At 37.8% G+C, this 144,179-nt stretch overlaps 4 protein-coding genes across 28 annotated transcripts in view; 1 reads left to right on the forward strand and 3 right to left on the reverse strand.

Moving 5' to 3' along the window:
* Positions 1–721: 721 nt before the first annotated feature.
* LOC138710278 (zinc finger protein ZFP2-like) lies at positions 722–41,571 on the reverse strand. 3 transcript variants are annotated; one of them, XM_069841020.1, is made up of 6 exons: positions 41,484–41,571; positions 21,078–21,175; positions 16,886–17,023; positions 10,234–10,371; positions 9,299–9,381; positions 722–4,599 (listed from the first exon to the last, which is right to left on the reverse strand). In XM_069841020.1, the coding sequence occupies exons 2-6, from the start codon at positions 21,168–21,170 to the stop codon at positions 3,705–3,707; spliced, it is 1,347 nt and encodes a 448-aa protein (XP_069697121.1). In that variant the 5' UTR covers positions 21,171–21,175; positions 41,484–41,571; the 3' UTR covers positions 722–3,704. The 3 variants fall into 3 exon arrangements, with proteins under 3 accessions (XP_069697121.1, XP_069697122.1, XP_069697120.1); XM_069841021.1 differs by lacking the exon at positions 41,484–41,571 and adding an exon at positions 32,353–32,451; XM_069841019.1 differs by lacking the exon at positions 41,484–41,571 and adding an exon at positions 22,923–23,569.
* Positions 23,479–74,615, forward strand: LOC138710276 (zinc finger protein 83-like). 3 transcript variants are annotated; one of them, XM_069841015.1, is made up of 5 exons: positions 23,479–23,553; positions 34,974–35,068; positions 41,596–41,733; positions 44,918–45,000; positions 70,549–74,615. In XM_069841015.1, the coding sequence occupies exons 2-5, from the start codon at positions 34,979–34,981 to the stop codon at positions 70,565–70,567; spliced, it is 330 nt and encodes a 109-aa protein (XP_069697116.1). In that variant the 5' UTR covers positions 23,479–23,553; positions 34,974–34,978; the 3' UTR covers positions 70,568–74,615. The 3 variants fall into 3 exon arrangements, with proteins under 3 accessions (XP_069697116.1, XP_069697114.1, XP_069697115.1); XM_069841013.1 differs by lacking the exon at positions 70,549–74,615 and adding an exon at positions 46,360–50,146; XM_069841014.1 differs by lacking the exons at positions 23,479–23,553; positions 70,549–74,615 and adding exons at positions 32,432–32,568; positions 46,360–50,146.
* Positions 41,520–92,309, reverse strand: LOC138710279 (zinc finger protein 235-like). 7 transcript variants are annotated; one of them, XM_069841027.1, is made up of 5 exons: positions 92,028–92,302; positions 82,920–83,008; positions 77,685–77,822; positions 68,346–68,425; positions 41,520–41,710 (listed from the first exon to the last, which is right to left on the reverse strand). In XM_069841027.1, the coding sequence occupies exons 2-5, from the start codon at positions 83,001–83,003 to the stop codon at positions 41,668–41,670; spliced, it is 345 nt and encodes a 114-aa protein (XP_069697128.1). In that variant the 5' UTR covers positions 83,004–83,008; positions 92,028–92,302; the 3' UTR covers positions 41,520–41,667. The 7 variants fall into 7 exon arrangements, with proteins under 7 accessions (XP_069697128.1, XP_069697125.1, XP_069697126.1 ...); XM_069841024.1 differs by lacking the exon at positions 41,520–41,710 and adding an exon at positions 58,800–61,125 and having other exon boundaries at positions 92,235–92,309; XM_069841025.1 differs by lacking the exon at positions 41,520–41,710 and adding an exon at positions 58,800–61,125 and having other exon boundaries at positions 92,036–92,302.
* A 4,774-nt stretch (positions 92,310–97,083) lies between these two features.
* LOC138710281 (zinc finger protein 180-like) overlaps positions 97,084–144,179 on the reverse strand; it is a 58,371-nt gene continuing 11,275 nt past the window's right edge. For 10 of the 15 annotated variants that reach the window (XM_069841030.1, XM_069841031.1, XM_069841029.1 and 7 more), the window contains 2 exons: positions 139,563–139,709; positions 128,009–133,678 (listed from right to left, as the gene is read on the reverse strand). In XM_069841030.1, coding sequence (XP_069697131.1) covers positions 132,779–133,678; positions 139,563–139,709 — 1,047 coding nt within the window. In that variant the 3' untranslated portion in view covers positions 128,009–132,778. Of the gene's footprint in view, positions 97,684–100,576; positions 101,712–103,105; positions 103,189–113,059; positions 113,171–128,008; positions 133,679–139,562; positions 139,710–144,179 lie in introns of those variants that run through there. The other 5 variants (XM_069841042.1, XM_069841043.1, XM_069841040.1 and 2 more) reach the window with 5 other exon arrangements.

Raw genomic sequence — 144,179 nt, forward strand, 5'->3', positions numbered from 1 at the left:
TAAACTACCTTTATTAAAATACCAATTAATACTATCCGTACAATAACGAGTTTTCATGCGTTGAAGGGTTCCGTACAAATTTTACGGAACAAACGTTTGAGTCATGAGTCCTGCGCTAACAGATTAACTCGCCGTTATTCGAGAACCAGTAAAAATTTTGAGTGGCCATCACTTTTAAAAGTAATTTCCATCCTTTCTCAACATTTCTCTCGCTTTGACCCCTCATCTAACGTGAAAAACAAAAAAGTTTTCAGCCTGCAAAGGTGAAGTTGCAAATGTCTATTCTGAACACATCAATCTCCATCGAAGTTAATATTTTTTTTTCTCACTTTCCAAAAAATATTTTCAGTTCGATTTTTTTTCCTATGTTTTCCTTAGACATTGAGCTATCAATCCAAAAAATTACAGCGCGATTGATCAAGTATTATAGGAGCTACGACATGATATATATTTAAAGAACCGGGAAATGTATAAGCCAATGCTTCCTATAGGAGCGAGGCCCGAGCGATATCGCTTGCTTATCAGTACTACAGTCCCGTCTAGACCTCCGAGACTGTCGGGAGTGATCTAGTATCGGTAATCTCGGGACCAAGAGAATCTCGTGTTCTCTATCAATGAGTCATTTGGCTACATTCGGTACGCGCGCACTAAGCGAGACTGTGGAGATTACGCAACCGAGAACGGGCGATAATATGAGGCAGTCTGCCCGACTCTAATGTTGGTATTACAGAGGAAACAGCTGAAGATGTGGAAGCAAAGTGAGAAGGAAACTACCTTAACGCTCGTTTAACCAAAAGAAGCATTGTCGATGAAATTATTTAACTGGACTCAAGAGTAACATTTTAAAAAACGAATATTACTTAAATTATTTCAACTAGTATGAATTAAACAGTAATTAAGAGGTACTTAAAGAAACGCAGTTACTGAAATTATTGTGGGAAACACTATCAGACACTTAAAGAAATGTAGTCACTAAAATTATTTATCTGCACTGAGAGTAAGCTATGATAAAAAAAACAGAGTCACTGTAATTACAGCAGGTGAACAGCAACCTACAATTGAATAGCAGTCCAGAACAAGGTTGTAATTAGCAAATACGAAATTCTTAAAAAAAAGGGCAAAAACGCATTGAACTGTACATATTTTTAATACCGTATTTAGAGCAAAGTTGACAATCAGACGTGTTCTGATTTCAATACGAGTACAAGCATTACACTTAGCGCAACATTAACAACCATTATTCACTAAAAAGTAAACTTATGAGAAATGAGGGTTACAACCTTGTTCTTAGTGGCTATTCAATTGGAAATCAACACAATTACTTCATTTAAGGTATTAAGAATTGTACAAAAACTAAACACCAGAATATTATATAAATGAAGTGCATGGTTTTCAGATATTACGCGTAGTTCTCGACTATGCACACCAAGAAGTTCAGAAGGTCGTTTCCTTGTTAAGCAGCATCCTGAAAGTGAATTTCTGCAAATATACATGGAATAAATTTCGAGAGAGGATGCCATTCTGTCCGGACTTCAGCCAACAAACACTTTCCTGATCCTCTCCACATGCCCGAAATCCATGTGCCCTGCTCTCCATTCCTCTCGGTGATATTTTCTATGAAAATGTTTTGTCTCTATCTCAACGACTACTGATAACGTTAAATTTGTCCATTAGAAATGCATTTATTCTAAAGTATGTAGTGCATTCTTCCTTTCAGAAATTTGCCCTGTCTATTACAATTCGGACACTTAAACTGATCTGATAAATAATGAAATTTTGTGGCAAATCATGAGCCCAATAATAAATCAGCACAATGCACTACAGGGAAAGATGACTTATGGCAAAACTGAACCATGTCTTATGTGTCTTAAGTGGCAACAACTTATACACAGCCACCAGTGAACAGAATGGAATCCACGGATGACATAGAACCCTGTTCCTTAGCAACGGCCTCCTCTCTAGCCACCGCATTGCCGTCTAGAGCTCACAGTTACTCCTATGAACGCCATGATCGCGCGAATAGCCGGAAAGTCTAGTATTTTATTTTCTGGCACAATAATAACTCAATAACTGTCCTATAATTTCTACCTACCACTGTACACTTAAACAATATTTTCTCATGTCTTCCACCTTCCCTCAACAGAACTGTAAATGCTTGTATAGTTTGTTCGATGTATGTAAAATTGGCTCCAAGGAGAGAGAGTCAATGAGCTCTTTAAAAGGCCAACTCTTCAGGCGTTTTAATTTGTAAAATACATGTAGAATTTTATTTACGACTTCAGATTATCCACTGCAACTCGATGTCACATTTCCTCTCACCAATCTCCAGTTTTATGACTCTGATGAAACGAGATGAAAATTTATTACTTATACTACATGTAAAATATATTCCTAAAGATAATCGCTATTTTGAACTTTCCAAAATATAGGCTAATAATGTAATTCAGTGACTAAAAAGCTGCCTAATACTAAGTAATGAGTATATATTATGGCCACACAAGTCACCCAAGAACCCTCTAAAAACTCGTATCAGAGGACTATGCGCATGTCAGTTTCAGACTAGGTTAAAAATATAACTGACATGAAAATGTGTCAGTTAGTCTACAATCTCTTTGAAGTATCTTACAATTAAAAGTTGTACTTCAATGCATACAATGCAGCCCATGACACTGATTTGCAATTTGCTTTCTCGTTATTCGCGCACAATTCTGAAGTTCGTGGGAGTTAATCGAGGTACTGCGAACTCCTAAACTGGCAATCAAGTGATTAGTGAGGAGGCAGCTGCTAAAGAACAGAAACTTGTGTCAGCCGAGCAATGCATTCTGAAGGCATGCTGACGGAGAGAACAAACTATAATAAATACCGCTAGTGGAGAAAAATTGAATCAAAATTCGAACATAGATTAACATTATTATTATTTTTTAGTAGGTTGTTTTACGACGCTTTATCAACATCTCAGGTTATTTAGCGTCTGAATGAGATGGTGATAATGCCGGTGAAATGAGTCCGGGGTCCAGCACCGAAAGTTACCCAGCATTTGCTCATATTGGGTTGAGGGAAAACCTCGGAAAAAACCTCAACCAAGTAACTTGCCCCGACCGGGAATCCGACCCGGGGCACCTGGTTTCGCGGCCAGACGCGCTGACCGTGTGGACGATTAACATTATTGTGTAATCCCATTTCAGTTTAAGTTTATGAACTAACATGAGACCTATTTCCCATAATTGCAGGGCTAAATTACAAATCTCTAAGTTGTAGGTCTCTTTAGTGATTAATTCCTACAAAACGATTATTATGAGCTTCATTACGTCACCTTGTACCAGCTGCTTACAACACTCGCCGACGTAGTTCACAAGTCTCACCACTATTATGGCCGTTAAAGTTATTGTTTAATTCTACTGATCACTGTGAATAAATGAAATCTTTGTAAGCGACATCCCGAACACTGAAATGTGCCATTTCATGCATTCCAGTTTACACACCTGTGTACACCGCTATTTCAATTTATATTACTTCACACTTTCCACAGGTATGGCATTTGAATAATTACTTCTCCCCAGTACGCTCAATTTCGTGGGTTTTTAGGTAATTCGATTGTAAGAAAGATTTTCCACATATATCACACTTGAATGGTCTCTCCTCAGTATGCAATAGATTTTCAGGTCAGTGTTCGAAAAACACTTTCCATAGCCATTACATTTGTTTCATTTCTTGTCAGTATGGAGGCGCTCATGCTTTATTAGACTAGTCGAATGAGCAAAACACTTTCCACACATGTTGCATATGAATGGTCTCTCACCAGTATGCCGACGTTCATGCCTTTTGAGGTTACTCGACTGAGAGAAGCTTTTTCCACAATTATCACATTTGAAAGGTTCATCACCCGTATGCAGACGTTCATGACTTATAAGGTTACGAAAATGAGAGAAACACTTTTCACAAACGTCGCATTTGTATGGTTTCTCACCAGTATGCACACGTGCATGACTCTTCAAGTTACGCGACTGAGAAAAGCACAATCCACAGACGTCACATTTGAATGGTTTCTCGCCCGTATGCTGACGTTTGTGACTTATTAAGTGAATGGACTGCGAGAAACAATTTCCACAGATATCGCACCTAAATGGTCTTTCACCTGTATGCATGCGTTCATGTCTCTTGAGATTACTCCGCTGCGTGAAACCCATGTGACAGACATTACATTTGTATGGTTTATTGCCAGTATGCAGGCGTTCGTGACTTATTAGTGTAGTCGAGCGGGAGAAACACTTTCCACACAAGTCACATTTGAATGGTCTCTCCCCACTATGCAAGCGTTCATGCCTACTGAGGTTACTCGACTGTGAGAAACTCTTTCCACAAACTTCGCATTTGAATGGTTTCTCGCCCGTATGCAGACGTTCGTGAATTGTTAAGTTACGAAACTGTGAGAAACATTTCCCACAAACCTCGCATGTGAATCGCTTCTCATCTTTGTGAGTCCGCGAAATCTTTGTGCATGAAGATGGATCCTTGGCAGCCTCATAAGGAGATACGTGGCCTTCATGTACAAATCGTTCGCACTCTGATGATACAGTGGCGCCATGAGTATCTGGAAGACTATCATAAAAGTCTGCCGTCAGTCTACAAAATTGTAAAAATTAAGAAGCATTTACAAACATAAAATATACATGAAATAACATGTAAGCACTAGACCTCAACACTCGCACTGCAGGATGGCAGCAGACACTCAAGTTACACATTATCCAATCTAATAAATGAAGAAATTGGTATTATATGAAACGAGTCATTAAAGATAATTGTGCAGATACATTTAAAACAATGACATCAGTAGAAAGGCAGATATGTTACTTAAGAGATGTTAAATCTCACAATAGAATTTAAAACAAATTGTCTCAGAATTGTGAATAAACATCATGAAGTTCTCAATACGGTCGTAAGCCTCATTACACTACCTTCTTCAGGTAGAAGGAAAAGTGTCATGCAACTATAAACACAGACACATGCACGTATGCACATATACGGGTTATTAACGAAACAAATTGAATATGTAGAAAGATAAAAACAAAAGGGACCGTATTCACAGACAATCTTAGCGCGGGCTTCTGGTGGAGAATCAGCGAACTAACGTTTCTCGTATTCATAAACCAGTATTAGTGATATGATATGATATGAATCCTGTACACGTAACCAGTCGATAGCCGGGGCTAGTTTAGCACACTCGTAGAGCGGTCATGCGAAATGTCTATGAATAGCACCCAAGGAGTTCCGGAAGACAGACTAATGATAGTACGATTAGATTACCAGTAATAAAATTCCCGCATAACAACATTGCAATCACACACAAAGCTTTAGAGATGTTTTCACTAATAAGAAAATAACATACAGGGTAATTGCAAATGATTAATCAGGTTTTAAGTCGAATATTTGCGAAAACTATGGATGCAATATGTTTGTACTAATCGAAAGAAAACTCTGAAAGTTTACTTTTCCATTGTTGTAACTCTGGTGCGTGTAGACAGCTGGCAGCACAAGCATAGTTTTCAAAATGGCGTGTATGCAGCAGAAAGCATTCGCAGTTTTGGAATATGAGAAGTCATTTTTCTTTGTTACCACACAGCATGTGTCCAGAGACAATACCCTGGAACTTCACCGCCAGGTTACCAAAGCATTCTGCGATGGCATCGTCAGTAAAGGTTATAGCAGTGGACGACCAAGCATTTCTAATGAAACAGTGGAGTGAGTGAGGGACAGTTTCATTCGCAGCCCTCAGAAATCAACATATTGGCCAGTCGGGAACTTCATATTCGCAACCGACTGTATAGAATATTTTACGAAACCAATTGCAAATGAAACCATACCGCATACAGTTAGTGCAAAAGCTAAAACAGGAAGACCTCGTCAAACGATATGAATTTTGTAATTCCATACAGGCTGCTATGGAGAATGATGGTTTTGATGACTTTCTAGTGTTTAGTGACGAGGCCACATTTCACTTGAGTGGCAACTTTATCGCCATAATGTACGCATCTGAGGGTACTGATAAACCACGTTTGACAGTGCAACATGAACGAGATCCTCCAAAAGTGAATGTGTTTGCTGCAGTGTCTAAATCAAAGGTGTACAGCCCCTGTTTTTTCATGGAGACCACTGTGAATGGTAGTCAGCAATGGTTGTTTCCTCAAGTGACTGATGATTTCAGTAGCTTTAAATTCCAAATTGCTGGGGCGCCACCCAATTGGCACACTGACGTGCGTCGCTACCTGAGCACAGAACTCCCTTACCATTGGATTGGGCGATGTGTTGTTACAGTGGCCTCCTATATCCCTGACCTAATGGTCTGTGATTTCTTTCTCTGAGGGTGTGTAAAAGACATAGTGTACATGCAACCACTATCAGCAACTTTGGTTGACTCAAGGATAGCATAACAGATGCATTTACGACCATTACCTGGGATATGCTACTGCGCGCATGGGACGAACTTCAATATCGCATCGATGTGTGTTGTGTAACGAGAGGAAGTCACATCGAAAACTTGTGAAGGTTTGTCCGAAACTTGGATAGTTTCTGTTTATTTTGATGTATCATACATTCTAATTGTTATCTTCTTCTTTATGCAACAGATTAAAACCTGAGGAATTCTTTGTAATTGTCCTGTATAATGTAGGATGAAGTGAATGATTAACAAGGATTGTTTGGGATGAGATTTTGCTCAGACTTTTTCCCAGAGATAAGAGATAAGTCTGCATTGTTGCTGCGACTACCACCCCTGAAGGTGATCTGGAATTGAGAAACTTAAGATTAATAGTTTCAACCACAAAAATATAAAAAAAAAAAAAGGTGAGTGTCAGATGACACTTTTTTTTTTTTTTTAAGGCTGCAAAAGGATATCTGTCGGATACAGGGAGGAGAGCCATTAATCCTTCCCATTGAAGGCTTTAAGGAACCAACCTGGACAAATACCCAATGTCCCATCCCTACCTTCCCGTGGTGCAGCTGTTAGTAAGCATAATTTTACGAGCTGAACTAAAGGGAGGGGCTGCTCATCCATTAGCACTGGTCAGCTTGAGTTATTGACTGTATTTGGTATAATTTTCCTCTATCCAATACCTAATTCCCTCTTTACCCTTTCCTATCCAGTCCTCTGACTGAACTCTTACTTTCTTCAACCCCGATGGCATTCGAGGCCTAGGGGTTCATTTCCCTTTCCTTCCTCCTCTTTCTACTTTTCTGTTCCTAGTGCTGACCTGCTATGGCACTAAAATCGTCCTCCAGTGGCTTAAGGAGGGAAAGCTGGTGATCAACAAGATCTCCCAGCTAGGTCCAATGGACCCGTTGACCAACAGCAGGTGTGGTCCTCCAGATATTCTTTTTTAACAAAAACGTCAGTTATCAAATATCTGGTAATTTTAGTTAGAGTGCCCATGTGATGCTCCTCTGGGATATGCATGGACACAAGTATTCAGGTCTTTAAACTTCTAAAATTTCTGTTTCTGTTGAAACGTCAGTAGTCAGCAGCACCATCGCAGTTGCAGGCGTCAGTGTGTTTTACTGCATTTTGCATTCTGCATTGTGAATGTGGAACTTTTCAAGTAAAACTACCATTTGCCCATAGGATTATTTGCTCGAATTATCCAAATATTACCCGTTAAGTGTAAACAACATACTGAAGATAATCCAATAACTAAGAAGTGTGTTCATACAAATTACCAATGTGAAATGCCAATAATTGTTGATGCTGTGGAGTTTTTTCAAGATTCACACAAAAATATGATTTTGGACAACTGACGTTTTTGCTGAACATCCCTCAATTTCAACAACACGGAAGGTCTGAAACTTAATAAATCTTGGCAACCAGCATTAAGATGTCCACACACAAAAGCTCACATCGCTATCCCAAACGAGACATGTACTGCACAGACAACAGCAAACCATCGGTGACTGTCCCAGGATGGCGATGTTGGCTTAGTGTTAATGATATGTAGTGTGCATTCTATGTCGGATTATTTTGTTATGCTGACTAAGTTGTAAAGTGGGTTAGAGATATGGAATAAATTTTCATTGATTATAGTTTTATATTGTGTGTAATATTTGGTTATGCAAAATTCTTCAGTGGTATTTATTGATAGTGTGTGGTTACAAGGTTTTAGAATTTTCAATGTATGAATGATATTTCCTAATTCGTGGCCTCTTTCAATAAGGTGTGTAGCATATTTTGATTTCCTTCTAGGGTGTTTAAGATCAAATACATGCTCACTGTATATGATTTTAAAATTTCGGTTTGTTTTGGCTACGCATTTGTGTTTGCATGAGAAGTATTTTAACATGTAGGTATATACTAATGCTGCTGAGTTTATCTATTTTATGAGATTTATTATTTGGGTTTGTTGTTGAGTCTGCTGTTTGTTTTGTGAAATATATGAATGTTTTCTTCTTTTAAAATCTAATGAGTTGGTTGGATATGTATTTATTTATTGTAAGTCAAAGTAGACAAGTATTTTATTTTTATTATCATTACGGTTGTTTCCTTTTTAATTTAGCCAAGGTTTCTTTTGTGTCCCACAATGCCTTTGTAATTTTCTCCTTCCCCGATTTCCATGATCTAATATTTTCTGTGACGGTTATGGTACACTATGTGAACAAAAGTATCCAGACACTCAAGAAAACGTTTGTTTGGCCTCATTGTTGCTTTACGTGCAATGTCATGGCAAATGTTTATGCTGACATTTTAACCACGTTCATGCTGCCTACTGTCGAAGACCAGTCTGGGAATGATGTGTCTTTCAGCATGACTGAGCACCTGAAGGCGTGCGTGTATGGTTTGATGACAACAATGTCCCACTAATGGACTGGCCTGGATTGGAATCCCATACACTATCTCTGGGATGTTTTGGAATGTTAGACCACACCGACCCACATCGAAACCTATTCTCATTTTGGTGTTCTGTAAGGAATGGGCTGCCATTGCCAGGAAAATCCTCCGCATCTAATTGAAAGTATGGTTGCGAGAATGCAGGCTATCATAGAAGCTAAGGTGGACCAACATCTTATTAACTACCAGTGTTTCCGATGGAGAATGGTCAAAATTTGTACTTCATTTATAAGGTGGTGTCCGCATATTTTTATCCACATAATGTACTTCCCCTTCATAGGTGGTCCTTGGTTGTCTTTTCCCATCCATTCTTAATAAATGGAGATTCCATTCCATAACTGAGTCCAAATTAATGTAGTATATGATAATTGTAAAAAAGCTATGAAGGAAACGATAACAAAGTGAAGTCTTGCACTCCACACTCACCTTCTGCTCAAAACCTCGTTCTCTTCTGCAGTTACTTCCGGCTTCAGTTCATCCTTTACCTTGTCCCAGTCACACAACTCTTCCTAAAATAAAGTGAGAAGAGAATGGTAAGATGGCGCAAGTTAGATTTTTCTGGGCATATGTCTGCATTTAAATCCTACTGAGTGTAAGCATGAATTTTAGTAGAAGAAGATAGTTTAGTACTCATTTTTCAAGAAGTTTTCCAAATCTAATAACGAGGGCTCGGATATCTGAGATCTAAAATTTTTGAATATATACATGCACTTATACCCTAAAATATACTAAAATATGACAAAAACTTGGAAATATAACGCAAAACAAATTCAACATTCTCCAAAAATTACTTAGAAAACTTCATATTCGCCATTCTACAAAACTATTTAATGAATTAACTCCTTGTGTTGCCATAGCAGACTGTCGATCCATAAAGAAGGGGGAAAATGTCCGTCTGTCCTTTGCGTGACATAGCTATGTTAACAGGGTCATTGACTGTTTATAAATTACTATCTGGAAACAGTGGGGTTGGAGCCCCTTCAGTATCACATGTATGGGAGGAGTAAAAAAAAAGAAAAAAGAAGACAAGACTTTAGTACCTCTAATTGTTTTGACGAGTGCATACAACAAAAATGAATACAATTACAGATCAAATCAAGGATATACTGGAACAAAGATATAAATAACTGTAGCAAAATAGCAATATTAACAGCTCTCTCGTACGAAACACAGTACTACAGGAGGGTTAAACAGAGATGGTGTCAATGATGACCACAATGAAGGTAAAGAACTGGTAGAATCAACCTCACCTCAGCTTCACACTTCACAGAGGGAAGTGTATTCAGATCTGCAGAAGGGATGTACAGAGATGGTATCTATGATGAACAGAATGAAAGTAAGGAATTGACAGTCAAACTCACCTCGGCTTCACACTTCACAGAGGAAATTGTATTCAGCTCTGCAGGTTCTTCACATTTAATCTCTGATAGGAGATCACAGGTGCTGTCTTCGCAGTCAGTCTTCACCTCAGTCGAGTAGAGATTCAATGAATTCAGTTCCTGAAGATCACAAACAGAGAATAAATAATTGAGTAATTTATATTTACAGCTGTGACCATGATTTTAAGTTTCGCAGGTTGGACTCTGGGTTCATATCCAGCACTTCGTTACTACTACTAGCACATGTGAATAATTACAGGGGAAAAAAACAATACAGTATTGAATTGAAGGGAACCAACGATACATACATAAACACACAAGGAAAATCGACGCGAAAGTGGACAAGCACATGGAGAGTTTAGATTTTTGTTTTCATTGTAAACACTGTATTATGATAGGTTATAGGCATTACAGCCAATATAGTTTTATACATCAGTTTCGGTTCTATTATTATTATTATTATTATTATTACTCCTGTACAACCCTTTTGCACCTCGGTGGTGGTGGTGGTGGTTGTGGTGGCGGTGGTCACTTGCAGGGAAGCATAGGGCCTTGATGAAAGGCCCTCATAATACTCTATTGTTCGCCAACGCTTTAATTTCTTTCCAGCTTTTCCCTGCCTATTTAGCCTCATCTCTAATTGTGTTGCTCCATGTTATTTTAGGTCTTCCTCTTCGTTTGTTTAGTCCTTGGGGGTTCCAATATAGAGCCATTTTAGTGATGTTATCATTTTCTCTCCTTAGGACATGCCCAATCCACTTCCATTTTCTCAATTTGATTTCTTTGCTGATTTCGTGCTGATCTGCTCTTCTCCAGAGTTCCTTATTAGTTATAATCTCTGGCCACCAAATACCCATGATGTTCCTCAAGCAACGATTCATGAAGACTTGCAATTTCTTTCCAATTTGTTTCGTTGCCTTCCAAGTTTCGCACCCATATAGTAAAATCGACTTTACATTTGAGTTAAATAATCTTAATTTAAGTTTTAAGGAGATTTGCTTCGACCTACAAATCGATTTCAATTGAATAAAGGCATGTCTTGCTTTCTTTATTCTGGCATTTACATCTTCATCTGAACTACCATTCACAGAAATGATACTTCCCAGATGCGTAAATTCATTTGTAGTTTCAATTACTTCTCCTTCTAATATAAGAGCAGAATCTACTATATTATAAATTCTCATTTCTTTTGTTTTGTGTTTACTTATTTCCAGACCAGCATTAGCTGCCAACTTATACAAGTCATGAAGTTTGGCATTTATATCTGAAAATCAGAGGGCTAATAGGCATACATCATTGGCATATTCTAAACTTTCTAGTCTTGCATTTAAACCCCACTGAATGCCACGAAGTCTTTTACTACTTAAAGCATTCATTATGTCATCCATAACTAGAATAAACAATAGTGGGGATAACAGGCAATTTTGTTTAACTCTTCTTTCCGTAGTAAATGGTGCAGAGAGTTTCCCATTATGTGAGACATAACAAATACTATTATTATAACTATCTTTGATAATATTAATGATTTTAGTCGATATTCCAATTTTTTTTAATCTCCTCCAGATAAAGTCTCTATCCAGCAAATCCAAGGCCTTAACAAAATCGACAAATATCAAGTACTTCATTCAGAAGATTGCTCCATTATTATTCTCAAAGTATTAATAAGATTGGTGCAGGATTTATTTGGCCTAAAGCTACATTGTGTCTTCCTCAGTGTTGTTTCCACTCCTTTTATTCTATTCAGGATGACTCTGGTGAAGACTTTGCTTGGGGTGGATAATAAAGTTATTCCGCGCCAATTGTCGCAACTGGTGAGGTCATCTTTTTTAGGTATTTTAATAATTACTCCTTTACCCCACTCGTACGTATCTTGTCTTCTACCCAAATTTTATGAAAAAGTGGATATAAAATGTCGGTGAGAAATTAGGTACTTCTTTAATTTGGCCCTAAATAATCTTATATTTTCAGTTTAATTTTTCTTATCCATAGGGAGGCTATTAAAAATTTTTACTGCCATAAAACACACTCCTTTTTGATAGCACAATAGACTTGTCGATGGAGCATGAAAGTCATTTCTGACGCGTATTTTTGCTTTGAACTGTTGAATTAGTTATGTTATGCCCCAGGGCTAAAGAATACCCTGTAGCATGATTTCCTGTGGGGTGTTAAATTTGAGACAGTCCAGAAAGGTGTCAGCACAATACACCATCTTAAGCAGAAACGTAACGCACTCTCAGCTTGCGAAGTAGATAGATGCTTAGCCAGGGTTACAGAGTTATGCCGTGCATGCAGTAATTTACCAACTACAATAAAAGTATTCTTACACCACGAATCACAACTGGATTAATCACATTGGCCAGTGGAATAAAGCATGTGGTTAGCATTTGTGATGTGTTCTGGATATGTGGAAGTGTTTTGTAGTTTTGTTATGGCTGTGATATGTTCTTGGTTAAATTAAATCACGCATTGTTCACACTCTTTCCTTACGCATAGTCTCATTAAAGCGACTTACCTCTGTATTGCACTGAATCGAATTGATTGTAACAGATGTTTGATTAAGACAACATCTTCAAGCACATATAAACAAAACGAGGTTTAAAGCCCATCTCACCTGGTGGATAGCGTGGGTGCTGCCCCGGCCGGGAAGCCGGTAAGAGAACATAAAAAGTGATGGTGAGAAGATTGGGTCAGACAATGATACAGTCAGATAGTGACACGGTTGAACAGGGACCGAGGACCAAGTCGTAACAGCATCAGCAGAGACAAGAGATATACCATTGTAAGTAACTTGATGTACATTTGTATATATATAATAAATCAAGTATAGTTTCATTCACAACTAATTCAGTCTAAAACCTAAGTTCAGTAACCATGTAGTTTTCCAGTAATATCTTGAGAATCCCAGCTCTTTCAGTAACATCGTTTCTTTTCCATTATAAGTGTAATGGTGGTGTTACAAATCCTGATAAGTGTGAGAGGGAGTCGAACGCATTAGTCATCCGTTCAGCAAGTCATCTGACCTAAGTTGTCACGCACAACAGTTACAAAGTTTTCACGATTACATATGAGGAAGATTATTACCAGTAGTGAGAAAATATTTCGGAAAACGTATTATGTGTCTTTCTCGTGTTAAATTTTACATTACCTCATTAACATGTTTCAGCCTGTTATCACTCATCCTCAGAACTGCTTTGCACTGGTCTTGGCGCCTTTTGTTTGTGTTTCCTGTGGGGGTATGTTTGTGTAGTGTAATGTGGAATCAAAGAGTGTGTGTGTTCTGAAATTGACTTATGTGTTGAGAATTTCATTTGTATGTGTTTTTGTGTGTCTATATATTTCGTATTGTTCTACTGTGATTAGTTTCTGGCTTTTTGGTTGAATGTGTAGAATTGCCATGTCTGTGTTTATGTCCCTGCAGGTGCAGTTAGCATTTGTGATGAGTTCTGGATATGTGGAAGTGTTTTGTAGTTTTGTTATGGCTGTGATGTGTTCTTTGTAACGTGTTTGAAATGATCTGCCAATCTGTCCTATGTAGAAGTTGTTCCAGGTGTCCCATTTGAGTTTGTATACGCCTGTGTGGTTGTATTTGTTTGTGCTTGTGTGTTGTGATGTTTTTGTAGAGTATTATTTGTTCTGTACGCGATATTGTAATTTAATTTCTTGAATGAGGTTGCAATCTTGTGTGTGTTTTTGTTTTTGTATGTTAGTGTGATGTATTTTGTGTGTTCTTGTGTTTGTGTTGTAATCTTATGTTTTTTGTGATTATGTTTTATCTTTCTTATTATGTTGTCTATTATGTTGGGGTTGTATCCGTTTTCTTGTGCTATGTATTTGATTGTGTTTAGCTCTCCTTTGTAGTCATGTTGGTTCATTGGTATGTTGAGTAGTCTGTGTACAATTGTTCGGAATGCAGCTTGTTTGTTTTGTGTTGGGTGATTGGATGTGGATGTGTATATGTGTTCTTGTTGTTGCTATTGTTGTTGTTGTTATTGACGTTGTGGGTTTTCTGGTCGACCTTTGTTATTGTAATGTTTAGAAAATTTATGGATTTGTTGTTTTCAATTTCTAATGTGTAGTGAAGCTTTGGATGTATTTTGTTTATGTGTTGATGCAGATTTTGGATCTGTCTTTTGTTTCCATTTTATAGTATTAGTATGTCATCTACGTATCTGTGCCAATATATGATGCTGTCTGCGTGTTTGTTGTTGTCTTTGTTTAGTAGTATATATATCTGTTCTATGTGGTGTATGAATATTTCTGCTAGTATGCTGGAAATGGGTGATCCCATGGGTAGGCCTTCAGTTAGAGAAAGACGAGAAAGACACATAATACGTTTTCAGAAGTGATATAGTGTTAAAGATTGTGTATTCAAGATGTATAATAAAAAAATATATTGACAATTATTTGTAGCTTTTTTTTTTTAAATAGTCCTACACGATTCCCTAAATTTGGCAAATATTATTCTAATTACTCTTGCTTTAATAGGAATATAATGTTACTATCTGTGGAACTTCTCCAGAATATTATTCCAAAACTCACTACCGAGTAGAAGTATGCAAAGTATATTGTTTTCAAGATATTCATATTTACTATCTCTTGCATAGATCTAATAGCAAAACATGCTGAATTTAGTTCGGGAGTAATTTCTTTAATATATATATATATAGTTATATATTTTTTTTAAGATCTTTCCACAACTAAAGCTAGTTTGAAACCAATTTGTATGCAGTAGAGTTCAAAAGATTGAAACTTTACAAACATATAGTAAGTAATTCTGCAAGTAAAATAAGGAAGTGGATTTCTTCTTTTAATTTATGCTATGTGTATTGATATTTAGTGTAAGTCATTACGTAGACTAGGCCTACACCTAAATAAAATTAATGATACCAGTGCTTTCATGCATGCAGTGCATTATATAAAAGCATAATGTTAATATATATATATATATATATATATATATATATATGATACCTAAGTCTTTGTTCTAGTCACAAAAAGCAGTTAATTTTACCCTAATTACAATAAACATCAACCTTAAGTATAGCATCACACTGGTCTACGAAAACCATGCATAAGCCTGACAGTTATAAAAACAGATGGTTAATGGATTAATCCAGTGGTTCCCAATCTTTTTTGACTGACGACACACTTACTGAATGCCAACGATATTGCGACACAATTACTTGTTTTTATTAATAATAGTAGTAATAATTATAATAATAATAATAATAATAATAATAATAATAATAATAATAATAATAATAATAATAACCAGGGCCTTTTCTGGAGAAAAGATAGTAGAACTCTGTGTAGAATATGAATTTTTAGTTTATTAGGCACCATCGACTGATATGGCAAAACATTTCCGCATATAAGACACTAGGAATTTTGTTTATATTCATCTCCACGCCACATAAAACCATATTGCAAGTATTCATCACTATATTTACGAAACGTTTTTGTGAACTCTTAAGGGAATTTTCGCTCACATGATTTGAATTAGCACTGCTGTCATCTAATCCAGATCTTGATTCAGACTGTCTTTTTCGAATAAAAAATTTGTCCATGATAAAGTCTAAATAAAGCACCTTTGATAAAATAGTCGCACTATCACCCGCTCACACGTATATACTGAAACTGACCAATATGTTCTGACGATTCTAAACTCTGTTTATTACTAAGTGGGAAAAATAATGAAATTACTACGCATTGTTGCAGGTGTTTACTTTTATTCGAATTATCGCCAGGCAGAAAAATTAAACTGAGCATTATTGCAGGTGTTCACGTTTCATTGGAAAAGTCTGTCTCAAAATAAAATGTACCATACCGTATCAAAGACTTAGTTGTAAATAAAAAATGCGTTGTAAAGACTTTATGGATGGCATAAAATTTATTTTTCAATTCCAAAATTTCGCGACGCACTCCGTGGGGCTGCGCGACACACCGGCTGGAAACCACCAGATTAACCCATAAGTAATATAACATTCTGACATACAACATACACTTTTTTCTTAATGGGAAAATTTTAAATGTTTTGGAGCTTCAGACAAACTAATTGTAAAATCAAAAGGAAATGAGGCCCATCTGTAACACCTTCCTCAATAAGCTCCATCCACATGTAACAACTTATTATATTCCCTTAAGATTGAAGACTATAAACTAACGTTGTTTTTATTTAGTCTATATTGGAACAAAGAAACATTTAATTGAATGTATTCTGAAAATATAAGTGGCTCACTTGAATGTCAGAAAAGACTTCAGCTGGTTGTATAGTAACGCCAATGTGCAGACAAAGTTAAGTCTTCGGACAAAAAAATTTCGAGTCCAAATGAAAACTTGTCTTATCTTCAATTTTCTTACAATACTATTTCCTATATATTCCAATAAACTAAAAGGTATTGGAAGAAGGAAGATTATTTTAGAATAAAATAATCAACCAGAATGCATAAATAGGCACGTTAAAATAAACAAATATATCAACACAAATACGACGAAAATGTTAATGACCTCTATATATGGCAAATAGCACTGCCAGATAGATGTACAGAGATGTTGTCTTACAAACAACGTAGAAGTTAAAAAGTGGAGGAACAAAATAAGTACATCAGTTAGCCAACCAATTAGCTCCACTCACCTGCATTTTATACTTCACTGTAGGAAAATTATTTGGCACTGGAGTTTCCTCCAATTTCATCTCTGATGTGACGTCACAGCTGTGGTTTTCACATTCCGTCTTTATCAGAGTTGAGCATAGATTAAACAATTTCAATCCCTGCAGAACAGAGACGTCTAAAATGAGTAAATTAATTTGGCTGGCCTATTTCTAAAATGATTCCTAATGTCAAAGGCTGTATTTCGATCTCCTTCACCACTGCTTGGTCACTAATAAACACCACAGTTCGGAAATTGCAACAAAGAAAAAACAGCACACACACACACACACACACATACTCACAGTATATGTGAAGCTAACCGTTCAACACCGAGCTACAGCCACAAGCTGACAACCAAGGCCTGGCCAGCACCTACAGACTGTGTATTAAATTGGGTTAAACAAGATCTGTCTATATATTATTATAATGTACCGAAGTACATATGATATTTCCATGCAGATATTCTGCGTCATCATATGATGAAAGAGTAATGGAACGGAGAAAAATTCTCTCCGGCGCCGGGATTTGAACCCAGGTTTTCAGCTCTACGTGCTGACGCTTTATCCACTAAGCCACACCGGATTCCACCCCGGCGTCGGAAGAATCGTCTCAGTTTTAAGTTCCAACTCTTGGGTTCCCTCTAGTGGCCGCCCTCTGCACTACTGAAAACCCGGGTTCAAATCCCGGCGCCGGAGAGAATTTTTCTCCGTTCCATTACTCTTTCATCGTAAGATCTGTCTATGCTTATCTTTGAAACAAAATAACTAGAAGTTATTTGTACATATTATTTAATAAGTTTCAACGTTTTCGACTCTACAGAATCATTATCAGAAATTATGCCGTAGAATACATAGAAGTTTGAATGTGCATTTAGTGATCTACTGTAGTATATAAGACTAAACAAGTTACAAACATTAGTTATAAAATATCATTATAAAATCTTATGCGACAAAAATTTAAAAAATAAATAGTCAATAAAATGCTTGTGTGAGCTGTTGCATTAGTATAATGTTAAAACGAAGATGGAACTACAGCTTGTTGAACAGTCTGTGAAAGGGGATCACATAATTCCAGTGCAGTGTCTTGTGCGTAGAATAAATAATGAACACTGTATGACAATAGTAACATATAGATAATGATGGTATGCGAACAATAACAGGTTAAACACGCAAGTTACGAAATACAATGGTACAGTATGAAGAAAAGGGGGTTATCAATAAATGCTTAGTAAACATTAAGTAGTGTATAAGCCTGAATGAACATAAACTAAAGTACAATCTTCGTTAAGCGAGATATGAATGGAAGCACACGAATAGTTGCTGTAATAAGTTTAAATATACACGTATAGGAAACCAATATGAATAAAGTGAAATAAATAAAATAATTAACTAATATATCGAAAGTGTTATCTGAAGTTTTGGTAGTAAGATGATGGGCAAACTTACAAATTGGGGATCACAGTGAAAGTTCTGATGTCTTTGGCAACTAGATGGCAACTGTTGGGGGCGCCTTGTTTACAAAATTTACAAATTCATTAGGTAACAGCGGAAGGTAGGAGGGGGGGAAGTTGGTTATAGGCTGACAGAAGAGCACGTGGGTTGTGTGGCTTCATGTTAAAAAGTGGATTTCGTAAGTTGGGTACTTGCAAACCAAGCTTTCAGGTATAACTCCCTGCAAAGTTAATTTGAATAATTTTGAGGGAAAAATTGTTCTGGGGCCAGGTATCGAACCCGGGACGTTTGGTTAAACGTACCAACGCTCTATAGTTGGATCGGTGTCAGGTAGAGTTCCCGGGTAGCTCAGTTGGTAGAGCGTTGGTACGTTTAATCAAAGGTCCCGGGTTCGATACCTGGCCCTGGAACAATTTTTCCCTCAAAATTATCCAAATCAACTTTACAGGGAATAATACCTGAAAGCTTGATTTGCATAATACACGTCACTGTTCGTTAACAGAAAACCACAATTTAAGTCACACAGAGTTAGTGTGCACTCAATGTTGGTTGCTTGACGGTTGTCAGCCCCCTTTCAGGTCTGGAGATATAGAGGGAAAAGTTGGATCGGTGTCGGGTGGAGTTGAGCGTTGGTACGTTTAAACCAAATGTCCCGGGTTCGATACCCGGCCCCAGAACAATTTTTCCCTTAAAATTATTCAAGTTGGGTACTTGTTCGTTTAAAAGTGATGCCTGAATTACAAGCCCAATCTTCAGCAGCGTTGATGCAAGTACTGTCATTGAAAGGAAGGATAATGCGTAAAGCCTCGTCTATACTGGTTAATTCGTGGCCTTGCTCAATCAAGTGGGTAGCAAATTTGGACTTTCTCCTATTATGTCTAAAATCAGAAACATGCTTGCTATATTGTGTTCCAAAATTCCTGTGAGTCTGGCCAGTATACTTGCTAGGGCAATTCTTACGTTGCATCAAATATACCTCCACTTTGATATTTATCTCTGGATTGTAATTTGTTGGGGAAGACAATATTCAATTTAATGCACAAAATTTTTTTCAATTTATTTTATATTCTACACCTTTGCAATTTATGGAGATCATAGATACATTCTTCCCACTTGTATTCTAATTTAATTTAAGTCGTTCCCATGAGTGGCATCATGATAGCACTCCTTCAAGACGTCTGCTGCACTTGACATGCGTCAGAAGCAACATGCTGTTATCGTGCTGTGAGAAAGAGAAGGTGGGAAACATTCACAAGAGGTTGAAAAAGGTATATGGAGATGCAACTGTCGATCGCAGATACGGTTAGTCAGCTGGCAAGATTATCTGGTGAAAGATGGCACGCCAATATTCGGGATACTCCTCACAGCGACAGACCCTGTACTGTATGAAGTCCTGACAATGTGTCGCATTAACAGGGTTGTGGATGACAAACGCGTAACAGTGAAAGAATTGTCATTCCAAGTTGGAATAAGAGAAGCAAGTGTGTACAGAATATTGAAACAGTTAGGGTTAAAAAAGCTTTGTGCTAGATGGGTTCCGAGGATGACAGAAGCCCACAAAGAAACCCGAAAAACAGTATGCAGCGAACTTTTGGACCAGTATGAGAATGGTAAAGATGACTTTCTTTGCAAGAATTGTGACAGGAGATGAAACATGGCTCCATCTTTTGAACTGGAAACAAAGAGGCACACAATGGAGTGGCATCATGCAAATTCACCAAAGAAAAAGAAATTGAAGACTGTGCCTTCAGCAGGAAAACTTATGGCTACGAGTACTGTGTTTTTCGATTCAGAAGGACTCTTGCTTGTGGACATCATACCATACGGATCCACCATTAATTCTGACGCGTATGTGGCAACTCTCAAGAACTTCAAGCTCGACTGAGTCGCGTCCAACCACAACGGGAGAAGCAGGACATTCTGCTATTGCACGACAATGCACGGCCATATGTCAGTCACAAGACCACAGACCAGATGAGAATACTTGGATGGACAACATTGAAACATCCTCCTCACAGTCCTGATCTGGCACCATGCGATTACCATCTCTTTGGTAAACTGAAGGAACCCCTTCACAGAACGAGGTTTGAAGATGACGACTCCCTCGTGCATGCTGTTAAAGAATGGCTCAGCTGTGTTGGTCCAGACTTTTACTTAAATTTAATTTATTTAAATATTTCAACTTTCAACTGCCTTACGCCACCTTGGAATGACAGCCTATATACGGCTCTCGTTTCAAGGTGGCGTAAGGCTGTTGAAAGGGATGGGGGTCATGTGGAAAGGATGTATCTATATTCTGTGAAAATAGCAAAGCTGTAGAATAAGAATGTAATTTTTAAATAAATGTTGTGCATTACTTTCGGAGTGACCCTCGTGTATATGTGCGTTTGGTGTAAATAAGAGCTGATGGATACTCTGTTACAATGCGATACCATGAAATTGTGTATAATTATTTTTATGTTAGTTTTCTTTAGTTATATTCTGTTTATGTCAGCCATGTTATGGCATTATTGCTGTCAAGTGACGTCATCATTTGGTAAACTGTATAAAAATTAAACGATATCGTTATATGTATAACAGAAGCTCTGGAACATTAGACTTGTTTTTCTTTACTCTGATTAAGTCTGTTGTATTTAATTCGAGAGACACAGTCATACTTCTCTGATTTATGGTATATAGTTATAAAGTTGCACATGAGTGACAATATTGATTTTCAATTTACCTCCGATAAAAGCTTCTTCTCTTCTGTATTATTGTTATCTCTTGTGTGCACAGCCAACGGGTCCACCTTGGGTTCCATCTTGATCATATCCATCAGGACTGAAAGAGGTTCGAGTCTCAAAGTAATTTATTTTAGGTCTAACAGTTATTGCATATTTAAATCATTCAGTGAATATGTTACTGCTGATAATAATAATAATAATAATAATTTAATAAATAGGCTTTAGACCATGTGGCCTGATGCGGACTCAATCCATTGTTTAGCTGGTCGTATTACTGATCTGCCACGAGATATACAGTCCAGGATTTATCTTAGGATTCTTCGATTCCTTCTATTAACGTGGTTTTTATTATTATTATTATTATTATTATTATTATTATTATTATTATTATTATTATTATATATTATTATTATTATTATTATTATTATAACTAAGTTATGACAACTCTAGGCTGCTAAGATTACAATATAGGCCTAGTATCCCTGCCCCTGTCTTGGCAAATAACTTTCCAATTATAATAAATTTCTCAAATTTATAGGTCCTCGTTCAAGTTGTCCAAGCACCTACGCCTAGATCTTGACAGTGCTCTTTTCCCGAAAGGAACGTCTGTTGTGAATCTGAATTTAAATAATAATAATAATAATAATTATAATAATAATAATAATAATAATAATAATAATAATAATAATAATAATAATATATAAAGAGCACACAAACATGAATGTTTTTAGTTACAATATTTTGTCACGTGGCAGACAAAGTTATGCAAGCTTCTCAGACATTTGACCCTTCACTCCGAAGAGTTTACATTCACATTAATATCTAGTACAGGGTTGTTTCTGATCTCTGATAACGAATTTGTATGACGTCATGTGCGTCAGAAGTCACACAACTGAACTGTGGCGCGAGGTGACAGACCAGTAGTGATTGATTTCATAGTCAGAGTCCACAGCAATTCACAGCAGAAATTCCCAAGAAAATCGAGCCTTTTTGGGAGGGGTACATTACGACCTTTTCCAATGCCAAGTACAGTTAAGTGAAAATAAAAGACGCCTGCAATAAATGAGGTTTGGTTATTTCCATGAAAGGCATCTTCCGCGTATTTAATAAGATTGGTAAAGCTCGAATGGAATTAATTGTATCATCTCGTGGAGTGCAGCGACTTGTGACGGGGAGGTGGATTTGCTTTTTCCACTCTGTAATTAATCCCATCCGAGCTTTGTCAGTCTTATTAGGCACACACAAGCTGCTCTTCTTGGTAATAAAGAAACCACGTTTTTTGCAGGCTCCTACGATTTTCACGTAACTGTACTTGACATCGGAAAGGGTTGTTATGTACCCCTCTCAAAAGGGCTCTATTTTCTTGGGCATTGCTACTGTGATCCACCCTGCACTCTGATTATGAAATCACTCACTACTGGTCTGTCTCTTCTCGCCGCAATTCAGCTGTCGGTGTGATTCCTGATGCATATGATGTCATTCAAATTCGTTTCAGATTTCATTATGGTTTGAAAACATTCTAGCAATGGCTCCTTCTTCTCAGGAACAACATTTACTGTTCTTATTTTAAAACTCCATCTTGTTGCCCGAGCTGATTGAATTGTCTTTGAAACATATTAATCTAATGCAGACTGTTTGGGATCGAGAGAAATAAGCAGGGATACTGAATAAATTAGCAAAAAATATGCGACTATTTTATTTAGCGGCTCTTTCCATTATGAGATTCAATTGATGGGCACTTACGAGTAATTTCACATTTGTCGTGAATTAATTGTTAAGGTACTGAACTGAATAGACTGTAAATATTATACGGAATTAAACATTGTTGCACTTATTATACTCACAACATTAAAGAAAATGTATTTAAAACTGCGCGCTACTGACAAACTGCTGCAAATTTTGCAGCGCCTGGTAACTTTGGAATCACGGCGAGGGGCAGCAGGAGGAGGAGTAAAACTAACGCTCACAGCATCAGAGACGAGACTGGCAGCTCCAGGGAAAGAAGTGTCTTCACCAATCCGTCATTGTCTCTCGTTTCGCTCTGGCAGCACCAGGGGAGGAACTGACTTCACTAACGATTGCGTGCATGTCAATAAGAGCGAAATGTTTTTAAAAATTCGAGCCGCTAAATAGAGACTGTATAATAAATGTATTTCACAACATCAGACGAGACAAGAGCCACAAATGTCTGGGGGTGCTGCAGCTCCGCAGCCCCCCTTCGAAAGCCACCCCTGGTAGCAACCCTATGACTTATTCCTTCTTTTTGCTGGCCGCTTGGGCACATTGACGCATCAGATTAAACAAGACAGTCTTGGTTTTGGTTGAAAGGAGACACTCGTTCTAGGGATAAGCAGTCACGGCGACCTTGATATTACTTGCTGGAGTACTGGACATGCAGTATTTTCATCTAATAGTGTGCTTTTATCGGGGAAGATCAACACTGAAGTCTGAAAACAGTTACTATATATAGTACCGGTAATTAATATTTATTCTTCTACAAAATGCCTAATTAGAGAATCAGACATATAAATATCTATATCACACTGCCTTTAAATATATGAAAAAGACCCACACTACTTGATTAATAACTATAAAAGTATTTCATTTTTAATAACAGTATTGTTACCTTACTTAAGTTTGTTTATATATATATATATATATATATATATATATATATATATATATATATATATATATATATATATATGTATCCGTTACTCAGTAAATTATAGAAATGAAGATCTAATATAAAAATATTCTTTCTCTGCGTCTACTTATTTAAAACCCCAAAAGGTTTCACTTTCATATCATCAGTATATCATTATGTGTTGCATTAACTATAATAATATTTCATTTTTAATGGTAATAATGTCATCAAACATTCTTAAATTTTGTAGTTCTTAAAATCCAATACACAGCTGCACTCGGAAAACTACAGACTAGAGAGTCAGACCTGTAAATTATTTTTTATACACTATCAAAAAATTACACAAATGAAGATCGATATATTGGCATTATGATGTGAAAGAATCTGAGCCATCTGAACTCTATGTCAGCAATCCTGTAGGTCATGGCCTTCGTGTAATAGTCTATTGTTTATTGTAGTGTGTGTTTTGTTTTATTCTGATTGCAATTAATTTGTTCTCAAACTGACGAAAAATGGATTTTTGAAAATAGGAAAATGATGTAGGAAAATTGACATTTGACTGAAAACTACTATTTTTCTGAAAAACTTTGGGTTCCAAGCTTCAAAATGAGGGATCATTTATTAAAATCCGTTCAGCCGTTTTCCCGTAATTTCCATTACCAGTTCAAATTATATAGATTTTATGAAATGTGTTTATTGTTTTAATAAAGTACTCATGATACTTACAATGGTACACATTATGAGTATAATTTTGTACTCAAATATACATGTTTGGGGCGAAGGGCAGCAAATTTACTCTTCACTACTTTCATATTGGTTTCTGAACGGAAAAATTCATGAGTCTCATTAACAGAAGAAAAAAAAATGTCGAATTTTGACTTACTCATTCTTGTCATTAGGGTTTGTGATTTCAAGGGTCCATGGAAGGAACTTGCTAAGTCACTTTCTTAAAATTTTCAGAGAAGTATTTCTTAACTCTACACTGATAAGACGTTATGTTAGGTGCCAACGGTTCGGACGTACGCAAAAACGTTCCACTAACAACATCATATGCGCAAAGTGCGGCGGTTCTGACCATGCGGATTACCCATGTGCCGGCGCTGAGCACTGTGTGAATTGTTCTGGGGACCACGCTGCTAATTCTAAAAACTGCGCGAAATATATGGTAGAGAAGGATATTGAAGAGCTCCGAGTTCGGGAAAATATTACGTTTTTCGAGGCGCGTAAGTGTATTTTAGATCAACAAAAAAAGGCGACGGAAAAGTCCTATGCAGCAGTATTGCAGAAGGCAACACAGGCAAGTGATGCACCCACGCAAACGCCACCTCTTGCTAGTATAGCTGGGAAGCGTATTGAGAGCTCAATCCAGACGTATGTGGACGTTGCCACTCAGACTGCTGAGTCAGACGACACGTATGCTCTTGATATCAGATATTCCGTTAAAAAAAAGATCACTATCGTGGCGACAGACAAAGATTCAAGGCCTAGTAGATCGCCCCGCGACGTCGCACTCCTTGTTCGCGTAACGGGTCGAGATCACGCTCTCGATCCTGTCCTCGATCAAGATCACGATCAGGTGTGCGACGATCTGCGAGTGAGTCGCCAAGGTCGAGGGCTAAGCAATCACAGTCAAAGGCACCAAATCATAGAAAAGATAAGCAGAGAAGATCCCCTGTGAAGCCACCAACTTGATTTAGCTCTTTGAGATGACTCATATTGTACAGGGGAATGTGAACAGTGTACGCAGCAAATATACAGAACTACAACAATCGATGAATCATGAGAACCCTGCTATTTTATGTCTTCAGGAGACACATCTCCGGCCCGAAAACTCCCTGAGTATCTTGGGAAACTACGTTCACTGGTACGATCACCTTGCCGGTATTCGTGCTAACTGAAGTTGTCCCTCCTACTTCGCCAAAGTATCTTTTCCTCAGTCATCAATGTTACCACTCCTCATCAATGCACAGCCGCAACAATAACTCTTCCTAGCATTCAGTTTTCAATAGTCTGTATGTATATGCCCCCAGATACTCCTTCCACAGTAAATGAAATTCAACATATTCTGTCGCATGTATCTGCTCCATTCTGGTAGTCGGGGATTTCAGTGCACCCCACTTGTCTTGGGGCTCAAATTCCGATGATGACAGAGGAAATAAAATAGCAGAGGTATGCACCCGTCTAAATCTTATTACTCTGAATTCAGGGGAAGCAACACACTTTTCCTTTGCTTATGGGACTTACTCCATAATAGATATCTCCATTTGTAGCCCACTTTTGTCCACGCATTTCGAATGATATGTGATTCACGACCTACATGGTAGTGACCACTACCCATTCGAATGCGTATGTTTGCTTTACGTCCTGCAGAATCTTGCTTTCCAAACTGGGTTATTAAAAAGGCGGACTGGCTCGGATTTTCGGAGTCCATATCATTCGATGAAAACGAAGATGAAAGTGTGCATCCGTAGTAGAACATTTCTCAAATGTGGTTGTAAAGTCAGTGGAATTATCTATCCCCCGGTCGTCCTGCAGGCCAAAATACTTCTCTGTCCCCTGGTGGATGGATGCCTGCAGAGATGCAATCCAAGACCGCAAGCGTACCTTACGCCAATTTGAACGCCATCCGACCCAAGAAAATTTTGTTCAGTTTAAACGTCTTTGAGCTAAAGCTCGTCGCACTGTGTGGGATGATAAGATCACGTCCTGGACAAACTACGTCAATTCATTGAAAAAGATTTTCCCAGATAACATCGTAAGGGACAAAGTCCGTCGAATAATGGGGAAACGTAGTTCTGTAATCCCGGGCCTTCTGAACAATGGAGTAACGACGACCATTCCCATAGAAATTGCTGAAATATTTGCTACCACTTTTGCACAAATAAGCAGGTCAAGGATTTACGACCCCGCATTTCTCAGAATCAAAGATGATACAAAAAAACGAAACCTAAATTTTAAATCTGATAACACTGAAGACTACAATGCATCATTCACATCCGAGGAACTGGAGGCGGCACTAGAAACATCCCCTGACACCTCTTCTGGCTCTGACAACATCCACAACCGCATACTTCGCCATCTTTCGCCAGCTAGGAAATCTTTTCTTCTGTTAATGTACAACAAAATCTGGATCGAGGGTGTATTTCCACCTGCTTGTTATTCCGGCATTGTAATCCCAGTCCAGAAACCGGGAAAGGATCCTTCTTTACCTGGAAGCTATAGGCCAAATTTTCTCACCAGCTGCAAATGTAAAGTTATAGAAATAATGATAAGTAAACGCCTGATGTGGATACTAGAATCGGGAAACCGATTATCTAATAATCAATGTGGTTTTCGTAAGCACAGATCCACCGCAGATCATCTTGTTCATCTTGAGACCGCCATTAGAGATCCTTTCCTCAAGAGGGAACATCTTAAGGCGGTCTTCTTTGATCTAGGAAAGGCTTATGATACCTACCACATAGTGGTATGGCATTTGCAAACTCTGCATGATTTGGTACTTTGTGGCAGTCTACCAACGTGTATTTCTAAGTTCATGGTGGAGCGGTATTTCCGAGTTAGAGTAGGCACCACACATTCTAACGAACATCTCCAAGAAAACGGCGTTCCTCAGGGGTCTGTATTAAGCGTTCTTCTTTTCTGCATTGCGATCAATATAATTGCCCACTGTGTGGGTGACCGAGTATTTCTCTTTTGTACGTTGATGACTTGAGTTTATATTACAGGGCCCTGATAGCTGCCATCCATCAGTCGACAGTTGCAACTGGTGCTATCAAAATGGGCTGTTCGCAATGGCTTTAAATTCTTCACTCTAAAAACGGACTGTATCCACTTCTATAACCATCGTGGACTGCATCGACATTCTGAACTGCGTCCTAACGGAGTGGAGTTGCAATATACAAAGACTGAGAGACTTTTGGGCCGTATCTTTGATTACAGATTAACGTGGGAGGCGCATACACGTGACTTGAGGAGGCGTTGTCAAAAATCGTATAATATTTTACGCCTTTTGTCAGGGTTTCACCGGGGTGTAGATCGCATATTGCTTTTACGTCTTTATCGTGCTCTTATCCGGTCAAAGCTGGATTATGGGTTTTTTTATTTATGGCTCAGCAAATAAATCGAAGTTATGTCTCTTACACGCTATTCATCATCATGGGATATGACTTGCTACACCGGCTTTCCGAACGAGTTGGATAGAGAGCCTATATTGCGAAGTGGGAGAACCATCACTGTATCGGCGACATAATGTCTTGTGCTCATATGCGGTTAAGCTCCACTCACAGCCGAGCACAATTCTTACGACTCCTTTTACCATGTCTCTTTACGGATGATACATTGAAAATCCATGGAGACTTTGTCCAGCAGTGTGCGGTTTCGTGAACTGCTTTCTGAGCTCCACATCCGTCTGCCAGCAGTTCTCACACTAGAATATACAACCACTCCACGGGGATCATGCGACGTCCCGTGCTTGATGTAAGTCTGAGCCGAGTTTTTTTAAATTTTACACCAGCTTTTGTTTATAGACTTCGTTTTAGTGAACTTTTATCACAGTTTCCAAATTATTCATTGGTTTTTACTGACGGATCCGGAGTAAATGATTGTTTTGTTTCTTCCTTTGTTGCAAATGGACAGATATTTAAATATAAATTGAGCCAGTACAAAATCTCTTTTAACCTAAAGTGTAACTGCGGAGCCCTTGTAATGTTTTATTAGCACATAATAATTAACAGACAAATGAAAGCTGGTATCTCAATAATTCTGTTCAGTGGGAGGAATGTGTTTGCTTTTTAAGCCTACAATCTGGATTTATGGCGGAAAGTTGTAGTCTCATTTCTACTTCTGCATTTTGTCTATTTTGGTATTTTCTTTTATTGGACACATACGCGTAGAATCCAGTGATGAAAGTGATAAGTATTATTTTCCGTTTTAGATGTTTAATAACAATAATAATAATAATAATAATAATAATAATAATAATAATAATAATAATAATAATAATAATAATAATAATTTTTAAGTTGGTTATTTAACAATGCTGTATCAACTACGAGGTTATGTAGCGTCGATGAGATTGGTGATAGCAAGATGGTATTTGGCAAGATGATACCGGGGATTCGCCCTAAATTACCTGGTATTCACCTAATAATAATAATAATTATAATAATAATAATAATAATAACGTTATTACGCATATTATTCGGATATTATTATTACTATTATATTATTATTATTATTATTATTATTATTATTATTATTATTATTATTATTATTATTATTATTATTATTAGAGGAAAGTGCTCAACACCGGACCCCATTTTGTTTTTGATAAAAAAAATAGAAAATTGTAAAAAATTATGTTTTAAAAGCATGTAATATTTATATTATAATGTTATGCACCATTTACATTTTACTTCTAGAAAATACTGTGGAATTAAAAATTAGTATAAAAATTATTTTCAAAAACTTTACGCTTTGGTGATTTGAAAAATAGTTGCCAAAATCGGGCCCCTGATGAAAATAATCGAAATAACACTAAACAAAATTAGAAAGGGTATTAATCAGAGAAAACATAACCTAGTTTAAAAGTATAAGTATAATATGACAATTACAGGTTTTAGTTAAAAAAAAAAGATATAGAAAATGTATAACAGAATTAAATCGTTTAGCGACAAAAATTGCAGATGTACATGTTCTTTTCAGCCCCAGCACAGTCCACATGGGCCTGCAGCGAGCACATAACGCACATGACCCAAAGTTCCCCCTTAGAATCCTCTGAAAATTTCCTGTCAGAAAACATACAACAAGCATCATTATCTTTGGATGGAGAAACTCCCGAGAGAAGTTCCAATTCAGATGTTCCATTTTCAGTGCTTGATTCTTTCACATTTTTTCTCAAAATTTAGACGCTTTTTCACGAGCCGTTTCCCTTTTCCTGAAGGCTCTACTGATGAACCACGTTCCCGGCCGCGATTGATTTTGCGTCCTTGAGCACATTTCCATGCTTGCTGTTCAGCTTCCTTGGCCTCTTTAGCTTTTTTTTTTTGGCTTCCACTAATTGGGCTTTATAAGTCGTAGATGTGATGACCATAGAACTGCAGGCTTTTCGTCCTCTATTCGAGGTCCTCTTTTTGATATTTGGAATGGGAGTGACTCAAACGAGCTTGTCTTAGAAGATGTGGAACCCTGAGGATCCTCAAGTGTAGCTGATGACAGAGGAACACCTGATCTGCCGAGGTTGATTTGGGTGAAACTCTACAATAACTTATGGTGGATCCTTTACATCCGGAGGTTACATTTGTTATTTTATATTTGATTTTACATAGTTGACATTTCGGACCCTATACAGCCGAATATTTTATAAAATTGTATTATTTTGAAATGTGATATACAATTTATCTGTGATGGCCTTAGTTTCATTATTACATTGATTCGTTTTGAATACTACCTACAATCGGAAAACTGCTCACTTTTCTGACTTCTGACAAATCACCTTGTGTATACTGCACTTGTATACCCCGTTTTACCGTGACAAGGCTTTTTAGTTTTTTTAGAACTCTATTGTATTATTTGTGTCTTTGGTTTATGAAGAATTTTAGATAAGGGCGCAAATAGCCATAGTAACTGACGCACCCTTTTTAAACCCCATTAACTATCTATAACTTGTGGTTCGTCCACATCACATTCTTCTCTGTTCTCTGAAAAGCTCTGATTTCCTGCTGTTTGTTTCTTTAACACAGATTCATAGAAAAAAGAATCTCGTTTTTTTGTTTCTCTCTTCAATGTATTCGATATCTGAGAACAGCTTCTTGTTGAAGGGGTATATGACTATTACAGTACTTTAAATCCATTCATTGCTATTTGAGCTGTTTGACATCTAATATAGGCTTTGCCAAACAGGTCCATTATATCACTGACAGCACGTTCATTGTGTCTTAACCACTGCCTGATTTCCTCGCTGTAGTAAACTTTGAGAGGACCCATGAAAGTTTTGTCCAAAGGTTGTAGTTTGTGTGTGGAGTGAGGTGGCAGCGACACTGTGGTATTATGATTTGGTTTTGTCAAGTCGATCAGATCAACATTATATGTGTGGCTAAAGTGATCATCCAAGAGAAACAGCACAGGTTTTCCCTTTGTCAGACTGGCAAACCCGATGAAGTGTCGAAACCACTGAGTAAAGGAGTTGATTTGGATCCACCCTGAAGGGTGCACTGCAAATATTGTTCCAGGTGGAGCCCCTTTTTCAACTGTTTACTCATATTGTTCCTCGGAAAAATTACTAAAGGGGGCACGAATGAGCCACCAGCATTCATACAAACAACAATTATTATAAGGGCCCCACGTTCTCCTGACGTCAAGGCGGCTATCAGGTTTTTACCCTTAAGGCCAATTACTTTTGATACGTTAGATTGCACCACAATAATGCCGCTCTCATCAACATTGCAAATTCTGTCAGGTACCTTCCTTGTAAACATCTTCCAGAAGCTTATAGAATTTCTCTGTGTTTTCTTTGCTGAACCCAAGAGCCCTGCTATAGGATGTTCCAGTAGGCTTTCTTTCAGACTGTTTTTGTGGCGTTTAATAAAAAGACATCCACTTTTTCCCAGCAATTTCGACTTTGAAAGAATGTTGAATGTTATTTCTCTCTCCCAATTGTACAGCCAATCTTCTCAAGTCATTACGAGTAAGCCCATAAAAACAAGCTTCCATAGCAAGACAATAGTGAACCAGCTCTTCTTCAAGATCTTTACCCAAAACTGTAGGTCTGCCTCTTTTTGTCTTTGCGCTTCCTCAGTTGTGCCATATTTAGTGTTGGACAACCTCATAAATGTTGTTTTCGGAACATCAAACACTTTACTGCCTTCTTCCAACCCACCTTTTTCCGAACTGAGTCAATAGCTTTAGTCGTTTTGAACGGATCAACCTTCCTCATTATCCTTTTGGAACCTCCAACAGAATTCCAACAGAATAAGAGTGTGTACAAATACAGGCAGACTTTAAAAATGAAAAAATGAGAGGTCTGGGTCAGGCAACTGAAAGGAGTCCGGTTTGCGCGACTATAGCCAGCATTCTGTTAACCCAATAAGTTTTTAACCAAACATCTAAATGAAACGGTATAATGATAAACATTAACCTTAAACTTTACCATTTAATCAATCTTCTTAATGTATCCAGCTGTTTGCTGACAACATAAAGTCCACTATAGTCCACTGTAGTCTATTCAGTTTTTGTTTTTCACGAGAAATGAGTGGTATTTTGATCGGTGTTCATTATAGATACCTGTTGCTAGTAGCCAGTGTTGGGGTGTAGTCAATAAATACTGCAGGGCTGTGTCTTCTGCAACTGGTACTGATGATTTTAATTTACTTCATTTGTGGTTTATGGATGGACAGTATAGAAGAATGAGTTCCAGATCTTCATCATGATTATTACACCACAGACAAGTAGGATTATCAGAAATGTGAAATCGGTGTAGATACAATTGAGTGACAATGTGACCTGTTCTGGCTCTTGTTAAAAATGTTTGAACATGTCTGGACAAGTTTTTGTACATTTCCAGGTCATTTGGTTAAACCTTACCATTTAAGAATATATATATATATATATATATAGGTTGAAAGGCTTACCTGCCAATATCTAGGAGAAATAACGAAAAATGTAGCACAATGTAAAAATTTTTCCACTGTCATAACACGTAATGGCGGACAGATAAGCAACAAATGAAGTGGGTGATGTGTGCACTCCGCTACAGAGTGGCAGAAACCTAAACTACTATTTACACTTGGTCCTGCTAGAGTTCAGGAGAATGCAGATCCAGGAGACCGAGGGTCCGCTTTAGGGAGGTGAGTCTGGTTTAGGGCACTTTATTATTATTAATATTATTATTATTATTATTATTATTATTATTATTATTATTATTATTATTATTAATATTGTCGGTGGTTTCATGTTATTATTGATTCATATTTTCGTAACATATATTTTTATAGCATCCGCTAAGTATAACATAGCCACCGGTGCAGCTCAGTTGGCTAAGGCGTTTGCCTAACGATCCAGAGTAGCATTCGGGCGAGGGTTCCATTCCCGCTTGGGCTGATTATCTGGGTGGGTTTTTTCGAGTTTTTCCCCAACCGTAAGGCGAATATCAGGTAATCTATGGCCAATCCTCAGCCTCATCTTGCCAAATACCATTTCGCTATCATGAATCCCATCGGCGCTAAATAATCTAATAGTTGATACAATGTCGTTAAATAACCAAGTAGAAAAAGGTATAAAATAAAATTTAAAATCATACAGGGCTCACGAAACTCCGCTGCTCTATGGTAATTCAGCAGTTGTCCAGACTGAACGAAGAGTGGTCTAATCTGCACATATGTTTTCGGCAATCACCATCGGAGATAATAGCAATGTGGTAATCACGATTAGAGTCTCCAGTATTATAAATAGGGCTAGGATTTTGATGGAATTGCATCGTTTTTCTAGTAAACCAGAAACATTACTGCGTTAGTATTTATATGTTACTGGTATGTGATAAACTGAGTGTTTTAAAACATATTTGTTATGGCATTTTTTACCTCTTACAACTCATAAGAGCATTTTTTGTTTTATTCGGTCATTTTTGGGGTATTTTCATTTAATTTTGGCCATAAATCCCCATTATTAATGTGAAATATTATTTATTTCCTTTGATATTTTCTCTACATATTTGGAATTAATACCCATTATTTTGTATATTATTTTAATTGTTTTTCTACACAAATATTGTCATTTTAACGTAGTACACCCCCACACAATGGATCAGTTCAACCATCCCTTCAATATAGACTCCTCTATACCTTCTAGTTCGGGATAAGAGTGGCCTTGTGGTGGACTACATGGAACTACATTTTGAGGGCATTTTTAAAAGATTTTTAGTTCATAAATGCATTGTTTTTAGGACATTTTTTCTTGATTTATAGGTCATCAAAATCCTAGCCCTAATTATAAACAATAAAGATCCCTGGGTAATGTTTTCAGCACATGTAATATGCTATTGTGCCGCACGTTGATGATCCGAGTAGACCTAAGAGGTGTGGCACTAGGGAGCTCTCGGCTCTGGAAGTGAGACATGGGCAGTATGTCATTTTGAAAAAATAAATTCTTTAATGAAAAACCAAATACTTGTAATCGCTTGTTCCTCTACAGCTACGGTGACTTGTTGTAAGATAGTCTCATGGGCTTCCACTTTGCTGTTCATATAGTCCTACAACGCAATTAATTCTCGGTTGTTTTTAGTGGTTCCAAAAGCACTACACGTCCATAAATAAATGTTTAGGACAACCATTGCCACACTAAACTTTAGCTTTATATTCCACTTTGCTGGTAAATAAATAATCTAATTTACATCTGGGCCATATCACCTATTATGTCCTTCAAATACTCTACAGAATAAAGTGAACATGCACTGGGGACAGTGTTAACCATAGGTATAAGTATATTCCCTGTTACACTGATCCATCTTCATCAACGTAATATACTTGTAATTAACTGGCGAAGAATGAAAACAATAATTATTATGGGATTAAAGATGGTAGGTATAAATGACAACCATATTCGTAATGCTTACGAAATAATTTGTAAAATGTAATGACTTTGTGAATTATTAAAAACTTGTCTGAAGATCAAAAGGCAACTTGTCACATAAAACCTGACTTGAGAAACACACAAGGTTATATTATCAAGCAAATTGCAATGAAAGTGTCTGGTGACGTAACTCTTGAATTCCCCAGCTTTAGTTATTTATCACAAAGGTCAGTATGCTTACTCCAGCTTTCCAACCAGTAATCAATGCAGTTATTAACTGTGTATGCGTGTGTGTGTGTGGACGCGCACCCACGCACCTAGGACATGTGGACATTGCAGTGAGATTAATCATATCAATGACTACAGATGAGGAGGCAAGACCTGGCACGTGAGAGAAAGGTTGATCTAACAGAAAGAGAATGTGTGTCATTATGATTAATATTATATGAATCTACCGACACGGAAGTTCATGTCAGAGTAAAACCGATCTTCCCCCTCCATATCCATTGGTGATATAGTCATGGCATTTAATAAGGTCACCGGACAAGTCTTGCCTCTTCTACTGTACTAAGAATAATCCACACTGTTGAATAGCAGATAACAAGTTGGAAGCAAGATGCTGATAAGTCATCCTCATCGTGTCAGATTTTGCAAATCAATTTTTGGTTCTTGACCGACCTTCCAGTTGTGATGGATGTGATCAAGGCGGAACCTGAGGTCGACCCGTTGGCTATAGAAGCAAGTGATGATACTGGATTGGAAGAGAAGCCTTTGTCTCAGGTATATTGAAAGTAACCTACTATTAATTTCCTTAATGTAACATTTATAACAATGTATTGTATATGATACAACAGTAAGAGCATATCTTGCAAATTGTATTGAATGTAAAGAAGCCTAGAAGTCCTCGTCGTATTTGCCATCATGTCAATATATATTGTATATTTCTTTCATGTACTGATTCCTATTGTGGTTTATAATAATCACTAATGAAAATTTTGTGTATGAACCACACAAATCGTATTTAATTCCTTGCATTACCGTACATAATAACTACTGGTAATAGAATACGCTGTTTTAAGTGAAAGACGTCTACTACTGTGGAATAACAGTTAGCATGCCTGATCGCCTTTAATTCATTCAGACGCTAAATAAATGTAGCAGTTGATAAAGCTCATAAAATAAACCACATAAAAAAGTGAAAAAAAAAAAGCACGTGCAATGGTGTTGAATAGAAATGGAGAAGTAGTTTAGTTTTAGTTTTGCAGGAACCTTTATAACAAATTGAAACCAGTCTTGGTTAGCATGTTATCCATCTCTTGCTTTCAATACACATTCTGTACATTCCATACACGAATTACACTTGAAACATAATTGCCATCATCCAAGGTTTGGACTTTGAAGTCTGTTCGCTACAATTCTATAAAATCTTTCATTCAGCTTCTTCAGAGCCGTCCAAATTCTCTCTGTTCAATTAGATATTAACCAAAGCTAATAAAATTCTCGTGAGCATGCACTGTTCTTTTTTTATACACGATGTTTCCAATGTATACTTTCTCATGGTTTTTTGTGTACAGAACTTCGCCCACTGTTCAGCAGGTGACATCCAGTGACAAAAGGAGAATTTTTTTTATTTCAGCAAATTCAAATTCAATTTATTTTAACTCTGATATTAGTTAAATTTGCCAATTTTGGTAGAAAAGTGCGTACATAATTACGTAATGAGAGCTGTGGAACTGGCAGTTTCAAAATAAACTGATTGTTGAAGTCTGGTTTCTAGTCAGTGCAAGACATCTTAAAGATGTATGCCACTGATGCTGGATCTCAATTTTCATTTTAGAAAATCTTTGTTCACATGTTATAAACGTCAAAGAAAATATGAAGATCTTCAAAGGTGGATACCTATATTTTATCTGGTATTATGTTATAGAATTTTATATCTTTAGGATCGAAGACTCTTGTCACAGTTGTAATTGTACTTTCCATTATCGGAAAATCCTGAAATCTTAAACCATTCTTCAGTACCCTCAATAACTATGACAAATGAATCACTTTTGAAAGATGTTTCAGACCATTGAGTGTAGGAAAATTTTCCCAATTTTTTTTTCATTCTTTTTTCTTGAATAAATTTATCTTTAACTGAAAATCTACGTAAAGATTAATTTTTGGTCCTACAGAATATATCTGTTATAGTAACAATGATTATTAGAGGATAAAAATTCGCTCCGGTGCCACAGATCGACCCGGGTCCTTGGTTCTACGTACCAAGTGCTCTAACCATTGAGCTATGCCAAAATTCAATCCACAGCACCGGATCGAATCTCTCTCCTCTAGTGTTTTTCTCTTTGTTGCCTGACTCCAAGTTCTACATATATGTTGATATATTAAGTCAACTGCCATTATACAAGGAGCGCACTCAATTGAGTGACTTGATAGCAGGGATTCCACAGTAATATTGACTGTTGGGCGAAGAATCTACGTAAAGATTAATTTTTTTTTAACGTAGATTCTGGAACTGGGCAGTATCCATTATAACTGTGCTTTCACTATACATATAAGAAATATTCAGATAGTGTTTTGTTTAATAAGCTGCTTTCAAACACTAGCCACTAGCTCTTCCACACTGTATTTACAATGTTCCTTGACAAAGATATTGATTTGAAGAACCCAAATTTATCAGAACAGAACATTTCGACTAGAAGCAATGCATTTCTTAAACTCGCTCTCAGTGAACGCTGTCCCATGCTCAGCAGTGAACTTCGATGTCTCGTAACTCACTTTTGTAGCGTTTTTTTTTCTTTTGCTTCAAACTTCCGCCTGAAGTAAAAATTGCTGTTGTGTACTTTTGATAACAGTTCTTTTGCTTTAGAACACGTTCATGCCTACTGTGTTTGTCGAGAATGCTTCGTCTATTACTGTAAATGTTATATTCCTTCAGGACGACCATGATACTGTTGAAAATAACACAAATCATTATTCACTAATTCCATGCTCTCTGACAAAATAAATACCGAGCCGATATACTTTTAATTTCCTGTATTCACTGTTAACTTTGCGACGTTTGAAAAGCAGTTTGCACTTTTTTAATTTAAATTCGACTGATCTATACTGTACCAGATGAATGAACAAAGCAAAATAGTTCAGTGTTAAAGGTTAGGTAAAGGTTTGTGAAGCATGAGCTGACCTACTCAAGTGTTCAAAATTTCCTCTGATCAGGAATGAACGAGGGTATTTCTGAAATCTACAGAAATGCGACCTTGAACAATCTCTTCCTCTTCCTCAGAGTAAGTTCTAATGTAATATAACAATAAATAATCACCCGGCCAGGCTTCCCTGTAGAGACACGCTCAGTTGTCTTGAAGAAAAATAGACTCTGAAATCACTGATAATTTAATACACCTACAATTTTCAGTTTTTACAAGAACAAAGGCGGATCACATATAAAAGCCATAACAGGCCATATTTTGGGTGCCCTGCTTTAGACAATTTAATTTTTCCTGTCTTATGAGCAATTGTTAGTTTTACTGTCCCTTATATATTGAAATTTGTGGATTTTATTACCAATGTGGGTGTCATTAAGAACTTAATTAACATAATATCTCGTGTACAGTTATGAAAAGCACGTTCTCTTATTATTTTACAATTATAACTGTTTTGTATGTTACCGTATAGAGTTATCTTTTAACTGTTGAAACTCTTTTCATTGTAAGATATTTTCTTATTATAATCGTATATACTTACATATTGATTGTATTTTTTGATGTACTGATAATGGCTTCCTCTATATAGTTATGACAAGTTATTATAAACTTGTCATAACGGATCTTGGATCTTCTTTTATTACTGTAGTTTGTGTTCTCAACTTGTGAACTTTATGGCTTGTCATATATATTTTTCCTATTATATTAAATTTGTGACATTTAATATGTTGGACTGAATTGTAGGTTGTAAAATTAATTTTTAATATCTTGACTTGGTCTATGATGTCACAAACCTGTTGTCCTCTACGAACTTTATCGTCAGCGGTTTTGCTGGTTGTGTAAAACAGATTCCTCCAAGTAGAAACATGATACAATTCACACATGAAACAGTAAAATTAATATTTTATGTAGAACTTATGAATATTTATCATCAATCTCCTGCTATTGAAACCATACCGATCTATTATCTGAAGAAATTCATCATGAAATTTTTTGCATTTGTAGTAATACAGGGTTATTATAAATGATTAATTCTATTTGAAAACTCTGTATTTTCCAATGTAAAAAAAACACACACACACACACACACACACACACACACACACACACACACACACACACACACACACACACACACACACACACACACACACACACACACACACACACACACACACACACACACACACACACACACACACACACACACACACACACACACACACACACACACACACACACACACACACACACACACACACACACACACACACACACACACACACACACACACACACACACACACACACACACACACACACACACACACACACACACACACACACACACACACACACACACACACACACACACACACACACACACACACACACACACACACACACACACACACACACACACACACACACACACACACACACACACACACACACACACACACACACACACACACACACACACACACACACACACACACACACACACACACACACACACACACACACACACACACACACACACACACACACACACACACACACACACACACACACACACACACACACACACACACACACACACACACACACACACACACACACACACACACACACACACACACACACACACACACACACACACACACACACACACACACACACACACACACACACACACACACACACACACACACACACACACACACACACACACACACACACACACACACACACACACACACACACACACACACACACACACACACACACACACACACACACACACACACACACACACACACACACACACACACACACACACACACACACACACACACACACACACACACACACACACACACACACACACACACACACACACACACACACACACACACACACACACACACACACACACACACACACACACACACACACACACACACACACACACACACACACACACACACACACACACACACACACACACACACACACACACACACACACACACACACACACACACACACACACACACACACACACACACACACACACACACACACACACACACACACACACACACACACACACACACACACACACACACACACACACACACACACACACACACACACACACACACACACACACACACACACACACACACACACACACACACACACACACACACACACACACACACACACACACACACACACACACACACACACACACACACACACACACACACACACACACACACACACACACACACACACACACACACACACACACACACACACACACACACACACACACACACACACACACACACACACACACACACACACACACACACACACACACACACACACACACACACACACACACACACACACACACACACACACACACACACACACACACACACACACACACACACACACACACACACACACACACACACACACACACACACACACACACACACACACACACACACACACACACACACACACACACACACACACACACACACACACACACACACACACACACACACACACACACACACACACACACACACACACACACACACACACACACACACACACACACACACACACACACACACACACACACACACACACACACACACACACACACACACACACACACACACACACAATTCATACGTGAGAAGAACCGTAAACTCACAAAGTCAGCCTTGCAACACATCAATTGTCAGCACGAGTGCACTGCCTTTACAAAATGGCGACAAAGCAAAAAAAAAAAAAAATTTTGTGTTGGAATATGCGACATGTACCGGTACGTCTGTTATTATCGTGCAGTGTCTATCCACCATGTAAACAGAGCATTCTGCAGTGCCATTTGGAAGTTTAAGGCACCGGTTGTCTGTGTAAACGGAAGTGAGATAGAATTTCGTGCACAGTCCACAAAAATCTAGTCAGAGAAAGCCGCGAACGATTAGTTCTGTAACAAACGGGTGGAAGATTTTGCGACAGAAGCTACAATTTAAACCTTACCAACTGCATCTCGTGCACAAGATTATGGACGACGATTAGATTTTTGCATTAGAATGCAGGAAGCATTGGAGGATGACTATTTGACCATTAATATGATATTCAGTGACGAAGCAACTTTCTATTTACTGGGTAAGGTTAATCGTCACAATGTGAGTGTGTGGGGCAGTGAAAATCATCACGCAATTGTGGCGCTGGAACGAATTCACGCGATGTCACAAAGCTCTACGGACTGCTTTATTCTGTGAGAAGACTGTGACAGGTAACTCTTACCTGGAAATGTAGTAGTTCTGATTGTTTCGACAACTGAATACCGATTCTGGGAATTTCGTCTTCCAACATGGCAGGACACCCCTCTACTGGAGCATCGATGTTTGTCGCTACCTAAACGACGAACTTCCGCATCGCTGGATTCAGCGTGTTGATGTGGGAGACTTAGCTCTGTTGTCTTGGCCCTCCAGGTCATCTGATTTAACGGAGTGTGACTTCTTTCTTTGGGGACCTTGTTTACGTACCCACACTGACAGCAACACTTGCAGAACATAGAAAACGCATCAATGCTGCTGTGGTGACCATGATGGGGGGGAATGCTACAAAATGCATGGATCGAACTCAGCTACCGCTTAGAGGTGTGTTGTGACCAGAGTGTGAGGGAAAGTTAATGATTTTACGGTTCTTTTCATCAATCATATGCGTATATGTAATACTTTGGAAAATATGGTGTTTTGAAATAGAATGAACCATTTATAGTACCACAGTATATTATACTGTACTAATTACCATAATCTCTTTGCTATTTGATGGACCATAATGAACAAGGATCTTAAGTCAGGCACATGCGTGGGAATGTGTACGGCGGGCGGGCGCGCGTCCATACCATCATGAATGTCTGCCTTTCATTGTAACTTTTATTTTTATAAAAAATTCTCACCTGTACTTTAAGTACTGGCCAAGTACTGGTATATAGTGCGTTTAATGTTTGAATTTATTTCAAAGCAGCAAACATGAATTACATATTGATTCGTGATATCTGTGTTGTCCAGGAGGGGAATTCATGGAATCCACTCTTGACCAAGATAAAGACGAAATGCGAGGACCACAGCCATGATGTCACATCAGGGATGAAACTCGAAGACACAGCAGTGCCAATTATCTCTCCTGTAATGAAGTATGAAGCTGAGGTAAGTGGGGCTCATGAAGTGCGCTGGCTCTTCTCCCAGCTTTCAACTTGTATGCTGTTTGTCACAGACACTGTCTCTATAGATTTCTCCTGCTGTTTGCTGTGAGGGCCATTAACACTCTTAGGCCCGGTTGCAGAAACACCGATCAAAATATGATTGGCAATCAAGGAGGGTTTGATTGGCCATCAGTTCTATTTCTGTTGCAGAAAGAACAATCAGTGTTTGATCGGAGATCAGTCTTCCATCAGATTTGATCAACAGATTTTTGCTGGTTAAGTCACTGATCATCGATCAAGTAGGCTATTTATGTTGTTCTGTTTATAATGCAGTCACTGTAATGTATATAGTAAATAGTTATAGCTAACAATATTGTTTTCGACATAATGGATTCTTCTGATGAAGAATGAAAAAAATATTATTAAGAAGAAGGCGTTTCCGTGATAGACATGAATTGTTTTTATGTATAATAACAGAGAATTTGAGCAAAGATTTAGGTTAAGTAAGGATTCGTGTGTTTTGTTACTTTCAAAAATTGAAACAAATATATGCAGACAGACAAATCGAAACCTTTCACTTTCTCCAATGAACCAAGTTCTAATAATGCTGATATTTTATGCTGTTGGAATTTTTCAGGCGGTCTCATAAATCCCCAAACTTCAAACAGGGAACGATTTGAAATCCAGAGAGAATTTTAAGCCATGTCAGGATTTCCAAGAGTAGCCTAATATTGGTTGTATAGACTGCTCACATCCCCATCCAATCACCTGGTTGAAATGATGCCGAACTTTATCGGAGTAGAAAAGGTTTCTTTTCTGTGAATATACAGGCAATATGTAGTCTACACCATCACTGCAATTCTGCAATGTTGTGGCCCGTTGGCAGGGTTCTACACATGACAACACAACACAGTATTTTTAATGAGTAGGTTACGAGCTCCATTTGTAAACAGAGAGATGAGAAATGGAATTATTTTGGGTTATGGAGGCTATGCATATTCCAATTTCTTGTCGACTCTCCTAGCAAATCCCACAACAGAAGCCCCCTCACGTTTTTTTTTTTTTTTGTGTTTGCTTCATTTTTTTTTTTTCACTATATTGTAGTCTATATACAAATAGAATCCGCCTGTTTCCTTTCTACAAAAAGCAACGAAACAGCAAAACATTCACTTGAACATTCACTTGTTTTCCTAGTCACCGCCCACTTGATGCATTCGTTTCCCTACTTTTAAAGAGCATCAAATTGGCTGTGGTTGCTAAATAGCGCTGTTGTCAAATGTATTTCTTTCTCAAATCAGCAATTAGTAAATTGAGACAAGTTGATTGGAGATTCACGTTTGTGCAACGCAATGAACAATCAAATAAATCAGACATCAACTGATTGGCGATCAGGGACTGATTTGACTTGCGTTTCTGCAACCGGGCCTTAGTGTACTGTTCATTAGTTATCTATTCTATAAAATCTCGAAAAGGACACAAATAATACTTTATCCATGATTTATTTTTCTTCTGCAGAATTGGAAAGCACTAGATTTGCATATGAGCTGGGGTAAATTCGGAATGCGTGGACCATAGCTATGATCTCACATCAGATTTGAAAATTCAGGAGAGTCCAGTGTGGGTTAATTTTCTGATCCTGAAGTGTACAGCTATTGTGAACAGAGTTCGTGGATGTTCTTGTTGTCATCTTTGTTAAGATAGTTAAGTTGTATTCAGATGGTCAAGAATACCACTAATATATGGTGGCGCCCATAGTTAGCTATTGTTCGTAATTAAGATATTAACATTATCACTATATGATTAGTCAATTCTTCCTTGTTTTACATTAGCCTACAATTGAACTGCGATTCAATCTTTTTTTTATTTGAAAGTTACCTATTTCAAAGAGAATATGTCAGTTTTGTTTTTGATTTTTACAGGTTTCTATCTGACTCGTAAATCTTAAAGTTTTTATTAATCTAATATCTTTCCTATCATTTCTTTGTCTATTGAGCCGTGTATGCTGGCTTAGTCAGCCAGAGCGGCCCGCGTCCATCAGCTCCATCTTTCCCATCTGGCATTCCTGTTATATTCTTACGTCATAGCAGCATAGATTTATGGGTAGGCGAGGAAAGGGAGACGTAGTTTTCCTGGATAGTTAAGTGGTCGGACACTCTCATTCGGAAGGAGACACACTCGGAAGTTTTGTACGAGGGAAGACACACACTCGGGAGTTTGCTAGCATGGGAGATACACTCGGAACTTCGCTAGCACAGGAGAGACAGAGTTGGAAGTTCGATAGTGTGTAAGGTACCTACCGTACGTACAATTTCGCTATCGTGGGAGACACATATTCAGAACTTTGCTAGTATGGGAGATACCAGTACAAATTTAGGAACGAGTATTACTTGCTTTCTTAGAATGTTCCAGATTAGGAACACAGATACGGGTCACTGTAGTTTGAGATTCGTCTGGCAGTTTGTACTTATCAATTCTCCTGCTCTCGTTCGTCTACTTGATAGATGAAGTACAGTCATACGGTATGTGTATGTTTTCTTTATTATGAACCGAGTTGATATCGTATTGGCATGTGGCACAGATGAACGTAATTTTAGGAAAGTGGTGCGCTTATCGGCTGTTACACTCTTGTTGTTATTCTAATTCATATTCTATATATTGTTTAATGAATTACTACTGTTGTCTTACCTCATTTAATTATATTTGTACTTATATGTTGTTTAGTATCCAGCCTTCCTTTATTTCTGCTTTCTTCCGCTGCACTATTTTATTCAAATCCATAATCACCATCTACATCTGACTCAGTAAACGCACGAATATGCGTTTCACCGATGTTTTTTAGAGAGTGGTTTTATTGATGTGTACTGTGAACGTTTCACTATCATGATTGACAAGTATGCAAGTTAGCTTGTACATAAGATTTGTTGTATTGCGCCTCTGGACATACATTGTGTACTAGCTCTAAGTTGTAGATCAAAAGCAAACTAAAATTATTATAAAGGCATGTTCCACTTAAAAATAAAATACATTATACTATATTTTTAAAAATGACAATAAGGAAGTGAAACTCAGTTCATACTGTAGAAAATACTCTGCAAAATGTAGAATATATTCGCTGTTAAAGTTTTCCCGCCATATACAACATAATATTGGTACTGCAGCCGTCTGTCTTCTTTACTCCTCTCTTTCAGGAAGAGTCGTGTGATGTGGACATAGTGAAAGAGGAACTTTGGATGCAAGCAACTACACAGGAGAGTGAAGTCATGGCAGAGAGGTGAGTACAGGGTTTGCATTCTTTCGATTATATTGTGACGTACTTTATTCATAATTTATAGTGTTTTATGGCATTTTCTTCACTGTATCATTAACTAATTGTTTTGCAACTGAACTGGTATTTACCGGACTGAAATGACATCACTTTCGCTACTATTTCTACAACACTATTACTTCTACTGCTATTCCTGCACCCGCTAGTTCTACTGTCAGTATTAGTATTTTAATACTAATAGTACCATAATATTACTGCTATCAATGTTGCCACCATTCAAAAGTAATTAAATACGATGATGCTCCAAAGTATATTCCCTTCTCTTGAAATCGTATTTGCACATTTCTATAATATCTTCTATCATTGTATTCTTTAAGGGAAATTTTACTCTGTGAATTATGCATAAATTTACATTTTCAAGTGGGTATGAACTACACAAGCATTCCCTTGTAACAGGGTCTTCCGTGACTGGATTCAGTAGCCTACATGGCTGTTGCATGTTATAGTGCGGCTACCTCTCACCAGTAACTCGAGTTCAGTCACGTTCCCAACAGAAGACTCTGTATGTGGGAAACTTATATCGTAGCCATACCACAAAAATTTAATTATGCCCTCTAATACCTCACACATAAATTCCTAAGTAATATCTCTATGATGTGAAAATCACAGATCTAAAAGTAAGTATAAACTACCACTAGCAAAACCTTAAGGTTATATCCAGTGTAAAGCATTCTGTTCTGTCAAATATTGGATACTATTTGAGAAATCACACTTTCTCTTCTATATCATAATATTTTCCGGCATTTCCGTGCTGAAATTACGTAGTATATATAAACAGGACTCGGCAATAATTTCAACAGAATTACATACTGCCTACTTTACTTAGAATTTCTTTGGCGAATTCAGTTTTTAAGAGAATTCCTCCTGTTGTATATTCCCTTGAATTTGAATACCTAACATTTGAGAACTATATTAGTATACTTATCACCATGGGTGTATACATAGAGGACATTTAGGTTTCTTATAAGGAACTTGAGTTACGTATGATTTTCAGTTTGAAATAATGTATGATATTTCTCATTCGTTGTTTTTTTTTATAAATATGGGTGCTAATTTAGTGCTTGTGAGTCCTGTATCGAAACTTTTTCTCCCGTTTCGACTGAAGACACTTGATTTAAACTGCTGTGTAATTTTATTCGAGTTTAGGAGTTTTACTTAATGTCTACTGTGGCATATACGTAAATTTGTATGTATGGCAAATTCTCGAATGTTTCTTAATATTTTCTTTACCACATATTCCTATTTCATGTCGATTTTTACTGTAATGTGAGTCTTTACTACACTGAATGCGTCTATTGATTGCAGCATTATGAATATCGATGGTAAGGAAATCCTGCAAAAGAAGAGCATAAACTCTGAAAGTCTTCTCTTCGAAATTCCACATAGTGGTCAGATTTACGACCAAATGGTTTCAAGAAAGAAGAATTTGCAGTCACACTTCCCCAGTCAAACAGAGAATGGTTTCTTTAGGTGTGCTATTTGCGGAAAATTCTTACAGACTCTCCACAGTCTCAAAATGCATTCCTGCACACTCACTGGTGAAAGAAGGTTCAAATGCGATATATGTGGGAAATGTTTGGCAGATTCAAGTACTCTCAAAGGTCATCTACGTACACATACGGGTGAAAAACCATTTAAGTGCGAAACCTGTCAGAAATGTTTCTCACAATCTAGTATTCTGAAAGCTCATATACGTATTCATACGGGCGAAAAACCATTCAAATGCGATTTCTGTGGAAAATATTTTTCAGCATTAGGTGATCTAAAAACTCACGTTCGTATTCACACAGGCGAAAAACCATTCAAGTGCGAAACCTGTAAGAAATGTTTCTCACAGTCAGGTATTCTGAAAGCTCATATACGTACTCATACGGGCGAAAAACCAATCAAATGTGATTTCTGTGGGAAATGTTTTTCAGCATCAAGTGATCTAAAAAAACACATTCGTACTCACACAGGCGAAAAACCATTCAAATGCGATATATGTGGGAAATGTTTTTCAGAGTCGAGGACCGTAAAGAACCATGTGCGTACGCATACGGGCGAGAAACCATTCAGATGCGATATATGTGGGAAATGTTTTTCAGAATTAGGGGGTCTAAGAAATCATGTACGTACACACAAAGGCGAGAAACCATTCAAATGCAATATCTGTGAGAAATTCTTCTCCTCGTCAGGTAATCTAAAAGCACATGAACGTAGGCACACTGGTGAGAAATCATTTAATTGTCATACTTGTGGCAAATGTTTCTCACAATTAGGTGCTCTAAAAGATCATGTTCGTACTCATACTGGCGAGAAACCATTCAAATGCGATATCTGTGAAAAATTGTTTTCCATATCCAGTAACCTAAAAGCTCATATACGCACACACACAGGCGAGAAACAATTTAAATGCGATATGTGTGGTAAATGCTTCTCAGATAGGTCTAATCTTAAAGGTCATGTACGTATTCACATGGGCCAGAAACCATTCCATTGCGATATCTGTGGGAAATGTTTCTCATTATCTGGTAACCTAAAGGCTCACATACGTACACACACTGGCGAAAAACCATTCAAATGCCACGACTGTGGGAAAAGTTTCGCAGGATCCGGCGATTTAAAAGGTCACGTACGTACTCACACAGGCGAGAAACCTTTCAAATGCGATACCTGTGGGAAATATTTCTCTTCATCGAGTAATGTACGATCCCATTTACGTACTCACATGGGCGAGAAAGCAAATTCATTATCTGTGGGAAATGTTTCCCAGCATCAGCTAACCTAAAAGTTCATGTAAGGATTTCATAATGCGATATCTGTGGGGAATGTTTCAGAATTACGTAGTAGAAAAGTTCGTGTATGTAATCACGAGGACGAGAATCCACTGCAATGCGGTAACTATGGGAAATGTTTATCACAATTGGGAAATCTTAGATAACACTCGTATCCATAAAGCATAAAGATCATTGAAATATAATATTTGAGGGAAATATTTCTCATATTCCGGAGCTCTCGGATCTCACATTGGACGAGAAGTCATTCAACTGAGATATCTGCGGAAAAATTTTCTCATAATAGGGACCTCAAAGCCCATGTTCATGCGTACACATGCGAAAAGGCATTGTCAATGCAAATGGACATATTTGTCACAATCAGTATGACAGAAATACCATACAGACGTACACTTAAAAGAGAAGGGGTTCAGTGCCTTGTCTGTAGGAAATATTTCTTACGATTCTAAATCTAAATGACAATACTTTAGTGTACACAGACGAGAAACCACTACAACAAAGTATGTGTATGGGAAAAGTTTAATTCAGTTAGGGCTTGTGGTTACATCTCCTTGACAACACGGGATATCCAGGTTTGCTACAGAAACGTCACAAAGAAAATGTACTATAACACATAGTTGAGATGCCATTGTACCTGTCTGTTTGATGTGTTACCGAGGAGTCGTTAGATACGAGAAGGCTTGTTAGAAAACATTGAATCACTGTATCTTTAACAAACTATTTTTGTCAAACAGAACACGTAACTGCATGCATTAAAATACCGTCAAGAGATAAATTTAATATATTTGCAGGAAGTTCTCATATTCACGTGAGTGCTGTCTCACTGTGGCTGTTTCACTTGCGATGTTTCTGTAAATGATGACACCACGAAATCCGTAGTTTCCATCGTAGAGTTGAAAGTCAAGAGTACTCTGAAGAAAGTGAATCTTATGGACTAGACATTTATGCACCACATTATGGTGAGCGCAGCCTTTCATATATTATGCTTGTATGTAATGTTGCTTACATTTGATATGAGCTAAACTATATCCGCCCAATCTTACAGTCCATAAGTGACTACATGTTCAATTTTACGGGAGTTTATTTGCCAGCAGGTAGTTACACAGCTATTCATATGCTGCGTGTTTATTCCCTGATGAGAAATTTAAATTGCTTGAAACATCAGTTAAAAGTAACAGTTGGAAAACATAGCTGTGAAAAGAGTACCTCAGAAGTCGGGAAGCGTCAAATGGATTGAGGTCTTCTCACATATAACAAAACTGCCATAGTTTTTGGTGTTAAAATATTATCTACAACAGGCCTATATAATGCTTGTTCTTGATAGTCAATAATATACGGTATGGTATTGATAATATTAGTGATGTATATCTCCATTAAACGTAGAGAATTTTTGTATCGTGCTTTTGTTTTACGAAATTCGTGTTTTAAAAATAAAAAATGTGTGTTGCTTGCGTGTGAAGTACTGCATGAAAAGTCTTACGTTCCAGAAAAAGATACAGTTTACAGTTAATTACTGTGCATGGAAAGGAGCGATTTGTCGAAAGATGTTTAAGTAAAATTGAAAAATGATGTCCTTAAAAGTGTGATTGCTTTCCCTGATGTTAGTATGGCTTGACTCTGGGAATGAAGCTGAAACTTTGATTACACTAATAATGTTTGCAACGCAGAATGCAGAGGGAGTGCAATAGGGGATTACTCATTACGAGATTGAAGTGGTAGGTATTATGTAATTCCTATGTTGTGCGCTAATTGAAAATGAATAAAATATTTTTTATTTTATTTCATATGGAATAATAAAACATTTTTCGAAATGGTGTAGTTGGCTTCACGAGATGCGATAGTACCAGTAGTGCGTTTTCTTTGAATTTGTCTTCTTAGTGCATTCATATTCCCCCCCATTTTTTTTCTTTCCTAATTTCGACCGTCATTCAAAATTTAAACGTCCATCACAATTTTAATATTCATGCTCGATATTAGTTTCAGTACATCCATTTTCAAGATTTAGTTGGAATTTCTCTTTGTCTCTAATAACTATCATTGTAATTTAATATTAAAATTAGAATATTTCTGACAATTTTCTGTGCTATTCAGTTTTATTTTCGAGAAATTTTCCTGCAGTTTTCAGCGCCATTACTGAATTTTTCCCCATAATATGTGGAACTGAGAATACTTTCTAGTATACCACTGATGGCAAGCCCATGTGACTACTAGAATACTTCATCATTCTTCTGCGAATACATTACAAATGGAATGTGCGAGACAATCATCTATACTAATAATGAAATTGTGACCAAATTTTTTCTGAGAATTTCTGCTTTTGCACAAAAAATTGCTATTAAAGAAAACAATTTTTTTTCAATTTTTCTATATATATATATATATATATCTGTAAGTTTGTTACCCTTTTACGCCTTAATGGCTGAACGGATTTCTATGAAAATTGGTATCTAAGATAAGTTAGTTCCAACTTAGGTTTTAGGCTATATGACATTTAAAATACTTTATTTGAAAGGGCCCTGAAGTCAATAGATCGAAATGTCTCTAATTTTTTATTTGATAGAAAAATATGACATAACAAAAGTTACTTAAAAATCTTTTCGACAAGATTGTATTCTATGCGAAATTTTGATAGAACTGATATTTAATGAGATATATCAGTTTTAATAACATTGTGTTTCATGTCAGTGCCACCTCGAACTAATATAATAATGAAGTGAAAACAAATTACTCTGCATTCATTTAAGACGAACTTGCATAACAAATTGAAGTTATTTATTTAACTCTATTTTTATACGGATATAATTTTATTGTATTCTATGATTCACATAGTAGTAGTAGTAATAGGGTTTAAACAGGGCACGTCAGCTAGTATGGCTATTTGCGCCCTTATCTAAAATTCTTAATAAAACAAAGACATAAATAATATAATAATCAGAGTGCTAAAAGAACTAAAAAGCGTTGTCACGGTAAAACGAGGTACACAAATGCAACATACACAAGGTGATTTGTACAGAATCATAAAACTGAGCAATTCTAAGACCCTAGGAGGTATTCAAAACCAACAAATAAAATAATAAAACTAAGGCAACCAGAGATAAATTTTGTATCACATTTCCGAAACAATAAAACTTTATAAAATATTCGGATGTATAAAGTCCGAAACGTCAACAATGTAAAATCCAATAAAAAACAACAAATGTAACCTCTGGATGTAAAGGGTTCGGAGGATAAATAAAATGGGTCAATAAAAAGCTAAATCACCTTATCCAGTCCTGTATTGGATACAAATCTCAGAACTGCATTTGTATAATTAAAATCATTTCCAAGAGCGTCATGTAGTGTCGGCGAATTCCATATTGCCGCTGGAATGGTTATATTTTCTGCAATGCAATAATATATGTTCCAGTGTAAGTGGAACACGGCACATATCACACTCTGGCTGAGGCTCGCCACGTAGATGGCCATTGTGTCAGATGACAGTGGCCAATCCTCAACCTTTTGGTTCGTGATGTATTTGTGGACCAATCCCAAACTCGAACAGTATTCTTTATATTTCGAAATTTGTTTCCCTCTTGTGCAGACCATTCTCCTTCCCATTGTCACCATATTTTATATTTCAAGTAGTTTCGAATGTCCTCCCACCTCTCGCGCCAATATACCAGAGAGCCATTGAGTGCACCACCCCTGGCTGCAGCATCCGCAGCCTCATTTCCTGGAATTCCTACATGACCAGGAATCCACACTACTCCAATCTCATAATCAGAGCTAAGCAGAGTGTGGAACAGCTCCAGAATTCTTAATACAAGCGGATCATCACAATTAAAAGACTGCAAGGACTGAATAGCACTTAAAGAGTCGGAACAGATAAGGAATCTGCCCCGGGGTTGCCTAATTAAAAACAATAAAGCTCTGTAAAAAGCATAGAGTTCAGCAGTAAGGACACTAGTATATTGGCTCAGTCTGTATTTAAATATCTCTACATTTGTAACGAAGGAACTACCTACATAATCATCTATGCGGGATTAGTCAGTAAAAACTAATGAATAGTTTAGATATCGTGATAAAAGTTCACTAAAACGAAGTCTACAAACAAAAGCTGGTGTAAATTCTTAAAACATCGGCTCAAACTTACATCAAACATGGGACGTCGCATAATCCACGGTGCAGTGGTGGTATACTCCAGTGTGCGAACTGATGGTAAATGAATGTCGAGCTCAGAGAGCAATTCACGAAACCACACACCTGCTGGACGGAGTCTCCGTGGATTTCCACTGTTTTTGCCGTAAAGAGACGAATGGTGAAAGCAGTCGTGAGAATTGTGCTCAGGCTGCGAGGGGAGCTTAAGCGCATATAAGCATAACAAGGCATTATGTCGCCGATACAGTGATGGTTCTCCCGCTTCGCAATACAGGCTCGCTATCCGACTGGTTCGGAAAGCCCCTGTAGAAAGTCGTATCCCATGATGATGGATAGTATCTAAAAGACATAATTTTGATTTATTTGCTGAGCCATAAATAAAACAGCCATAATCCAGCTTTGATCGTATAAGAGCTCGGTAAAGGCGTAAAAGCACTGTACGGTCTGCACCCCAGTGAACCCCTGACAAAAGGCGTAAAATTTTTAGGGATTTCTCGCAACGCCTTCTCTAATCACGTTTATGCTCCACCCACGTTAATTTATAATCGAAGATAAGGCCCAAAAATCTCGCAGTGTCTGTATATTGCAACTCCACTCCATTAAGATGCAGTTCAGAATGTGGATGCAGTCCACGTTGGTTGTAAAAGTGGACACACTGCGTTTTTAGAGTGGAGAATTTAAATCCATTGCGAACAGCCTATTCTGATAGTACGTTGATGACCAGTTGCAACTGTCGACCGATAGATGGAAGATATGGGGAATTGTAATATAAACTGAAGTCATCAATGTATAACAGAGAAGATACTCGGTAACCCACACAGTGGGCAATTCCATTGATTGCAATGCAGAAAAGAAGAACGCTTACTACAGACCCCTGCGGAACACCGTTTTCTTGGAGATGTTCATTAGAAACTGTGGTGCCTACTCGAACTCTGAAATACTGCTCTGCCATGAACTTCGCAATAAACGTTGGTAGACTACCACGAAGTCCCCAATCATGCAGAGTTTGCAGAATGCCATATCGCCATGTGGTATAGTAAGCCTTACGCCCCCCGGTGGCAGTCTGACGCCGACGATTCCGTGGGGGGGGGGGGAGTTCCAAAATGGCTTCTTCGTGCTGCTCTTTTTCTACCAATAAAATATCTACAAACGAAGAACTCAAAAAAAGGTACAGTGACTGGTGGTCTGTTGACGAACACAGCTATGGATCTGGTTCCCGAAAATATGAATGTTTATATGCCGCCTCCAAAGTTCATTAGTATTACTTCAACAGGAACGGAAAAAACGATGAAAAACATCAGCCTGTTTTACATCAGACATGCACTTGATGGACTTGTGGGGAAAGTCAAGAAGCCACTAGACTCTGCAACAGTAGCCTACTTGTCGAAACTCTGTCTCACAAACAAAGTGAGACACCGCTGAAAGCGAAGTTGCTGGGGTCATATCCTATAAAGGCAGAACGGCATTCCTCGCTGAACACCACGTGTGGAGTGATTCATACCGATGCTTTGGATGGAATGAATTATGAGATATACGATACGATATGATGTGATGTGATGTAATGTAATATGATGTGATGTGATTGATATATATGATATATTTATTCATCTATCATATATCTGTAAGACAGACAATTCTATATTACCCCAGATCTCCTTACTTTACAATTTTAATCACCTATGCCAAATCTCACAACTAAAAACAATAAACAAAAACAAAATAAAAAACACAGACATACACACTACAAGATCAATTTAATACACCATTACTTTTAACTTTCTCTTCCCATTTCATCTTCATTATCATTAAAAATTTGCGCAATTTATTTAACGCTCTTATATTAGTTACATATTTTCCTATATGCTACATATCTATTCACATTCAAAAATTTATTATTTATCCACTTTTTCCTTGTATTGTCTGTTTCTTGACATTCATCCGCCATTGTTATCCCGGTCCAAATCTGGTAAAGGATCAATCTTCGTGTGGAAGCTATAGACCAATTTCTCTCACTATCTGTGTATGTAAAATTATGGAAAGAATGATAAGCAAACGCCTGATGTGGTTACTCGAATCGGAAAACCGATTATCTACTATTCAATGTGGTTTTCGTAATCACAGATCAGCCGCAAACTTCTTGTTTGGCTGGAGACCGCCATTGGAGATGCTTTCATCCAGAGAGAACATCTTTTCACTGTCTTCTTTGATCTAGAAAACGCTTACGATAGCACATGGTGTTATGGAATTTGCAAACACTGCATGATTAGGGACTTCTTGGCAGTATCCCAACGTTTATTGCGAACTTCATGGCTGACAGGTATTTCTGAGTTGGAGTAGGCGCCACTCTTTCTAACGAACATCTTCAAGAAAATGGCATTCCGCAGGGGTCTGTATTAAGCATTATTCTTTTCTGCATTGCGATCAATGGAATGGCACACTGTGTGGCTGACCAAGTTTCTTCTATATTGTACGTTGATGACTTCAGTTCATATTACAGCTCCTGATATCTTCCATCCCTCTGTGGAGAGTTGCAACTGGTCATCAACGTGCTATCAGAATGGACTGTTCGCAATGGCTTTAAATTCTCCACTCTAAAGACGCAGTGTGTCTACTTCTACAACCATCGTGGACTGCATCCACATTCTGAACTGTGTCTTAATGGAGTGGAGTTGCAATATAGAGACACTGCGAAATTTTTGGACCTTATTTTTGGTTACTAGTTAACGTGGGAGACGCATATACGTGATTTGAAAAGCGTTGTGAAAAATCGTTAAATATTTTACGCCTTTTGTCAGGAGTTTGCTGGGGTACAGACCGCATAGTGCTTTTACGCCTTTACGCCACCCAATGTATAAGAGATTCACCAATTTAGAGTTTGATGAATGAAGGATAAAATTCAAGTTCTGTTGCACTGTTAGGATCTTTTCACTATCGTCGACCTGGTTGGCAAGTTGGTATAGCGCTGGCCTTCTATGCCCAAGGTTGCGGGTTCGATCCCGGGCCAGGTCGATGGCATTTAAGTGTGCTTAAATGCGACAGGCTCATGTCAGTAGATTTACTGGCATGTAAAAGAACCCCTGCGGGACAAAATTCCGGCACATCCGGCGACGCTGATATAACCTCTGCAGTTGCGAGCGTCGTTAAATAAATCATAACATAACATCTTTTCACTATCATGTGGCATCTGTTGTTTGAGAAGATCTTCTCAAGTGCTGTGATAAAGAGTCGCAGAGGTAATTCAACACTGGCTGCTGGGCAGTTTCAGACATTCTCACCACTTTGTACTGTTAGTAACAGCCCATGTCTCAGAATGTATCCCAGAGCTGGGAGCTTATCACTTCCAAGTACACTGCTGTTCATATGTGTAAATGCCCTAGTCTTGTTCTTATTTTAGATGCCATCAGATGTGATAGATGTCAGAAATAATTTAACCCATTAGCTGTTATGTACGTAGAATCTACACGCGCATGCTGGCTGTGATGGACGTAGTTTTTACGCAACTACCGGTGTGCACAGATAATCATTATTTTACAAAAAAAAAATGCTTCGTAAATGTATTTTGTAATAACTTGAGTGTGATTATAATATAAATTTAACTCTAAATGTTGTGTCAAGTGTGATAAATTTCGAAACAGCGTTGGAAACACATGCGGCACACATGATACGCACTTCTTTGCGGATTGCCTAAGACTTACAAATGAAACACCGACAGCCTGCATTTTTTTTTATGGAGGAGATTCGTGTGGGAAACTGTTTTTCTTTTTGACGGAGAATTGCCGGTTTTCATTAGTTTTCCCCACCTGTATTGATGGGGCGTTCAATGTAGTGCTTTTGAATTAGTGCACGGGCAGCAGCCAGTCAGTAGTCTGAGACATCTTTTTCCCTGGATTCAGGACTTTTCATATAACAAGGTTGCTGTAGAGAGTAATATCCATCATGTGCAAAAACAACTTCTTTTAACATTTTGTTTTACGCATAGATCGATAGGCCTGTGTCACTTGATCCACCAAGTCCACGCCCCCCCCCCCCGCTCTACGTCAGGTTTGAACTGTGGGCTCTCCTTTCCTGTTTCTATCATATTTACTCTGGCATGACAGTTTGATAGAATTGACACCTCCCTCTTATCACTCCACACTACGTATGTTAGGGGAGGGAGTTGCTTTACCTCTATTTCTCTTTTCTTGAGAACTTGGGTACGAATGACCTTCGGTAAACCAGCTCTATTTGTCCGTACTGTTCCACACGCATTAGTTCCCATATTGTCCAGTTCTATGAATTATTTAGGTGAATTGTATCAGTTGTCTAAATATAAAGTTCTTTCGTGAGCCAGCAGCGAGTCTGCAAGATGCATTACTATTGAGCCAGAAAGTCCACAATCTTTATTACTTGTATTGTCTGGGTCCTTTCCTGTATATACACTACTACAGTACTGGTATCCAATCCCATTTTCACCCAAGTCAAATGTTTTTATACAAAGCCTAGCCCATGTGATCCAAATAAATTGCTTCCAGCCGAGTCGGCTGATTCATCACATTATACTTTCATCAACAGTAATTTTGTGACCAGGACAGTATGCGTTTTTCAATTTATTTATTAGGTGGTCAAAAACCGGTTATTTTGCGCATTCTATTTCCCTCTGCGTCCTAACTTGTGAAGTGGAGAAATTTCAAAATTGACCTGAATTTATTTTCAGACAAACATTTCTCAAAAAAGGTGTGGTAAGTATTTCATCAGTAGACCAAAACATTTCAACGTTAGGAATGTGTCTCCGCTGTTATCAATTTGACCAACTCATCATTGAAAAAGTAAACAAATATGTCTACTGGTTGACTATTATTATTCAGCCCTATGTCTAAATGTGACAGGCTCATGTCAGTAGATTTACTGGCATGTAAAAGAACTCCTGCGGGACAAAATTCCGGCACATCCGGCGACGCTGATATAACCTCTGCAGTTGCGAGCGTCGTTAAATAAAACATTACATTTCAGCCCTATGACTAATTGAAGCCCCTAATAGAATCTCTAAAAGAGTGACGTACCATGTTACTGCAATTTCGCACTTGCCATAGTGCTTCCTTACAGGCATCACGTAATTATCACTGTCACAGCATGCACTCATTGGTTCTTCAATGAATTCATCACTGAAGTTATAATCTAAATCAATGTTTGCGTCTAAAACTTCAACCTCTTTCATTGCAAATTTTCCGCCAGCACACATTTACTTTGAAAATTAGAAAGACTTGCACATGGAGCCAAGGGCTTTATGTAAGCAGACATTTGGGGAAGAGTAGCGAGAACTGATAAATACCATGACTGCGTCAGGTCAGTGAAAGAAATCTGTTTCAAACTCCTCTCGTCAGCACACACTGCCATGTCCTTCTGGCTTTGCTCGAGTCTCTCGTTCTAAACATCTGCTCTTGGCTAAAGTACAGTCAAAGAGACATGAAAAGTTGGTCACACTCATAACCAAATGACTTTACATATATCAGAGGCTCTTTTAGAAAAGAACTGAAAAATATTTTGCGATATATATTCGTTACTGTATCACATAGAAGAGCAATGCCTAATTCATTTAAAGTGGAAAATGTCCTGTAACACTTTTTATTCCATGAAAAAATAATGAAATTTGTAGGAGATGTAAGCATTTTTCTATATTTCTCCCGTTTTAAATGCTAAACAGAGTTTAAATACACTAGTGGAGCTGGGATTTAAATGGCCATCAGTTGAGAGGTTAAAAATGTTGGAAATTATTCAATGTATGAAAAAAAGTAATGAAAATTATATTATACAATAAATCTGGAAGTACCTGGCAATCAATATTGAATGATTTTTATGCTATTTCACAAACATTTCTTTCTTCTTTTAGTTGGTTATTTAACGACGCTGTATCAACTACGAGGTTATTTAGCGTCAATGAGATTGGTGATAGCGAGAAGGTATTTGGCGAGATGAGGCCGAGGATTCGCCATAGATTACTTGGAATTCACCTTACGGTTGGGGAAAACCTCGGAAAAAACCCAACCAGGTAATCAGCCCAAGCGGGGATCGAACCCACGCCCAAGCATAACTTCAGACTGCCAGGCAAGTGCCTTAACCGACTGAGCCACGCCGATGGCTCAAACATTTCTTCATAAGGAGTTCTAAATAAAGTAATTGATGGAAATTTGACAAACAACTATTTTTCATGTAGGCCTAGATATTTACAAAGGAAGGCCATATTACATTAAAAAAACCAAAGTAGTTTTTGAATACCTATGTCTAATCACAACTTTCTAGCGCCCCACATTTTAGAATTTGAAAGTTTAAAAAGTCGACATGCCCTACTACATCAAAGGCGAGCCGCATCTTTATGCTCCTAACACTGGAATAAACTCTCTTGGCTCCCCATTGTAAGTAGAACATTCCTTCAAACTTTGCGGAAGAAAGCTCGGTACATGTGGCATATGTTATGCTACAGATATGAAAACAGATTCTGGATAGCTTATTGACATTTCAGAGTTGACAAACCTTCCAAGCGAGGATCTTCAACATGAACACCATCTTACTGATCTGTACAATTATTACAGTAGTCTTTAATTATATGAATTTCTAGACTGTCATCAAATAAGATGCGGTAGGAACTCTTAGGGCGGACAGTAAAGGGCTTTCAAAAGATGTTATTGGAAGAAAACTGAAAACAGGGAAAGTAGAAGTTGGATATGAAGATAAAGTCATAGCATTGAAACAGACAAACGTAAAGTGTTCATACTCAGTAGCGTCCATTGATTGTACTGAGATGAGAATTGTATGGGACAGGGTAGGAAATCAGAAGCAACAACCGAAAGTCTCACTAGTACATAGTACATTAGAGTGTGACAAGAAGAAAAAGTCAGAAAGTATTACCAAAGGCATTTCGGCTCCTAAAAGACCTCACGGATTTGAATGCCTACCTCACAGGGGGGGGGGGGACTGAAAAAAACGCAGCATGTTCACACACACACCGATTTCAGACTTCATAGGAGATCAGCAATGTTACAAAGACAGACATTTCCCTGACTTAAATACATTGTGTGCATACCACATTTCCAAGTCAATCAGACGGTTCAAAATGAAGTGTGGATAGTGTCAGTAAATGACAAAATTACTCAAAATGTGAATAATGCAATATCAGTGTGTTTGAACTCCATATGACAACAGCCCTGGAAACAATATTCGGCACTACATAATGTTTATTTCTAAACTTAACATAAATACACATAAACATAAATAACAGACTGTGTGGAAACATTTCTCACGTGGTATCCGTTGAAAAAATTAAGAAATTACTTAGTTTAACAGACACAATAATATATTACTTACAAAGCAGTATGCGTTTCATGCTGAGTATGCAGTGAAAATTAAAATTATATTTGTGGGAAAAGTTATTTTCATATATTGCAAAACATTGCTCGATAAGAATTCAGTAAACTTTAGCCACTGTGTGGAATGTTTCATAATTTAAGGACAGTTATATATTACATGTGAAAATAGTTCCCACCAGGCTTTAAATAAAAGTTTACGTTCAGTTGAGGGTGACATGAAACACTACAATTGTCTCAATTTGGCTGGAAACTATGTTGAAAAATAGTTTTAAAGTTATGAAGTTATAATATTACAAATTACATGTAATTAAAAGAAGTCTGTATGAATTTTTCAACGACCTAACGGATAGCTTTAGTGCAGGGATGTCAAAGTGCTCATACTACAAGCAATACAAAACCAACAAAGATCAAGGGAATTAAACCCTGTGTTAAGCTGCTTTTCACAAGAATATGGCTTCGCTCCCACTGAAGAGGTTGGGAAAAGATAATCCCACACAGCATAAGTATACCTTTCCCGGCAGATTTTCATGGTAGTATAGCATATGAAAATCTTTCAGTTCAAGTGTAAATGTGCATGCTTTATATTATTAGCCAATGCCGAAAACACTTTCCAAACACCCATATCGAATCGCATCTCGTCTGTTTGCTGCTATCTCGGCAAAAGCAACATATCAACGTGGCATTCATATAGTTGCTAGATACTTGGTACTGCAGAATATAATGCAATTCAGACAGGGGACATTATAACCAAGAACGATTGCTTTTGGTTTCATTGCAAGACCCTTCATGTGTCTAGTCTGCGAGAATAATCTCCACAGTGATAAATATCTACCAATAATATTGCACATAAACAGTTTCCCTTCTATGCCGCTTTTACATCTACAGGATAAGAACAGAACAGCCTTTTGAAATCGCATTTGAATGATTATTTGCCCGCATGCCGACTTTCATGCTTTTTCAATATTCCCAAGCGGGAAAAACACTTTCCACAATAATCACATTTGAATGGCTTCTCGCCAGTATGCCGAAGTTTATGTACGTTTAAATATCCATTTTGCGAAAAACGTTTTCCACAACAGTCGCATTTGAATGGCTTTTCGTCCGTATGTTGAAGTTTATGAACTTTTAAATAACTAGCTTGTGGGAAACTTTTTCCACAAAAATTGCACTTGAATGGTTTTTCACCAGTGTGTTGTCGTTTATGAAGTTTTAAATGACAAGATTGCGAAAAATATTTCCAACAAAAATCGCATTTGAATGGCTTCTCGCCGGTGTGCCAGTTTATATGTACTCTGAGATAACTCTTTCGCGAAAAACACTTTCCACAATATTCGCATTTGAAAGGCTTCTCACCTGTGTGCATACGCATGTGGATTTTCAGATTACACGAATCGATGAAATAATTGCCACATAATTCGCATCCGAACTTCTTTTGGCCCATGTGCTTGAGGGTGTGTCTTTTCAGAGTTGAGGATTGCGAGAAACATTTTATACAGATATCACATTTGAATGGCTTCTCCCCAGTGTGCTTAAGATTGTGTCTTCTAAGACTTGAAGACGTCGAGAAACACATTTCACACACATCGCATTTGAAAGGCTTCTCGCCTGTGTGCGTGAGTACATGCACTTTCAGATAAGAGGAATACAAGAAAACTTTTCCACAAACATCGCATTTCAATTTATCTTCTTTAGGAATCGGAATAGATTTTTGCAAGGTAAGAGGATCCTCGGGATTTTGATATGACGTAGTTGGCTGCTGATCACGTGTAATACCGCCGAACCCTGATACCACAGTGACATCTTGGGTAACTGCAATGCTAGAATTAAACATACGAGTCTAGAATATAATTAAGCTTTTACACTAACATGACAATATGCAATGCATCACTTTTTGACAATGACTGCACATCTTTCATGTTTTTTCCCTTTTTAAGCACTTTAATGGTATGCACTGCTTCATTATCATGGGACTGTTTCACAGAAACACTACCTGCATTACTAACATCATGCTGACTGCAACATGCCTTAGAAATATTCAAGGTCTTGATGGAAATTAGTTGATCATCAACATCTTGGATATTAAGAAAATCTGACTCTAGCATTAGAACTGTCTCAAAAGGTTTCACAACTTTAGAGTCTCGGACGATTTTAAGTAGGTCACTAGGAATGAAGGCTTTTGTCACTTTCTTTCGTTTTCCAATCAAAGTGAAATCAGAATCGTATTGCAAGAAACTGTGGCCACTGAGAAGGAAACGCTGTTCTATGTGCTCAAATAAACCAATGGCAACTAAAAAGAAACACAAGAAAACCATTACACGGTTTTTGTTTAGAGCTGCACAGTTATAAGATTCTTCTTGTTTGTTATGTCCATATTGAACAGTTTTAGCAGACACGAGGCAATCTCATAGGCACCTCTACACGCGATGCTTTCATCCGACATACACATGTAAGACTGCATTGTATCACATACACAGACTCCAAAGTTATAACGCGAAAGCTGACGTCTGTAAAACATTTCGCTGTGTGTAAGTGTGGGCACAAACATGACCTGTTGAAGATCCACTGTAAGGCAACAGCATTACCATCAGGTAACTGTGAAAGACTGGTGTCAGTCTTCATAATATTTTGTGCACACTCTGCCCTTCTATGATGTAGCTTAAGCATATATTTAGACTTTTATTGCCATGTTTTATATCTACATCTAAACGGTCACATGTTTTGCAGGTATCATTTCTTGGCCTTATGAAAGATAGGTGTGGTAAATCTTTCAAGAAAATACATATATAGTACATATAGGAAACAGGAGAATGAGGGTACTGTTTTGATAACTAGCATGCAGTCTGGATATATTTAAATCAGGACTGAGGTATTCCTTTGAGGACCTTGCCCTTAAGTAGTAACTCACATCTCTTGGGAAAGTGTTTGTGTTATTTTATGCGCATCCTGTGTTCCTCTGTAACTCTGGATGGAGCATGCCTTGTTTTCTTGTCAGAGAAAGTGGTATCACCTTGTTTCTTTTTTTTTATAGTGTTTCTAATCTTTTCTTCCCAAGGGCAAAAGTGTTCATAAATGTAGTTTTACATACAGACAAAAGGCTACCTTTGTCATTGGGAACTGAATATCTTACAGATCCTGTCGTCTTTGTGCAGAATCATCATATAACTCATCTCTCCTCCATTGTACTGGTACAGTGGTTATCAAACTCATGATATATGTTCCTCGCATTGGGGAGTCCTGATCATAAAATCTGGTAAATAGCCTGTGTTGCATTTCAGATGTTATTTTCTTACATTCCAGTTGACATTTACATTGTTTCTGCAACAATATTACGACTATTATTAGGTCTCTGTCGTACACACAACAGAATATCGTGTGACATCACACAACTCATACTGTACCTTGGAAACAGAACTCACCTGTGAGGAAGATAGTTGCTTAGCTGGCATCTGAATATTTTTGTACGTTTGATATGGTAGGCCCTTCATTTTCAAGGCTCTCTGTTCATCTCGAAATGCACCAGTTCCCTTCTTCCTGCGTTTATTTTGTGATGATAACTCCATAACCTCAATTAAGATTGTAAACAATTCAATAGAATATTACAGTAATATTGAAGTGTTGTTCTTGTCAATGAAAAAAAATGTATAATATACTGAATATTAATAGGCTATAATATGCACTTACCAAGTGTCTTGAATAGAAAATATGCCGACAATATGATATGTACAGTATAATGCACATTTATGTATTCTTTAGTCGGAAAAAATAGCATAAACACACAGAGGGCGCTTACCGTCTGAAAATGCATGGTGCTGCCAACGTGACATCTAAATATCTCGCTTATGAAACACAAGTGGATGTAGCCCCTTTCATATACCATCCTCCTAGGCACATTGCACCTTTCTGTGTAATAATTTCGTTTTCTATCATTTTGGCACTTTGCACCTTTCTACTTTAAAGTATCCAAGTACTTTATGCCCATGTCTCTTGGCTAATTCATCTATAACATACAGTGGAAACTGTGGCTTGTTTCGGGCCACTAGCTCCATTAATTCGGCTTTCCTCATATCATCCTGTACTGGTGCATTGTTACGTAACATTCTTTGTTGCCATGGTAGGTACCTTGTCATAAATAATGGAGTGATACAGTCCATTGTCCATAATTATTATTGTAGATGGTGCATTGAGGTTTTTCAAAAGTTTATTTTCAAACCAATCGTAAAACATCGCATGGTTCATTTCTTCATGATAGTCGTTTGTTTGCTTTGATTTGAATACCAGAAGACACTAAGGTAGAAACCTTTCTGAAGTTCCTGCATGCAACAAAATAATTCTGCCTCCTTTTCAAATATCGGTAACAATGTTCCTATTAATTTTAACACAAGCAGCAGTTCTCATTATGACTTGCGCCAATGGTAAAAGTCTTTTCCCTCTCAAAATGCTCTCTTACATTCTACACCATCTCTCGAGCTTGACTCTTTAATTGGGCACCTTGTCCAATATTCTTTGTTCTCCACCTGCCTTTTCTTCCTCCGGACATTGCACAAGTCACCTGTTTAGAAAATCTCGCAGAAACTATAAAACGCACACTAGTCACATACACTACCGGTACCAATAACAACGAAAATAATGCGTCTAATAGCCTATGAGTCGCGCGACTGTATATATTAGACTGTGACAAAAGACTAACAATTTTCCTTCTATTGAAACTATGCTATTCCAATACTACGCACTGTTTCTCGAAAACAATTTTTTCCTGTTAAAACCTTATGAGTCCATTATTATTTCATAAAGGTTTCATGGTATTTGAAGGTGTGACAAAAGAATTGTTAATTTTCGCAATTAAATTTTACGTACGGAGGCTGACTGCATAAGCCACGAGCTCAAATTAGCAAACTACATATCTAATTCAGAAGACAATCATTCTATAGTTTCAGAATGTACCGGTACTGAACATTTTATATGTTAACATGTCAATTTTCAATCCTAAGACTGTAACTTCCGATAGTCACTAACCTGCAACCAATCCGAAAATCCCATTCAAATTGTAAGACTATCCACAGATAAACTAGTAACACAATTCAAAACGTTTTTATGAAAATCCCTGACATAGGGTGACATTTTCAGAACTTTCTGGATGAAATGACATGGAATGACCCTGTTGTATGTTATAAAAATACCGACTAGTGACAACAATGCACGACGAAAACGGAACTGTGACATTGTACTGTCAAATCACCATCATTATGATTGAAAGTTGTGCGAGAGATTTCGAGACAATGAGTTCGCAAGATATTCATTCATTCTTTGTGAGTGTACAAAAATCTAAAAGTGGGTTAACTAATGTTGAAGCTACTCCAGTTGCAACATCAGCAATCATCACCACCACTACTACTATTACTACTGATGCTAGTGCTAGTGTAACCAGTACTGTGCATCTATGTGATGATCAACCTACTGCTAGTGCTAGTGACCACGCAGTCACGGATATAGATATTTCTGATCTTGGTGATCTTATTAGTGGCCCTTCCAGGCTAATCCACTCGGAGCTCCCCCAAAATGAATAAGCCAGAGTTAGGAGAAGTTTTACAACTTCATGGTACAGTAAATATAAATGGTTAGAGTACAGTGTGGAGAAAGATGCTGTATTATGTTTTCATGTCGATAGTTTTCGAGTTCTGATAAAGAAAGTGTATTTACCAAAAAGGGCAATCGTAAATGGAAGAAAATACAAGAAAAACTAAGTAATCACGCAATAAGTTCTTCTCATTTGTTTCCAGTTACAGAATGGACTAATATGAAACGTTCTAAAGAACCAGTAATCACACTGATTTCCAGTTCACACAAGGATCTTGTTAACAAAATTCGACAGTACCTATTTAAGATAACTGACATACTGTTGTACTTATCAAAGGATGATTTAGGTACAAAAGAACATAATGTGGGTGAAGAATTATGCAATGAAGGAAACTTCCCAGAGTTATGTGAAGTTTTTTCGAAATACGAACATTTCAAAAGTAAATTCAGTTATTATTATAATCTGACCAGAGGTACTGTTCAGAGTGAATTCTTAGAGATATGTTGTAATAAAACAGTGACAAAAATTGTTGAAGAAATTAATAATCCAGTTACGCATGCACAATGTGGATATTCAGAAAAAAACTTAAAATAAGTAAGAATGAAATCAACAAATTCAACATTACTCACTGTGCTTGTAGAGCCATAGCTTTGATTTTCACTAAATCAACATATCCTGCAATAGTAAGGGTGCTAAAGAATACATCTAGTAACTTAAGACACCCAAGATGTTCAGTTGCTAAAGGAATGCTACAAAATGTTCAGAGTGAAGAATTTGAAGCCATTATAAAAAGCCATTTCTGACAATACATTGATGACCAGTTACAAATTTCGGCCGATGGTGGAATATATCAGGAACTGTATTATAAAAACTGAAGTCATCAACGTATAAAAGAGAAGCTACTTCTTCAGCTATATAGTTAACTATTCCATTGATGCCAATGCAGAATAGCAGAATGCTTAATACAAACCCCAGCAGAAAGTTGTTTTCTTGAAGATGTTTACTAGCAAATGTGGTGCCTATTCAGACTCTGAAATACAGCTCTGCCAAGAACTTCGCAATAAAACAGTGTTGAATCCAGCCACTTTGCTTCGGGGGGTGGGATTGATTCTCCAGGAGGAGTTGAAAATTTGAAGAGCAATTTATTGTACAAACATTTATTGTGGGAACCATTTATTTCAGAGTTCTTTCATATTGATGGCTAAGAAGTGATACCTCATATCTACAAAAATGGTCATTTAGTTTAAGTATATTATTATTTAGAATAACTACACTAGAGTAGAGTAGATCTTTCAAAACAGAAGCATTTATGAAAAGTTCGTCTATTTTCAAAAAAATTAATTTTTGAAACAGCTTTTTTATTCACCTGCAAATTTAGAGATACGAGGAATCACTTCTTAGCCATCAATATTGATTTAATTTTTGTACTGTAAGTTACTCCTTACAGTAATTTTTTATGCTCAGGTTTTTCTATATTCAATACATATTTCAACGAACAAAAAATGAGCCCACATTGCACCTTTATTACTGATATTTCATAAGTAGTCATGAGTTAGTGTGTTACAGGCCTACCTTTTCTTTTGTGAAATTTGGTACTTAGACTTTCAATTTATAACACACAGCATGGCATTGTTGTGGCATTTTTAAAATGACTCGGCTAAACCAGAATTGCCACACTGGATATTTTCTAATTAAATCTAGTGGAAAATTTAAAAATCGAATTAGATTAGAGACATCATTGAATTTTAGTAGGAATAACCCTTTTATATAGAGTGTGCAGGATAACATAACACCATGTAGTATCATAAGCCTTTTCTAAATCGAAGAAGACTGCCACAAGATGTTCCTTCTTAAGAAAAGGATCCTTAATAGCGGTCTTTATATGAACAAGATGGTCTGTAGTTGATCTGTGCTTACGAAAACCACATTGAATATTAGATAATCGGTTTTCCCATTCGAGTCCCCACATCAGGCATTCCTTATCATTTTTTCCATAACCTTGTGTACACAGCTGCTGAGACAAATTGACCTCTAGTTTCAGGTACAGACAGATCCTTTCCTACTTTCAGGACTGGGATTACAGTGGCAGAACGCCATGAGATGGAAATATCCCTTCATTCCGGATTGTATTGTACGTAGTGAGCAGGAAGAACTTGTCAACTGTTGGGAGATGGCGAAGCATACGATTATGGATGATGTCAAGGCCAGGGGGGGGGGGGGTGTCCAGTGTCGCCTCCAACTCCTCGGATGTGAACAGTGCATTGTAATATCGTGTACTATCTGATACGAAGTTTAATTTCAGTTTTCCCGCACCCTGTTTAGTTTTAAAAAAAGTCTGGACCATAGTTCCTTGAGCTGCTTAGCTGTGCAAAAGTGCACACAAATATTTCAGTAATTCCTATGGGACTGGTGGTTGTTGTGCCACTGTTCGAAAGGCAGAGAATGACAGAACTACGTTCCCCCATTGTACGACGGACTTTATCAAATACGATGTTAGCTGGGACAGTCTTTCTTAAGGAAGTGGCATAGTTTGTCCAGGATGTCTTATTAGCATCGCACACAGTGCGACGAGCTTTGGCTCGAAGACGTTTATACTGGAGAAAAATCTCGTGTTGGATGGCGCTCAAATTGGCGAAAGGCACGTTTGCGGTCTCAGATTGCAGCTCTGCAAGCATTCATCCATCAGGGGACAGAGATGCGTTTTGGCTTGCAGGACGTCCGGGAGATAAATGATTCTGCCGACTTAATCACCACATTTGAGAAGTCATCTACAATGTAGTCCACATTTTCATACCCGTTATCATCGAATGAAATGAAAATTCGACCCAATCTGTCTTTTTAATAACCCAGTTTGAAGAACGAGATTCCGCAGCACATAAAGAGGACATACACATTCGAATGGGATAAAGGTCACTGCCATGTAGGTCATGAATCACAGACTACTCGAAATGCGTTAACAAAACTGGGCTACAAATGGGGATATGTATCATAGAGTAGATACTGTGAGCCTCGGATAGATGTGTTGCTTCCCCGGAATTCAGTGTAATCAGATTTAGACGACCACATACCTCTGCTATTTTATTTCCTCTGTCATCATTTGAATTAGAGCCCTTAGGATGGTGAGATGCATTGAAATTTCCCACTAATAGGTACGGAGCTGACACCTACAATAGAATATGTTCAATGTCTCACTGTGAAATATGTATCAAAGTGCATATAGACTACAGAAAACTGCTGTTAGTAGTAGCAGTACTAGCAGTAAATGATAATAGTAGCAGTGGTGGTGATGTCATTTCAGTGTGATACATAGCTATACCTAGTTATGACCATAGATGTTGCATAAAGTAATTCCTCATATAACGAAGAATAAGGCGTAAAGAGCAGAAATTAATTAATTAGTTACGTCAAGAAATAAATTAAACACTGTAAACAAGGAGTTACTACAAGAAACACTGCACTCACCTGTCCACCATGACTTCACTCTCTTGTGTTGTTTCCAACAAAAGGTCCTCCTTCACTGTGTCCATATCACAACACTCCTCCTGAAAAAGAGCAGTGCACGACAGTGTAATGCAGCGCTAATAGGTGAAAAACTAGTCCATAGATTTTGTGTGCTGGAGATTAATTCCTTTGGATTCCACATACAATATTTAGTGGAAGGAATCCGTTCTTAACCATCATACCCATTTTCGTCATCATGACTCAACTAAAGCCATGTGCTACTTCTGTATAAATATATTCTTGAACATATTATCATACATGTCTAATGTAAAGAGCACTAGATACTTCACGAATGAAGATAATTCCATTATGAACAGAATGCAACACAGAACATCCTCACCAAATCATATCCTGACGTGTACAGGTCTCACTCCAGACTACATATATTCATAACCAAAAATTGTTCAACTGCAAGACCACAATCTCATGGACAAGAAAAAGAAGAAGAATGAAGATTATTACTGAATCTCTAACATCCAAATAGAATATTTAATCTTGTGTGCAACAGTTTTCTTATGTCAAATGCCACATAAGAGTCATTCCATGTCAAATCGCACAGCAACAAAACGCGACCTTCTCGTAAATAGTCGAATTTTTTTTTTTTTTCATGAATTCCAGACATCAAATAAGGAGACACATATTGCTTTATTTTCACAATTATTAAATATTTTTGTAGTTACAACTATTTGAAATTATGCAAATTATGCGCGCACTGTTACATAAGCTCACTTGGAACTTTGCGTCTAAAATAGTTGAGTTTTGGGGTTTGGCGCATTTGAAAGACTAAATACAATACTTTTCATTACTTTAGGCCTATCACAAATAAATAAAAAATTTGGCCTAAGTTTTTACTCATTTCTTTTTCACACTAAATTACATTAAACAGCGAAGATAAAAATCTGAAAAAAAAAAAAAATATATATATATATATATATATATATATATATATAGACTTGTTTACCGATGTATTATCTGTAAACTACTCCATTTAAAAAAGTGGGATCTACATACATACATTTGCAACAATTTATTTTCCAGAGGCATGAATGTGCTCGTGATCCCCAGCTAATGAACCGTTTGCGGATGTAGACCTACATGTACACATGTGCTATAAGGCTGCAAGCGAAAAGTTTTACGAAATCCCCATTGCATATAATAACACTACACAACTAATGCATTTATTCATCAAATGATTAATACCTTAAGAAAAGTAAATATCTTATCTAAAGTTAAGCTGAAAGGAGGAAAATTTGCAGGCCAGATATTACAATCTAAAACCAATAACTGGTACATTAAAATTACATTATTTCATTCCATTGTCTACAACTGAAGCTTTAGTAAAACAATTTTCTTTCGAGAAATAAGGTAGGCGAGTGAAAATTTAAAGAGTAGTGTGAATGAAAAGAGACGTTTAACATGCAAAATGTACAAATATTTGAAGATATAAGTGAATACAAGTGTAAGTTAGCAGTGTTTCGTCGAGTGACTTGATTCTACTGGATTTAATGTTGCAATGTTCATTGGATCACCATGCGCGGACAAATCTCCCAGTGTGAGGTCAATGTTTCCCGTCCACTGTTGCTGCACTGGTCTGCTACACATTGTTTTCTAAGTAATTAAATTTCCATTAAACCATTAGAGATCCCATTGTAATTTTTTCTGAAATTATCAGGAATACTTCAGTGCACTTAACAGGCATTTTTTCAGATTTTTACTGTGGCTATTTCACATTGATATCTAACTTTTAAAAATTGAACCATTAAAAATATTTTTAATAACTATATTAAAATCAGTTAGTAAATATTTAACAAAAGACAGTATTTCAAGCTTTTAAATTCATTTTTGAAAAAACATTTAACATCGATATGCTCAGAAATATGATCTTGAAATGTTAAATTGTGCGACAGTTTTGACGAATTTTAACATGCAATATTTTAAAAACATGTGGACTTAGGTAGAAATAAAAATACACTTGTTAATTTATTAGACCCATAGAGTCAGTAAAAAAAATTCAATCAGAAATATGAAGGTAAAAAATTGTACAATTTTATGTGATTTAACGTGAAATTACTCATAAAGAAGATGGAATGCAGGCTCCAGATTTCTTAAGTTGTGCGTTAGTTGGTATTAAATTTCTCTCCTCCTTTTTTTTCTTCTTCCTTAGTAAGGGCGTAGATATCTAGTAGAGCACATAGGCAAGAATGGATCATTGTCCAGCCTGCAGACTAGGAATCAACAAAGGAGACTGCAGTGGATAGCCAGCTGTTCGGTTTCTGGAGAACCATATCATTAAAGAAGTATCGTGCCTTAGAACTGGACAATACAGCGGAATGTGATGTGGAGATAACATCCACCGCATGTTTTCTACAAACAGGGTCTTCTGTAGGCCCAATACCTGTAGATGCTTATTCAGATGGCAGTGTCTGGTCGAAAGTCCAGTTGCACATCTGAAATTCGTTTCTTCCAGAGTTGTTTAGTTAATCCAGTTAGTTTCATAATAAGGAGTTTGACTTCCATAATAGTTAATGTACATCTTCGGACTCTGAGGAGTGTAGTGGGACTAGTGTCGAGGCGATCAGACGTAAGACAGACCAGTCTGTTTTTAAAGTTACATTTCAGCATTTTAAAAAGTATTTTTGATTAATATTCTAGTCTAAAACTATAAGTATAATTATAACTTTCTCAGAGACTAATTTTATTTCTTGGCAAATACTGAAATATACATAAGGTATCTTCGTCAAGCAGCCATTTTGAATTGAATTCATATTGTAGACCACAGTCTAATACATACAGTCGCGCAACACATACATATAAAATACCATATGCCAACATTTGACAACTGGCGCAACAATAGTGCTCCAGCGGCAGGGAAGTTAAATGTATGTAGAGTACATATGATAACAGCATGGAAATGATACTGTGTAGTTTATTTGATATTTTTATGCCATACAGTACTGTATGTAGTTCTTATTAATTTTATTTTAGACACGTACAAGACTTTTACACCTGGTAATGGGATGTCAAGTAATGTAGGTATAACATTCCACAGAAGTCTTGCTTTCAGCATCCATTATCATAGGCAAGTGAAGTGAACACAATGTGATATTATTGTAGGTCTACAAATAAAAATAATCAAAACTTTTGTTCATTAAATCTAATCTTCTAAAACTTATCAGTATTTTCTACTCCTGAAAGAAAAAAAAATACAAGATGTAAGGTGGGCAAGTAGGCCTAAAGGCAAATAACCTGTATTACTTTAAAAATAATATTACATCATTTGTACGTCTTTTCCCACATGTATTTAAACTATTCTTTCCGACATACGAATAGGTAACTGATAACCAATAAGAGTTTTATAGAACATAATACTACTATGTTGGTAATGATTATGAGTTATGACTTTATGACCTCTCTTGGTCGTTAGGGAATCTGAATAACTGCAGACTCAGAGAGACTTTAGTTTACTGTTACTACAGTTTACAGCACTACACACATTTATTTTATCCAGAGACATTAAAAAGTTATTAACAACTCACACCCTTTTCATAAGAATGTGCTTGCATTAGCAATATTGGTCTATGGTAGTAATCCTATGACCTACTGCTACAATTTATTTGTTAATTGAAATTCAATTTCATCAAACCTGTGTATTCATTTGTTCCCATGTACGTCATATTAGCAGTAAGTGCATGTAAATGTATCGTATAAGTAGGATGAGTTAAAAGAAGGCCTACGTGTGGAAACTGGACATGTAATGCAAATTGCGGTAATCTTACCATAAAAAAATAATACTCTATTGTGGCTTAAAAATGCTGGTACTTAAGAAAATTAAAAAGAAAACGCCAAAATATATTCAGTGCATCTCGTATGGGTTAAATCTCCCTTTTATTATCAAGTTTTACATCAGCTGTCGAGTTTACCCAAATTTATGCTATGGAAAATAGTTACTTTCTGAGAAAACAGTGTAGAGTAGGCCACTCGATAAGATCTGCAATAAAAGAATATTGCCCCCCCCCCGGGCCAAGTCTGAAATGACATCCTTGTTTTTGAGGCTACTAATATTGATTTTTCTCACAGGAAATACGTACAGAGTGCAAATAATGCATAAATATATTTAGAAATAAACTGAATTTGCCATTTATATTCGAAAAATTATATATCTCAAACTATGATTCACTTGAAAGTAAGAAGCAGAAGGATTTAAGTTTATTCTCAATTTCGCGAACTCATAACGTTTTTCAGATTAAGTGGGTGTAAGAGTCTTGTAGGTTTTTATTTATTTTACTTGGTTATTTAACGACGCTATATCAACTATGAGGTTATTTAGCGTCAATGAGATTGGTGAAAGCGAGATGGTATTTGGCGAGATGAGGCCAAGGATTCGCCATAGATTACCTGACATTTTTCTCACGGTTGGGGAAAACCTCGGAAAAACCCAACCAGGTAATCAGCTCAAGCGGGAATCGAACCCACGCCCGAACGCAACTCCGGATTGGCAGGCAAGTGCCTTAGCCGACAGAGTTACTCTGCTGGCTGTCATGTAGGTTGCTAAAATAAAATTAATAAGAACCATATACAGTTACTGTATGTAATAAAAATACCAAATAAACTACACAGTATCCTTTCTCTGCTGTGGTTATCATACGTACGCAACACACATTTAACTTGCCTGTTGCTGGAGCGCTACTGTCGCATCAGTTGTCCAGTGTTGGCAGAAAAAAGTGGAGTTGCGCGACTGTATGTATTAGATTGTGTTGTAGGCTACTATTTCATCTCCTTTCACTAGCATCACAACTGTTTGCATGTCTTTTCGTTGAATAGTGTATATGAAGAGTCCACTGCAAGAATGATGCATGTCATTTGGAATACATTTTGCAGGAGAAGCAATTGAAAGTTTGAAATGCTTAGCGTTCAAAGCTTAACTGTGATTTTCTGATCATTACTGGACAACGACTATCAGTGTTAATGCCATATAACTCTCTATGTACATTCTATATGTCTTAAGCTATGCATTGACAGTCTTGGTTCATTTTCGACAAGAAAGTGACATCCATCATTCTTGCAGTGGACTCTTCATATATTAATACAGTAATTTATATAGTAATTTATATTATTTCTGCCTTTTGTCAAGTATTTTACATTGTAGAAGTGATTTCAGTGCTAGTAATAGTGCCTGAGTGATATAAACTGCTAATAATAAGTGTGTAATACTAGGTAGTCTGAAGTGTAGGTCTAATTGTTTTCGTGAATTGTGCCAGTGACATGAGTGCTAAGGTGCGTGATTTGAGTGGTAACTATGGTGCGTGTCATAGGAAAGTTAGTCAGGGAGTATTTTGTGACAGTTGTAGAATATGGTTTCATTATGGATGTAGTAACACTACTAGTGATAAGGTTAGTCTGTTGGTCATGTGAACTCTGTTAATAGAAATGAACAATAGTGAAACAGGAGGAAACCCTCGTTACGAGATGAGCTGGAACTTTTAAAAATTCAATTTGGAAGCAGAAATGTTGTTTCAACTTTCAATTCAGATTTGCCTGATTTTCAGGTTGTATTCTGACGAAATCGTAGGAGGAGAAGGTTCTCTGTTGAGGATGTTAGTGAAATAAAGTTGGTCAACAGATTCAATGTTCTAGAAACAAAGAAAGTTGATCAACCATTCCTAAATCCTCCACAACAGGTTTCTGCTGAAGATGATAGTAGGAAAAGTAAAGTATTGTTACTGGGGAGCAGTCACGGGAGGGGAATAGCAAACCTGTTGAAAGAGGAATTAGGGACTGACTATGAGATTTGTAGCATAGTAAAACCCAGTGCTGGACTTCAGAATACTTTTGATGTATTTAGAGACTAATCAGCAGGGAACGGATTTATATGGACTAAAAATATATGAAATATGTAAATATATATGTAGTTATTTTTACCAAAATATGGAATTAAATATGGATTTTTACCAAAATATGGAATTAAATATGGACTTAAAATTATAAAAAAATGACTATGTACGTTAAATATTGGTACATTTTAATCAAACTAAACAAAAAATATAATGGACGTACCTTATCTTCCAATGTAGTTTCAACAAAACACAATTTTTATTGTCTGTTACCATAACAATAGGTTACAAACATTTCTTTCAAGTGCTGAAAAGTGAATCTTCTTCTATTGTCTCTGAGGATAGATTTATACTGACTAAAAGAGCGTTCGACGTCACAAGAAGTAACTGGTACATAATTCAATTTCACAATGTCTGCTGGGGATAAGTCCAAGTTAATCTTCACTGTTGATTCACCACTCATCACAGCAACAACCTTTTGTAGTTCTTCATATCCAGGGTTTTTTGAAAGTACAGTGTCCACCTTAGCTCTTACTGCATCTGCAACTTTACCTCTACCACGATTCAGTTGTTCCACAGTACTATTTATAATTTCAAAACTTTCAGATAGTGAAAGGTGCCTATTTTGGAGACTTTTGAGCGTTTTTATGATGCATGAAAATGTATGCTGAATGTGAGCTAAGTCATTCTTCACACTTATGTCAAAGGTAACTGTTTTCGCAGTATCAATTGAGACTGCATCTTCAGAGTCCAATGCAAGGAGAACATTGTTAATAGAGTCTATATGTTCGGCATAATATTCAACTGCTTCTAGCCATGTACCCCATCTAGTTAAAATTGGCTTTGGTGGCAATGGAATTTCAGGGTACATTTCTTTCAACACGTTAACTCTACTGGGAGCTTTGAGAAATACTTTTTTCACTGATGAAATCAACAAATCTACTTTAGGGAAATTGTCTCTGACCACTTCTGCCACACGATGAAATGCATGCGCCACACAAGTAAAATGAGTCAATTTAGGATATACAACAGATAATGCTTATCCAGCTTTGACCATATAAGGGGCAGCATCGCTAATAAAGAATAACACATTATCGTACATAATACCCTTTGGCCACAGGATACCCATAGCTTCGTTGAACAGTTTAACTATAGTTTTGTTATTGCACTTTTCTAGAACATCACAATGTAAAAGAATTCGTTCAGAATATTGTTCACTTAACAAACCGATAACTACATTACCAACAAGTCTACCTTCTTTGTCGGGAGTCTCATCAATGGAAACCCAAATTGAACTATCTTTAATTTCATCTCTTATCTTCTGTATTGTCTCATCATAGATGGATGGAGCATACGTCTTCCTAAGTGTTGACTCATCCGGGATTGTATGTTGAGTATATTTTTCAAGGAATTCCCTGAAGACCTTATTCTTTAGTTTGTAGAGAGGAATATCAGCAGAGATGAGAGAACGGCACAGGTCGATGTTAAACTCAGATCTTACATTCGATGTTGTTGATTGTGTTAAAAACAATTGTCTCTGCTTGGAATTTAGTTGTTTGTTGGCCTGATGTTTACTAGTTGTAATGTGTTGTTGCACCAGGAACTTTTGTGTAGATGATACTGCACACTGACACAAATTACAAAATAATATTTTATTGTCAGTTGATAAACCATCTTCTTTAAATTCTGAAATGTAACTTGTTAGTTTTGATTTTAAATTGACTGAATGACGTACTTTTGGCATATTTACCGTCTTTATAGTATGATTTACAAAACTGAACCTATGTGTACTCTGACTGGCATTTAACTGTTGAGCTGCACAACTGAAGTCTGTTAAAAATTTTAAATTAAATTAATACAGTTTTGTAACTTACTTTCCCATTGTTGATAGGACTGCTAATTTTCAAATAACTCTGATGTTAAAGGGATTACTGAACATGTGTTTAAATCTCTATTGTTGAAATGTATTTTTAAAAGTTAATGGAATTTTGTTTTGTTTTATTGTTAAACCTAATATAATATGGACTGTTTTATATGAAATATGGAAAATATATGGAAATTAACGAAAATATGTACTAAACTCTAAAATATGGAAAAATATGGAAAATAAAAGTAGGATTTTTCAACCCTACACATTGTGAAACATAAAGATAATGCAAAATATAAATTATATTAGCTTTATAAGTAAATATGTATTTACATATAAATCCTTTCCCTGCTAATCAGTCACTAGGATTACGCTTGTGCCAATTTTTCGTACAAAAACGACCTTCACATTTCTTCAACATCTGGTAATATATTCTGCTGCAATTTAGGATCCAAATATTATTGCAACCAGTGTATTAATTAATTCCAGTTCTTGTTGTACCAATGTCTGATTCTGATGAACATTCAACTATGACACAAATAATAGGAAATCTTCATTTCGAAGCTTGGGAATTGAATTCCTAAAAGTAGGTTTTATTATTATTATAATAAATCTTATCTTCAGCATAATATTCCCTTCCCTCAGCTTGAGAATAGGCTTATGTTATGCTTCAAATATCTGCAGACTGTATCTGGCACTATGGATGGTAATAATGCTGGGGAATCCAAACAACAGATATTCTACATTTATTATTCAATATATATGTATATATAAACTTACTCATTTCCACCTTATTCAAGTATACAAAAAGTATTCCTTTATTTTGAAATGAAACTTGTCTTTATATTTTAATTTGCTTTTGATTTAAAAACTGAGCTAGTACATATGTGTCCCAAAGCGCAATATAATGAGCTAACTTAGTGACTGGGTGCACTTTGCAGACATGTTAAAGTTTAAGAAGTTCTGTGGACTAGGGTGGAGAAAAAGTGATTAGAGAGATGGGCTAATTGTTTAAATTGAATTATTAATAAATTTCAAGACTTTTGAGTCATCAGGCAAGAAAATGTAGGGAATAAAAAAAAAACTGTCTCTGATGGCACAACACTTTCACGCATACACTTGAGTGCATCGTCCCTTTACAAGTGGCTATCAAATCAAAAATGAAAATCATATCTCAGTTCGAATGGAAGCTAATGTAAAAAAAGGAACAAATGAATAATAGTAAAGTGAAAGTGATAACAGCTCTATTACAAACCAAAATTAACTATTTTGACTGCCATATAGAGATGGCATTTCTGACTACCAGAAAATAACATCAAGATCACAGCTATGTTACGTGCACTCTGTATTTATCCTAGTTCACGTGTACCAGAAAATCTATCAATTCCCATTTCTGCAGTACATAGAAACATAATGAGTAATGTATTAACACGAGGTGTTCTGGAGCTTATGGCTATGGAATAAATATTAACGAATAGCAGGCTATAATGAGTCTTAATGTCTTTCCTGGAGCAAAGAACACTGCAGGAGAAATATATGAAGATAGTGCCATTGAAGAACAGCATACGAGTTGAAAGCTGGAAGAAGAGCCAGTGCACTTACCTCAGTTTCACACTTCACCATGGCAGAATTAATTGGCACTGCTTCTGCTTCCAACTTCACCTCTGATGTTAGATCATAACTGTGGTCCTCGCATTCTCCCTTTACCTTAGTCGAGAGCAGATGCAATAAAATCCCCTCCTGGAGAACACAGACATCACAAATGTGTAAATTATAATGTATATGTTATTTTGAAAATAATTTCAAGTTGCACACTGCATTCTAGTACTTAAACTACATCACAGTGAGTGGCCAATACGTGCAACACAAATGATGAAGTCTGAATGGGGACCAGCCATTTAAAGCAGCATACAGCATCACAGAAAAACTATTAGCAGAAACAAATACACACACGCTCTCTCTCACAGAGACGTGCCCCACTTATGACCCAATTTAATTACATTCCTTTTATGATTGAGGGGATTGTGAAAGCTAGTATATAACTACATAAAGAAGAAAAATATCACGAAACTCGTCACATAATAGATTATGATTTGCAATTAGAATCAATAATCACACTCTCACAGAAAAAACAATTACATGTTAAAACATTTTAACACCAAAAATTCAAGATCTGGAGGTAGCTAATAAATATACTACTAGGTAGAGTAACTTCTAATAACATTTGCAAAGTTTGGTATCTATGTGAATTTGTGGTTCAATTTCTATTTAGACGAATCTAATTTACATACCTGTCAAATATACTGATGAACAAGATCGCAGAAGACAACAGTTTTGGAATAATATAGATCACTTAGGAAATGACAATTCAAGTGAACATGCCTAATAAAGGTAATCAAAGTAAATAATATAAACACCGTCCTTGAAACAGACAAATTTTACACGTTGGGAAGACAAAAAGATAAGATAAAGATAAGGATAAAGAGGCGGGCGGGCAGACAGACAGACAGACAGACAGATAATTTATGTCATTCACATATCATATGTATGACAACCTCAGATAGTACACATTAACAGATAGTCATAAAATTAATTAATTTTATAAAGAGGAGTATGTGATAAAATAGTCCTGATCCTTCTCCTGAATGTTAGAATCAGAAGACTTCTAATGCTATTCGGTAGACTATTAAATAATTTAACTGACATATACTGGGAACTGTTTTGAGTCGAATTGTAGTTACACTTACTCATACACACATTTGAATTATTATGCTCGAATAACCACGTACGCTCGAATTTACAGAAAAATTATCAATATTATGCCTAACACACAGGAGACAGGCCAACACATACATAGCAAGCACAGTTAGAATGCCAGATCAGATAAAGAGTGGCCTACAATGAGTTGTTAGACACCCCATAAATTAACTAATTATTGCTCTCTTCTGGAAAATAAAAATTCTATGGGAAGAAACATGGTTACCCTGGAAGAGAACCCCATAATTTGTATGAGTATGTAGGCCTATATGCCCAAAATAAACTGTTATTAAAGATTCTATAGAAATATTACTCCAAAGTATCCTCAACATAAATAATCCTTTACTCATTTTACTAGCAGAAATATTAACATGAGTTTGCCAACCCAAGCTAGAATCCAGATGAATGCCCAGAAACTTTACAGATTTTTTAGTTATACAAGAGCCATGATTAAAACTAAATTTTACATTTTCTGTTTTACTAGTATTCAAAGCAAGACTATTACTATTGCAACATGTTTCAATGCATATCCTTATATCATCCGTTAGTTTATTATACTTATGTAAAGTAACATATATTATATGTTTAAATCATCTGCAAACATATATCTCTCCAAGTGTTCATCCCAAATACAGGCAGGGAGGTCATTAATATATACAGTAGAATTCCTCGTATCCAGCAACTGTGGGACAAAGCCATGCTGAATAACTGATTTTGCCAGATAATTGGAAAATACGTTTATAGGTTATGTAAAGATATACTGTACTGCACAAACATTTTTTTTCCATGTTTAAATTTAGTAATTTTCATATAGATATTTAAAAATAAACTTTTGAAATATGTACAATGTTTATTTTTAGTACTGAATACGGTAATATACATTCATCAGTTCGTAACTGTTGTAATACATAATGTCGTAAAAAATACTAAAAGCTTTCGTAACCTTATGACAATTTTAAATGGCGGCCTTGTGACTGAAAAGCAGTGTAGTCAATGACGCAACAATGAAGACGATGAAGTAAGACTCAATGATTTGAGTGTAAGAACATTTCTCTTGCGTTCTGTGGAATCCATTGTGCAACAGCAGCACTTAGTATAACAGCCATGATACTATCTATCACTCGAATGAAACTTTTACGTGCTGTAGCAACAGAGAATTTCACACTTTCCAATTTATACTCATCCAATACCCATTCGGTACGGGCGAGTTCAAGTGATAAATTTAAAGATATCATCTCTGCACATTGTTTGCAAGGCCCAACTTACTAATGCTACTCGATCTACTCCAGGGACATAACAGGGTTTGCTGTCTATGAATTCACACGTGAACAATGTAAAGAGTAAATACAATATGTGGCATGTGCGATTCATGAAAACCACTCACATCATTGTCCAACTCTTCCCTTTCACAAGATTGACTTTTATTTTTTGGCCTAGCAAAAAGTGCTGTTGTTATGGTATTGCTGGTTATTTGGGTTCCAAATACAAGGGATTTTACTGTATCAAGAATAACACAGGACCTAGTACCGAAACCTGAGGTACACCATGCTTCAACAGTTTAAATGTAGATAAATTACCATTTAAAAACATAGCCTGATGTCTATTTATAAAATATGAAGAAAGAAGTTTGATAGGTTCGATACTATTATAATTAAAACCATAAAACCTTAGTTTTTCCAGAAGTATGTCATGATCAACTATGTCAAAGGCTTTGGTTAAATCAAAAAAATATCCAGGTACTGGCAGACTATCATCAAGGTTATCATAGCAACGCTGAATAAAACAAGAGAGAGCATCTAAAGTACTTTTAGAAGATCTAAAACCATACTGGCTCTGAAAAAATAATTTATTATTCTCAAAGTAATTATAAATTTGTTTATTGAGTATAACCTCAAAAACCTTCGACACAATTGGAATTATGCTTACAGGTCTATAACCCAGAAAGGATTTATTTCCTTTTTTGAAAACAGGAATAACCTTCGAATACTTGAAAGCATCAGGAAAAATGTTATCATCAATATATTAATTAAAAATATAAGTTAATGGTTCACAAATAAATACTGAGGCGATTTTAAAAAATTCTAGAATTCATGCCATACACATCAAGGCACGTAGACCTACTATTACTTAGTTTTAATATAACAGAATAAGTCTCTTCAACAGCAACATGCCTAAGTAGAAATGTAGTATCAGGTTTAGTTAAATTACTAAGTAAACACTCCACATTATTACCACTGTTACTACCATTATATGTTGTTATTAACTACTTCCTCAACACGATCAATAAAAAATCTATTAACATTTTCAGCATTCAATTTTGAATTCATAGTATTCGTATCCTTACTAATAAATTGTGAAACAATTGACCAAATTCTTTTCGTTTTGTTCTCAGAATTATTAATTATTTTAGAGTAATAGGCAATCTTACTATACAGTACCGTTAACTTAAATTAGCTATATATGCTTTCCTTAATTGGGTATACTGTACTTATATATTTATATTCTAACAATCCATGACACAAGTATAGATGAAAATAAAACAGACATCTCTGTTTCAATTTACGAAGGTAATCAGTACACCACTCCTTATCCGTGTGCCTCTTCAAAGTAACAGCTTTAGACAATATTAATAGAAAAAAAAAATGATTAAATTATATCTAAAAAATATGAAATAAAATGATTGACCTTACCATTTAAATCAGATAATGTATACATCATAAAGCAATTGGAAGAATTTAACAATTAAATAAAAAATATGCTCCTTGAGATCACATATATATCGCTTACATGGGACCCTAGAGATATTCTTAATTGCCCTACTATCATCAACATTTACTGAGAGATGGTAATGCCTCATGGTCAGATACAATTGTTGGAATAATACAAATTTTACACTTATCGATTCTTAAATTAGTTACAATACTATCAATGCAAGTTCCCATAGATCCATTTCTACTAGATCGAGTAGGTTCATTGACCATATGGTGAAAACGAAAACTAGAAAACAAATCAACAACACCTCTAAGATCATTACAATTACACATAAAATCAATATTAAAATCACCTGTTAAAATTGTATTATAATTTACATTCAGTTTATATACCAATTCAAAAAGATCGTATAATTTAGTTAAAAATAAATCTTTGTCAGTTCTAGTGCCTATCATTAGGTGATCTATAAAATGTTAAACATTGTACATTTAAATCACATACAAAAACCGAACAAACCTCAAATAAGGAGTACACAGCAAAAGTCAGATATACAAACGAAGCCACTCTATTAATAGAAGACAATCAAATGCTTTTAACAATGAAAGATTGTAATATAAAAGTGCCTTGCAACAAAAATACGAGTATAATTTCAGTAACTACAAGATAGCAATATATAAGAAGCAAAATATTAATACAGTAGAATAAACCGAACGTATTTCACAGTTTATCATTTGACATATCACTTCATCACCACATAGGCCTAGTTGTTGATAGCGAAATCCATAAATATCAGTATAGGCCTACATATGGGACAATAAAACCCACAACATACTGTGGTAATACAAGAAAAAAAAAGTAATTTCTACAAAACAATGGCAGTTCCACTTTGCTTTATGTAGGTGATCTGTATACTCTATAAAGAAATCAATAAGGAAGGTTGCACAAATTTTGGTCACTGAATGAACTCTGCGAAATTTGACCATACAGTTGCCTGCAAAACTGAAGTTGAACTACTTCGTCATTTTTATTTGACATCAGTGCACATGTCCTACTGCTTTAGTCACAAAGTAGGCAATTTAATTACGACTTAGAGGGATTTCGCACTAAACTTAAATTACGGAATGTTACAAAGCAAACTTTCAATGAAAAGTCCTGGTCAGAGTCAAAAGGACGTTCGTGAAATAAATGTAAAATATATAACAATGCAAACAAGACGAGAGACTGCAGGCTTGGTTTACTTTGACTCTGGGTAAGTGAGTACCTAAGTCTATTATACAATTTGATAGACATGCTGCACATCTTTCTATCGTACCGTATTTCTTATAAATGTCGCAGTTACAAAACAGATAGTAGTTACTGTGAACATACCTTATACGAGTACAAAGGGTTATTGTTGTAACTTGTGTCTGTAGCTAACGGGTCCACCTCATGTTCCAACTTGACTGCATCCATCACAACTGGAACAGGTGATTAAGACATGTCATTGATATCCATTTGCAGAATGTAAGCTGTTGAGTGTTGCCATAAAGTAACTTACTAGTACATGGCGTGTATCAAACTCAGATTGAAGCGCGCCATAAAGGATATGACCATGTGTCAGATGACAGTGGCCAGTCCTCAACCAGGTAAGTAAAACTTCTTCGTATCAGCACGAATCTCAATCTAGAACAGTATCCTTTACAGTTCGCAATTGAAGGGTCACAGAAAGAACATTCTACGTCACTTTTTGAACATTTGTGTTCTTTGGACCAATCTGCTAATTCATAAAGTGAATGATCTTTCTAGTAAATCAGAATGGCAAAAAGCCTGCACTGTAACATAGCATATTAAAATAAATGAGATGTAAACCGTAAACTGGGGTTACTTTGAACACGGAGGAAACTTTGAACATTTTTTCAGAAAATCATATTTAGCTTTCTACATGCTGTACTTGTGTTATAAATGGGGGTAAATTATCATAAATCATTCTCATACCAAATATACCTCCATTTATAACAAGTGCAGCATGTAGAAATCTAAATATGATTTTCTGAAAAAAAAAAAAATGTTCAAAGTTTCCTCTGTGTTCAAAGTAACCCCAGTTTACGGAATTAATAATGTTTTATGAGTTAAGAAATACTCCCCTGAAAAGTTTAAGAAAAGTAACTTAGTATGAACTTTTCAATTTATTTCCCTCGTGTGTAGACCATTCTTCCTCCCATTGCAACCAAATTTCATATTTTGAGTATTTTTGTATATCTTGTCAACTTCCCTGTTAATATGCTAATAGCACTGTCCCTGGCTGCAGGATCCTCTGCATAGGTACCAGGAATCCCAACAGGACATAAAATCTACAATAATCCAATCTCAGAATCAGAGATTACAAGTATGTGGAAAAGCTCCTGGATTCTTAGAGCAAGCGAATCATCAGAATGGCAAGACTGGATAGACTGAATGCTGCTTAAACAGTTGAAGCAGATAAAGAATCTGCCTCGAGGTTGTCTAATTAAAACAAAATAAAGATATGTAAAAAGCATACAGTTGGGCAGTAAAAACACTGCAGTAGCAACAGCAATAGTAGTAGGGTTTAAAAAGGGCGCATCTCGGATTGCATCTCTGCAGGCATCCATCCTCCAGGGCAGATAAGTCTTTTGGCCTGCAGGACGACCAGGGGATAGATAATTCCGCTGACTTTATAAGCACATTTGAGAAATGTTCTACTACGGAGTCCACACTTTCATGTCCGTTATCATCGAATGATATGGACTCCGAAAATCCGACCCAGTCCGCCTTGTTAATAACCCAGTTTGGAGAGAGAGATTCCGCAGGACGTAAAGCGGACATACGCATTCGAATGGGGTAGTGGTCACTATCATGTAGGTCGTGAATCACAGACCATTCGAAATGCGTGGATAAAACTGGGCTATAAATGGAGATATATTATATCATGGAATAAGTGCCATAAGCACCGGTACATACCTCTGCTATTTTATTCCCTCCGTCATCATCGGAATTTGAGCCCATAGAGTGGTGGGATGCATTGAAATCCCCCACTACCAGATATGGAGGAGGTACCTGTGAGAGAATCTGGGGGCATATAAACAGAGACTATTGAAAACTGTATGGTAGGTAAAGTTATTCTAGCGGCTATGCATTGATGTGGACTGTTAATATTGATAACAGAGGAACAGATACTTTGGCGGAGTAGGAGAGCACAACCTCCGTTGGCACGAATACCGGCAAGGTGATCGTATGGGTGAACGTAGTATCCTGAGATACTCAGTGAGTTTTCAGGCTGGAGGTGTTTCTGCTGAAGACATAAAATAGCAGGGTTCTCATGATAGATCAATTGTTGTAGTTTTGTATATCTGCTGTGTACACCGTTCACATTCCAATGTACAATATCAGTCATCAAGAGGAGCTAAATCATGGTGGTGGCTTCACAGGGGATCTTCTGTTCTTATCTTTTCTATGATCTGGTGCCTTTGACTGAGACTGCTTAGCCCTCGACCGTGGGGACTCACTCGCAAATTATCGCATAGCTGATCTTGATCTTGATCGAGCACGGGATCGAGAGCGTGATCTAGACCCGTCACTCGAACAAGGAGTGCGACATCGCGGCGATCTACCAGGCCTTAAATCTTCATCTGTCACCACGGTAGTGATCTTTTGTGGCAACATAAAGCCGGATATCAGGGCCACAGTGACGTCTAAGTCAGCATTCTGAGTGGCAACGTCCACATACATCTGCGTTGCGCTCTTACGTTTCCCAGGTATACTAGCAAGAGGTGGCGTTTGCGTGGATGCATCAATTGCCTCTGTTGCCTTCTGCAATATTGCTGATAGGACTTTTCCGTCGCCTCTTTTTGTTGATCTAAAATATGCTTACCCACCTCGAAAAATGTAATATTTTCCCGAACTTTGAACTCTAGACTATTCTTCTCTACCATATACTTCGGGCAATTTTTAGAATTAGCGGCGTGGTCCCCAGATCAATTCACACAATGCTCGTTGCCGGCACATGGTGAATCACTATGGTTAGCACAGCCGCACTTTGCACATATAATGTTGTTTGTGCAATGTTTTTGCGTTTGTCCGAACCATTGGCACCTAAGCATCGCATTGGGTTCGGCACATACACACGAACTAGGACACGCTCATACCCGACAAGGACGTATTCTGGTAGGACAAACTTTTCGAATGTCAAAAAGACAGTGCTTAAGGGGAACAGCCCGTCCGTCTCGCTTATGTAAAAACAGTAAGCCTTGGACACAGACTGCTCCGTCAGTTCTACTTGGATCTCTCCATCAGACATACCATCCAGAGAATCCATATGCCGGTTGTGTTCAGCGAGGAGTGGCATTCGACTTTTATAGAGTAAGACCCTAGCAACTTCGCTTTCAACAGCGTCTCACTCTGGTTTGGCGATAATACAGTCTCGATGAGGAGACTACCGTTGCGTAGTCGAGTTCCCAGTGAGTCCGTCGAGTGTGCATCTCACGTCTTCTTTTTTTATTATTATTTTAGTAGGTTATTTTACGACGCTTTATCAACACGTCATGGACTGATGTTCTTCATAGTTCCCCTTGTGGCATCCTAGGTTATACTAATGAATTTCAGAGGCAGCACTTCACTTTCACTTTTAAGGGTCCATGTTTGTCATAAGACCACCAGTTGTTGTGTCTGTTCTTAGGTCTTGTTTTTATGCAGTTGTTTTAAAGGCAGAGGACAGAAGCGCGAAGAGGCTATTTTGAAACTGGCTATCACTATGGAACCCTCGATGTCAGCCTGTCACTGGAGGGGCGAAAGAAAAGACACCTGGAAATTCTTCACGGTGTGTGCTGGCCATGGAAACTCCCACACAGCCCAATCCCAAACAACCCACATTATGTGAGTTAACCTTCAAACTGGGCATTACACAACTAATGGCAAGTCCTATACCAGAGGTGAAAAGTAACTTTATACCTCTAGCAAAGGAATAACTGTTCACTGCTCCCCACTCTACACTGAACAAGCCCACGACTACATGACTACCCAATCCCGACTCTTCAAAAACTCGCCCGCACATAAGCCAAATAATTCGAGATGTCCAGCTTGAGGGGACTTGTGGTTTGTTACATCGCGATACCCATTTGTCAGCAGTAATACGTCAGATCAATATATCCACCCCAGTGAGCAGAGTCGGTCACCAGAGCGCCTAAATCGCCCCGGATCCTCTTAGGGAGCTCTACATAACTGTACATGACCACTGGTCTGGGCTCCGCACCTGGACTTACATATAGGGACAGTATGAAGGGTCCACTGTCGCTTCCTTGCTGGGCCATACAAGTCGGAAATCGCACTCGAAACTGTGGAACAGAACCATGCAAACAAGACTTGTAAGCCTAGGAAACTTAACCTACTAATGGATATAAATAACTATAAAGGGAAGAAGAATGAAGTCTATCCAGGCATTCTTAACAAATCCTGTCATATAGGCGGACGTGGCCAAAACTAACAGTGGGGATGGAAAGCTGAAAATGACTGTGATGATGCATGCAATGGTAGCTGGCGAAGGGAAATATAGAGATGAAATAGAAGAGGAATAGAAAAGGACTGGATGGTGATAAGTCGATAAATAGACGAAAAGAAAAGCACGAGAGCCACCACTGCATGCCTCAGTCCACCTCGACTGGCTTGCTTGGTCTTGGAAGGTACTAGTCTCTATTTACAGTAGACTGCATGGAAGGAAATATGTATGGCGAACATTATCAGCACTGCAGTGTCATCTCTCAATGGATTCACTAACAGACGACTTTTTCGTGCGTCGCAACTTTCACAGTCGTAATTATGGTAATAAGAAAAACGATGAACTACGTTACCAGTATTTAATTGTGTTATCCAAAGAAATAAATTAAATTAAATGGAATTTACTTAAATCCTTTCAATGTATCAATGAGTTTGGAAAGAGAAGCTTTTCCACTGTCTCATTAAATGATCGACTGAATAGTTTTCGAATCAAAACAATTTCAATTACGTCAATGTATTAATGTTGTACAATTTGAACCTATCAGTAAACAGTTTACTGGGATTAAATTTCAATAACTCAAGGAAAAGTAACACTAAAACATTTGGCGTTTTCATTTTCATTACACAGGACGGTCAAGAGCGTTGCTTACGAGATTATACAAGCTGGCGCATAGCACGATCGAGAGTAGGTCTCTGAGAGTCATGACAATTTCTGCCGCTAGGTTCGCCTCACTGCACTAAGAAATGATGAATAGTTCCATTACTAAGCATTGTGTATCGTGAAAATAGTTTGATTAATTGTGCATTATTGATTAAGTATGAAAATTATAAATATGCCAAGCATATTACAGTCTTATTTGAGATTTATTGATGAGTTGTTAAATATCAGTATGCAGATTTTCAGCGTCATTTAATGGAATTTACAATTTTGTCTCCCGAAAGTCTGAATTTGTTGAATTAAAATTTTGCTTCCAAACTACATTGTTCATATGGTTCATTTACTTCGGCAAGTTGATGGTTTTCAGTTCCGTGTTTTTCCTTCAGATTTCGTTCCCTCTAATCTGTTATTATTGCTGAAAGAAGTGAACTACCGGTTTCTGCTACTTTCAGACATTATTATTATTATTATTATTATTATTATTATTATTATTATTATTATCATCATCATCATCATCATCAAAATCAAATTAATATAGTTCTTAGCTTGTCTTGCCTTACGGCAATCAATAGCGTTATTCGAGGAAAAGAGTATGATTTACCATCATCATTTATAGTGGCGAAATATTCCACGACAATGGTTAATTATTACTGCTGAATTTTGACACATATACGATTTGCATTATTTAGGATACAACATACGCAGCAATGCGATTTTAATGTTGAGAATGCAGAGTTTAGTGTAACGTACTCCCCTCATCCTCCAAGCCAAATCAAATATTATTACGACATTACGAGTAATAAATAAATAAATAATAATTACTACAATTATTCATTGTGATAAAGTACAATTATCACTGCATGGTATACCGAAAATTTTACTTTATGTTTTCATTAAACTGACATGTCATGAGTGACGACAGAAAACACCTCAGGGGAGCGAGATTCAGACATTACTAAAAATGAAATGGGGATCAGGGAGAGCAGATGCGCATGTACCTATGATCGGCAAATTGTAAAAAATATAGTCCCTGAGATTCCTGAGATATTTGTTTATGTTTTGGGAAATGGTCAAATTCGAAAACCATTTCTAATCACATATATTGCAGTCTAACTTCCTAATTAATTTAATTCTAACTCCTAATTTAAAAATTGTTTACACACACTAAAGGTCCCGCGCCATGGCATCATGGACTAAGGCATCCTGCCAAGAACTCGCGTTACGGAATGCGCGCTGGTTCGAGTCCTCATGGCCAAGGACTCGCGTTACGGAATGCGCGCTGGTTCGAGTCCTCATGGGGGAAGAAATTTTCTCATGAAATGAAATGGGACCGGTGCCAACCCAGCATCGTGATGCACTTGGGGAGCTACGATAGGTAACGAAATCTGGTTGCGAATGTCAGCTATAACGGCTGGGAGGATCATCGTGCTAACCACACGATACCACCATTCTGGTTGGATGATCGTCCACCTCTGCTTCGTCATGTGGGCGTGAGGCCAGCAGCCGGCTGGTCGGTCTAGGCCCTCCATGGGCTGTAGCGCCACGGATTATTATTATTATTATTATTATTATTATTATTATTATTATTACACACACTAAAATATCATAGCATTTGCTATTACTACCCACTACTGGATTAATCTTGCACAGGATAGGGACCGATGGTGGCGGGCTTATGTGAGGGCGGCAATGAACCTGGGGGTTCCTTAAAAGCCATTTGTAAGTAACAGGTTAATCAGCAGGCCTATTAGATATTTATTTCACTGCTGCAAATTGTGCAAGAAAAATCGCACATTTGTACTAATCATGTATTGTGACTGCTGTTTGCTTTAGTAAAAATCATAACACTTCAACGTCAATATATTTTTAAAAAAGAAAGGGATAAGTTAGGCCTACTTACAAATGATTAAATTATGGAGTCAGGGAAATGGAAGATAATACAGTATCTTAATTCACTGGAAAATATAATAATAATAATAATAATAATAATAATAATAATAATAATAATAATAATAATAATAATAATAAATGAATATGTGAAAAGGGTAGACTACAGTGTTCATGTAAAATATATTAAGTTTCTGTCATTATTTCCGAAAAGGTACGGTGTATGAAATGAACAACAGAAAGGCAGTACCTTAGTTTATAATATGTAATATCTCTTAATATCAAAAATGACAGCCCTTTATTGTAATATAATTGAGACGTAGAAGTTTGGAAATTACGTCTATTGTCCATAAAATATTGTACGAAGCATTTAATAAGCAATGGCGAGTCCTTTAAATGCCCCAAATGTCAATGTCATTTAAGTGTTCTGCTATGAATATTTAGTCTAGAACAGCGCTCCGAGTGGCAGAATTGGCATTACTAGGGAACCACTTCAGACTCGTATTTCAAGCGCTATGCGCCTGCTTGTATAATCTCGTAAGCAACGGTCAAGAGGAACTGTTGAAATTAGTTTTCCACTGCCTAAATAGTCAGGTAAAACACACATCACTGCCAGGAGAGATATTAAGTCATTAACATCCCCCTTAATTTAGTATAAATCGCACAAAATAATAATTTAAAAACTCGATATTCTTTCCTGCAAATTATAACTGAGATTTATTTATGCTGATATCTGCAAAGACTTTTTTTTTATGTTCCTAAATATAATGGTAAATACAAAGCGCATATCAAGCAGTGACGTGCAGTCCACCCAAGCAACCCAAGCAGCACTGATTGATTATAAGAATCACAATATCTACGTAAATCCATGATTAAACTTTCTGTTTATTTAATCATAAAGTCCTGAATCGTTTCTAAATACGTTTTGTTAATTTAAGTCGCATGATGGGGCATATACAATTCACATACTGCGGTCCTGAGCTGGGCCAGCCAAGAGTCCTCTTGGTGCCAGCAGTGCTGAATGCAGGTTAGCATGGAAGTTGCCATGACAACCCACGGTCATCATAACTTTTAACCAATGAGGGACGCCTCACGAGACTGCAGTAAATGTATATACCCCAAGCAGCCGGTAGTCTACCTGGGCTGCGTGAAGTCGAATGAGTGTAAAACGTACTGTTTCTCTGGCGTTTGTTTGTAGCGGTACTTTGTATACGTGTATATAAGTCCAATAAAAAGTTTTGATTATGTCTGGTGATAATAATAATTTAATTCAGCAACAAAAGCTAAATACAGTAATTTAACTAAAGCATTACGGGATCATGATGTTGCTATTGCACATATCCGTGCTTCTAGCGCACTCGCGACTTTTGGAACTGTGCATATTGTAACTAAGCTAAGTGACCAAACACAACAAAGTCTTATTCTACATAATAAAAAGGTAACACGCAATAGACACATTCTGAAAAGGCTTATAAACGTCATTTATTTACTTGCAAAACTGGAACTTTCATTTAGAGGGAACGGTAAGTCTAAAATGTCCAACAACACGGTAATTATTTAGAACTTTTGGACTACACCGTCCAGTACGACCCTCTAATAAAAATTATTTGGAGACATCTACAGTATTCAAAGATGTATCAAATCGTATTCAAAATGATTTAATTGAATCTGTTGCCAGTACACTTAATAAGAAAATTAAACAGCAATTACAAAAATCTGATTTTTTTTGCCATATTACCTGATGAGACAACTGACGTCTCGAATAAATCACAATTTTCTCTCATTTAGCGATATACGATTGAAGGAAGGATGGTAGAGCGGTTTGTGTGCCTCCGTGATGTGAGGACAAAACAGCGGCAGCACATTCTGATCTTATTTTTAAGACCTATTCAAGACTTTTCAAACTGCAGTAAGAAACTTGTCGCACAGAGCTACGATGGAAGTGCAGTGATGGCCTCTTCATTACATGGTGTCACCACGTGTCAAGCTAATATTAAGGCGCCTTTTCCACAAGCTTCGTTCACTGCTATCCACAGTTTAAATTTAGCACTGTCCCAAAGTGCTTTATGTATTCCTGAATGCCGTATATTTTTTGCTATTCTTTCTGGGCTTGCAGCGTTTTTTTTTTACAAATCATCAAAGCGCACAAAATTTCTTGATGAATTTCTGGGTCGACAATTACCACATGTTTCCCCAACAATATGGAATAACTCGTCACGACTTACTAATACTTAGAGTAGTCTTTTATAATAATATTTTTAATTTTAGGCAGTAGGCCTAATCATATAGATTTTGTAAAAAAAATTGGTACCAAATACCAATGTATTTTTATAATTAGTAATATTATAAATATTAATTAAATATAAATAGTAAGAAGGAAAATAAAACTTGACTACGCGGCTGCTTGGGAGTCTGTTGGGCCACCCCACGTCACTGATACTTACTTACTTACTTACAAATGGCTTTTAAGGAACCCGAAGGTTCATTGCCGCCCTCACATAAGCCCGTCACTGATAACAAGGAATATTCAATGCCGAAATTGTGTTTTTCGAATTAGTGTGTTTCACCAGTAGAAATCCTGACGATATTAAGTAATTCAATATGAAGTATTCTGTGACAGAATAAAATAAATGCAGATGTTTAATAGGTACCAGTTTTCAGTGTTCAATTATTCGACACCAACAACTTTAACACACAACTATTATGGTAGAACTGCAAAGCCAGCACCTGGGGGGATCAGGAAAGCCGTGATCGCAACCAGGTATATCAGACATTACTCTAGGGGCTTGCCAGATTGGGCTACAAGTAGCTACTTGGGCTACTTGAAATTTGAATTGGCTATTGATTTTTACCATTGGACTCTTGCAACTTTTTTAGGCTACTCAAACACTTTGGAGGCTATTTTTGGGTTATTTGTTTCAGATTTGAATTTGAGGAGCACATATTCAAAAGAGACATTGTCCTAAAATAAAATTTTAGGGTATGAAGAAAAAATGCATTTTTATTATCTTTCCAATGTTACAATAGGGATATCTTATGCGAAGTTTTGCGTTTGATGGCAGGAGCGTTCCATGCGGCACAGGGCTATATATGACATGTCATATGCTACAGTTCGTTACGTTCTCGTGCTTGTTGGTTTTCTGTGCGTGTCAAAATTATATTTATAATTATTTTGTATAACCTAGTATAATTTAATATAATTCAGTATTTTCTTACCACATAATCTTATTTACAATAAATAATAGCATAAACTTGTATAATACTGAGCTGTTCCCCTTAAGAGAAGGATGGGGAAATCTGCAGTATGTAGAATATAGATACGTGTAAAGTGAATGTTCATGAACCTAAACGAGAACTTTGAGAACGAGGTGCACGAATAAAAAAATAATATTTGTCGAAAGTGAATAGGATTGGCTATTTAACCATAAGTATTGTAAGTAGGTACCGTACGCGATAAACAGGATATGCAGCCACCAATGACTTTTTTTTTATATAGGGAAGGGACTATGGAGATTAAATTTCTCGTACTTTTTTTCTCTAATAGCAGAAAGGACAAATGCAATTTTTAATATCATGATATAATATGATCATCACAGTATCACGATTATTCGTGCGTTTTGTAGGTTGACATGCAGTTTTAATACTATGTATATAATGATTTTGAAAAAATTTATGTTAAAACACGGTTCAATAAGTTACATAGACTATATTATTTATACACCTATATCACAGTCTACTATATACAGTCGCGAAGCTTGAGGTGATTTTTTGCAAATCTCGTGATAAAGCGCTCCAAGCGGTTAGCAACTAGAAACAATAGACTGTCCACGGTCGACTTTGGACTGAATCGTATTTCCATCGAGTGCTAGCTCGTTGCGTATTTCACATTGATGCTTGTGAAATGTTCGTTATTGGTTGTAATGAAAATGTTAATGGCTAAAATACAATAATTGGAATAATACTATTTTACTAGAGACGTAGAAAAATTAAGTTTGTTTTAATCAAATTTATTGATCACGTTTTATTTTCAATTCCGGTGGGATTATTATTGCTTAGGCCTACTTTTTTTTTTTTTTCAAAGGATATGTTGTTAATTATAGCTGTTAATTTTGTTGTTATTTTTATTTGTTACTTTATTAGAGACGTAGAAAAAGTCTGTTACAATAAAATTTATTAATCACGTTTTATTTCCAATTCTGGTGTGATTATTATTGCTTAACCTCAACTACGTAAGCCTACACTACAAGTACCGGTACAGTACATAAGTTAATCCATTAATTCATATTTCCATTATTATTGTTGTAAAGGGAAATGCCAATTAATATTTATTGGTTTCATAGTTAATTATCGCTATAATCTTGAATGAGTGAAGCGATTATAGTAAATTTCAGTTCGTTTTGCACAAACAAAAATAATATTAACCTATTTCTTGCAGGTATCTTCAAGTTTATGGTGAAATTTAATATACTTCATTAAAATAATAAATTAACTTTATGCATTTAATATTTCAATAATGGAAGGAAGGTGTTAATTTTTCCAAAAGAACACGACAACGAAAGTATAACATATTTTGTCGGCTGCTAGGAGAGAGATCTGCGATGATGAGGCGATAGTAGCGATCCTAGTGGTGGGCAACTATTCATGTTTGCATTTTTACTACATATTGAGCTTCGCGACTGTATATAGTAGACTGTGCCTATATATCTTTTTCACTGCGGATAGTCCTAGATAATAAACATCTCAGTTCATCGACAATTTACTACAGGCCAAATATCGTTCCATTGTAAAATGCAGTCGTAAACTTCGGGGACTCCAAGTAACTTACTGCATACATTGAAAGCTAACATAGACTGCTGTTGAGGTTGCATACGTTTTTATTAATCTTTTTTTCTTTGCCCTCTTCCAAAATGAAACTATAGCCAGCAATTCCTTCTTTGAAGTAGTTTCTTTTTGTTTAATAGGCGCAATTTAATTAGTTATATTTTTTTTAAGATTGAAAGCATATATTCAGAACCTTTTGGGATCTGATGAAGGGAAAAAGCTTTCCCTGGTTTCTACATATAGCAACACAACAAAAATTTGGCATGTTGAGTTGTTTTTAAGAGTATTTAATATAGGCTTACTAATACACTATGTAAAATGCATATATAGGCAATGGTGCCTCATCTGAGAATTGGTATCTCACTACTTTGGCAATGCTTATCGCTCCGTATGACATAAGTGTCTTACTCCCTTTTCCCCTCTACTCGTAGCTCGTTGGTGTGGGCAGATTATATGTTCAGTTAACAGTGGTGGAATCATGGCTTATCAAAGTAGTGTGTACGAGCTGAAAACGACTCTCATGTGGAATGGGAAAAGTTCTTTTGCTGTTTAGAGGGGGGGACATACAATGTCTGTTAAGCTCGAAAATCACAGTATCAGGTTTGACCGCGTAAATTATATGGTACATATTTTACGTATATGTTAAACGTAATTTACGTTGCGTCTAAAAACTAATTTTTACACGACTTTATACGCGGCGTAATAACTTATTTTCATTTTAATAAAATGCTATCACAATATAATTGGCAATCCTTTGTTTTAATTATAATTTCATTAATCACAGGAAGGAAAATAATTTGAGTGGTGAAATGTAACGTACATATGAGATGTTAAGAAAAAGATTATAATATTTTCAAACGTGGCAGTAGGCCTATTCATAAAAACAAGAGATAAGTCTAATAAACATGGGTACTAAAATATTTTTGGAGAAACAAGGACTGTGAAATTCGTACTGTAACAGTATCTAACATTAATTTATTTGAAGAAACAAAAACTGTGAAATTAGTATTATAACAACACCATAATTATCTTCTAATGTCAGCATTTTGCTTGTTTCCTATTGCAATACAGCACACTAAAGAGTAATTAGATGTGACATACCCAAAGAGAAACGAGCAAAGAGCTCGCATGAAAAGATAGGCTTAAAGTAGGCTTACCTACCAATTTCTTGTTTCTTCAAAGATATTAATTTTTGGATGCATATTTATTATACCTTTTATCTTGTTTGTATGAATTCTACCTCCTCTCAAAATATTATACCCTTTTTTCCTAACACCCTGCATGACTAGACTATCAGATTACAGTATCATCACGAACAATCTAGAAGTGTGTAGTAAAAGTCAAAGGTGTCCCTTCTGAGAAAGTGTGCACAGAGAGTTCTCAAAAGAACAATAGATTTTGTTTTCTCTCTCTCTCTCTTTTAATATTGGCCCTACAATGACAGCGGTTGGAACAAGTTACCTAGTTGAGGTTTTTCCGGGATTTTCCCTCATCCCATGAAGAGCAAATGCTGGGTAACTTTCGGCATTGGACCCTGGACTCATTTCGCTGACATTATCACCTTCATCTCATTTAGACGGTTTATAACCATAGCAGTATAATCCTAATGTACGGTCTTCAATGCACTGCTTAATTATATTAAAACCTTGAAGGGTCATGAGGAAAGGTTCAGAACAGAATTAACCAGATTTCACACCTTTTACACAACTGATGATTGTTTATGCTTGTAAATTCAATTAAACTGCTTGCTATGCATTGCATAATTATTTCTGAGTAGCTCAACTGATTGTTTATAACTGTAACTCGAATTAATATGCTTTCTGTGTACCGGTACTGTATATTTTTGTACAGCCACCAGTGTAGCTCAGCTAGTCTGCTGATCCGGAACTGTGGTCGGACTTGGATTAGATTCCAGGATGGGCTGATTACCTGATTAGGTTTTTTCCGAAGCTTTTCCCAACAGTAAGCCAAATGCCTGGTAATATATGGAGAATCCTCATCTCGTCAAAAAGCTCTATAAATCTTGACTTGTTCCACTCTGTAAAGGTTCAATGCTAATGTAAGATCTATGGAATGTAATAAATGAAATTAAATTAAAACTGCAAAAATGGTGAGCACTGTTATGCATATTAAATATGGTTACATTAATTTTATCAGCAGTAACTGGTAATTTATTCGAATCACAAAAAACATACGTTAGATTTAACATTCTATTACAAATGTTAATTTTTTTTTTTATTTTATTGGGTTATTTTACGACGCTGTATCAACATCTAGGTTATTTAGCATCTGAATGAAATGAAGGTAATAATGCCGGTGAAATGAGTCCGGGGTCCAGCACCGAAAGTTACCCAGCATTTGCTCATATACAAATGTTAATAAAATGATCCTACTGCTTAGTTGAGAAAGTCACACTTGTATAATCTACAAGTCCACACCTGTGGAGTAACAGTCAGCGCATCTGGCTACGAAACCAGGTGACCCGGGTTCGAATCCCGGTCGGGGCAAGTTACCTGGTTGAGGTTTTTTCCGGGGTTTTCCCTCAACCCAAAACGAGCAAATGCTGGGTAACTTTCGGTGCTGGACCACGGACTCATTTCACCGGCATTATCACCTTCATCTCATTCAGACGCTAAATAACCTAGATGTTGATTCAGCGTCGTAAAATAACCCAATAAAATAAAATAAAATAAAATAAATATAATCTACATATAAAAATGCGTGGCCTAAATTATTTATGGTCGAGAAAAATTAATTAATGTAAATAATTTTGATCAATAATTGATATATTGCGATCAAATATTTTCGACCTTTCCCACCAGTCACTTTGTCCATTGTCAGTGAGATGGAAATGACCACCAAGCACCTTATTTTCATGGTTGAATCTTATTTCCGGTCTGGAAGGATAGTCAATGGAGAATATCATTATGATGTGGATTGCTGTGTGAATGAATTCGCCTTTCTTACCCAAAATTTCAGCAGGTACCCAGAGAAGGCATTACAATGACAATTAAGAGCTTAGTTGGATGTGTTGTAATCAGCTTGTAATTGTCATACTAAATTCCTTCTTCATAATTACTTTCTTTATTCTCCTTTTCAGTGATCTGTTAATGATCAAATTTCTCTCTTTCTTACGGTTTTAGCCTTTCCTTTACTCATTTACCAATCGGACAGGTAGATATTATGTACGGTATTTATCTAGATATTTTTATTGTTTGAATACGGTACCATATTCTGCTTGTCATAGATACACTGTCCTCTTCCGCGTGACTCAGTTACCTGGAAAAAGAAGAATGAGCACTCTAAACGTACAGATGTTACCATGGACATAATACGACTTTACTTTAGTAGGTTATTTTACGACGCTTTATCAACATCTGAGGTTATTTAGCGTCTGAATGAGATGAAGGTGATAATGCTGGTGAAATGAGTCTGGGACCTGGCACCTAAAGTTACCCAGCATTTGCTCATATTGGGTTGAGGGAAAACCCCGGAAAAAACCTCACCCAGGTAACTTGTCCCGACCGGGAATCGAACCCGGGCCACCTGGTTTCGCGGCCAGACGCGCTAACCGTTACTCCACAGGTGTGGACATATAATACGAGGATGTATGACAAGAGGCCACGGACATCACTACGTCAGCTCAGTTGAGAGATTAGGTTGTCATATGGCTCCTGTCATATGGCAGTAAAGAAAGTAATGAAGCTCTACCCATACAAAATAACACTGAGTTGAGAGATCCTGATTTGCCAGGCTGCATCAACTTCTGTACTTATTTTTTGGAACAATTTGAGGCTGAGGACGAAGAAGACAAGTCGTTTGAGACAATTCTCGCGACTACGGTATGCCTACCACCCCACACCACTTGCAAGACTAACTCCAAGTTACCCATCAACGAGGCGTCGAGGCCTCAGTGTGTAGAAACTCGCTCTGTATTAGTGACGACATTAATTCAAATTGACTGGCGGGAAAGCCAAAAATATTAATTGATTACACGGTATATTACGATCTACAAAGTTAAATGTTTTAACTACATAGAAAATATATATATGGTAGAACGAATTCGTCTTCAAGAGTAAATTAATTATTTCGGAATGCTTCAGTTTGAGTTGCTATACACAAGGTGAAATGGTAGCCGACACAATATGAAGCAACACAGACTTCTCCGAAAGTATATGGATACTAACTCCTTTCTCGGAATATATTAGAAATTCATGATGAAATGTGATGAGCGCCATATGCCATCTAATTCAACTGACTTACTTACTTATTCCACAATGTTACAACTCTTGAAGGGTCTTGGCCTCTTCGACAATTCTGGGCAATGTCATCCTGTTACTAGCTTTCCTCCTTCATCCTCTTACACTTCTACATCATCCAGCCATCTTGTCCATGGACGACCTCCAAATTCTGCGGCCTCCATGATGTCCTTCCAATAATTCTCTTAACACCTCACCTATTGTCCATTCTAAACACATGTCCCAGCCATGAAAGCCTTCCTGCTTCTTCCTGAGGGTTTTAGTATAGCCTCATTAATTCTTGATTAGTCCTTACTCTACCATGGTCCGAAATTCTGGCTGATATGTACAACTATTATAGCTTACTTGACGGTTTATGTCAGAGGAAGAGCAATTGTTTCTATGCGTCTGAAGTCTGATTGGTGAAATATGTTGCTAGTCAACGATGTATTCAATGGTGGGGGAGAAGAACTGGCCACTCTATCCCATTATCTCCTGGCTTAGTTGCCTCATGAGTGATGCCTTATTGGTATCACTTATGAGGTTGAAATCTGCCTTCGGACAGTTGACTAAACAACAAGCTACAAGTCCTTGTTCTCCAGAACCCTTGGTTGTTTATAGTTCCAAATATCCTTAATATTTTTTCTTTCGATACATTTAGGACCTTGATGTCTTCACTTTTTAGCGTTCAGATTCACAGAAGACTGGTTTGATCACAGTTTCATAAATTAATAATTTGAACTTTCTTGATAAGACTAAGGATTTAAGGAGAGGAAGAAGTCCACAGTAGCATCTAGATAACACGATTTGGCAGGCGAACTGATTCTCGATGAATGAGACAATCATTGCCCAGACTGCCAGAATCTAAGGTAATGGATGTTTGTATTTCACTGCAACAGTTGTCTAACAAATATTCGTGAAGGCTTTCATAGGAGACAGGATGCTGTTACCCCATATAACAGAGATAAAAAAGAGAGCAAAATTCGGCCATACAGAATATTAACACAGTCTAGTATATACAGTCACGAAGCTCAATACGTAATAAATATGCAAACATTAGATAGTTGCTCACCACTAGGATCGCTAATATCGCCTCATTACAGGCAATGTAAAATAGTACCGGCACAGTCTATTGTTTCTAGCACCCACAAAACTCAAGCTTCGTGACTGTATATAGTAGACTGTGATATTAGTATGTAAGTCACTGTAATTAGATAATCTGACGAATCGCAATCACAGAGAGATATTGGAAGTTTGGTGTATAATATTTGCTGTGAAAGATCAATGGAGTCATTCTGTTGAGAGATGGTTTAATATCATTGTCTACTTGCGGAATTTTGCAGCCAAGTGAACAACTTCATGTAGACCTGACACGGTATTGCCTGTGACAAGATTAAGTGACATGGAAATCAATGGAAGTTCCTAATTGTGTTTGTACTTTTAGGAACGTGTCTTTTCCAAGAAATCTGTTGTACCACAACTGGCCTGCCCTTAAAGCAACAGGTTTCTTTTTGAAGGGTTATCTGTAAGAGTGTGTGAAAGTTCTGCAGGACTGACTGAGTAGAAAATATTAGGAATAAGATCAAACACCCCGAAGGTGAAGTCACGCACAAACTGCATGTAGAAAGGGACCTGGCAGCACACTCTGCACTTCCTGTGATGTGATCGACAAGGGAAAAAGAAATCTTTTTCATCACTGTCCATTGATTAGCTTGTGACCTATAGCAAAATCTCTTGAATTCCATCCTTGATCAATAATTATGTGCTTTGATCTTAGTCAGCACAGGAATTGAGAAGAATTTTCTGAGAAATGCTGCATGAGACCCTGCATTAGGAGATCGCTCTTGCATGACTTAGTTTTACACGATGCTTACTTATTTAATTTTAATGTTTCTATTGTCATTCAACTTCAAAATCTTGACGGGGATTGAACACATAAGTGTAGAGTATAATGTATAAAGTTGTAACCAATAGATATCTGACACTGATGAAATAGTTTGAAACTATTTTATTTCACAAATTGAAATTTTATTAAACAAAGCAAAATAAAAAGTACTTTCACAGATATTAAAATGTACCAAAACTTATGAAATTGTTTCATTTCGATAAAATTTACATCAGCAAAACATGAGTTATAACTGAAAGTCGCAGATAATCTTTCTGTTACGCTCATAAAATATCGAGTTTGGATATTTTGTTTGCCACATGTGAATTCTGAATTATCTCACACTGGAGAAAGAGTTTCTCTGGATTCTGCAACTAAATGTTACCCGCAAGTGTGATGGAGTAATAGCAGTTTCTGGTTCCCTATTAACAAATTCTTCACACTGTATCAGAATGCCTTCTAACTCTTGTGCAAAATTGATTGATGTATATAATGTGCCCTTCGTGAGAAATATTAATCACAGACTTAGAATTTGGATGATTTATCACGGGTGTGGGCATGTAAGCACATGTTCCGAATGTGAGAAACATTTCCAAGCAATATCGCACTAGATTACACTTTCGCACGAGTGCAAACGTCTGTGTCTGCCCAGTGTCCCCGATTGTGAGAAATATTTCCAACAGATATCGCATTTAAATGGCTTTTCCCCCGTATGAGTAACTGCATGGCTTTTCAGATATGCTGGTTGTAAGAAGCTTTTCCCACAGACATCGCATTTGAATAGCTTGTCGCATGTGTGCGTACGTTCATGCCTTTTAAGATGTCCTGACTGTGAGAAACATTTTTCACAGAAATCGCATTTGAATGGCTTCTCGCCCGTGTGCGTATGTGCGTGGCTTCTAAGATGTCCTGATTGTGTGAAGCATTTGCCGCAGGTATCGCATTTGAACCTGGTGTCGCCGACATGGCCGCGGGTGTGCATCTGCAGACTGTGAAGACTCCGTAACGATTTGCCACAAATGTTACATCTGAACAAATATTTCTCGATGCGGCCAGGGAACTGCGACTGCAAGCTGTTCTCTGCTGTAAGCAGTTCGTCGTATGTTTGGGTCTCACAGTCAGGAATCTCGTCAGTTCTTGTGGGCTCCACCAGCGGCACTTCATGTTCGTCAGTATTCGGAGTACTGCAAACAAAACAATTCATCACTGAAGACTGACCACCAAACAAACTGTCCAATGTAAAACAGCAGACAGGTAATGGTATAACTCTTTACACGCTATGGATGCGCATGTAGGGCATGGAGGTAGAGCTCATAGCTTTCGTGATCTCGGATCTAGTATGAGAATGTCAACTTGAAACTGTCTTTGACGCGGAAAAACCGGTAGATATTTAGATAGAAGGTTGAATGAACATGAAGCTGTCCTGGAGAACTGACATTAAGAAAAATCCAGTACTTAACCCAGGAACTTTCAGTCCATAGCTAGTTGCTTCACCACCTGAGTGACCCAGCCACCCATGAAATAATAAATTATGCACAAGCGAGGAGTGGCTTACAGTATCATGGTAAGAAACCTGACCTTGTATCACCAGTTAGCATTGCACAGCTGTGAAATGAGAAGTGAGGTCGGTGATTTATGCAAAGACAGGCTATGGGATACAATTAAGTGGGCTATAACAAGACACACATTATCAGACCCCCAAAATGTGAACTGGATCTTGATGCAAGGTTGAAGCACTTCCACAGTTCATTACTTTGAAATAATTTACTAATGACGAAAGATTTCACTACATGATGGTATAGTTAAGTCATTACAATCCTCATCTAGTCACCCGAAAGGTATTTGCATTTGTCTAACCATGACCAGCAGCCCTGAAAATACAAGTATTTGTTATGATTCTACCTGATTTTACTGGCGTAAGCTAAAGAAGAAAATAGAATAAAATTAACACCTGGTCACAGATAACAAAAGTGCCCGTCAAGTGATGACATGGAACAAGTTGCTGAAAATAATTCATTCACCTTATAATGGCACTCAAACTAGTAAAACTGAATAATTTAGGGATATCGATAATTTCAAGAATATGTATTAATTCTTAGGCAACTAAAACATCAAACCCCAGTAGGAAGCATCTTCCAAAGTAGAGGCAAATGTAACTCCCTGCATATGAATCAAGAAAACTATAAGACAGAGACTAGACCTCTTTAGTGGCACATATCACCTCACTTGACGAAGAGCAAAGTCAGATTAAATGTAGTAAAAACACATGTTCAAATCAAAATCAAAGCAAGTGCTTCAAAAGGAAAGTAAATATTCCACACAGCTTAAAGATGAAACCCACTGCAAGGGTTTATTTGTTGCATGTGTTCTGTACTTATCAAAGGTCTGCATATAACTGATCCATCACTGATGCTACTAAAGACATTTTTGTTAACGGTATTTCGCAACTACACGTACATGCGAGAAAATCTTTCTTTTCTACACGTTAGTTCAAAACTCATCTATTAATGTCCTGCACAATCATTTAAATGGACCAGTGAGACCAATCAGAAATTACAGACATGTTCACCACACTCACCTATCAGTGAACACTTCAGATTCTTCTCTCATTATTTCGAGTTTAGCCTCCTCTTTCACTTTAACCACGTCAAATATCTCTTCCTGAAAATAACAGATATAAGAAAGAATATTAATGCAGGTGGGTTGGAAGCTGTCAAAGTTTTGTGACTCGGGATACCGATACTGTATTTGCATTTTGTACACGTTCGGCCAAAAAAGATATATTACCAATTGGGGTTCAATATTGCAAAACATTTTACATTTCAAGAGCTCGAGGATCAGAAAGATTTAGAGGAAAACGATATTCAGACGTCAAGGAAAGTTTCAAGGGTTCCAGTTCGCATACCATCAGTTCAAACAGTACATCTTTTGCAACAAATCTACCAGAGGGGCAAAGGAAGTGAAGAAAACAGCATCCAAACGAGCCTTGGAGGATGTGATCAACTTACATTTGAATCTTGCCTCAATATCAGATATTGTTGTTTCACTGGAAAATATATAACATGTTATGGATAATCACAAGAAATGATACTATGTCTGTAATAGAAAACTCAAAACTTCTTTCTCAACTTTGAAAATAAAAATTATTAACACGCATATTCAACTTCTTCCGTAATAAGGAACCCAAAACAGTAATCACAGAAATCCGCCTTCTCTCCTCAAAAGTTACATTAGCCGGGAACACAAGGACGTGCCGTGGCAGTAACGTAGCATTACATGTAATGCACGGAAGAAATTGTGCACTCTCGAACAAACGGTGTGCATGATACGAACCATATGAGTAGCACACAAGCCTCAAACACTTTTCTACTTCCATTCTATCTAGCATGATGCACGACCATAGAAAACGAGGAAGTTTTGCTAACTGCTATTTGCACTTTGGTAGTAATAGGATACATTTTCAACAGAAAGAAACGTAGACCTACGGACTGTAGAAGAAGTGGCTAGAGAGTAATTTGTTAAGTATTATAAACTTTCAAGAAATCAGCGCCCAGTATAAAAACCTTAGGACTACTCGGTTGATTTACACCAATTCTGGAAATTATTGATAAAAATTGGGCCAAACTAAAAAATCAGCCACAAACATGCGAGAACCAATCTGAAGTCAAGATAGGACAGTATTTATTGTACTAAACTCAATTTATCCTTTCAAGAATGTTATTGTGTAATTAACAAAGCATGTAAAACACTATTTTTGGTTGATTGTCTGTAGGTATATGTCAATATTCCAGGTTCACACTAACTTTACGATTCTTGGTGACAGGGGATTCGTTTACAAGCCTTCAATACCTTTTGCGAATTTCAAAACAGATTATCGGAGAAATAATCCCAGAAGTTTGCCCAGCAATTGTCAGTGCATTAAAGGAAAATATCAAGATGGGTTAAATCATAGTACCAACATAATGTGCTTCATTAATGGGGATAATTTAATTGCAATACAAATAATGAAACATTGAGAGAATTATATTTAAAAAATTCGAAATATTCCACCAAGAAAAAGCAGTAATATTTCGAAGTCGCATTGTAATAAAGAAACACATATAATAAAACTACACACATTTTCTTTTTCGAGTAATCAAAGTTTGATTGTCAAATGATGTTTTTAATTTAAGTGTACAGTCAAAATGATAATTTGAAATCAGACAAAGAAAATTATTTTTAAATAAAACATAGGAATGCAAAATATATACAACAAATAGTACAAAAATTGTTATTCAATTTATTAAAAATAATAATAAGAAAAAATAGAAGACATTAAACGTGCTAGTTTTGACTATCGGAGTAGCCTATGTGAAGAATATTTTGAGGACGTAGTTTTGGCTGAATGATGGGGAGAGCCAAGAGTTTGATTCAAATCCGAAAGTGACAGGGTGTATAGTGTAGTAAGAATGGGATTGGAGATTTTGTCATTGAAAGGTCGGCTTGAGAAGACTCTTAAGTCGGAAGACGTTGTGGGAGCTGAAGCATAAGAAGTTGAGGGAATAATTGGTTGAGTAGGTTGTCTAGGATAACCCATTAGGGAAAAAGATATCAAATGAAGGTTCAGATGAATGAAAACGTTTTTGTTCTTAGTAAGTTCGCATTTCAAAGAGATTTCATTTTGCTTTCACCTGAATGTCATAATAGCTTGCTGAATCCCTTTCCACGATATGCTATTATTTTCAATCAAAGGAAAATACAAAATGATTTAACTTCACACTGTTCAACAGTGATCTTTAACCTCCCAAAACCATCGGCGTGGTTCAGGCGGTAGCGCGTTTGCCTGCTGATCCGGAATTGCGCTCAAGCATGGGTTCGATTCCCGATTGGGCTGATCACCTAACTATGTTTTCCGAGGTTTTCCTCAACTATAAGACGAATGTCACGTAATCTATGGCGAATTTTCGGCCTCATCTCGTCAATTGCCAATTCGCTATCACAAATTCCATCGACGCTAAATAGGGTTAGTTAGTGGGGTTTAAAAAGGGCGCGTCAGCATCTATGGCTATTTGCGCCCTTGTCTAAAATTCTTTAAACAGAAACTATACAATAATCAGAATGCTTAAAGAACTAAAAAACATTGTCACGATTAAAACGAGGTACACAAATGCAGTTTCAACAGGGTGATGCATAAAACATTATAAAAATCTGACCTTAACTAATATTTAAAAAGAGATAAAATAACAATACAAATGCTACCATAAATAAATTATCTGGCGTATTTCTAAAATACTCGGATGTAAAAGGTCCGAATGTCAAGTTTGTTAAAAAACTTATATACTAAATAACAAGTGTAACCTCCAGATGTAAAGGGTCCGGAGGATAATTAAAACGGGTCAAAAACTAAATCACCCTGTCAAGTCCAGTACTCGATAAAAATCTCCGGACTGCATTTGTACAATTAAAATCATTTCCAAGAGCGTCAGGAAGAGTCGGCCGAATTCCATATTGCCGACAGACACGGTCATATTTTCTACAATGTAATAAAAAATGTTCCACTTTAAGTGGAACATGGCATAGATCACACTCCGGCTGAAGCTCGCCACGTAGCAGATGGCCATGTGTCAGATAACAGTGGCCAATCCTCAACCGGGTGAGTAAAACTTCTTCGTGTCGTGACGCTCTTGTGGACGAATCCCAAACTCGAACAGTATTCTTTATTCTACGTAATTTGTTTTCCTCTTGTGCAGACCATTCTCCTTCCCATTGCCACCATATTCTACATTTCAAATAATTTTGTAAGTCTTGCCACCTCTCGCGCCAATATACCAGAGTGCCATTCGTGGCACCATCTTTGGCTGCAGCATCTGCGGCCTCATTCCCACGAATTCCGACATGGCCAGGAATCCACACTACTCCAATCTCGCAATCAGAGCTTAAGAGTGTGTGGAACAGCTGCTGAGTTCTTAACACAAGGGGATCCTCTGAATAGAGACACTGCAAAGACTGAATGGCACTTAAAGAGTCGGAGCAGATTAGGTATCTGCCCCGAGGTTCTCGAATTAAAAACAATAAAACTCTGTAAAAAGCATATAATTCTGCAGTAAAAACACTGGTATATTCGCTCAGTTTATATTTAAATATCTGTCCATTTGCAACGAAGGAGCAACCAACACAATCATTTACTCGGGATCCGTCAGTATAAACTAAAGAATAATTTGGATATCGCGATAAAAGTTCACTAAAACGAAGTCTATAAACAAAAGCTGGTGTAAAATTCTTAAAACTTTGTCTCAGGCTTACATCAAACATGGGGCGTCGCATAATCCACGGTGGAGTGGTGGTGTATTCTAGTGTGCGAACGGATGGTAGATCGACGTCGAGCTCAGAGAGCAGTTCACGGAATCGCACACCTGCTGGACGAGGTCTCCGTGGATTTTCACTGTATCGGCCGTAAAGAGACGAATGATGGAAAGAGTCGAAAGAATTGTGCTCACGCTGCGAGCGGAGTTTAACCGCATATGAGCACAACAGGACATTACGTCGCCGATACAGTGATGGTTCCCCCGCTTCACAATACAGGCTCGCTATCCGACTCGTTCGGAAGGCACCTGTAGCGAGTCGTATCCCATGATGATGGATAGTGTCTAAGAAACGTAGCTTAGATTTATTTGCTGAGCCATAGATAAAACAGTCATAATCTAGCTTTGAACGGATAAGAGAACGATATAGACGTAAAAGCACTATGCGGTCTGCACCCCAGCGAACCCCTGACAAAAGGCGTAAAATGTTTAAAGATTTTTCACAACGCCTTCTCAAATCACGGATATGCGCCTCCCACGTTAATTTATAATCAAAGATAAGGCCCAAAAACCTCGCAGTGTCTGTATATTGCAATTCCACTCCATTAAGACGCAGGTCAGGATGTGGATGGAGTCCACGTTGGTTGTAGAAGTGGACACACTGCGTCTTTTGAGTGGAGAATTTAAAGCCATTGCGAAGAGACCACTCCGATAGCACATTGATGACCAGTTGCAACTGTCGACCGATAGATGGGAGGTATCGGGAACTGTAATATAGACTGAAGTCATCAACGTACAAGAGAGAAGATACTCGGTTACCTACACAGTGGGCAATGCCATTGATCGCAATGCAGAAAAGAACACTTAATACAGACCCCTGCGGAACGCCATTTTCTTGGAGATGTTCGTTAGAAAGTGTGGTGCCTACTCGAACTCAGAAATACCGCTCTGCCATGAACTTCTCAATAAACGTTGGCAGACTGCCACGAAGTCCCCAGTCATACAGGGTTTGCAGAATTCCAAAACGCCACGTGGTATCGTAAGCCTTTTCTAGATCAAAAAAGACCGCCACAAGATGTTCCTTCTTGAGGAAAGCATCTCTAATGGCGGTCTCCAGCCGAACAAGATGGTCTGCGGCGGATCTGCGCTTGCGAAAACCACATTGGATGTTAGATAATCGGTTTCCCGATTCGAGTACCCACATCAGGCGTTTGCTTATCATCTTTTCCATAACCTTGCACACACAGCTGGTGAGACAGATTGGCCTGTAATTGCCAGGTAAAGAAGGGTCCTTTCCCGGTTTCTGGACTGGAATTACAATGGCAGAACGCCAAGCAGATGGAAATACACCCTCAGTCCAGATTCTATTGTACATAGACAGAAGAAAGGATTTTCCAGCTGGTGGAAGATGACGAAGCATGCGGTTATGGATGTTATCAGGGCCAGGGGAGGTGTCAGGGGATGTGTCTAGTGTCGCCTCCAGCTCCTCGGATGTGAACGGTGCATTGTAGTCTTCAGTGTTGTCAGATTGAAAATTTAGGTTTCGTTTTTCTGCTGTATCTTTGATTTTCAGAAATTCCGGGTCGTAATTATTTGAGCTGCTTATTTGTGAAAATGTGGTAGCAAATATTTCAGCAATGTCTATTGGACTGGTGGTCGTTACTCCATTGTTTAGAAGGCCCGGAATTACAGAACTACGTTTCCCCATTATTCGACGGACTTTGTCCCATATGGTGTTAGCTGGGACGTTGTGTTTCAATGAACTGACGTAATTTGTCCAGGACGTCTTCTTAGCATCGCACACAATGCGACGAGCTTTGGTTCGAAGACGTTTAAACTGGACAAAATATTCTTGGGTCGGATGGCGCTCAAATTGGCGTAAAGCACGTTTGCGGTCACGTATTGCATCTCTGCAGGCATCCGTCCACCAGGGGACAGAGAAGCGTTTTGGCCTGCAGGACGACCGGGGGATAGATAGTTCCGCTGACTTTATAACCACATTTGAGAAATGGTCTACTACGGAGTCCACATTTTCATGTCCGTTATCATCGAATGATATGGACTCCGAAAATCCGACCCAGTCCGCCTTTTTAAGAACCCAGTTTGGAGATCGAGATTCCGCCGGACGTAAAGCGGACATACGCATTCGAATGGGATCGTGGTCACTACCATGTAGGTCGTGAATCACAGACCACTCGAAATGCGTGGACAAAACTGGGCTACAAATGGAGATATCTATCATGGAGTATGTACCGTAAGCTAAGGAGAGATGTGTTGCTTCCCCTGAATTCAGGGTAACAAGATTTAGACGGGTACATACCTCTGCTATTTTATTTCCTCTGTCATCATCGGAATTTGAGCCCCATGAGTGGTGGGATGCATTAAAATCCCCCACTACCAGATATGGAGCAGGTACCTGCGAGAAAATGTCTTCAATGTCATGCACTGTGAAAGGTGTGTCTGGGGGTATATATACAGAGACTATTGAGAACTGGATGGAAGGTAGAGTGACTCGAGCGGCTATGCATTGATGTGGGCTGTTGATGTTGATAACAGAGGAAAAGATACTTTGGCGGAATAGGAGAGCACAACCTCCGTTGGCACGAATACCGGCAAGGTGATCGTACCGGTGAACGTAGTATCCCGAGATACTTAGGGAGTTTTCGGGCCGAAGGTGTGTCTCTTGGAGACATAAAATAGCAGGGTTTTCATGATAGATCAATTGCTGTAGTTCTGTATATCTGCTGCGTACACCGTTCACATTCCACTGTACAATATCAGTCATCAAGAGGAGCTATATCATGTTGGTGGCTTAACAGGGGATCTTCTCTTCTTTTCCTTTCTATGGGAAGATGCTTTTGCCTGCGACTGCTTTGTCTTCGACTCCGGCGACTCACTTGCAGTTCGTCGCACTCCTGATCGCGATCTTGATCGAGGACGTGATCGAGAACGTGATCTCGACCTGCCACCCGAACTAGGAGTGCGACGTTCTGGTGTTCTACTAGGCCTACAATCCTTCTCTGCTGTCATAGCAATAATTTTCTTAGGGACGTAAGGCCTGATGTCAAGTCCACAAGTGTCGTCTGACTCAGCAGTCTGAGTAGCGGCGTCTACATATGTCTGGGTTGCGATCTCAATTCGCTTCCCAGGTATGTTCGTAAGAGGTGGCGTTTGTGTGGTGGCATCGATTCCCTCTGTTGCTCTCTGCAGTACAGACGCATATGACTTTTCAGTTGCCTTCTTTTCTTTATCTAAAATACGCTTACGTGCATCAAAGAAGCTAATATTTTCCCGGACTCGAAGCTCTTGAATCGTCTTTTCCAGCATATACTTTGGGCAGTTTTTAGAATTTGAAGCATGGTCCCCAGAACAATTCACACAGTGCTCGGCGCAAGTACATGGGGAATCCCCATGGTCTGCACTGCCGCACTTTGCACAGATGATATTGTTCGTGCAACGTTTTTGCGTATGTCCGAACCGTTGGCACCTAAAGCACCGCATTGGGTTCGGCACATACGCACGCACAGGGACACGCTCATACCCAACAAAGATATATTCTGGCAAGAGAGACGTTTCAAAGGTCAGAAAGACTGTGCTCAGGGGTTCAGTCCGTCCGTCCCGCTTCCGTATTAAACGGTAAGCCTTGGACACGGACTGTTCCGCCAGCTCTAATTGGATCTCTTCATCTGATAGACCATCTAGAGAATCTGTATGCACAACTCCTCGCGTGGTGTTAAGCGAGGAGTGTCGTTCAACTCTGATGGGGTATGACCCCAGCAACTTTGCTTTCAACAGCGTCTCACTCTGTTTTGCAGATGCAGTCTCAACGAGGAGACTACCGTTGCGGAGTCGAGTTGCATTTCTGACCTTTCCAACGAGTCCATCGAGCGCACGTCTCACGTAGAATGGACTAATGTCTTTCATAGTTTTTTCCGTTCCGTCCAATGTGATACTGATAAACTTTGGAGGAGGCACTTTTACAGTAACTTTCTCAGGGTCCAATTCCATAGCAATTTTCGTCATATGACCACCAGTCGTACTTTCTCCTGTCTTATGTTTCTTATTAGCTTTTACTGAAGGAGGAGAAGAAGAGCGCGTAGAACCCATTTTGAAACTGCCCCCCCCTACGGAACCGTCGGCGTCAGCCTGCCACCGGGGGGGCGGAAGAAAAAGACACCAAAAAAGTCTTCTCGGTCTGTGCCGGCTGTGGGGACCCCCCCCACAGCCCGATCCCAAGCAACCCACTTCACGCAAGTTACCCTTCAAACTGGTCATTACACACCTAATGGCAAGTCTTACACCAGAGGCGTGTCGCAGTTTTATGCCCCTACCACGGGAATAACCGCCCGTGGCTCCCCACTCTACACTGAATACAAGTGCCAGACTACTGCGGCTAACTCCGACCGACCCTCCCAAAGCCGGAGCAATCCGAGACCGCACGCAGCTTCAGGGGACTTGTGGTTGATTACACTGCGACACCCATACGTCAGCGGTAACACGTCGGAGCGACATATCCGCCCCGGCGAGCAGAATCGGTCACCGGGACGTTTAAGTCGCTCCGGGCCCCCATTGGGGCTCCACGTGAGTGTACATGACTACTGGTCCGGGCTCCGCACCTAGACTTGCATATAGGGGCAGTATGAAGGGTCCACTATTGCTTCGTTGCTGGGCGCCCTGTCGGGCCACACAAGTTGGAAGTCGCGCTCGAAACCGTGGGACAGGACCACGGAGATAGGAAAGATCCCCGCTGGTGAGACGGGAGTTATAAACCTAAGAAACTTAACCTAATAATAGATATAAGAATTAGAAGGGGAAGAAGAATAAAGCCTCATTAGGCATTGTTAACAAATCCCGTCATGGTGGCGGACGTGACAAGAACAAAAAACAGCGGGGATGGAGAGGTGAAAATGGCTGTGATGATGTGGTGGGCGTTCCGCATGCAATGGCGGCCGGCAGAGAGAAATAGTGATGAAAAAGAAGAGAGAACGAAGAGGAGTGGTTGGTGATAGGACGAAAAATGGCCGAAAAGAAGAGCACGAGAGCCACCATTGCACCCCCCGGTCACCACTTGGAGGAACCCACCTCGACCGGGCTAAATAGGGTCTAACCTAGTAGTTAGTAGAGCATCGTAAAAATAACCAATTAAAAAAATTAACGTCCCAGCAGCGGCTCGCATAATTCCAACGGCGTTTGCAAGTAATTCTGTATTATCATCCTGCTTTTTTGCTCGTTTTGGAGCCCTGTCTTATCTTGCGTGTTCACTGGCACGTTCCGTTGTTTTTATTATAATAGTCAATATCACCAGGATTCCACAGGACTGGACATAATTTATGAGGTCCAGTCTACTTCAGACCACTCCATGCTTGAGATGTCAGCGCTTCACGAGACAAACGGCAACGAATCCCTTTGTGTTCGCGAGAAAAACAGACAGGGAACGGATCGCTACGAGGCATTTGAGGTGTGCGCGTGTATTTGCCGCACCGCTTGCTTGAAATCGCGTACAAACGAGCGAACGAAGCCTCGAATTCTGTTCGACCCTTGTTGCATTACTGCCGCGGCACGTCTGTGTATTTCCGGCTTTAGAGAATCCCACAAGTATCTTGATTATTGCATAGAGGTAATCGATTTGAAGAACAGAAGGAAATGACAAAAATGGGCCACATGACTGGAATTATCTAGATATTCATTTTAATTAGGTTATTTAACGAAACTGTATCAATTATTAAGTTATTTAGCCTTGATAAAAATGGTAATGGCAGGATAGTATTTGATTAGATTTGCCTTACAGTTTGGGAAAACCTCAGAAACACCCTGATGAAGTAATGAAATTGAGCAGGAAATGTACCCTGCAGATCAGCAACTGCCTGAGGCTATCTGCTGTAGGCCTACTACAGACCACAAGGAGTCACCTAAATAACAGCTGGAGAAGCAACAAGCTCTATGTGACTAGTGATGTTCCAATTGTAAGATATTTCTTCACAGGAAAACTAACAGTGATATACAGCAGTGCTGGTAACTTTACATCAATACACACTGAAAATAAAATTGTAAGTTAGGAAAGTTCTTTTCCTAAAGAAAGTAAATATGATACCACAGTCAGTCATGTTGATAAATAAATTAATATTATGGCTATAATACTGAAGGCGTCATGCATTATGACAGACGTTTTACGGGGACTTAGATCTCTAGCAAAACAGAATAAAGGTCAATATCAAGATAGTCGAGGAGGGAAAAATGGATACATGACTCACCTGAGGCTCACACTTCACTACAGAAAGTGCCACTGGCTCTGGAGATTCCTCAACCTTCACTTCCCACTTCAGATCACGGGTGGGGTCGTTACACTGCACTGATGTTTCTTCCTGCGCAATAGAGACATTAATTTCTACACAGCATGCTTTCCTGTGCATGGTAACACCTGGGTACTGCTCCTCTTATAAATGGGTAATACAGACAACGTTAGAATGCACTGGATCATCAGCACACAGTTTACTGCTAGCCGCGACACTACACACAACACAAGTTCTTTTCATAATCTTCTTTTCTTTCACATAATCTGGTAAGTGGAAAAGGTCTAAAAATTTGTCTCGCCTTGAAATACATCTTGATTGTTGTTGTTCAATCAACTGTCCAAAGACAGGTCTGAACCTCACAAGTAATACCAAGACACAATTAAGCCAGGAGATAATGGGGTAGGGTGGCCAGTTCCTTTCCCCCTCCATTGCATACATCGCCGATTAGCTACGTGTCCACTAATCAAGCTTCAGATGCATACAAACAACTGTTCTTCCTCTGACACATATCGTCAAGTGAGATGTACTGCCTGATATAATAGATGTACATGTCAGCCAGAACCTTAATCAGAGGACAACATCTTGATTAAACACTTTTAATATTGTGGCAATCCTGCTAGAAACTTCTCGTTGCCTCGGGATTCGAGCACGCGTCTGGCAGAAGGGAGGGCGCGCAGGAGGCGCGACAGACGAGGCGAACTCCGCAGGGCACTGAGCGCGACGTAGAGAGGAGAGGGGAGACGACGGCACGCTGGGCCGCGACAGAGAGGGGGAAGAAAAGCAACTGCGACTGAGGGGAGAAATCCAGAGAAGTCTCGAGAAGCGCCATCCTCTCGGCATCTGTAGAAATTTCGAGCATCGAAGGAACGAGACAGTGTGATTTCGCAATAAATAGAAGACGCGAAGAAGACCCAAGCCAGTTTAGTTTGGACAGCAAGCCAGTGAGTTCTGAAGCAGCAGTGAGCGTCCAGGCGGAAGCAACGCGGCCGGAAGTCTTGAGTTCGAGTACAGTGGACTGTCTCCGGAAGTCTTGAGTTCGAAGTTCAGTGGACTGTCTCTGGCAAGTCTTGAGTTCGATATACTGTGAACTTGAGTGAATGAACTAGAAGAACTAGCCAAGGCAAACGAACTGTGAACTGAGAACGGACAGTTCTGTTTTGTAAATAGTGCTTTGTGAACATTAGTTGAGATTAACAGTACATTGTTGTTCTCAATAATCCAAGTGAATTGTCAATATCGTCTGTGGAGTGCAATAACGAATACTGTGTTGCTGTGTGGAGTGAAATACCCATTGTTGACGGGAGTGTTTAAATTCAGAAATATAGAAAGGCATTCTTGTTGTAAATAGAGTAACATTGTTGTGTGAAATAAAAGTCGCAATATATTCATCACTAAAGATTTGATCAATTTATTATATAAACGACTTTCGTCTATTGACACAGGAAGTTGTTATGATGCACACTGTAGACTTCTGTTTATAAACGAAAGAATCTTAACTGTTACCTATTAATATTAACATATGTCATTGTCTTCTTCATATAAAACAGAATATTGACCATTTGGTCTACACTTGCAGATCTGAGCTCAATCATTACTCAACTAGAAGCAGTGAGGGAAGTGAGATGGTATGGGCCAGTATGGAATACTGCCAATAGTTTCTATGACCAGAAAGCATACTGTTAGTGAAAAATCACATACCATTAATGAAAAAATGTGATTCGTAAAAATTTGTTTATACATTTCTTCACAGCAAACAGTACTCTATCTGTTTACTTCGTAAATCTAAACCACAGCCTTTTGGAACTGAATGCAACGTGTATAAATTGACGTGTTTTTATATAAATTGAATATTCAATTTAAATAATTAGTTATTTAAGCTGGGAAGTATTGAAATGAAAGCCCTGTATTTAATATACAGTGCGTTCGTAGCTCGGCCGGATCACTGAAACATTCAAATTTGAAAATTGTACTTTCAATAATTGTTCCTTTTAAAATTATTAATGTATATTTTTTATTTCATCATTCTTAATTAAATGTTTTCCTGTTTATTTCATCATTCCTAATTAAAACTTTTCTAACACTTGTTTATATTACTTAGGTTATGTTATATTCCGGCAAAGCTACGAACGCACTGTATATACATATACACAATGTTATTCTTAAAATTGTATTAGTCGACACGTTAAAAGTGTTAAAATTTAAAATAGGTTATGTACCTTAGACAGACAGCCTGTTTCGATGCCGGTGCTGCGTCATCTTCCGTATCCTATGAACTACTGTTGTTCCTGTTGATCTTGAATTCTGCCATTTGCATTCGTCAGTTGTAGGGGTGGGGGTGTGTTGCGTTTATGGTGGGGGTGGTTCTTTGTGTGTTATGTATTATGATGTCGAATAATGTGTGGGTATTGAACTGTAATTGTATATTAAGTATAAGTTATGGGTGTATTATTGTATGTTTGTATATTTCGTATTGTTCTAACATGTTTAACTGTGGACTTTTTGGTGTGATGTATAGAATTTCCATATGTTTCTATATTATTGAAGTCATGATTATTGCTGATAATATGTTCTGCGTAATTTGATGTGATGTAGGGTTTGGTTATATCTTTAATGTGTTCGTTATTTCTTGTTTGAAAGGATCTTCCTGTCTGTCCTATGTAAAACTGTGGGCAGCTATTGCATTTTAGTTTGTAAATGGTAGCTGAATTATATTTAATTGTATAGTGACTTTTATTCTACTTCAACCACCACACACTTGCTAACAATGTGACTTTTATTCTCTAATAATTAACCCTACAACAATGGGTATCCCACTCAACACAGCAACACAATAGTCGTTATTGCACTCCACATGACGTTTATTATACAGAAGAAAAACAATTTGCTCCTAATTTCAATTAAGGTTCACAATGCACTATGTGCATAACAGAACTGTCAGTTCTCAGTTCACAGGCCGCAAAAGAGCCTTAGGTACGCCAATTTGAGCGCCATCCGACCCAAGAAAATTCTGTCCAGTTTAAACGTCTTCGAGCCAAAGCTCGTCGCACTGTGTGCGATGCTAAGAAGACGTCCTGGCCAAACTATGTGAATTCATTAAAAAAAAAAAAAGTCCCAGCTAACATCGTATGGAACAAGGTCCGTCGAATAATGTGGAAACATAGTTCTGTAATCCCTAGCCTTCTGAACAATGGCGTAACAACCACCAGTCCCATAGAATTTGTGGAAATATTTGCTTCCACTTTTGCACAAATAAGCAACTGAAGGAATTATGTCCCGGAATTTCTAAAAATGAAAGACGCTGCCGAAAAACGAAACCTAAATTTTATATCTGATAACACTCAACACTACAATGCACCGTTCACATCCGAGGAGCTGGAGGCGGCACAAGACACATCCCCTGACACCTTCCGTGGCCCTGACAACATCCATAACCGCATGCTTCGTCATCTCCCACCAGCTGGGAAATCTTTCCTGCCTAGAATGTACAATAGGATGTGGACTCATGGTGTATTTCCATCTTCTTGGCGTTCCACCATTGTAATCCCAGTCCAGAAACCGGGAAAGGATCCTTCTTTACCTAGAAGCTTTAGGCCAATTTGTCTCACCAAGTGTGTTTGGAAGGTTATGGCCAATATGATAAGTAAACGCCTGATGTGGGTATTGGAATCGGAAAAGCGATTATCTGATATCCAATGTAGTTTTCGTAAGCACAGGTCAGGCGCAGACCATCTTGTTTGGCTGGAGACCGTTATTAGAGATGCTTTCCGTAAGAAGGAGCATCCTATAGCGGTCTTTTTTGATCCAGAAAAGGCTTACTATACCTAATGCCGGTATGGCAATCTGCAAACTCTGCATGATTGGGGACTTCGTGGCATTCTACCAACATTTATTGCGAAGTTCATTGCAGAGCGATATTTCCTAGTTCGAGTAGGCACCACACTTTCTAACGAACATGTCCAAGAAAACGGCGCTCCGCATGGGCTGTATTACGAGTTCTTATTTTCTGCATTGCGATCAATGGAATTCCTCACTGTGTGTGTGGCAGAGTATCATCTCTCTTGTACGTTGATGACTTCAGTTTATATTACAGCTCCCGACATCTACCATCCATCGGTCGACAGTTGCAACTGGTCACAACGTGCTTTCAGAATGGGCTGTTGACAATGTGTTTAAATTCTCCACTATAAAAACGCAGTGTCCACTTCTAATCATCGTGGACTGCATCCACATCCTGAACTGAGTCTTAATGGAATGGAATTGCAATATACAGACACTGCGAGATTTTTGGGCCTTATCTTTGATTATAAATTAATGTGGGAGGCGCATAAACGTGATTTGCGAAGGCGTTACGAAAAATCGTTGAATATTTTACGCTTTTTGTCAGGGGTTCGCTGGGTTCAGACTGCATAGTGCTTTTACGTCTTTATCGTGCTCTTATGTTATTTATCGTGCTTGAATATGGCTGTTTTATTTATGGCTCAGCAAATAAATCCAAGTTACGTCTCTTAGACACTATCCATCATCGTGGGATACGACTCGCTACAGGGGCCTTCCGAAGGAGTAGGATAGACAGTCTGTATTGCGAAGTGGGAGAACCATCACTGTATCGGCGACGTAATGTCTTGTTGTGCTCATATGCTGTTAAGCTCCGCTCACACAATCGTTACGACTCCTTTTACCATCTGTCTCTTTACGGCCGATACAGTGAAAATCCACAGAGCCTTCGTCCAGCAGGTGTGCGGTTTCGTGAACTGCTGTCCGAGTTCGACATCCGCCTGCCAACAGTTCGCACACAGGAATATACGACCTCTCCACTGTGGATTATGTGAGGTCCCATTTTGATGTAAGTCTGTGCCAAAATTTTAAGGATTTTACACTAGCCTTAGTTTACAGACTTCGTTTCAGTGAACTTTTATCACAGATTCCAAATTATTCATTAGTTTTTACTGACGGATCCCGAGTGAATGATTGTGTTGATTGTTCCTTAATTGCAATGGACAGGTATTTAAATATAAATGGAGCCAGTGCACTAGTGGTTTTACCGCAGAACTATGTGCTTTTTATAGAGCTTTATTGTTTTTAATTAGACAGATCCGGGGCAAATTCCTTATCTGCTCCGACTCTTTAAGGGCCATTCAGTCCCTGCAGCATTTGAATTCTGTGTTGAGAACCCGGAACTTTTGCACACTCTCCTAACTTTAGTTATGAGATTGGAGTAGTGTGGGTCATGTTGGCACTCCTGGTAACTAGACAGCAGATGCTGCAGCAAGTGACAATGGATGGTGCTATGAATGGGTCTGAGGTGTATTGGCGTGAGAGGTGGCAAGATATTCAAAATTACCTGAAACATACAATATGGTGGCAATGGAAAGGAGAATGGTCTGCACAAGAGGGAAAACAAATTACGAAATATAAAGAATACTGTTCGAGTTTGGGATTCGTCCACAAGAGCGTCATGACTCTTGCATATAGGGGCAGTATGAAGGGTCCACTATTGCTTCGTTGCTGGGCGCCCTGTCAGGCCACACTATTCGGAAGTCGCGCTCGAAACCATGGGACAGGACCACGGAGATAGGAAAGATCTCCGCTGGTGAGACGGGAGTTATAAACCTAAGAGCCTTAACCCAAGAATGAATATAAAAAAACTATAAGAGGAAGAAAATGTAGCCTCACCAGGCATTCTTAACAAATCCCGTCATGTAGGCGGAAGTGGCAAAAACAAAACAGCGGGGATGGAGAGGTGAAAATGACTGTGATGATGTGGTGGGCGTTCCACATGCAATGTAGGCCGGCAGAGAGAAATATAGTCATGAAAAAGAAGAGAGAACGAAAAGGGCTGGGTGGTGTTAAGTCGAAAAATGGGTGAAAATAAAAGCCCAAGTGCCACAATTGCACCCCCCCCCACCCGGTCACCAACTTGCAGGAACCCACCTCGATCTTTTAATCTTAATTTTTTATAATTGTACGAAAGGGGTAAGAAAATAAAATATAACAAGTAATAATTTCTCAGCTTGTGTCTACACGGATTAACATAACTCATCTTTGCAAATAATTTCATGGTCTAATTGAGATATCACTTGTAAATATAAAGCAACTTTACGAAAAATATACAGAAGTGGGATTAACATGCTCACTTCTAAATATAATTTCAAAGGGGTTGAACTCTTTCGGTGAATTATTAGCATACATTCATGATAAACAACTCATTTACGAAGTCAAGAGACCAGAGTTGTCATGAGCTGCTGCCAGGAACTCAAAAGGAGGATAGCAGTGGCAAAGGAAGTTTCTAATAGAAAAAGGAGCATCATCTGTGGACCTCTGGACAAAGTACTAAGAGACTAGAGAAGTGATTGGGGCAGAAGCATAGACATTACGACGAAATGAAGAGAAGCGACTAGAAGCACTTGAAATGTGGATATGGAGAAGAATGCAGAGTATGTAATGTTCGTCAGAGCTTGTATCGGAATGTAATTTCTTTTTGAAAAGATTCGATAACACCATTTTTACCATTTTCTTACCTCTCGATATACTATACAATTAAAAAAAAAATGTTATACACTAATGTTTGTGGAAATTTCAACACCAAGAAGGATACATGTGGCTGAATGAAATTGATACCACAGATTACACAGGCAATACACAAATGATTAGAATTACAGAACTGTACCTGATCTGTGACCGTGAGATTTCAGTATGGTGTGAAGCCTCCGTGCACTGCAATCAGAGCCTCTAAGTATTGTGGCATGGAATCAAAGAGGGGCTGGATATGTTCCTGGGGAATCTCCCTCCACGCAGTTTGTATGCGAGTCCACAAAACATCAAGAGTGGATGCTGTTCGATGGGCGACATGTCTGGCGAACATGCAAGCCAGGGAAGTAGTGATACTCGTCGTTCTTCGAAGGCTTGCATAATCCTCTTCACCACATGTGGCCGGGCACTGTCCTGATGAAATACAGCATGTGGAGTTGCCTGAAGGAGGGGCAGTACCTCGGGCTCTAAAACCTCCCTAATGTAGCAGTTGCTGTTCAGATTGCCCTGAATACGAAGGAGGCGAGATCGCATATTGTATCCAATGGCGCCCCAAATCATCACACTAGGCGTTTGTCCGCTATGCCACTCAACAATGAAGGCTCTCAGGTTGCGTTTATCATGGTAGCGTCTAACACGTATGTAGCCGTCATTTTAGGACAAGTTCAAGTGGGACTCATCCGAAAACACTACATTTTGCCGCTCAGCACGCCAGTGACGGCGTTCACGTGCCCATTGCAGTCTGAGGCGTTGGTGGTTTCTGGACAATGGAAGCCAATGCAATTGCATGCGAGCCACTAGTCCAGCCCTCAAAAGACGGCGACAAACCGTCGACGCAGACAGGTTCATACGCATTGCAGTACTCCAACGTTGACTCAACACTGTGGATGAAGCTGTACAGTCCATCACGGCCATGCGGACAAGGTGGCTGTGATTCCGTGCTGTGATCACATTACGTGGGCCAGTACTTGCTTGTCTCTGCGTACGACCCTCTTCTATCCACTGGTTCCACACACGCATCACTGTCTTAGCAGCATGCCCTGTACGAGCTGGAATGTCACGATATGACAAACCTGCTTCCTGGAGACCAACCATTCTGCCTCGTTCGAACTCGCTCACGTGCTGATATTGCGCCCTTCCACATCGACGAGGCATACCTGCACTAGCTTTCACGTTTCCACTTCGTTTGGAAGCTCTGCACTGACTGAGCAAGGCATAACACTGACCTTGCTGGTGACACAAGAGACGTCACTGTTGGGCCTATGTGTAAGCTATCTCTCTGGAAACGTAATCAATTATTGGTGGTACTTTTCTACACATCTCCCGAGTTTGGAGTCGTTCGGGCCATTCTTTCTGGGTGCTGCACTTTCCACAAACAGTAGTGTATATTATATGCAAATAACCATCAATCATAAACAAAGACATATTAAGCTGGCACTGTAAGAAAGCAGACGAAATGTAGCAGTGCTACCAATAGCAGTAAAATTACTGTTCTTAAAATTCTGATTAAAATTGTAAAATACTACATATATTATACATTTATTGAACAGTACTATTTTATGACGCACAAAAAAGAATAATGGTATTAAATAACCGGTTTTATACATAAATGTGACAAATCATTGAAAATCATAAATGTTGACTATGTTGGTGTACATGATTCTAAAAGAAACGTTCAAATAAAATCTTGTAACACTCATGAAATACACAAAAGTGCAATTAGAAATTTGTCAAATTGTTTGTATGACGAATAATAATTGTAATATCAACATAAAATTCATTTGGCAGATAGTGCTGGAGCAGTATTACTCACTGCAGTAAAAATTCTCGATTTCTCTAAAATTGTCAAATAGAACCTTGTTTGTTATCCTGAACCCTGGACATGAAGTTACGCAAAGACAATCAGTACAGTACATTGTGACAGTGAGGTCGGCTACACGATCGAGTGCTCAACGCAGTAGAGCCCGGACGAGAAGTTATGGCATCAGCGCGAGGGACGCATTTTAGTTCGTTTGCTTGGACTCGCCTCACACTCAACTGGAGGGGTGTTGGGTTAGTTGGTTACTAGCATGCCGAGTGTTCAGATCGTTCTGCTACTACCGCTATTGCTAATACTGAAAACATTGTCCTTCTGAGCGCCCTCATTATGGCATTGTCTAAGGTGTGAAATCACAGAGTAGTTCATAGTCAAGGACATGAAATAACATACAATGTATGGAAATTCAAGTCAGAAGAGGCTGTAAATGGAATACCAATTCCATTGAAAAGCGTGTGTGCAAGAGTACTGGCTGCCACTGGTATTTCAAAGCGAACCTTGGCAAGAATCAGGAAAGAAGGGAAAAATATTGAGGCAGGAACAGTAGATTCTTTCTCCAGTCCGGAAAAATCACAGCCGAAGAAGAAGATTGTTGCAGGTGTAGACAGTTTTGATGAGGAAGTCCTAAGAAGACTCATCTATAATTTCTACACTAAGCATAAGCAGAGGCCGACTCTGCAATCGCTTCTTCCAAGAATGGATGTCAGTGTATGATTATATGAAGAAAGTAGAGAACAATTAGATTGAAAGTGAGCACGTGATGGCCAGTATTTTGGAGAACATTTCCATAAACTTAGGGACATCTGATTCCATCACGGATCAGTCATCTGATTCGGATGGAGAATAAACATATAAAGATGGAATAGTGGGCGTAATTCCATTAGCTACCTTTGCACTCTTGATTAGGGAAGTGGTGATATTAAGGTAAGAAGAATGTTTTTAGAAAGAGATGAAACGGATATGCCTGCCGCTCTGAGCTTGAGAACCGTAACCCAAATAACCTCCACTCCTCTACTCTGCTGGCCGGCAATTTTGAACTTCGCACAGGTTGGTGCCATAACATCTCGTCTCAGCTCTAGCTTCATAGATATAGCAATTTCCAGTCAGCATGCTGGTTTCTTACCATCAAGTTATGTGTTTCCAGTTTTATCAGTTTCTTAGACTTTTTCTCAGGTATTATTTACAATATTAGATATAAAGGAATTTCACACATTCTCCAAATAGCGCAGAGAATATTATTTTGAATTTCTTCAAATGTGAAACTGAATGTAAATCTCTCATCTTAAACTTCTGTGTAGCAAAACTTCACAACCTACGGAAGTCAGCAATACATACAGGAACAGGTTATTACATAAGACACATGGATCTAGCTTCCTCCCAGAGAAAGCCACCTACGGGTTTTATCGAACTGGACCATGCTTAAACTAGCCAATTTCGGATACAATGACCACCATGAAAACACCAACACCAGCGAGGAAGATTAACTCACGCCTGTAAGACGCAACAGAAACCCGCATAATTCATGGAACACATGACAATTACAATAATACAGAAGCAGACATGCAGATAGTACAAGTCAAGAACTGCATACATAAACACACAATAATATAGTCACAGCACATGCTCAATACCAATTATAATATTACATCCATAGATTATTTTGAAAATGGGTCATCTCCAATTTTTTTTTAATTAACTTTTTCACAGGTTCACATTCCTAAAACGCCTACTCATATATTCCATATGAAAACAGGACATTCTTCATCCGTTAAATCACTTTTAGACTGGTCACATTCAAGCATTGATTTGGAAAATGGTCATTTCCTAGAGATAACTCATTTTCAAAGCGGTCTGTATGACTGCCTACCTGCCATACAGCTGATTCTCTCTCCCCCCCCCCCCCAGCGTTACCGTTTTGGCAATGGGCATATCAGCAGTTAACTAGCACTCATCTGCCTGTGTTAGTTGTCTGCAGTTATTTATTTTGGCGTAAGAGAGGTGAGCGACTAGACTATGTTATATGAAGAGTAAAAACAAAGGTCCTCATGGTATGAGATGAAAATCAGCCGGCTCTAGTTCAAGAAAGATATCAGGTGACGATTGTCAGAAAATCTACCAGTTTATTGAGACTATCTTTGTAAAACAAGCCCATTATTAAAAGAATGTATCTCTCTGCTGGGCTCTATGTTAAGATCACGCACAGAAACTTCTTAGGGAAGCATTCAGAATGTGAAATGAACGTAGATGCAAATTTTTTCTTAAGAATATTAACGAAAATTTCAATTTCTCTCTTGGTTATCCCCAGATAGGCGTATTGGTATATTTAAAATATGAAGAGCTTGGAATCAAGATAAAAGATCCTTATCTTAATAAAAATGCAAAGCTATCTGCGGTTGTTGAACATGTAGTCCATAAGTGAAGAGCTAGCAAATTTTTTAACAAAATAAACTCGGGATGATCACTATGCAGAAAAAGCGGGAAAGTAGCAGCATTATGCTTTGATTACATGGAGAACGTTCTTCTTTTATAGTTACTGGTGCAGGAGGTTATTTCATTACCGGCAGTTCTGGATCAACTAGTTCTGCGTCCATAACAACTACAAAACCGGAAAAGCTACATTTTACTCTCACCAGAAGGGGAAGGTCATAATGCCCTAATGAAGTATGCACTTTCTTGAATGACTATGAGAAGGAAAATAACCCTACCTACCAAGAAAACCTTCCTAGCAATATTAAGAACATCAACAGCTCTACCAGTTAGACACTGTGATATGTCGTCATTAGTTGCTAGTGATAGTGCTATGTACTGTGAGCTCTCCAATGGATTCATGGTAGCTCGTGGGACTGGGGTTGAGGGACCATGGTGATGCCTATGTGAAAAGGTAAAGGGATTCTGCAGGCTGAGGGCAGTTCGGAGACAGTCCCCACGTGAATCTGTAGTGCAGAGGGCCTTTGGGCATGCAAACCATTCTATTCTTGATAGTACAATGAGCTCATTCAAGTGGCCTATGTGAGAGAGTAATCTCTAGTCCATGCCTCTTCCCTTCTTCCCTCAAGAGAGACTACAATGGACGAATTTTCTGAAGAACAGTAGCTTTCCTCACATTTATTTGCCTATTATATGTTCTTTTAGCAAGGTTTTGCAGTCCTATTTGTGTTTTTTAAACTTAATTTTCATAAAAGACATGTTTCAGTTATAAAAGTTGACTTAATCTTTCACAAACCGAGATTCCTTTTGAAAACGGCTCATCTCCACTAAAGAAAAATAATTTTCCTGGGCATCCTGTATGAAGAAAAAAGATTATGTAACTTTAATGATACAAAATTATTGTTTTAATTTTTCGGCATTATAAGGGATTTAAAGGCTTTTTGCTTCTGTAAAATTTAAGAAAGTGGGCATGACTTTATTTTTAAAATGGCCGATTCATTTGATGAAATATTATGTAATATACAATCATCCCCCCATCATCCAAACATCCCCACCTATAGACCACGGAACAGCAGAGCAAAGAATAAAAGCAACAGCTAATACAGTGGACTTGCGAGAACCACGCTGACATGGGATCATGTGGCAAACCGAGGTACCGGTACATTACTATTTTTGAAAGATTTAAATTTTTAGTTTTTAGTTTTCAAAATTGGACAAAAATAATTCACACGATTTCGTGAGGGTCGTTGATTTAGGGAAGGGGAAGGAACATGAGTTACTTAGTTCGATGCTGCAGAATTAAAGAGGTGATTCCAAAGTGTTCTAAGTCATTATTTTAAAGATTTTAACAGAATATAGCTTCATCATTATTGTTTCACCTTCCATCAAAGGGACATAACATATTATTTTATAAAGTTAAAAACCGTTCATTACATGCAGTGAGAAATATTACATTTATTCCAAAATGTTCTAAGTATTCTGTTTATTGCTTCCAAACTGACCTCAGCTGGCATGCGCTACATGCAGCATGGACTATAAACAAACTAACGTCATTTGCACTGTTGGCTAGGATGCACATGATATCCGTAAAATAAGAATGAAATTCATACACAGGAATACAGTGATGAGGACGTAACAGAACAAGACTTTTGTACAAATTGCTTAAGTATGCAAGAAATAGTTCACTTTCAGATGCAAGAGGGTAACCGACCATAACCTGTTCTAATAAAGAAACACATGGTTGTAATGCCAGTAATTTGACAAAAGATGACTTAAAATATTTTTAAAATAAAGTGTCTGAACAGAATAACTAGTTGATTAAATTCATGTGCCCTGGTAACTTGATGAAACCAAAATAAAATACCGGTAAAATATCTAGAAACGAGAAACCAAAAGCTCATTTTGCACAGAAATATTTTGTTGAAAAAATTAATGGCATAGTTGTTATTGTTTACGTTAAAACATTCTTATTAATCAAGTAAGAGTTATTTATGAGACAAATTCGTAAAGGTTCTCTTTTTGCCATGAGTGTAAAGTTTGTGAAACGAGGGGATGCCAAGTTCCACAAACACACGACTATAAAGATAACTTTACGAATGTGTGTCATATAATGTTTTTCTACGATAGCACAAATTTACATTAAATAAATATTTAAAGTTGGGAAGATTATAAGATCACGATGTCATGGCCGCCTAAGCTCAAAACCATTAAGAAACAAGTATGCATGGAATTGCAACCTGTTTTATTCATGATCATGATTTCATGACCGTCTAAACCGGTCAGGTAATCAATAAAACGGTCAGAAAGAGTTGAATGATAAATAATGTTACAATGAGTACTAACTGTAACTTCAGAATAAGGAGCTAAAATGTAGATACAAATGTTAAATTTGTTATTTATTTGTGTTCTGTGTAATATTTAAATAATGAAAGATCGAGGTAATGCATTAATTTCTTACTCAATTAAGTTTGTACATTGAATATTACATTTTCTTTGGCTGTGCGTAAAATGAATAGCAGTGTCTAAAGTGATTACTTACCTTTATTTTACGCACTAATGCTTTAAAGGCTCACTTTAAGCTCTGATAACAGTGGGTAAAATGGAACTTCACGCACTATCGTAGAAAAATGAATAAATGCTTTGTGTTGGTATTTTATGAATGAAGGTCAGAATAAACCAGAAAGAAGAGGACGTAGCAGCGATGTGCATTTATTTCGAAACTTAAATGTAGTGAGAACCATTATGGAGGGGAAAACAGTGCAACTCGAGTTCAGTGTTAAGAAACTACCGGTATGGTTTATGTGGAAATATGAAAGCAATGATTCTTGATTGAAAATTTGCTCCTTCTTAAAATTATTAAGCTGTTTCATTCACGCTTTAATTTATCCCTAGCAAACCCACATTTATCCGTATATGGCTGTTTTATAGACTCTCTTAAGTCTTGACTTAGAGCCGTTTGAAAAACACTCAGTTCATTAAATGAATGTAACAACCAGAGAGAGTCTAAACCAGGCCCACAGAACTCGTAAGTAGGAGAAATATGACGTCAGCCTCATTCCACTTCTATTGGGAATGATAGACTTCTGCGTAGAGTTATTTACATTCTCTGGCCGTCAAAGGTTCATCAGTGGCAGCATGTAATTTTCAAAAAGAATTGTAATAAATTCATTGTTTTTATAATGCGTTATCTCGTTTCAAGGTTTACAATTATGCTAGATTTCCTATCGGTAGTTTCTTTGAGATTTCTTTGCACCTAACCTGTTTTAGATTTTCGAAAACTTTCCTCCTATCATCACCTACGGAAACATAAATTTATAGCATTTAAGTAATGAACTTTGAAAGTCACTATTAATTTCAATTCAAAATGAACACAACAAGTACGTCCTTAAGTTTACAGTATATAAATAAATAATCAATATACTGTTCGTAATAATGAACTTACTCGAAAGTTCGTGCATTCCATAATTCTTAAAAAGGACTTTGTTGACATGTGGTTTAATATTGAAATGAGGAGTAGAAATAAATTGGATGGGACACAGTAAACAAGCAATTCTTTCGTCTTCAACAACAAAATAATCATATTCTCATTTCCTTTGGAAGTAGTTTTCCTTCACGGGTTTAGATTTTGCCATGTTCGAGTTCTCTTTAAACTGCAGTACGCGTATTATTTGTTTGTTTGTTTACTTAATTATTTAGGCCTACTTATTTACTTACTTAACTACTTATTTATTTGTTTACTTATTTATTTACATATTTATTTATTTACGTATTAATTTACTTTTTACTTACTTTCTTACTTACTTATTTATTATTTATATATTTATTTATTTATTTGGCTGGAGTGCGTTACAATGTTGAATGACAGCATTAACAGCTGTTCTTACAGCTATCACTCACTCATCAATGTACAATTTATTTATCGTCCTATTACTAGTAAAACCGGTTAAGACCAGTAATACAAGTTTTGTAAAAAACAGGAATTAAAACTTTATTAATGCACGAAAAATCATAATAAATTCTTCAAATAAAGTAATTGGTTTGTTGCCTGCTTGCAACATTTGGTATTTATTTCATTTTAGTAGAATACAGAGCACGGAAAGACAAGTCAGGGACTGTACTGAACTTATTTTACACAAAAAGTGGATTTAATCGGTTTTACTAGTAATAGAACGATATGTACATAAGTAGAACTTCTTACATTATATGCACACATACATTTTAAAATGAGAATGAATGTTGATGCAGCTGAGCGTAACTAGAATGGCATGACCTCACTGGTAGAAAAGGTGGGTGTGGTAAGAAAGGGGAATAAAGCAATCGCTCTGAGGAGCTACAGTTCTGCAGGTCTGGTCTAAACACTTTAAAGGAGTGTCAAAATAAATTCAACTACTTAATGAAATAGAATATAGAGGCACTAGGGACGTCCAATTTGTTTTATCAGTTTTGTCATTTTTTTATTATAACTTTCAGTTTGGAATCTACCACTTCGATTACAATTTGATTTCTACTAGCGTAAGAACCTAATCAATAGCAATCCGGATCAATAATTTCCAAATAAGAAACAATACTTGTATTTGTCGTAAAGTGAATGGTTGATTGATAGCTGAGGAAACCAACTTCATCGTAATCAGTACTGATATTATCACCATCAAGTTCAAAAGCAGTTTTATTTCACAATGGCAATGTAATCCTAGTAGGCTTATGTTCAAGGTTAAGAAATGCAGTGATGTCTGAACATCCTGTATGTAACTTCATTCATTATAATCAAGAATGTGGTGAACTGAAAGTGGCTAAAGAACTTGTAGGTCTGCAGAGACTTCATCAAATGTTTATGTTTTATATTATGTTTAATTATCTTCTGGCTTAGTTGTATTATGAATGATACCTTATTTGTGTCACTTATGAGGTTCCAACCATTCCAACCACTCTTCAGACTGCAGAATAAACATACATACACTGCCTCCAGTTCTCCTGTGGCATCCCATCAAATTACAACCATGATCATCATCTCATCTCATTGTGGGAGTAGCATAGACCAGCCTCCCATGGCGCACCCTGGCAACGACTCTATCAGTGGACTGGTCTACACAACTGGCTTCATATGGCTGAATGATGAATAGTCAAGTACCCGCCATTAGTTAAAAACGTAGATATAAAACATACATGAATAGTACTCAGACAAAAACACCTGAGAGTACATCGTTGCAAATGGCAAGGGAATTCATCCTTGGAGAATATACACTGGCGGAAATGGAAAGTGTTATACCATGAACACCTTGACCGAATGCTACCAAAGTGATACTCCAGTATTTTCATGTCTGTGGGATATATTGATTAAAATTTCATCCTCATGCGAGCTTATTTTCAGTACAGAAAAAAGCCATTCCTAAAGATGACATATGGTGTAAGTACGTGATGGCTATTGGGTGTGTCTAACGTTACTATACCTTTGCAGGTAGATCGCAACACAGCATGCCCAGAGGTCGTGCACGGACAGCTTATCGCCATCTTTCGGACTTTGTGAAAGGTCGAATCATTGCCATGAGGGACATGGGAGTATCATACCAACAGATCGCGCAGACAGTTGGCTGTAGTGCAATGACTGCAGATCAAATGGTAACGAGATGGAGTCAGGACAACAGTGTGGCAAGAAGAGCTGGCATGGTTCCTTCCAGAAGGACTACACCACGAGAAGATCGTAGAATTCTTCGACTGGCTCTGACGAATAGATGGATGACAACAGCTGAAATCCGGGCAGAGGTTACAGGCAGAGTGTCACCACGAACCGTCGGGAACAGATTTCTGGAAGCTGGGTTGAGATCTCGAGTTGCCATGTGTTGTTTACCACTGACACTATACCACAGACAACAGAGACTTGCATGGTGTAGAGCCAGAGTCAACTGGGACATTGAGTTTCTGTGGTATTCAGTGATGAGTCTCGCTTCTGTTTGTGCGGTCAGATCGATGCCAACGTGTCCACAGATGACCTTCCCACAGGAAGCAGCGATTATCAAGGCACATACCTCTCTAACTCCTGGAATCATGGTGTGAAGAGCTACTGGATATGACAACAGGGCGGATTTGGTACTTGTTGAAGGGAGACTGAATGCTCGCCAGTATGTGGTAAGAATGGTAAACCCTGTTGTCATACCCTTCATGACAAGGGTACCAAATGGCATATTCTAGCATGATAATGCAAGACTCCACACTGCAGTTCACACCAGAAACGGTCTTAGAAATGTACGGATCCTTGACTGGCCTGTCCAGTCCCCTGATTTGTCACCCATACAGCATGTCTGGGATGAGATGGGAAGACTTATACGGTCATACCAGCCTCCAGTGAGCAATCTTCATGAACTGACACAGCATGTGTTTCAGGCATGGCAAGAAATTCCTCAAGATGACATTCGAAGGCTGTTTGCTTCTATGCTACAACAAATACAAGAGTGTATTCGTGCCCATGGGGGTCAAGCCTAATACTGATGATGATGATGATGATGATGATGATGATGATGATGATGATGATGATGATGATGATGGAGGAGGACATCAGTTCCGAATGAAAGTTTAATCACTTAATACCCGTTATGTGGTGAAGATCTCGAGAAAGCTTGATAAATAACGGAGTGGTACTTCATGGTGTAACACTTTCCATTTCCATCAGTGTAATTTATAACAGTGTCCATTATTATATGCCTCAAAAGTTTTCCTGCTCATACTGGATATAAAATTACAACTGATGAATGATTTTTATTAAAGAATTAGACACAGGGAGAAATTAAAAAAAAAAAATTACAATATTATGTTTTATTTAAAGACACTCATAACTGACGAGGTTATATCACAATTGTCGGTGTGCCGGAATTTTGTCCCGCAGGAGTTATTTTACATGCCAGTAAAATGCCATCAATATGGGCCAGGATTGAACATGCTACAGTACCTCGGGGACAGAAGACCAGCACTCTACCGACCATGCTACCCAAGTCGACGAGAGAAGCTCAGCTATTTGAAAAATGTACTATTAAAGAATTACATAAAAAGGGAACTGGTTTAGCTATATGAAAAATATTAGATAAAGAAAGAACTAATTGAGGCATTCTCTGTAACAAGAACTTAACTACAAATCTTCAATTTCAGATACAGAACACATATTAGATGTTTGTCAATTGACGTAAATAGACAAAAATTTCAATGGAAGTTAATTTATTATTCTAGTTTTAAAATACATAAATCATAGTAGCTAGTAGGCCTACTGATTTGATCGTACAAGACTTATGAAATACAGGTACACTATCTTCAAATATGCATTTTAAAGAGTCATTTCAATCAAAAGAAGAGTTCACAAACATTAATAGAATAAAATAATTTATAACAAAAATCGAATAAATGGAAAATACGTCCTCCTGCACAATCAGTAGCTCTAAGTTGTTTTTTCATACATCACCATATAAACTTAAACAATGAAATATTATCTTTAAATATCAATTATTAAGAATAGTAGATTTAACAACACTTCCATAAAGTATACACAAGAGGCTACATACGAAATGCCAACTAAATAATATAATAATATTTCTTATTCTTTTTAAGAAATGAAAGTAGAGTACACCTGCCTTGAAATTAAACGTAATACTGTACATAGTAAACAATGATCATCAATATTCTTCACATGTCTATTACAGTTATCAATAGAAATTTTCTACTTCACTTTCTGCATTTTCTTTGCCTGATGCGTAATCTTCTACTATCATTCTGAGCATAACTGCATTTTCTTCTGAAAGTTTCAGTAGCGCAAGAACATATTTCTCCATTGCATCTGTAATCCCAGGATGTTAAGTCTTCGACATTACCATTTCAGTTTCCATCACTGGGAAACTACACCTTGTCCACTGCTGGGGACTAAGGGTTAGCACGTCTGACCATGAAACTGGTGGACCTGGGTTCAAATCTTGGTTCGGACAAGTTACCTGGTTGAGGTTTTTCCTCAATCCTTTAAGAGCAACTGCTGGGAAACTTTCGATGCTGGACCCTGAACTCATCTCGTTAGCATTATCATCATCTCACTCAGATGTTAGATATGCATAGCAGTTGATAAAGCGTCGTAAAATAACCCATTAAAACAAAACTACACCCTCATTTTTTATACGATAAGAGACAAGAGGTCCTTCATAGGATGATAAAACGGAAAATGTGTCTGTTATAACAATTTAAAAAAATAAATAAATAAAACATTTATCTGTATTCCAAATTTTTCTTGGGTTTCTTTTCAAAGTATGTTGACAGAAATGCTGCCCAATCTTCAATCAGTACTGCTTCTACTGCTACTTCAAGGGTGCAGCTCTGCAATATTATGATATACTGGTGCATTTCCTCAATGTTCTCAGTATCTTTCAAAACTTTTCCATACAGACCAAATTTCAGCACATTGAATATGTGAGTGTCCCCTTATTGGGAAAATATTGTTTTATGCTTCCTACTTTTTTTTTTCTTTTTTTTTTTTTTTTTTTGAAAGCCACGCACAAAATTTCAGTATAGAAAGCATTATGCAAATCAACTTTTAATTGCCATTCGACAACAACAATGTCAACATAGTTAAATATTGATTTTGTCTTCAGCATGAATCAGATAAATCTACTATGGTCTTAATATTTTCTCTCTCCTGAAGTTTATTACTTATGAACTCATACAAAAAGGAGCAAAGTGAATTCGAATCTCTTTGCTCCACCTTTTAGGAAACAATAACATTTACTTAGACATTGAACACATAGAGCCACAATATCTTCTGTAGAACTGTGCAATGACACTCAGATTAGACAGAGGTAAGTTATGCGCATAATCAAAGCTAATCAAACACTTGTATTAAGATATCTGTGTTTTCTAATTCGGCTCACCTGAAATATTTTCCCTCAGTCCATTGTATTGCACAAGTTCTCTGTTGAGTTCTTACAAGGATCATTTGCGTTGACACTCAATATAACACCAGATTTTCGACATAAATCACAGGCATCACTTGTTGGTTTTCGAAATGAATAGGAACTATTCTCCCTAAAATACTTATGGTAAGTTTTATATTTCATTTGGAGTACTTGATTTCTTTCAGTGAGAAAATAAGTTTGGAAAGATTTGAATAATTTTGCAACATTTAGGTCAGGGTTGTCAAAATATTTCCTATGAGATCTGCCTTGGCAGTAATGTGAAGGAAACAAGTCCCAGTGAGACTGCACCATTTCCCAGATTTCCATTGTTATCTTGTGGAGTCTGTTGCTGTGTTTCCCTCTTTTGTCTTCTACTGTAATGGCGCCAGACTTCAGGGCTTGTAGAACTGTTTTTATGCGGCCTTCAGTAACATTCAGAACGTTTTGGAAAAGGGATTTACAGACTACAACCTTTTCCTCTTTAATTTTGAGGTGATAAATATATGAACAGCTACGGTTCCTACCTGACTTAGGTTCATTAGATATTCTTGACAGATTTTTCCTATCAATGAGACTCAACATTAATGTATCTTGAATGTTCTTGTCGCCTGTAGCCCAAAAGCTGTTGTGGATTATTTCTTGATTATTAGCCTCTATTCGTAGGAAACATTTCTTAGGACAACATCTCTCACTAACCTTAAATTTTTTGGCACTGACTTTCTTACCAGTTTTTGTTGAAACGTAGTCTTCTCCAGCATTTCTCTTCTTCTTTGCAACTTCTTTTTTCCAATTCTCCTTCTGTATTTTACGTTTCCTTCCAAGAGCGTGTTCATACTCACTTTCTGTGCTTGATGTATTACCATCATTGCTTCTCATTTTTCCTCTTTCTTGCTGTAAAATTCCAGTGCGTTGTTATTAGAGAATACGAAACATGTGAATTGATGATACAGCATCAATAACAAACAACAGTTTCAAAAATATCAGAACAGCACAACATAAGCAGCGACAAGGTGGTTTGTCTGCCGCACTCCAGCTTCACACAGAACGACATTAAAATGTTTCTACAGAGTGTTAGTGGAGGGTAATAATGTTTTGTCAGGAGGGAGATATGTTATTAAAGATTTAATATATGCTGGAAACTGAAAATAACGTAACGCACGTTAAGCTGTTATTCCAGGGAATGCCTGAATTAAGCTATTAGAAAGACACGATTCACATATTACACTGTATCATGTTTCAAGGTGAAGGATTTATGAAGAATGAAATCTATGAGTCTCTAATACAATTTATTCCAGAGTTATAAGTAAATGTGATGCTGAACGTCCCTGTGTCTTCATTCATATTCAGAATGTTTCATAAAAAACATGTGAGCCATTAGTGATAATAATAATTCATCAGGATATATCAACAATGGAAAAACATTACCAGAAGAGCTGTTCTCGTGCAAAGACGGGAAAATATTGCTGGTTTCTAAAATGAGTTAAGAAATTTGAATTGGAAGAGGAAATTTTCCAGGAACAAAAATGTCTAACAACTGTGAAGGTATTGGGAGTCTCAGTGTAATGTGGGCCAAGCTGAAGTTTTTCCTAAAATATGAAGGTCAAACTACATCACACACGGAAGGCATAATTAGAAGTCAGTCTGAGTTATTCAACACCGTAATAAAGCGTATGTATATTCAGAGTACGGTATTTCTTCAAAACGTGTGTGATATGCCTCGGAGTAAGTTTTCTCTAGGACACTAATTGCGTTCATATACAATTCTTACGCACAAGTATAAAAAAAATCTCTCTCTCTCTCCCTCCCTCTCTCTCTCTCTCTCTCTCTCCGGTCATCAAGTTTGATGATTATTTGCTGGTGCAGAGGTTAGAACCAGGGTCGCCGAGAAGGGGGGGCGGCAAAGGGGGCAAGTGCTAATGGGCCCGTGGTCAGTAAGGGCCCGTCAGATTAAGTGAGTCTGATTACTTTTAATTAACACGAATAATTATTCACAGATACATACCGGTACTATAAAATTTTGTAGGAACATTAGTTACATGAATCTGATATATTAACCAACAATAGTAGAATTAATACAAATTACTACTTCATTATGTAAATGTTTAACTTTTATATAATTGAATATCGGTTTCCCACGTTAACCGTGATCAACATGTCACTTGAGGGCTCCGGGATTTGCCTGAAATATGTTCCCCCATTGCTTGTACCGAACACGTTCAATTGGCTTGTCCTCTTAACTACGAACCCCTGCCGGCCCACTACAATATCCTAATGGACTCTCCCAAAACCAAGCCGCAGGATCTCGTTTCCGTTTCAGTAGGGCCTACATAGCATGTTTCATAACGAAACTTTCGTCTTTTCATTGTCGTTTTTCTAGTAAATTCTGTTCATTAGTGTTACCAGTGGACAATGGATAAGTAGAAGCATAAGTCGGGAGCTGAGAAGCGCAAGGAGAGACAGAAAAATTGGAAGATATTAAGAAAGGGAGTAGAACTTTGTTTAAAGTTGGTGTGAAATTGAGCGACCTTGGAAAACTAAAAAGTAGCAGACAAATTGTGTCATTGAATGTGTTGTTCGAAAACAAGAGCCTTTCTAAAAACAGTATTACAGTATTTTCAAAACACAACAATGGAGAATGTGTTCCCAGAGACTGGCTAGTGTGGAGTGAAACAAATCAGGGAAAATAGTACAGTGACTGATTTGTTTCACTCCACACTAGCCAGTCTCTGGGAACACATTCTCCATTCTTGAGTTTTGAAAATAATACTGAAAAGGCTCTTGTTCCGTCACTTAGAAGGTATTAGGCAGGTTGGGGGGTACTTTTTCGAACAACACATTCAATGACACAATTTGTCTGCCACTTTTTAGTTTTCCAAGGTCGCATGTTAGTTGCCATGACTCAGAGTTAGGAACTGGCGTGTGTAAATTTGTTTCACTTAGCTGGCTACGGACTGGATGGTCCGGGGTTCGATCCCAGGAAGTGACAGGATTTGTTCTCGTTGCCAAACTTTCAGAACGGCCCCGAGGTTCACTCAGCCTCCTATAAAATTGAGTACCGGGTCTTTCCCGGGGGTAAAAGGCGGCCAGAGCGTGGTGCCGACCACACCACCTCATTCTAGTGCCGATGTCATGGAAAGCATGGGGCTCTACCTCCGTGCCCCCCAAATGCCTTCATGGCATGTTACGGGGATACCTTTACCTTTACCTTTTACCTTTTACACATATTAACACATCATTTTTACTATTGTTTGTTTGTTCTGATTCAATACTACTGTTATCAGAATTTTTTTGTAGACAGCCACAACCATCAGTATTCACTTCTAAATAAGAACTGTCTTCATTTTTGACAACCTGAACACACGGGCTTGAGATTGGTTTATTTTCTGCACCTTCACTAGCAACACTCAATTTCACAACTTACAACAAAATGAAGGAAATCAAAATGTATTCAGATTAACAATGTGGCAAGAAAGGCTGAGTAACCTTGGCCTCCTTAGTCTGGAGAGCGATCTTGCTAGATCTTTAAATTTTGATGATATAATTGATGATTTTGCATCTATGAAGTCAAGGAGAGTTGTTTGTTGATATTGGCCTGCAAGTCAGAAATTATTCATTCATTCGGCAGAGAAGAAAGGGGCTGAAGAGAAATCATATGGCTCCCTGTGAGAGAGTAGGATCTGCTCTTGCTGCCCGGCCCTGCTCTAAATGTATTAAAATTTCAGAACAATGGATGAAGTATTGACTTACGAAAAGTGTTAACTTTATATACCAAGCAATAATTAATGGAAACCACGGTAAGTATTTAAGATTCAAAAATAAAAATGTATATGTAATCAAATTGAAGGCATATTGCTGTATCCTTATGCGCCATACTTCCCCAGAAATTAGAAGTTCAGATGTTCCTTAAAAATATGAGTGGATGTACTTACTTAGTTACTGGCTTTTAAGGAACCCGGAGGTTCATTGCTGCCCTCACATAAGCCCGCCATTGGACCCTATCCTGTGCAAGATTAATCCAGTCTCTATCATCATATCCCACCTTCCTCACATCCATTTTAATATTATCTTCCCATCTATGTCTCGGCCTTCCCAAAGGTCTTTTTCCCTCAGGCCTCCCAACTAACACTCTATATGCATTTCTGGATTCGCCTACATGTGCTACATGCCCTGCCCATCTCAAATGTCTGGATTTAATGTTCCTAATTATGTCAGATGAAGAATACAATGCGTGCAGTTCTGTGTTATGTAACTTTCTCCATTCTCCTGTAACTTCATCCCTCTTAGCCCCAAATAATTTTCTAAGGCACCATATTCTCAAACACGCTTAACCTATGTTCCTCTCTCAAAGTGAGAGTCCAAGTTTCACAACCATAAAGAACAACCAGTAATATAACTGTTTTATAAATTCTAACTTTCAGATTTTTTGACAGCAGACTGGATGATAAAAGCTTCTCAACCGAATAATAACAGGCATTTCCCATATTTATTCTGTGTTTAATTTCCTTCCGAGTATCATTTATATTTGTTACTGTTGCTCCTAGGTATTTGAATTTTTCCACCTCTTCAAAGGATAAATTTCCAATTTTTATATTTCCATTTCGTACGATATTCTCGTCACGAGACATAATCATATACTTTGTCTTTTCGGGATTTACTTCCAAACCTATTTCTTTACTTGCTTCAAATAAAATTCCCGTATTTTCCCTAATCGTTTGTCGATTTTCTCCTAACATATTCACGTCATCTGCACAGACAAGCAGCTGATGTAACCCGTTCAATTCCAAACCCTCTCTCTTATCCTGGACTTTCCTAATGGCATACTCTAGAGCAAAGTTAAAAAGTAAAGGTAATAGTGCATCTCCTTGCTTTACCCCTTAGTGAATTGGAAATGCATCTGACACAAACTGACCTATACGGACTCTGCTGTACGTTCCACTGAGACACATTTTAATTAATCAAACTAGTTTCTTCGGAATACCAAATTCAATAAGAATATATAAAACTTCTCTCTTAACCGAGTCATATGCCTTTTTTAAATCTATGAATAACTGATGCACTGTACGCTTATACTCCCATTTTTTCTTCATTATCTGTCGAATAGAAAATATCTGATCAATAGTTGATCTATTATGCCTAAAACCACACTGATGATCCCCAATAATTTCATCTACATATGGAGTTAAGCTTCTCAAAAGAATATTGGACAAAATTTTGTACCACGTCAACAAAAGTGATATTCCTCGAAAGTTACTACAGTTAGTCTTGTCCCCCTTCTTAAAGATAGGTATGATTATGGACTCCTTCCATTCTGGTACAATTTCCTTTTCCCAAATAGCAAGTACAAATTTATAAATTTCGTTAGATAATGTGCTTCCACCCTCTTGTATTAATTCTGCTCGAATTTGATCGATATCTGGAGACATAATTTTTCAGATTTTCTATCGCAATTTCGACTTCTGAAGTGTGGCTCAGCAGTTTGTATTTCAATTTCGTCCTGATCATTTCTATGTGTCCTATGTATATTTAGTAGTTGCCCAAAATAGTTTTTCCATCTGTTCAGGATTCAATGAGAGTCTGCAAGCAAGTCACCATTCTCATCCTTGATCACGTTTACCCTTGCCTGATATGCATTCTCAAATTCCTTTATGCCCTAATATAAATTTCTAATGTTTTTATTTTTACTATTTCTTTCTACCTCATTCAGTTTTTCCTTCAAGTAATCTCTCTTTTTATTCCTAAGTGTAGGCTACGATTTGCTTCCCGTCTTTTATTGAAATAATTATCTCTATTCGCCTCAACTGGATCCTGTAAGAATTTCAATTTTGCCTGTTTCCTTCTTTCTACTACCATGCAACAATCTTCATCAAACCACGGTTTCTTTTTCTTAGTTTCGTAATAACCTATGCTCTGTTCAGCTGCAATTTTGATATTATCTCGGATGTTATCCCACAAGCTATTAACATCTAACTCTTCCTCAACTTCGTCGGAACTTGCTAATACAGCAAACCTATTTGAAATTTCGACCTGATAATGTTGCTTAGTTTCCTCGTCCTTTAATTTCGGAATATTGAATCTTCTAATATTAACTTGTTGCTCTACTCGCTTGGCTACTAATAATCTTTCTCTTAGTTCTCCAATTACCAAATAATGGTCAGAATTTCAGTCTGCCCCTGAAGGTTCGAATGTCTACTATATTAGTTCATCTAACCTAACCTCCTGTACTCCCATAAAGTCTATTCTATATCTAACTAGTTATTTTGCTACTAATGTTACCCCTCCTGTTCTATATAGACTTGTAACATTCCAAGTACCAAATCTCAAAATGTTATTTCCTTGCTGTGGTCGTGCCAGAGAATCAATGCCATTCCGAGGCTTATTTGAAGGTTTCGTAACAAGCTGTTTTTTACGGTGATGGGTTGTTAGCCCTTTGCCCAACCCCCAAGCTGGAGGACCACCTTTCATCGGCTGTCCGCGACTGCTTATTCAATATATTTACAACTACGCTCCATATCTGGAGGCCGTCTCCTCAATCCGCAACCTGAGGACGTGCCATGCAGTGGTGATAGGGACCCGCAATACATGGAGAGTGGATGTATTATTTTTAAATATGACAGTTAAGGTAACATAGCTGAAAACTACAGTAGCATCATTAATAGTTTTCTGAAAGTATTAATGGCTCTATCATATTCCGAAATCCCCGAGCATATAACCATATAGTGAATGTAAAAGAATATATATATATCAAAAGGAAATTAAAGGCATGGTCTACACTCACCTCAGCTTCACACTTTAATGTAACAAAGTTGGTTGGCACTGCAGTTTCTGTAGTTTCCTCAACTTTAATCTCTGATGTGAGATCACAGCCATGGTCCTCACATTCCATCTTTATGTCAGCCATGTGGAAATCAAAGAAATTGCCTTCCTGCAGAACACAGAGACATCATGAACATGTAAGAATGTATGAAGTTCATTTCAAGAGTAAGCACAAAAAATGACGCCTCAAATGCTAGGAAGTTAAATGGCGTGTTTGTTATCTAGCAATGCGCTTTGAGCATAAATTTCAATGTTGCCAACTTTGTACTTTTACAGTCAATTGTAATACTGATCAGTGCCCTGCCCATCCTCAAACCTTGCATCTAAGAAATATTAAGTTGGAATTTTTGCCAGCCAACTGTAAAAGCAAATTGGAGCCTTTGGATTTAAGCATTATTCATACTTTCAAAGCAAATTACAGCAAGAGCCTGGTGCAGAGAGCTTTAACCTACATGAGTGTGGCAAGGATACGAAAGACATAAAGGTCTCAGTGTTAGATGTCCTTCATTTTATAGCAAAGGCGTGGAGGGATAATTCACGAAAATATTTATAATAAACAGAATGAAATAATAAATTCATTAATGAAACTGTATAATCAACCAACCAATCTAAAAAGCTTAATTGCATCTCTAAAAGGCTGCAAAATACCAAACCTGTGAAGTAGTCGAGCATTATCAACCGCTTCCAAAAAGCAGGCATCTTTTCAAGATTGTCTGTGGAAGAAAAGGAAGCAGGCCTACTTGAAAATGGAGACTGGGGAATTCTTCAGCCAGATGCAACATTTTCAGATTTCATATCTGATTACAGAATAACAGTCGTTGGACTGAATGGTAGTGGTGGTGGTGGTGGTGACAGTGATGCTGACGATGATGATAATCGTGATGTTGTGATGTTATTCACACAAGTGAAAAGACAGTGGAAATATCTTTCTGCTGCCGATGGTGATGACTCGAAAAACAAATAGTCATTGCAAATGGAAAAAAAAAAAAAAAACAAAAAACAAAAGACAAAAAATATATATATCAGACTTCACAAGAAAAAAGTACCGGTAGTGAAAAAATGTAAATTCATTCTGTGGGTGAGTCTGTATCAAATAAATACATTACTGTACTTTTGTAATACCACTAAAGTATTTTCTTCAATTTACACTTTCCCATAAATTACACCATTTTTTGCTAATCCCTTTAAAAGTGTAAAAGAAGGGTTCTCCTGTACTTTTAATTTCGTAAGGTACAGGGTTTAGGATTGTTATAATGCAATAAATGCTGTACGAAATACGAAATGTTTAAAATGTAAAAGAATTGTGGTTAACTGTGTTCTTTGGAATTTAACTGATGAATGGCGCCATTTTAAGTGCTGAGTTAAAATAAATAAATATTTAAGTAAAACAACATGAATTAACATATGTTATACAATTTCTTCGGAAGGAAGATGTCACTTCTCGAGGTTCAATCTGCCAAATGTACTGTAAACACGCGAAAATTAAAGTTAAATAAATTTCCAAAATTTAGCATTTAATCTATCTCGAGTTAGATGGTTGTGAGATATTGACTTATGTGAGGTTGTGGGTTATTGAAATTGATGTGTGCTAGTCGGCTGCTCGGCTGTGACTGACGCTTGGGTTCTGCTCACAAATTATAAGCTTATGCTAGTGTATGTCAGGCGGTACCGGAAGTGTGGCAGGGGGTAGAGGGACCTGTGTGGATGCTTGTATGGGTTGTTTTACAGAAATTAATCTAAATAAATTGAATAAGAGATTTGTAATATTACTTATTTATTCATTTATGATAGGAGTGCCCTGATTGAATGTTTTTGTAATGAAATATTGTTCTGATGTGTCAATTATAGTATTATCGTTGATGATTTTTACTATCTTTAGGGAATCTTTTATATTCGTTAATTCATGGCCTTCGTCTATGTGATGTTTAGCAAATTTAGATTTATTTCAGTTATATTTGAAGTCTGCTATATGTTCGTTGCACCGGATTTGAAAATTTCAGCGTGTTTGACCTATGTACATTTTTGGACAGTTTTTGCAATTTAATTGGTAAATTCCACTATTATGATAGGGTTCGATAATAGTCGTTCTATTGGATATTATGTTCCATAGTTTATTGTTGGTTCGTGGGGCTATATGGATGTTGTGTGTTTTGAAAAAGTTATTTAATTTATTGGAAATTTTGCCAAAATAAGTCATACCTTGCCACGGTTTTTTAGTTTTTGGACATTCAGGGGAAAGTGTAGTAGATTTCGTTATGGATAATTTTGACTTTCTTTTGTTAATTAATTTTTTAATTATTTGTTTGTCGAAGCCGTTTTCAGTAGCCAGTTTTTTTTAATGTATTTATGTTCATTGTTGTAATTTTCTTTGTTGAGGGGGGTTGTGAACATCCGGTCAATTAAGTATCTGAACTTGCTCATTTTATGAGATGTTGGAGGAATAGCAGTCTGTAAAGCAGCGTCCTCATATGTCTGGGTTGTGGTCTCAATTCGCTTCCCAGGCATACTTGCAAGAGGTGGCGTTTGTGTGGATGCATCAATTCCCTCTGTTGCCGTCTCCAGTATTGATGCATAGGACTTCCCGTCGCCTTTTTTTTATTGATCGAAAATACGCTTATGTGCCTCATAAGAAGTAATATTTTCTTGGACTCGAAGCTCTTGAATATCTTTTTCTACCATATATTTCGGGCACTTTATTGAATTAGAGGCGTGGTCCCCAGAACAATTCACAGTGCTCGGCCCTGCCACATGGGGAATCCCCATGATGAGCACCACCGCACATTGGACATATGATATTGTTAGTGCAACGTTTTTGCGAATGCCTGAACTGTTGGCACCTAAAGCACCGCATTGGGTTCGGCACAGGGATACGCTAGTAACCAACTAGGATGTATTCTGTCAAGAGACATGACTCAAAGTCAGTCCATACGTCCCGCTTACACAGCAAATGGTAAGTCTTGGACACAGACTGTTCTGTGAGCTCTAATTAGATCTCTTAATCAGACTTACCATCTGGAGAATCCATATGCACAACTCCTCGCGTGGTGTTCATCGAGGAGTGTCGCTTAACTCTGATGATCCCAGCAACTCGCTCTCAACAGCGTCTCACTCTGTTTTGCAGATGCAGTCTCAATGAGGAGACTGGCGTTGTGGAGTGGAGTTGCATTTCTGACCTTGCCAACGGGTTCATCGAACGCGCGTCTCACGTAAAATGGACTGATGTTTTTTAATAGTTTTCTTCGGTCCCATCCAAGGTGATACTAATAAACTTTGGAGGCGGAACTTTAACTGTTACTTTCTCAGTGTTCGTCATATTACCATCAGTTGTACTGTCTTTTGCTATTTTCTGTTTCATTTGTTGCTGTTTTTGTGGGGAGAAGAGGAGTGCGAGGACATTGTAAACTTCCCCCCCCCCTACGGAACCGTCGGCGTCAGCCTGCCACCGGGGAAGCATAAGAAAAAGACACCTAAAAAATTCTTCGTGGTCTGTGCTGGCTATGAGGATCCCCCCACAGCCTGATCCCAAGCAACCCACCTCACGCAAATTATCCTTCAAACTGGGCATTATACACCTAATGGCAAGTCTTACACAGAGGCGAGTCGCAGTTCTATGCCCCTACCATGGGAACAACTGCCCCACTCTACACTGAACAGAACCGCCAGATTACTTGGCTAACGCCGACCTCGCCCACCAAAGCCAGAGTAATCCGAGACCGCACAGCTTCAGGGGACTTGTGGTTGATTAGACTGCGACACCCATTAGTCAGCGGTAACACTTCGGAGTGATATATCCGTCCCTGAGAGCAGAGGTGGTCACCGGGATGTCTAAATCGCCCCAGGCCCCCATTGGGGCTCTATGTGAATGTACTTGACTTCTGGTCCGGGCTCGGCACCTAGACTTGCTTATAGGGGCAGTATGAAGGGTCCACTATTGCTTTGTTGCTGGGCGCCCTGTCAAGCCGCACAAGTTGGAAGTCGCGCTCGAAACCATGGTACAGGATCATGGACATAGGAAAGATCCCTGCTGGTGAGACGGGAGTTATAAACCTAAGAAACTTAACCTAAGAATGGATATAATAAACTAGAAGAGGAAGAATAATGTAACCTCACCAGGCATTCTCTGCAAATCCCGTCATGTAGGCGGACGAGGCAAAAACAAAACAGCAGGGATGGAGAGGTGAAAATGGCTGTGATGATGTGGTGGGTGTTTCGAATGCAATGATGGCCGACGAAGAGAAGTAGAGGGATGAAAAAGAAGAGAGAACGAAAAGGGCTGGGTAGTGATAAGTCGATTAATGTTCGAAAAGAAAAGCACGAGATCCACCATTGCATCCCCCAATCACCAACTTGGCAGAACCCACCTCGACCTGCTGGGGCAAGAGCATACTAATTCCACGTCACAAGTCAAATTTGTTCACGTGTAATTATCATGCACAAACACTCGCTGGTGAATACTATAAGATTTAACAGGAGCGCATTAGTACAACACCTGGCTCCTACCTAGAACAGGGTAGGGTGAGAGGCAACAGCAGATGTGGCAGCAATGTTTACTCTCTGCGTAATTGGCACATGGGAGCAT

The sequence above is a fragment of the Periplaneta americana genome, chromosome 12 (assembly GCF_040183065.1).
Source record: "Periplaneta americana isolate PAMFEO1 chromosome 12, P.americana_PAMFEO1_priV1, whole genome shotgun sequence".
In the NCBI taxonomy this organism is placed as follows: Eukaryota; Metazoa; Arthropoda; class Insecta; order Blattodea; family Blattidae; genus Periplaneta; species Periplaneta americana.

Coding starts and splice junctions, on each gene's coding strand:
- LOC138710279 (XM_069841024.1), bottom strand. CDS start 83,003: ATGGATGCAGTCAAGTTGGAACATGAGGTGGACCCGTTAGCTACAGAC. Junction 77,823..82,919: donor ACCCTTTGTACTCGTATAAG/GTATGTTCACAG, acceptor TGTGTTCTCCAG/GAGGGGATTTTATTGCATCT. Junction 68,426..77,684: donor TGGTGAAGTGTGAAACTGAG/GTAAGTGCACTG, acceptor GCTCTTTTTCAG/GAGGAGTGTTGTGATATGGA.
- LOC138710276 (XM_069841013.1), top strand. CDS start 34,979: ATGGATGTGATCAAGGCGGAACCTGAGGTCGACCCGTTGGCTATAGAA. Junction 35,069..41,595: donor AAGAGAAGCCTTTGTCTCAG/GTATATTGAAAG, acceptor TGTGTTGTCCAG/GAGGGGAATTCATGGAATCC. Junction 45,001..46,359: donor AGTGAAGTCATGGCAGAGAG/GTGAGTACAGGG, acceptor TATTGATTGCAG/CATTATGAATATCGATGGTA.
- LOC138710278 (XM_069841020.1), bottom strand. CDS start 21,170: ATGGATATGATCAAGATGGAACCCAAGGTGGACCCGTTGGCTGTGCAC. Junction 17,024..21,077: donor AGAAGAAGCTTTTATCGGAG/GTAAATTGAAAA, acceptor TCTGTTCTGCAG/GGATTGAAATTGTTTAATCT. Junction 10,372..16,885: donor CAGTGAAGTATAAAATGCAG/GTGAGTGGAGCT, acceptor TGTGATCTTCAG/GAACTGAATTCATTGAATCT.